The sequence below is a fragment of the Rhipicephalus microplus genome, chromosome 5 (assembly GCF_043290135.1).
Source record: "Rhipicephalus microplus isolate Deutch F79 chromosome 5, USDA_Rmic, whole genome shotgun sequence".
Classification (NCBI taxonomy): Eukaryota; Metazoa; Arthropoda; class Arachnida; order Ixodida; family Ixodidae; genus Rhipicephalus; species Rhipicephalus microplus.
This window is the reverse complement of record NC_134704.1, coordinates 171,068,743-171,212,921: the sequence shown is the minus strand read 5'-3', so window position 1 is coordinate 171,212,921 and position 144,179 is coordinate 171,068,743. Positions and strand designations below refer to the sequence as shown.

The 144,179-nt window shown below is 45.3% G+C and overlaps 1 protein-coding gene and 1 long non-coding RNA gene across 2 annotated transcripts; one reads left to right on the top strand and one right to left on the bottom strand.

Annotated features, from left to right (window-relative positions):
- Positions 1 to 55,478: 55,478 nt before the first annotated feature.
- On the bottom strand, positions 55,479 to 135,147 carry Notum (palmitoleoyl-protein carboxylesterase notum). Its single transcript, XM_037424428.2, has 13 exons — positions 134,889 to 135,147; positions 117,532 to 117,584; positions 115,148 to 115,243; positions 112,105 to 112,165; positions 108,199 to 108,257; positions 104,526 to 104,628; positions 103,258 to 103,446; positions 95,517 to 95,617; positions 92,672 to 92,810; positions 91,378 to 91,425; positions 84,649 to 84,795; positions 63,835 to 63,989; positions 55,479 to 59,694 (listed from the first exon to the last, which is right to left on the bottom strand). The coding sequence occupies exons 1-13, from the start codon at positions 135,131 to 135,133 to the stop codon at positions 59,381 to 59,383; spliced, it is 1,710 nt and encodes a 569-aa protein (XP_037280325.2). The 5' UTR covers positions 135,134 to 135,147; the 3' UTR covers positions 55,479 to 59,380.
- LOC142818023 (uncharacterized) lies at positions 102,846 to 125,581 on the top strand. Its single transcript, XR_012895483.1, has 2 exons — positions 102,846 to 102,967; positions 125,143 to 125,581. It is a non-coding gene; the product is annotated as an uncharacterized LOC142818023 (long non-coding RNA).
- Positions 135,148 to 144,179: the final 9,032 nt, after the last annotated feature.

The following is a 144,179-nucleotide window of genomic DNA, read 5'->3' as shown; positions in this document are numbered from 1 at the left end:
CTTTGCTAACGTTTGAAAATGTAAAATGAAACCATGAAGTGCCAGAGAAAACCTGCTCCTATGGAGACTTCATAATGTCGCGACGTGAAAATAACAGGATACAGGACGACGGTGCCACCAGGAAAAACAAGGTCTGTAATTAAAGAACCAAAAAGCAGCCACTTTGATGTCATCTTCCTCGGAGCAACCGTGGGTGCTGTCCACGCTCATCACTTCGTCGTCCTCTATCTTCTTGCCCGGCCTTTAGCCGTGACATTAGCGTCACATTCAAGAAAGCATCGTTCCAATGCTTTATAATCAAAGTGGTTTGTACTCGCTGGAAACGCATAGGTTCATTCAGAAAAATGAAGTTTCATCCGAACAACTTCTGGAGCACACTTTCGACGCCTTAATGAGTGCGCAGTATCAGGAACAACCTCATAATAATGTCACTGAGACGTCGTAAAACCTTATAGGGCCCGAAGTACCGTCCTAACAGTTTTTCCGAGATGCCACTGTGCCTAATAGGAGTCCATATCCAAACTTTCCCTCCTGGCTCGTATGAGACTAGTCGGTGACGAAGGTTGTACCGTCTTGAATCGTAGTCCTGCTGGCAACTAATACGTAGGCGTGCAAGTTGTCGGGCTTCTTCGGCAAGCTGAGTAATATAATCAGCATCCGTCTCGTCATTTTCGCACTCGTGCGGCAGCATAGCATCCAGCATAGTGGTGACTTCACGACTATGAAAAAGGCGGAATGGCGTTGTTCTTGTTGTTTCATTATGAGCTGTGTTATGGACGTATGTGACATACAGCAAGATCTCGTCCAAGTTTTTATGCTCCACATCGACGTACATGCAGAGCATATCCGCAAGTGTCTTGTTGAGACCCTTCCTAAAATCATTCTCTTGCGGATGATACGCCGTTGTTCACCGGTGGGATGTGCCACTAAGTCTTAAAACTGTCTGTTATAAATTGGCTGCGAATGCTGTTCCCCTGTCAGTTATTACCACTGACGGAGCGCCATGCCTCAGGACCACATTCTCCACGAAAAATCGGGCTGCTTCATGCCGTGCCTTTCTCTAGAGCCTTGGTTTCGGCTTAACGAGTGAGGTAGTCGGTGGCTACAATAGTCAATCTGCGACCTGCCGACGATGTGGGAATCGGCCCAAAAGATCTATTCCGACTTCAGCGAATGAAGTAACCGGCACGTCAATAGGATGGAGGAGGCCTGCTGGTTTGACGGGTGGGACTTTTCTGCGCTGGCAATCAAGGCATGTCCGAACATAGTGCTGGACGGTCGCCGTCAGTCTTGGCCAGTAGTATTTCTGCCTCACTCTGCACAGCGTACGCGTGTAACCCAAGTGGCCGGATGTTGGTTCACCGTGGCATGCCTGTAATACTTCACTCCCTAGAGAATTTCGCACGACAAGTAAGTATTCGTTTCCGCGTGACGTGAAGTTCATCTTATACAGGACGTCGTTGCGCCAGAAAAATGACAAAAGCCCTCTCGCAAACAGTCTAGGTACAGCTCAAGTGCGACCCTCCAAAAAGCAAAATATGGATTCTAGTTCCGGGTCATCTCGTTGCAGCTGTGCGACAGTAGCCGTGTTTACAACTCCAACAAAGGCTGTATCCTCATCTCCTGCCGTTGCAGGTTTGTATGGCGCACGAGAAAGACAATCGGCGTCTGAGTGTCACTCCCCCGATCTGTAGACCACCGTCATGTAAAATTCTTGAAGCTTCAGGCTCCAGCGCGCCAACCGTTCAAAGGGGCCTTTTAAATTTGTCAGCCAGCAGAGGGAGTGGTGGTCACTGACAACATTAAAAGAACGACCATACAGATATGGGAGAAAATTCATTACCGCCAACACTACCGCAAGGCACTATTTTTCCGTGGTAGAATAATTTTCTTCCGCACGTGAAAGAGTTCTGCTCGCGAAAGCAATTACTCGTTCAGCGCCATCATGCCACTGCACGAGTACAGCTCCTAAGCCGACATTGCTAGCGTAGGTGTGCACTGTTGTCGGGGCATCATCACTAAAGTGTGCGAAGACAGGTGGCTGCTGAAAGTGTTGCCGCAGCTCGTCGAATGCTTTTTTGGTTTTTGCTGTTCTTCATTTCATACGAATGCGACGTCTTCTTTGGTAAGGCGGGTCAATGGCGAGGCAATGCGCGAGAAGTTCTCAATGAAGCGTCGGTAGTACGCACACAGTCCTAAAAACCGTCTGACCATCTTTTTGTCACTTGGCGCTAGAAATTTGTAACGGCAGCTATTTTTTTAAGGTCAGGCTGCACACATTCACTGCTGACAGGATGCCCCAGGAACAGAAGCTCTTCGAAGCCGAAGTGTCATTTTTCTGGCTTAAGTATTAGTCCGGCAGAACAGATAGCTTAAAATACTGAGTGCAGTCGCCTGACGCCTTCGTCGAATGTGGCAGAAAATATGATGACGTCATCTAAGTACACTAAGCACGTCTGCCACTTGAGGCCTGATAGTACGGTATCCGTTAGCCGCTGAAACGTTGCCGGTGCTGAGCACAAGCCAAATGGAAGTACCTTAAATTCAAAAAGGCTATCAAGTGCATGAAAACTTTTCTCCCGGTCTCTTTCATCCACTTCTATTTGCCAGTACCCACTCCTTAGCTCCATCGACGAGAAATTACGCACATGCCGTAGTCGATCGAGTGAATCGTCGATACGCGGAAGTGGATAGACGTCTTTTTTTGTCACCTGATTGAACTTACTAAGGTGTCGTCTTTTTCTTCACTAATACAACCGGCGAAGCCCAAGGGCTTTTTGACGGCTGAACAACGCCATCTCCAAGCATCTGGCGCACTTAGTTTTCGATAGCTTCACGTTCCCGTGTAGCTTCCTGGTACGAGTTTTGCCCAATGGGTCCGGCCATGTCGTCCGTTATAATTCGATGTTTCGTCAGTGGCGTTCGATGGACCCTAGACATCGAAGAGAAACAATCTTCAAAATGGGTAATAACCTGCAGGATGCTTTGCTTCTGCGCCAGCAGCAAACGTCGGCCACTATCAAGGGATAGAGACATCGGGGGCAGATCAGTTGAATTAACTTTCTCAAGAGTCAGACAGTCTGTCATATCAGCGAGCTCTTCCATGTACGCGACTGTCATAACCCTCATCAGATGTCGGCGTTCACAGCTGAAGTTCGTAACAAGTACGTGCCTGTGTCCACATTTTATTCTCACGACGCCTCTTGCGACAAATAAGTCATGGCTGATTAGCAGTGTTGGAGTTTGCTCGGCGATGTTTTCAGAATTTCTCGACGTGTCACATGTCACAAACACGAGTGCACTCGACCGCGGTGGGATGGTCACGTCGTCGTTGAAGACGCGCAAAGGTTTACATCGCTGGTCTGTACAGGGCCCTTCCGAAACTTTACCTGGGGCCATCCAAAACGTAACCAATCTCTCAGGAATGTTGATAACGGCGCCGTATTCACACAGGAAGTCTATGCCCAAAATTAGGTCTTTGCAGCACTCCCATTACATTACAAAAGTAGCGATGAAATCTCAACTGCCGATATTATTTCCCGCGGTACATTTGCCCATCGGCGTCACCAATCGACCCCCTGCGGTTGTTATGTTCGGGCCCATCCATATTGTTCTGACTTTCTTTAGGAAGTCAAGCGTGTTTACGGCGGATAATAGAGAAGTCCGCCCCAGTATCTACGAACGCTGTTACTGGGCGTTCATACAGATGTCTAGATTGGCGCTTACGATTTTCATTGATGTCGGTGTCGTATCGTTTTTGCTATCGTCTTTGGTATCGCGTCGCAGTGAAGATGTTAGGCGAGTGATAGCATCTCGATTGGCGGCAACCTTCTCCCCCATAGGTAGCGGCTGTTAGTTTCTCCGGCGAGGGCTAGGGGATCTGCCCCGGGCCACATCGGCGTAACTGTGGTGCTGCGGCGAGTTAGGTGCAGGTGAAGGAGAGCGGGGTCAACCATACGGCAAATCAGGTTGCTGTGCTTGCGGGCCTGCACTGCTGCCACGGCGGTTATCGAAATAAGCACGAAGGGAGGTTTGTAGAAAGTTCTCATGTCTATGGTCACGGTATGGGCAAATGCGGAAAACGTGGCCGGCTTCTCCGCAATGGAAGCAAAGTGGTCGATGGCCAACGGTGCGCCACAAGTCCGTCTTACGAATGAATGGTCGACTGGTTGGTATTCTTTGCGACCAAGGTGCAGATGTCGGTGGAGTGTACATCCGCGACGTTTGCATAGGTACGTTAGACTGTGGAGACGGTAGCAGCAGATTGGAAGCTGGGGCCCACGGCTTGTTGTAAGGCCCTTGGCTGACGTTGGGATAAGGCAGTGGTGTCACGTTGTACGTCACTGAAGTGGGTCGACAAATGGCCGGTGCGTAGCTTACCGACCGCTGGTCTGAAAGCGATTCAGGCAACGAAAATGCTTGACGTCTTCAAAGACCTCACCGGGAAAGGTCTCGTGAATTTGAGGCTGCTCAACAGTAAGCTGTGAAGGCCCTCTAGTAGCCATTTTTCCAGGCACGGTGTGTTGCTGGAGAAGTTCGAGGGGAATTGCCTCGGGACTAAGGCCTCGCTGTCGGCGACTATTTATTTATTTATTTATTTATTTATTTATTTATTTATTTATTTATTTATTCAATACTGGGGGCCTTGTCAGGCCTATACAGGAGACGGCGTACAGAGCAATAACACTTCATATCGCAAAGATGAAAAGAAAAATGCCGCCATATCCACGAAGTAAATGATGATGAGTGGGCGAAGCTCCGGAGGTAAACCTGGTAAACCATGAATCCTCCGTACATTCTGCCCACTCAATTTTATTGCAACGCTCCCCCTAGCGTACGTCGCCGCACTATATCGAACGATGACACGCGCCATATGTGGCATCATTCCTATTTTATAACACCTCGCATCTTTCATAATCAACTACACGTACCGCCGTCTAGTTTATAACATCTTGCATCTTTTGGACGGACGGACAGACGGACGGACGGATGGGCGGACGGATGGATGGATGGATGGACGGACGGACGGGCGGACGGATGGACGGATGGACGGATGGATATGGATGTACCCTTTAGATCGGGCGGTGGCTAGCGTAATACTTAGAACTGAACAAGAGATGGCTACATACAGGGGACGCACAGCCCACGCCTTAAGGAGCTTCGCCCCTAAAAAGAAAAATAACGATATGACAGGATAAAGCAATAAACGAACAATGCACTTGTGTTTCACTAAAAAAACTACTTAGTATGATAACATCAACGGTAACATTGATATACAGATGCAGGCGGTTAAGCACATGTAGGAATGTGCGTGCACATGCGCGATACACTGTTTCAACCTTTATTTCGGCAAAGATAGCACAGGATTTATTGCAATGCCTCTAAATGAATTTCCAACAGCGATGAAAACGATTCAGGTGATTTTGCACCGACAACGTCGTTCGGCAAGTCATTCCACATCTATATAGCTGCGGGAAAAATAGAATACTTCAACGTGTTACAACGTGACAGGAAGGGGGGTATGCATTTGTCATTGTCAGTTCTACTGGAGTGACGGTGTGGAGCTTTAAGGTAATCAACCTGATTTAAACTTACCAGGTTGTTTGAAAAAAGAAAGAGAAATTTCAGGCTGGCTAATTGTCGTCGGCTAGCAAGAGTTGCGACACGTGCTTGCAAGCGCAGCGCGGAAACACTCTCTCGCCTGGCATACTTTGAAAAAGTAAACCTAAGAGCCCGGTTTTGAATTTTTTCCAATGCATCAGTGATGTTCCTTTGGTGCGGGTTTCAAACTGTTGCTGCATATTCTAGGACGGGTCTAATGAGCGTCTTGTACGCTGTTAGTGTAACTTGCGGGGAAGTTCCGGTAAGTTTACGCCTTAAAAAACCTAGTTGTTTAAATGCACGTGCAGAAATTTGAATAATGTGGACATCCAAGTTTAACGATGATGTTATTGTGACCCCCAGGTACTTTACGGCATTTACGTGCTTGATGTCTGCCCCAGAGAAGTTGTACTGAAAGTGAAGTGGTGTCTTTCTATGGGAAATTGTAATGCACTTGGTTTTGTCTGTATTAAATTGCATACCATGCTTTTCACACCAATCCCCAATATTTTCTAAATATTTGTCAAGTTTCACCTGGTCTCCTGTTGTCTAGTGGGAGAGTATATGACGCAGTCATCTGCAAAAAGCCTCATTGTAATACCTGGTTCCATAGCAGTGTAGATGTCATTGATGTATATGAGAAAGAGTGTTTATTTATTTATTTCAGAAGTACTGCCAGCCTCACACATGAGGCCTTAGGCAGGGGTGGGTAATACAAAAAAGGAAACATATGAAGATACAACAGGAATGGAAACACGTCACGTAGAGCTACATCATCAAGAACTAGTGCATCAAAGTAAAACGCTAGTACTTACACAATTGTAGTGGTTTACGCGTACACGTACAAAAAAAACTATGATGACAAACATCTGTGCACTTGTTCTTAGTACGGACCCTTGGGGAACACCTGACAACACGTCGGCACGGTCGGACTCGACCTTATTAAAAGAAACATACTGGGTGCGGTTGGAAAGATAAGCTGCAATCCAATGAACTATTTTTAAGTTAACCCCAAATGATTCAAGTTTTTGTATGAGCAACGAGTGCATGACGCGGTCGAATGCCTTAGAAAAATCAGTAAATATTGCATCTATTTGCAGTCTAGAATTAATTGCTAAAGCAAAGTCATGAGTAATCTGTAAAAGTTGTGTCATGGTCGAAAGCTTCCTTCTAAAACCGTGTTGGTTCGGATAAAACAGATTATTTTCCTCTAGATAGTTCATAAGTTCTTTGTTTATTATACGCTCCATTAGCTTGCAGCATGTACTTGTCAGTGATATTGGCCTATATGTGTTTATAAGTTGTTTGTTCCCACTTTTATGGAGAGGAATTACTTTTGCACACAACCAATCATCAGCAAGCACCGCTGTTTCTAATGATAAGGGGAATATCTTTTGCAGAAAAGGGGTTAGCTGAGCGGCATAGCGCTTAAGAAAAGCATTAGAAATTTCATCCGGGCCTTCCGATTTTTCAACATCGAGTTGAAGGAGCAGGTTAAGTATGCCAGACTCTTATTGTTAACTCTGGCATGTGATTTTCACTGTTAGACGACGGTAAAAAAGAAGGCTGCGTATGCGTGAAAACTGATTGGAAGTAAATGTTGAAATCTGCAATAATCTGGGCATCTTCAACAAGACTACTCGATATTTTCATTTTAGTTACTGAGCTATTTGGCTTTGATAAGTAATTCCAAAATTTACGCGGTTGATTTGTCGTAAACTCAGTCAGAGTGCTTGAGAAAAAATGGTCTCTTGCCATCTTTATTTCCGTTTTTAAGTGGCGTGAAAGCTCATTGAGCGCAGCGGATTTCTTTTTATGTTTGTGGAGTCGTACTTTTCTCTTTAGGTGGAATATGTTTCTCGTAATCCACGGCGTTTTACGCTTAGTTTTTTTTAGCTTTGTAGTTATGAAGGTTGATTCACAATGCGTGGTTCCAGATTTTAGTTTGTTCCATAGATCCACGACACCCGATGACGTATTAAAGAAATCGTCTTGTGATGCTTCAAGAAAAAATATAACACTTTCGTAATTCGCTCTGTAGTCATCTTTAACTGATATGCGCGTCGTGGCGTGTGATACGCAACCACCCATGCCATGAAATGTCAACAGAATGAGCTTATCATCAGAGATTCCCTCTTCAATACTTATTTGTGGTGTTAATGAGCCAGACACAAATACAAGATCAAGCACTGAACATGCCGACCCGTGGATGCGAGTCGGCTCTATCACCAGTTGTGTCAACGAGTGACTAAACATAAGGTCAAAAAGTATATCTGAACCTTTAACAGCAGCATTTCCGATGGCGAAAGTGTCCCAGTTTAATCCCGACATATTAAAATCACCAGTAAGTATTAGTTTCGTTTGCTCGCCTGTACAGCCGTGAAGAAAATTGATTGATATGTGGGGTTTGACGTCCCAAAACCACTATATGATTATGAGAGACGCCGTAGTGGAGGGCTCCGGAAATTTAGACCACCTGGGGTTCTTTAACGTGCACCCAAATCTGAGCACACGGGCCTTCAACATTTCCGCCTCCATCGGAAATGCAGCCGCCGCAGCCGGGATTTGAACCCGCGCCCTGCGGGTCAGCAGCCGAGTACCTTAGCCACTAGACCACCGTGGCGGGGCCCGTGAAGAAAATTCTGTAGCATTACAAGGTATTCATCAGGAGCACCCGGAAACCGGTATACACCACCAATCGACACAGGGCGTTATTAATTAGGATTGAACACCACACACTTTCATGGCCAGCAATGTCACTTTCTTTATGAAAAGGCGTGTTCCGTTTAATGGCGATGGCTGCGTCCCCGCCACGGCCATCCCGATCTGTACGAAGCAGTGCATATGCTGGTGGCACTATCTCTGAATCGTGAATATCAGGGTTTAGCCACGTTTCCGTAATCCAGGTCCATACAAAAGCAACAGTTCTTCCAACTGCTGTGTTTTGTTTACGATACTTCTTGCATTAAAGCAAAGCAGCGTAAGTGGCTCTTTTGTTTTCTGTCACGCTTGAGAAGTGCTTGCCTTCTTGTTACCATCGGTACGAGCATGTTTCACAGCTACCATTTTATTTTCTATCTCATTCGATGTGAAGCATTCTCCGTTGATTTTAAGTTTATCGTAAACTAATGTCACCTTACCTCCGTTACTGGGATTCAGCGCAGACGCCTGCCACAGCTTCCTCCGAGTTTCACGAACAAACTTAGAATAGTCTTCCGATACAGATATGGCTGTATTTTTTAGTTTATAACAGTTTCGTAATACTAGCATTTTTTCTGTAAAATCATAGAAGCGCAACCTAACCGGCCGGTCGCGGTTAGGCTTCCAAAGACCGAGCCTGTGCACACGCTCAACAGATTTCACTTCTATGCCCAACATCTCAGAAAATATCCCTCGCGTCACAAGTTGTTGCACCATTTCTGGTTTTTGTTGTGTTTCATTAAAACCATAAATAATAATATTGTTTCGGCGGCTTCTAATTTCTAGTTCTTCTATTTTGTTGTGCATTCTTCTATTTTGCTGCGCATAGCCGATACGGTTGCTTCACACTTTTCTATCTTCTCCTGACATTGCTTTAATGACGTAAGGGTACTTTCAATTTGAGATAGCCTTAGCTGGTCATCTTTAAGACCCGTCTTAAGAGCTGTATGAGATGTCTTAAGTTCATTGACAGCCTTTAGTATTTGATCTATTTTGTCAGGACCTGGGTTCTCTTCTACGTCACCATTCAGTTGCAATAACAAAAATATCACGCTAACACACTGCAGGTAGCAAAACAACATGTACTGTGCGCTTGGCAGCACAACTATTTCAACGTAACTAGTTTTAGTACATTTAACAAAGAACCGTTTATCACCAACCAGTATAACGAAGAGCACGTAGTTTACCATGATGCTCCAAACAGTGCCACCAAGCCCAGTGAAGCGCGCGCGGGCCATGTTCGGCCTTTTATGCCGTCCCACTGATGTGCCAGATGTCGCTGGTGCGCCAAAAGGATCCTCCGGACGTGACGTGCGAAGCATCACATCATGAAGGGGTTCTCTCTGCTATGCTGATAGCGGTAGCAGCGTCGTCCCAAAGTGCACGTGTTGGATACTTCATGACATCGGCGTTGTGGTGAAATGACCACAGCAACCCAGCAGGGAAGCACGTTAAGTCACGTGAAAGCCAAGGCATACCTGTATAACGCTGTCAGCGACTGTAGCGCTGTCGGCGACTGTAGCGGTGGACAGGAGTATCCACTGCAGGAACGGGTTGCGGTGGCAGACTCGAAGTGCAAGGGCGTGGAGGTGTCCCAAGCATCAGCTGGAGAACTCCCGCTCCCCCACCAATGTCGCGACGTGAAAATAACAGGATACAGGTCGACGATGCGACCAGGAAAAACAAGGTCTGTATTGATGATGGTGATCACGATGATCCTTGTTACTTTGGCGCGCACCCACAAAGGGGTTAATGACGACGAAGTGTCAATTTCATAGAACGCTTGTACCCTTGTCTCAAATTTTCTACTTGTTTTAACGCAAATTCTGGGAGCTGCCACTCCCTCCTTGCGAGAATAGATGAAGAAGCCTCCCAGGATTTTCGAAGTGGACAACCGCCGCGTCTGGCGGCGGCTAGGAAACGTGGGACAACCTCAAGTGGCACAGAGAGCGAGGCAACGGAGCTCTATTCTGACGGTTTCGAGTCATCGGATGACGACTACACAGTCGTCATGAGCCGCAATGCAAAAAGAAGAATGCTACGAACATCGTCGATGGCGAGTATATCCACCGTGCAGGCTACCGCACAGCGTTGGCTACACGCAATACTCTTCATGGCTGTGGACCCTTCAGCCAACCGACGGCGGCTCAACAGGCAAGTCCTCTCTACATACCTCGAAGGACTCACTCCAAATGAGATTAATGACGTCAAGACCAACTCACGGAAGAATGTTCTGGCAGTTGATGTTTTACACCGTAGTGCGCTGCAAAGCCTACAGAACATCTCGGAAATCGACAGACTCACAGTTAAATCAGTGATCCCGACTGACTGTAAGGGCAGTGTTGGCGTCATTTATGACGTGGACATTTCCATTCCCACCGACGATTTCCCAATCTTGATAAAGCCGGCTACAGACGACATCCTCATCAAGCACATCGCAAGGCTAGGTCAGTCACAATGCCTGAAGATTGTTTTTGAGGGAGACAGTCTTCCCCCCCACGTCAAAGTTGGCCACGTTCGCCACCAGGTCCGTCCATACATACCGAAGCCTCTACAATGCTTCAGATGCTTCAAGATAAGACATGTCAAAGGAGTGTGTACCAGCAATGTCGTGTGCCCGCGGTGTGCCGAACCTTATTCAGAAGACACCTGCTACGCTACTGCGTTCAAGTGCTCCAATTGCCATGGCGCTCATAAAGCGTCGTCTAAAGATTGCCCACGAGTGCGAAATAAACGCGCGGTGCTGAAACGCATGGTGCGCGACAATTCAACGCACAGGGAAGCCGCTGCTACTGTCAGGCGACGTCGGCGTCACCACAGAAGATCATCACGCAACGTGACATCTGCCGATAGAGACACGTCATCTCAAGCAAAAAGAACTGGCCTCCCATCGTCAAGCTGTGCGAAGACGGATACACCGAAAACAGAATCAGGGTCAAGACTCCCACCTCGTAAAAAGTGGCCATCACTTCCACGAACACAGCCTGTTTCAGAATTGCATCGAGTCCCACCAACCTCGATGCCATCATGAATCGCTGACGAAAAGACAACCGAGAATCGCCAGGTCATCAACATGTTGCAGACCCTTATGAGCGCAATGCGCATGCTCCTAAGCAACATGAACACCCCATCAGCGCAGAGCGCACTCCAAGTGCTGGACACATTGAGTCTGGTGCTTGCAGCTCTAAGGTGAAACGATGGCCTGCAACATGTTATCCTTTCGAGAGGAGGTCAAGAACGCATCTGTCCTTCAGTGGAATGCCAGAGGACTTAAGGCGCGTATGTCCGAGTTGCGGCAATATGTATTCACGAACCAGTTCGTCATGATTGTGATTTGTGAACCGAACCTGTCAGCTCAGATGAGATTGTCTGGATATGAGTGTTTATGTCTTCTACCCACGGAGAGCGCAGCAAGGTCGTTGTGTTCATACAGCGCAATTTAACTTATCATCAGCACCCTGTACCCCCTGACGAAGAAAATCAGTACGTTTGCCTAACAGTAAAAAAACAAGAAGATCACATTCACAATCATCGGAGCCTATTTACATCCATCAAGTCGTCTAGACCGTGAGCGCTTGCGCAGAATTTTGAATTCAACTCTCCAGCCATGGGTGATAACTGGCAACTTCAATGCCCACCACTACTTATGGGGAAGCTCCAGGGTCAACACTAGAGGTAGACAGTTAGTGTCTTTCGCTTCTGAATGTGAAATTATCCTCGTGAATGACGGCAGCCCTACTTATCTGCGTGTATCGGCCTATAGCAGTTGCCTGGACCTCACTTTCGTCTCACGCTCGTTCGCCAGCAGAGTGCACTGGTTTTCAGATTTGGAAACAAGGGGTAGTGACCACATCCCTACATACCCGAAGATTGACGGCTTTCCAAGTCTGAAGTCCTCCAGAGCCGTCCAGTGCACCGGTTGGCAAAAATACAAGTTAATCATGGAAGACCATGTAGGCGCCTCACCTTTCGACCTAGAGGACGCAATAAAGAGTACCCTACAGTCAACGACACGTTCGCTTCCAGTGAGCTCAACTCGCACTGATATGGACATTGATCTCGAAAAACTCCGAGCGATTCCTCGTCGTGCAGAACGACGTTATAGACGGACGAGGTCACTTGATGATCTGAGAGTGGCCAGACGCACACAAAAGAAAATACAGCGTCACATGGACAAGTTGGACAACCAACGATGGGTGTCTTTTTGCGAGTCTTTGGATCCCAGAAAGCCTTTGTCACTAATCTGGAGAACTGTCCGGGGTCTTCGTACTACCATTACTCAGCGCCACCCATTAGAATCCCTGGCACTTCACTTACGCTGCGAAGAGATTGATGTCGCAGATTCTTTCTGTCGAAAGATTACCTGTGGGTCAAATTCAACTGGGACGAAGACGCCCGACTTTTCTGTATCCTCACGTGAACCCCGAATGAAGATTTCGTTTTCAATGGACTAACTAAAAGCTGCGCTTGCTTTGTGTAGACGTTCTTCAGCGCCAGGACCTGACGGCTTCACTTAGCGCGCTCTGTGTCACCTAGGAGATCAAGCTCGGAAGGCACTCTTGCAGCTGTACAACGACTCTTGGCGAACTGGCATGGTTCTACAGTAATGGAAGTCAAGTCGCCTGATTCCACTTTTCAAGGCCGGCAAGTCACCTTTGGACATTTCCTTTTACCGCCCGATAGCCTTTGCAAGCTGTGTGGGAAAAGTTATAGAAAGGATGATTTTAACGCGTCTGGAATGGTACTTAGAGTTCTACGAAATATATCCAGATGCCATGTCCGGGTTCAGACGGGGCCGCTCGTCAATTGACAATGTAGTTGACTTGGTGACATATGTAGAACACCAGAAGGCCTGCAAACGGTTATCTGCCGCTCTGTTTATTGACGCTAAAGGGGCATACGACAATGTCACCCACGAAGCCATTCTCAGTGCATCAGAAGGAGTGGGACTCGGTGGCAGGATATATACGTGGGTTCAGAGCTACCTACACAATAGACCATTTCACGTGCAGACAGAGAATGGCCCGACACCCGAGTATTACTGCAGCCGAGGAGTCCCGCAAGGCGGAGTGCTAAGCCCGACGCAGTTCAACCTAACACTCATTGGACTAGTTGGCAAGAAACCAAGCAGTGTACGACTTTCCATTTATGCTGATGACATCTGTGCGTGGACATCAGGTGTGACTCGACTTCAACTTCGCACTCGGCTTCAGAAGGCAGCATCAGTGACATCGCACCACCTACGCGAACAAGGGCTCGAAATCGCAAGTGGAAAATGTGCAGTCACGGCTTTCACCAGGAAACCAATGTCCGCTTACGGCATATCAATTAACGGGCAGTTGGTGTCATGCAGCCGGAGTCACGGGTTCTTTGGAGTCGTAATCGACCGAAACCTGTCTTGGACACCCCACGTAAACTACGTGAAAAAGCGGCTGACGGCCATTTGTCACTTATTCAGGTTTCTTGCCGGAAAAAGTTGGGGAATGTCGGTCGAGTCTATGTTACAGCTGTACAAGGTATTATTTATTGGATTTCTGCGGTATCGCCTACTTGTTATATCTAACACGTGCAAAACAAACCTGCGCACAATCCAACATATTCAAGCTCAGGCACTTAGGTTATGCTTGGTTTACCCCGCTGCGCATCGACAGTTGAAACAATTGCCATTGCACAAAACTACTCGATCATGACGCACATCACCATTGAAACGAAGCGTACGTACCTCAGGCAACATGCTAGGAATCCTTCCCACCACTTGTCAACCTTCGCTACTGAGAGGCCCCGCACAAAATTTAGTGCAATAATCTGTGCACATCGTGCGTCGTTTACGTCAGGTTTTACGCCTGCTGAGAAAGTGGTGTATCTTCAGTGGTGCCTGACACTTCCGCAAGTACGCATTTCAATTCCAGGTATACAGGAAAAAATCAAATTTGCCTTCATCAGCCCTAAAACAATTGAGCTTGAACCTTCTGCACGAAATGTAGAATAACCACGTGCACATATACACAGATGGCTCAACCACAGCGCCTGTTCTGACGGTGCGGTGGTGATTCCAGCTAGAGGAATCACTCTGCGAATCAAGCTGTCACGCACCACTACGTCTACGGCGAAAGAACTTGCGGCTCTGCGTGGCGCCCTAGAGTACATCAAATCTCAGAGACCGAGTAAATGGGCTGTGTTTTCAGACTCGAAACCGGCCTACAGAACATGTAGTCAGTCCTTCGACGAGGTTGCCATGAACAGTTAACTTACGAAGTTGTCAAGCTTCTTCACCAACGTCACAGAAACAGGCCACGAGGTCAAGTTTGAGTGGCTTCCTGGTCATTGTGGGATCAGTGGCAATGTTTCTGCAGACAACGCCGCTCGCACATCGCACCAAGAAGAGCACATCCTTCCAATTCCTTTGTCAAGGACTGACGCTGCAAAGCATTTTCGTCACCTGGCACGTAGTCTGTGTCTGCAGGAGTGGAACACCCCAAGCATAAGACATACGAGACTCTACCAAATAAACCCTCGACTAGAACTTCGACCTCCATCCGGACTTCGTCGACGTGAAGCTTCGCTTCTTTGTCGCCTTTGGCTGGGGCTTACCTTCACAAAAGCATATAGAACCCTCATCGGATTGACCGACAATGCGGAATGCGACGTCTGCTGCGCCAAAGAAGAGATGGACCATCTGATATGCCATTGCCCTCCATTTGCCTCCGAAAGACAGAAGCTTTCGGATGCATTGCGACAATTAGACGATCGGCCACTCTCGATGCAGATGCTACTGGAACACAATCCTCGCCTTTCGTCAGCTCAGAAAGTAGTCAAAGCTGTCTTGTGCTTTTTGAGGACTACAGGCCTACGTGACAACCTTTAACTTTTGTGTAGTGCCACCGCTGGATACGCGCCAGCCGATAGACTGACAATCCTTTTTTTTCTCTCTCTCTTTTTCTTCTCTTTCCCCTCTCTCTCATCTTTATGTCCCCTTCCCATTCCCCCAGCGTAGGGTAGCAAACCGGGCATGTGCCTGGTTAACCTCCCTGCCTTCTCTCTTGTTGTTCATCCCCCCCACAAAAGGGGATCGGCTAAGAACCGGGCGACAGGATCTTTAAGTAAAAGGCTTATGGTTTTACAAACAAAAAGTAATTTTGGTCTGAAAAAAAATTATAGAAAGAAAAGCCGAAAATTGAAAAAGGTGTACATGTTAGCAAGTATCGATGCAGTCTATGAGAGGTCTAAAACGAATAATATATATATATATATATATATATATATATATATATATATATGTATATATATATATATATATATATATATATATATATATATATATATATATATATATATATATATATATATATATATATATATATATATATATATATATATATATTGTGGGATTGTGGGCATGCATTATGCGCTTTTTCTCATATATGCAAAATCATAATAATCATAATCCGTGTGGGTATAAGCCCTATTGTATTTTGAAGGGTATAAGCCCTGTTGCCTTCAATGCCCTGGTTGCTCAGAACCTGGCTACCATAGCCGACGTCGTCACGACATGTCAGCGCCTCGATACTCTGGACTCGGTTCCTCTACAGCCAGACATAGGCGAACAATCTTACAGACCTCTCCGTGACTTGATAAGGGACATAATAGGTGAAGAGTTGCAGAAAACGTGTTTCACACCTTCTCCACCATGTTCTCCACAGTCTACTGGAGCGGCATTACGCGACATTATCAGGAAGGAACTGACATCTCTGAACTCTCCGGCTTACCTCCAGTCATCCTCGTCTCAGCCCATACGAACGTACGCGCAGGTCGCTGCTATGCATCCGAGCGAGGTAAACACGACGTTGCGGCTGCCATCGTATGCGTCGGTCACTGCCGCTTCTCCCCTCAACTTGCGTTGGATTCCGCTTGACCCTTCCGCTACACAACTGACCGAACTCTCTTCGGGTATTCCGCATGGTTTCTAACCTTCTCCCTACCGCTCATCTAGCCCAGTTTGCTATTACTGTAGGTATCGCAGCCACATTTCTCGTTTCTGCTGCGAGCGCCAGAAAGAAGAGCGCCGCGGTTACGACATGCGTGAATGAGATACTTTTTACTATCAAGGTCAACGTCATTCATCACCTACACACCTTTCTCCCTCTCCACCTGAATCGAGTGCACCTGCACCTCGGAACAGCCGGAGCTCCAGACGCTGTTCACCTTCACCCTTTCGCTGCTCCTCCTCCTCACTTCGGCCTGCCTCATTTGTCACTGCCAGTCATTCGGAAAACTAAGTGATGCAGTTTCTGAGGGGAAAACTGCATTCCAAATTAGGACTGATATTCCTCCACAAAGACCGTGCAACATGATTTCGATGGTGGTGGAATGAGTGTACGTGGATGCTCTGGTGGACACGGGTGCAGCATTTTCTCTTATGTGTGTGGATTTAGACCAACGTCTGAAAAAAGAGATGACCCCTTACGATGGACCCACGTTGGTTGCTGCCCAGGGGTATACCATTCGCCCTTCCGCTTTCTGTACAGCCCGCGTTTTTATTGATGGTATCCAGCACCACATTCAGTTCGCCATCCTGACTGACTGCTCTCACCAATTAATTTTAGGGAGGAATTTTATTTCTTCTGCCTCCGCACCTATTTGCTGTGCCCAACGCGTCGCCCACCGCACCGACACGGACTGCATGCTCAACGACGACCCCCAGAGGCCACAGCGTTTGACAGCTGCGTAAAATACCGAATCACCACCAAGTGAACAACGAATTGTAACTATTACCTCCAAGGACATCGACCAGGGCGACGTCTTGGTCTCACCATCATTTAGTTGCGTCGGTAAAGGCATCATTCTAGCTTCCGGTGTAGTTCGGTTTCTCAATGGTTCCGCACTTGTCAGCGCTGTGAATACAACATCTGAAAAATTTCTACTTCCCAGGAACACCACGGTGGCCTGCGTGACGGATCCCGAGTCTGCGTGCATCGTGCCACTTCATGCCGTATCCTCTAACGACAGCCCTAGGGGTGAGCCTGCTTCTTTTTCCACCTTTACTGCAGCCATTAAGCGACGACTTGACACCTTCACAGACGCGACAGCTACTTGCTTTGTTAAAGAAACACGCAAGTTCCTTCGATGTTTACTCCTCTACGTTGGGCCGCACTACTACTACAATGCATCGAATCCACACAGTCGGAACATCTGTTGTACGCCACCGGCCCTACCGCGTGTCTCCTGTTGAGAGAAAAATCATCGAAGAAAACATAGCCGACATGCTCAAACGAGAGGTACTTCGCCCTTCATCTAGCCCTTGGTCGTCGCCTGTGGTTCTGGTTCGCAATAAAGATGGCTTCGTTTGCTTTTGCGTCAATTACAGGGCGCTCACCAAGATCACTCGCAAGGATCTGTACCCAATGCCTCGCATTGACGACGCCCTTGATTCTCTACAAGGCGCGAAATACTTTTTTAGCCTCGACCTGCATTCCGGATACTGACAAATTCCTATGCACGAAGAGTATAAAGACAAAGCAGCATTCGCTACCCCCGACGGGCTATACGAATTAAACGTTATGCCTTTCGGGCTGTGCAACATGCCCGCTACACTTGAGCGCGTGATCAATACCGTGCTGCGCGGCCTTAAATAGAAGACCTGTCTCTGCTACTTGGACGACATCGTCATATTTTCGTCAACGTTTCCTCAGCACTTGAAACGTTTGGATGACCTTCTGACGTGCCTTGCCGCCGCTGGTCTCCAACTCACCACGAAAAAAGCCGTTTCGCCACAAAAGCTATCAAGGTTTTGGGCCACGTCGTGAGCAAAGACGGAATTCGGCCGGATCCGGACAAAATTGCAGCGGTGCTTCGCTTTCTGCGCCCCGAAAGGCTGAAGGAGTTAAGAAGTTTTCTTGGTCTCGCTTCCTGTTTTTGCCATTTTATACGAAACTTCGATTCAATCGCGGTTTCACTGCACCAGCTTTTTGCATCCGAAGTGTCCTTTCTGTGGTCGGAAGAATGTCAAACGGCATTCGACCTGTTAAGGTGTGCCCTCACGTCTGAACCTGCACTCTGCCACTTTGATGAGCCCGCATTGACCATCCTACATACGGACGCTAGCGGCTGCGGTGTAGGTGCCGTTCTACTCCAACGCGACACCTCTTCACAAGGGAAAGTAGTTGCATATGCCAGTAGAGTACTGAACGCGACCGAGAAGAACTATACCATAACTGAGCAAGACTACTTGGCTGTGGTCTGGGCAGTGCAAAAGTTCCATCTCTATCTCCGTCGTCATTTCACGATCGTAACAAACCACCTCGCCCTATGTTGGCTTTCCACGTTGAAGAACTTGTCTGGACGCTTGGGTCGGTGGATTCTACGTTTACAAGAGTATGACTTCGATATCATTTACAAGTCAGGTAGAAAACTCCAAGATGCCGACGCCCTTTCGCGCTGCTTGCTACCAAATACCCAGCTCATCATCGGTCAAAGTTCGGCCATCACTTCTACTGCAGCGCTCGCGCACGCCTCAATAGACCAGCGATTATTGGACGACAAGCGCACACTCCACTCCTGCCAGTTGTCTGATCCGTACTGTAGGCGTATTATGGACAAGCTCTCAGGAACTTCCCATCCACCTAACGTGCGGCATTGTTGTCAACTCTTGCAATTTAAGCGGGAGAATGGAGTTCTGTACCGTCACATCTACCACCCTGATGGTCAACGCTGGGTTCCCGTGTTACCACACCCTCTTCGACTTGACGTGCTTAAAGCCTTCCATGATGACTTGACTGCCGGACATTTTGGTATTCAAAAAACTCACGATCGCATTCGAGGTCGCTTCTACTGGCCCGGTATTTCTGCTAGCATTGTGCGCTACATCGGTTTCTGTGTCTCGTGCCAGAGTCGTAAAATCCAGATAACTGCACCGGTCGGGCCTCTGCAGCCTGTTCTGTGCCCCACAACGCCATTTGAGGCTGTAGGTATTGACCTTTACAGCCCTCTTCCCGTCACATCTACTGGCAAACGATGAATAGTGACCGCCCTCGACCACTTGACCCGCTATGCGGAGACAACGTCTGTACCTACTGCCTCTGCTTCGGAAATTGCCGACTTCATTCTGCACGCCATCATTCTGCGCCACGGTGCCGCTCGTGTATTGCTGAGTGACTGTGGTAGGGTGCTCCTGTCAGAAGTGCTAAATGAAGTATTGCGTGCCTCTGGATTAACACACAAGACAGCTTCAAGCTACCACCCTCAGACCAATGGTCTCACCGAGAGGTTTCACCGTACTCCTGCTTATATGATAGCAGTCTACATCAGTCCAGATCACAAAAGCTGGAATACTCTACTACCACTCCTCACTGTTGCTTACAAGACGGCCGTTCAGCGCACCACTGATTATTCGCCGTTCTACCTCATTTATGGACGTTCCCCTACTTTCTTCCTCGACGTTTCCGTTTTCAACAATGACGTCAACTCGTCTCCGTCTTCCAGCAAGGAATACATTTCAATACTAGCCTGGTGTTGCAATCAGGCTCGCATCAACACGGAAGCGCGACAGCAACATCGAAAAGTCATTTATGGCTCATTTCAACACCTTGTACTCTTCTGACCTGGTGAAGAGGTGCTCCTGTTCACACCTAGTCGTACACCTGGTCTGTGTGACAATTTCCAGCCACACTTCATTGGGCCTTACATAGTTATCGAACAGACTTCGCCCGTTAATTATCGTGTGACCCCACTTGTCGTCCCAACAGACCACCGTCACCACACTACAGAGATCGTGCACGTGTCTCGCATGAAGCCCTTCAGGCAACGTTCTCTGCCACATTGACTTGCTAAGGCCTGGTTGGCCGCTTCGATGTGGGGGAATTATTGTGGGCATTCATTGTGCGCTTATTCTCATAAATGCCTAATTATAATCATCATCATCCGTCTGGGTCTCTGTCTTCATCTTCACAATCATCATCGGGTGTGTGCGCGCTCGGTTTCAGACTGCCCGCTCACTGCTGAGCCCTTGGCTGAATAAAAGCAGTCTCAACCCAAACTATATATATATATATATATATATATATATATATATATATATATATATATATATATATATATATATATATATATATATATATATATATGTGTGTGTGTGTGTGTGTGTGTGTGTGTGTGTGTTGTAAAAGCATTTAACCTTAACAATCGCTTTGTTTCAATTATGTCGTCAAATACCGCAGAGCAGACGTCCCTGTGGCTATAACCAAATTTAATGCTGCCAAACGACAAAATTACTGCGACATTTAGATCTAATCCTAATTTTTCAAGTGAAGCTACCAGGTATCTTTTCCGCTGATAAGAATATTGGTGACAGAATAAAGATAAATGATGTATTGTTTCCATTTCTTCGCAAAAAATGACATAAAGGTGACGGTTTTAGATCAACTTTATGCAAATAATAATTTGGTTACGGAATTCTACAACGCAATCCTGTATAAGTAACTTCAAATTGCCGTGTTGCGCACCACTGTCTATTCAAGCAGCGTCTTATATGTGCGAAATCTCGATATTTATCCAATGAGTAGCAGTTGAATTCATGCAAACAGAGGTTTTTAACTCTTATTGCTGTCGCGTAAGCCGTATTAGGGAAAATCGGGATAAGATGACCGTTAAGAGATACTGTGGCTAGTGCATTCGCAATCTCATTGAGATATATGTCACGATGGCCTGGTACCCATAACAGCTGCTGTTTTTGCAAGTTTGTTGGTATGAGTTGTCGAAACATGTGCATAAGTGTTAATTTGGCTCCTGAAGACAGAGCAGCACATAATGAAAAAGAATCTGTAATTACGACTGCTTCCGATTCGCTTAAAGGAAGTCACTGTAGTGCCAGCACAATAGCAAATAATTTTGCTATGAATACTTGTGGGTAATCGGGAAGTCGAGCCGAAAGGACCAGTCAAGGGAACGTGAGAAGATACCTGCCCCAGCCTTTTCATTTGATATGAATGCATCAGTCGCAGTTATGTTGTTCATGTTCACGTGTGCCAAGTAATCCTGAAGCCGATCATTGAAATATTGAAATGACATTTGCTTTGCGTTAGAGGGGTAAATCTTCTCGAATTCTATCTGAAGATCTCAATAATGTTACTTGTTGAGGAAATATGCTTGATATTAACGTTCAGTGGTTCTAGCGGCGCTTGAACAAACAAGATCTGTGGGCAGTGAAATCGCGACCGAAGAGTTTCAAAAAATAAGCTTGGCTCTTTATTAAAAGCAGAAAACCATTCTCTCTGGGGCAAACTGTATAGTTTTAAATATGATTGAATAGTAAGTACTTTGAATCTATTTAGCAATGAAGGTAGACGTGTTTCCAAGTATAACACATTGTTAGCAACAAACTTGGACAGTCCAAAGCACACTCATAAAGCTTCCCTTTCTAATAGTATTAGCGTTCTCAATTTATAAGTCGCACTGCCTGAAAAGAAGACAAAGCCACATTCCATGATAGGACGCATGTACATTTTACAGATAATTAGCAATTTTTTTCTTCGCAACCCCGTTTTTCTATTGCTGAGCTTGCGTAACCACCCCATAGCTCGTGTTGCTTTGGACCCAATGTGATCAATGTGACTTTTCCAATTTAACGAGCTGTTATATATGATGCCTTAGTATTTGAGTGAATCTACCAGGGGAATCTGCTCTGTACCATAAATCAGGGAGATGTTCACAGGAACCCTGAATGAGAACACTATAAGCGCGCTTTTGTTTCCGTTTAAAGACATTCGAATTTTTTCAAGCCATTCCTATATCATGTTTAGGTAGTTCTGTGATGTCTGATAAAGTAATTGTAGATCACTGTTTGTCGCAGAAAAAGCAATGTCATCTGCATACACATATAAATAATTATCACTATGTGTTGGAATCGAACTGAGGAAGATATTAAACACCGGCGAGAGCACCACCCCTTGTGGTACGCCACGGTATTGCCGATACCTGTTAGAAAAACATCCCCTTTGAAAGCAATGAAGCTCTCTGCCCCTTAAAAACTCTGCTACCCATGCTGTCGTGTAGTACGGTAAGTGATATATTTCCATCTGCTGTATAAGTATTTTATGCTCCACTTTGTCGTACGCCTTCGCCAAATCCAGAGTAACTAATGCACAATACTGTCGCGGTTCAACGTAAGCAGTGCACCGAGACGTTGAGTCCGAGAACAGACGGCGTGTGTTTTTATGCAGGAGCCAAGAGCAGGCGAGCCAAAAACGAAAGTACGTCGTCTTCTTCAGTCCTCCTTTTCACGAGGCTGTTGGCGCGCACATCGTCTTCGTTCTTTGTTTCGGGCGCGGCATTTGCCTCCCCTTAAAAGAGCATCGCCCCGATGCTATAGCTGAGACAGTAATTTGCGCAAGAAGTCACTTTGTAGAAGTGACGGTGCCTCGCAAAGTCACTCGCTGACGTATGGCTTAATGCGCACTACGTGCACAAGCTCAGGTCGGTGCTGGCGACGCCTTGAACAGTTTGGGCTATCCGGGACGACTTCATAGGTAACGTCACTTAGTCGTCGCAGCACTCGGTAAGGTCCGAAGTACCTTCTGAGCAATTTTTCGGATAGTCCCCGTCTTCGTACAGGTGTCCACACCCATACCCTGTCCCCGGTTTCGTACGTTACAGGTGTATGACGTTGGTTATAGCGGCCTGCGTCGTACTCTTGCTGTTTGTATATTCGCAGACGTGCGAGCTGCCTGGCTTCCTCTGCGCGTTGAGTAAACGCGTCAGCACTCGTTTCGTTGTCATCGCATTCGTGTGGCAGCATCGCGTCTAACATCGTTCTTACTTCTCGTCCGTAAACAAGGCTGAATGGGGTCATCCGTGTGGTTTCTTGTTTCGCAGTATTGTATGCGAACGTTATGTAAGGGAGAATCTCGTCCCAGTTTTTGTGTTCGAAGTCCACATACATTGAAAGCATGTCTTCTAGAGTTTTGTTAAGTCGCTCGGTCAACCCGTTGGTTTGTGGATGGTAAGCTGTCGATTTGCGATGAATAGTACCGCTGAGCACCAACACATGATCTAAAAGCGCGGCCGTGAATGCGGTTCCGCGATCTGTTATAACGATCGATGGCGCACCGTGTCTCAGCACAATGTTCTCTATGAAGAACCGGGCTACCTCCTATGCTGTGCCTCTCTGGATGGCTTTTGTCTCGGCGTAGCGAGTAAGGTAGTCGGTCGCCACTATAACCCAACGGTTACCAACACTAGAGGTGGGAAGTGGGCCCAAAAGGTCCATTCCGATCTGGTGAAACGGCGTTGTCGGGATCTGGACAGGGTGTAGCAAACCGGCTCGTTTCGTTGGAGGTGACTTGCGCCGCTGGCAATCGAGGCAGGTCCGAACATGATGCTTCACGGTAGCGGTGAGTCTAGGCCAGTAATATCTCCCTCGAACTCTGCTCAGTGTGCGCGTGTAGCCTAAATGTCCAGATGTTACCTCGTTGTGGCACGCTTGCAACACCTCAGATCGAAGAGTGGTAGGGACGACAAGCAGGTAGGTGGACCCGTCTGACGAGAAGTTCATTTTGTAAACGACATTGTTTCGCAGACAGAACGACGATAGTCCTCTTGTAAAGGCTTTGAGTGCATTCTGGCTTCGTCCTTCTAAATAATTATTCAAGCCAAGTAGCTCAGGATCGTCATGCTGGTGATCTGCGATGGTTGACGTGTCGAGGATTCCGAGGAATGCTGTTTCTTCATCAAAAGCAGCAGCCGACTCTATTGGTGATCGAGATAGGCAGTCGGCGTCCTTGTGTCGTTTTCCCGACTTATACACCATCGTTATGTCAAACTCATGTAGTCTAAGGCTCCAGCGTGCCAATCGCCCGGAAGGATCTTTCAGACTTGTTAACCAACACAACGAATGGTGGTCACTGATAACCTTGAATGGGCGGCCGTACAGGTATGGGCGATACTCTCTTCTAGGCCTAGGCAACTGTATACAACTCTCCAAATCCACGTGCGCATGCCATATGGAACATCCCGATTTGAAGCCAATTTGATTAGGGTTCAGTATTGATTTTTCATCATTGTATATCATTACACGTGCATTCAAAACTCTTTCAATTTGTGTAACCGAATTGGTCTTACATTGTCATGTGCATACCCAAGTGCCTGTTTTTTAGGTATCGGAATTATTTTGGAAAGTTTATAATTCGCAGGTATCCAAGAATATTTCAAAGAATAATTAACCATATTACAGAGTTCATGTGGGGAAATGTCGTATAGTACTTTTATCATTGCTGAGGTCACTCTCTCTGGTCCAGGTGCTGTAGGAGGTAAGTGTTCACTACATCCGCTAGTTCCGCTAATGCCGCTTCATTGAACTCCTCCCCTGCAATTGGCTTTACTATGCGTTTTGGCATTATTGATCTGAATCTATCTTCCAATACTTTAGCAACGTTTTCTAATATTCCAGTGAGTTGGCGAAGCGATAGAATTGAATAATCAATATTGTCTGTTGGCGGTATCAGTTTTCTGGAACGCAAATATCTAAAAAGCGCTTTTCTGTTGTTTGACTTTGAAAAATAGCTGAATTTGTTATTGTCATATTCATCTTTTGCTTTGCGTACTGTACGTTTAAAATCTGCTGCCACGTATTTATAGTCACACCAGTTTTTTGGGCATTGGTTGTGAATAAGTTACTTCCACGCCGCTTTTCGTTTTCTTTACCCCCTCATACAATCAGCGTTCCACCATGGGCTAAACGATCCACCTGTGTCTGAGGTTATTGTAAAAGTCCACTTTTTTATTGCTCTTCTCAATACCGCATACAGACTCATAGCGCGAATGTCTTCCTGCATGTCCTTGTGAAGAATCAAAGTAGGCTTTAGGCCTTTTTTGTAAACTTTCGTAATTTACAAACGAGCCAATTTTATGAGTTAAAAATATCTTGGGAAAGTTAACATTGAAGCTAATATAAAGGTGGTCACTGTTTGTTGCGCAATCTAAAGTTTTCCACGAAGAAATGCCTAGTGAGGAGTTGAAGAAGGTCAGATCTATAGCCGACTTTGATTGTATCTTAACAAACGCAACAGTAGGGAAATTTACACCAGATAATTGATTACCAACAGTCCATTCCCACAAGTGCGTTCCATTTACATCAATCTTGGAACCCCGAGACACGTGGCGTGAATTGAATTCACCAGTTAATATACATCCTTCCTGCAGTAAGCTAACATTGCATATAAGCATCTTGTGTCCTGCACTCCTGCCGTAAAGTATGCCTTAACAAAAAAAAGGGGGGGGGGGATTAGCCCGGCAGAGTGACGTCTAATACAATAATTTCATAATTAGTATCCATGCACATGTAGTTAAGCTTCGCTCTCTGACTAAATTTAGTTGATATAAAAACGGCAAGTCCACCACCTCTGCTTGGTCTGTCTAAACGAAGTAAGTGATAATTTTTTATGTAAAACTTTTGTCAATTTGTAAGCCAGGTTTCTTTTAAAGTAATTATATCTGGGGAAATTTGCGAAGAAATATACAATAAATCTATGGTAGCCGACCCTATTGATCGACAATACCACTTTAATACTTTTAAAGAGCCTATTTTGACACTATAAACCCGCCGCAGAGACTGCTTGCTCCAAAATATCTTTCTTCAAAAAGTCTTTTTTGGAGAGGTCCTCAGAAAAGTCCTTCTTTGACAGGTACTCTTTAGATATTGATTTCTGTGAAGACTTTTTCGATGGGGGAGATCTGGCACGCTTCAAAGAATTTTGAGATTCTGCATCCATATCTGTGAACTCATCGGAGTCATCTGATATAGGTTCTGGATATGCACGCAGTATCTTATTGGAGGGTCCTGCTTGAGGAGATGCGCATCGTGTAGAAACAATTGGACTTTCTGTCTCTGCACACCTTGAAACCTCCAAATCCTGGGAAGTCTGTTTTTTCATAAACACTGAGGCAAGAATTTGGGTCAACTTAGAAGCTAACAATTCAGCCACGACTCCAATAATATTACTGGCAAGACGCTCCATCGTCTGTTCCGTTGCCTTCTTTATGGTCTTTGCTATAGATTTTGCTAATGATTTTTCCTAATAATTAACAGAACAAAAGAGCAGCCGCTTCGATGTCGCCTTCCTCGGAACAACCGTGGGTGCTGTCTACGCTCATCACTTCGTCGTCCTCTGTCTTCTTGCCCGGCCTTTAGCCGTGACATTATTACCTTAAAAAAAATCACAAATACAGTTTTTAATGCTGGACGTTCTCGCTTTCACTTATCCTAAAACGCCCAAAGTATGTCCCGTTAAGTCATCTGCAAGCACAGTTGCACCACAGGACTGTCTGTCATAAGAGGTGCGATCAAAGTCAAACCCACTTCAACTTTTTGAGAGCTGGGTGTACTTTCCGCTGTGCAATAACCTCAATTTCGAGCACGCTCGTAATCCTTGAATTGAATTGCTTTTAGCTGGCAATATTTTAAAATAATAAAATTTCATAGGTTAAGCCATTCCGCCTGTTTTGTCAATTTGTCTGCTGTGTTATGGCTATGTAGTTCAATAAGTCAGAAATGTTTATCTGTTGCAAAATTTATAACGAAATATGAGTTCGTATATACAGAAGGAGGTCCCATAGCACAAGGCTGAAAGGGGATCTCTTGTGAAAGACAAACATGCTGATAAGTATAGCAAAATGGCAACTAAAAGCGGCAATTCATTATGATAGGAATAAAGACAAGGCAAACTTGTAATGTAGATTCCAGCTGTAATGGTAATAAAACAATGTTCAGTAATGATACATGGCTATAAAAATAACAGTAGAATTGTCGACACAGGAGGCTTTAATTATAGATGCACCAGAAAACTCGAATCTACTTGAAAGTGTTGAATGACAATTGTTTAGTTCATAGTCTTAATGTATTCCAAAAATGTATGGCAGCAAATATGGTAGTGTGTTTGCTGTAGTTGGTCCGCGTATGTGATAATAACAAATTTTTCTTAAAAATGAACCTAGTGGGAGTAGCGTTTACCAATTAAAATTTCTGCAAGACATTGGCTGTTACGGAACTTCTAAGACACATAAATAGAAGAATACACAGTTTATACTTGAATAAATTACACACTGTTAATGCACAATGTTGCTGAAAAGTGGGGACACGCTGGTGAATGGAGTACTGAATCTAAGGATGCGAATGGCTTGGTTTTGGAGACGTTGAAGTAGGAGGACATGAGATGGATAGGTGTTCGCCCATCACGTGGTGCAGTTCGTAATATGACTGTGGATAATGGCGTAGCAAAGTTGAAGCTATCCTCTGTCTTGAAGTGTGATGATAGTACTATCGATCAGCATCTAGTAGTACTCCCAAGAATATGAACTTAGTGGTATAAAGATGTCTGTGGCTGTTGATAGTATTAGCGGGGCTAGGTGAGAGAGCATTATGACTGGAATGGAAGATAATGAACTGTGTTTTGTTTGTGTGTGTAAGGAAAGGACACAAAAGTGCTGTGTTTATGTACGATTTGTGGCTAAAAGGACTTATAAGCGACGAGGAACGTCAAACCGAAACTGAAGAAGACGAGCGGAGGCAGGTGGCACGAAGGCGATAACAAGAAATGAAAAAGAAGAGGAGAAGCAGAAGGAGCGTGCGAAAACGAGCTCGAGCGTGGAGGCCACGAAGGCAGACGAAGCAGTGCGCCGCTCGAGAGGCCGAGTTCCTGGGAGCGTTCCTGAGCCGGACCTGGGACCCGTACGTGTCGGCCAGGTCGAGCTCCGGCGTGTTTGTTCGGGGTCGAGTCCGCCGGCCGGTACAAGGTGCAAGGACGGGGCCTGCTGAACGGCTCCTGCCTGGGTGCAGTGGCCGGGAGCAGGTTCGTGGGCGAGGCCTACCGGGCGTGGTCCTCGTGAGCCGGGGCCTGACCCTGAACCTCAGGAGTTGCGACCCTGACTGCTGGCCGCGACGTCTGACTAAACGGCGCTGCACACGGTAGCGCATCCGTGTGCCGTCAGCCGTTCCAGCCGCTCCAGCCGTGCCACCTTTGCCCTCGCGCACGTCGACGATCGCATCATGTCGGGACGACGGGGACCCAAACTGTGAGGCAGCGTTTTCCTCTTGCGAACTGAGAACTCTACGCGCTGGACTCGGAGTAAGCGTAGCCGCGAGCTCTCCGCATGCTAGAGGTCTGACTCTCGTACATGTTGCGTGACGCGTGGCGTGTAGGGTTTGACATATAGTTTTATTTTCACCTGCCACTTCGTTCTCTAGTGTATAATATAACGCTTCTTTTTGTTCGCATCCATTGTTGATGTTAATCCTTTTTCGTCCGCTATCAACAAACACAGTGACGAACGTCCTTAACCACTACAGTGTGAAATGTTGAACCATTAGCTGTGCACGAGTTCTTTAACAATACTGGTTTCCAAGGACTTCTGCTGTGCCTTTATAAGAGCTCTTTACATCCCATTTCTAATCCGACAAAATGAGGGAGGTCAATCAGGCCATTCTGACTAGCAGGTCATTGCCTAATTTTGAAATTCGTTTCGAAACCATCCCTTTTACACCACGCTAGACAGCTTGAGATGCAAGATGCTTTAAGGATCAATGGGCTTCGGCACTTAGTCTTCATTAACAGTGGCACTTGTGTACTGCTCTGCTTCACCAAATGAATTCACATTAAAACATAAAAAATAGCTGTTAGTATTAAGCTTTATAATTGTTCAATTTGTAAACAGGTTTATTGGGCAAACCAAACGGGCAGGTCGGAGATTGGAGACAGCGACAGGACGAGGAAGATGGAGGAGCTCGAGCGCCGATCTCGTGGTGCCTTATTCTGCGATGATGCTTGCTGTTTCCTTTTGTTATCATCATTCCTTCATTATAATTGCCCCCGTCGAGAAAGATCAAGCCATCCTGGCGATCTAACAAGTAGGAACGAGCGGCTCGAAGTACGGCTTCAAGCGGTCCACGTGAACATTGTCGTGTCCACGCCGACGGTGGTCACCGAGCGCCGTAATCGGTTCAATGGCGTAATTGACGGGCGATGTGTGGCTCTACCTCGCGGTATGGACCATGGTAATTCGAAAGTAGCTTGGTAGACAAACCAGGCGCACAGGATGGTACATACAGCCATACAAGGGTTCCAGGGGCGGACTTTGCGGCAGGAGGGTGGTCGTCATCGTGGGCCTTTTTCTGGCGTTGCTGGTCAGCCGTAGTAAACTGCTTCGCTAGTTGGCGGCATTCTTCGGCGTGACGGGCGGCTTCTGACACGGTCGTGCACTCAGATACATCTGGTGCGTATCGCAGCAAAGCGTCAATTGTGTGCGGTGGTTGACGTCCGTATAGAAGGTATAATGGGGACAACCCGGTCGTGACTTGGGTAGCGGTGTTGTACGCGTAGGTCGCAAATGGAAGAACCAGGTCCCAGTTCGTTTGGTCAGATGCCACATGCGTCGCGAGCATGTCACCCAGGGTCCGATTAAACCGCTCAGTCAGGCCATTCGTCTGAGGGTGGTAAGCAGTACTCATGCGGTGTACAATATGGCACTGACGGAGAAGTGCTTGGATTACGTCGGATAGAAATACACGGCCCCGGTCACTGAGGAGCTCGCGAGGAGGGCCGTGACGCAACACAAACCGATGGAGGATGAAAGATGCGACGTCCTGAGCGGTCGCCGTAGGAAGAGCAGCGGTTTCGGCGTACCGTGTCAGGTGATCTACAGCAACGATAGCCCACCGGTTACCTGCTGTGGTCAATGGCAGTGGTCCATAAAGATCGATTCCGACGCGATCGAATGGGCGGTCAGGGCACGCAAGCGGCTGTAGTGGAGCTGCTCCTGCATTCGGTGGCTGTTTTCGTCGCTGACACTCGTGGCAGCCGCGAATAAACTGTCGAACAAAAGTAAACATCCCACGCCAGTAGTACCGCTTCCTTAGACGCTCGTAGGTCTTGAAGAGACCGGCGTGAGCGCATTGCGGGTCGGAGTGAAATGATGCACAGATTGTAGAGCGCAGCTTTCGGGGAATAACGAGCAGCCACTTCCTGCCGTCTGGTGAGTAATTGCGCCGGTACAAGAGGCCACCTCGAATGGTGAAGTGCGAGCCCTGGCGTCGCATTGCTCGAGTGATGGGAAGTGTCGGTACCCCAGATAAGACGTCCAGAAGTGAAGTTATCCATGGATCGTCGCGCTGTGCAGGGGTCATTGTGTCGATGTCAAGAGCGGACAGCGCGTGTTCCATAGAAGATATAGAGGCAGCCTCAGTCGACAGTGGTGATCGCGAGAGCGCATCAGCATCAGCATGTTGGCGGCCGGAACGGTACACGACGCGGATGTCATACTCTTGAAGTCGCAGAGCCCAACGAGCAAGGCGACCTGATGGATCCTTCAGCGACGACAACCAACATAAGGCATGATGGTCTGTAACTACAGCAAAGGTGCGGCCATATAAGTATGGGCGAAATTTCACAATTGCCCAAAGTATGGCTAAGCACTCTTTTTCGGTAACACTGTAGTTTACCTCAGCCTTGTTGAGCGTTCTGCTGGCGTAGGCGACGACATACTCAGGGGATCCAGGCTTTCGTTGAGCGAGAACTGCACCGAGACCGACACCGCTGGCGTCTGTATGGATTTCAGTTGCAGCCGTGGGATCATAGTGGCGCAATATAGGCGGTGATGTCAGGAGACGGCGAAGAGTGGTAAATGCGTGATCACATTCGGAAGACCATTATGAGATGTCGTTGGCACTGCTTAAAAGTTGGGTCAAAGGGGCAATTATGGAGGCAAAGTTGCGCACAAACCGACGAAAGTAGGAGCACAATCCTATGAAGCTGCGTAACTGTTTTACAGTCGTTGGTTTGGGGAATTCAGCAACAGCGCGTAGTTTAGCCGGGTCGGGAAGAACACCATCCTTTGATACGACGTGACCGAGAATGGTGAGCGTCCGTGCAGCGAAGTGGCATTTCTTTAGATTCAATTGGAGCTGCGCATTCTTCAGACACGTGAGGACATGTTTCAGGCGTACAAGGTGTGTTGCGAAATCGGGTGCAAAGAGGACGATATCGTCGAGGTAGCAGAGGCATATGTTCCATTTCAAACCCCGCAAAACCGAGTCCATCATGCGCTCGAATGTGGCCGGCGCATTGCAGAGGCCGAAGGGCATGACATTGAACTCATATAGCCCGTCCGGTGTCACGAATGCTGTTTTTGGACGATCACCATCTGCTAAGGGCACCTGCCAATACCCCGAACGCAAATCTAACGACAAAAAAAACTCGGCACCTTGTAAGCAATCAAGGGCGTCATCAATCCTGGGCAAAGGGTATACGTCTTTGCGAGTGATCTTATTTAAGCGCCTGTAATCAACGCAGAAGCGGATTGCACCATCCTTCTTCTTAACAAGAACGACAGGTGATGCCCATGGACATTGGGAAGGTCGGATAACGTCGCGCTTGAGCATATCGTCAACGTGTTCGGTGATAACCTGACGTTCTGTGGCGGAAATACGGTATGGTCGCTGTCGTACTGGCGCATTGGAACCTGTGTCGATGCGGTGGAAAAAACTGGGAGTTCGGCCAAGGGTAGGTTGAGCAACGTCAAAGGATTCACGAAACTGGTAGAGCAGCTGAAGGAGCTCAGAGCGTTCAGATGGCGATAGTCCGTCGGCAATCGATGAATCGAAAAGCTCGCAAGGTGGTATATTGGAAGGGTTGAGGGCACTTATGGCGTCGTAGTCACCGCAACAATCTGGCGGCATGGTAAAAATTTGTTCTTTATCAATGGCATGCACGTGTCCAAGAGATTCACCTTGAAACAGTTCAACGGGATACGGAAGGGGATTGATGAGGCAAAGAGCACTGTTTCCTTCAGAAATATAGAGGGTTGAATAAGGCAGAAGAAGTGATCTTCGACTAAGGAAGAGGCTTGATGGCTCAAAGAATGCAGCTTCGTTCCTAATGCCGTCACAGAACACGGGGAGCAACACAGCTGCTGTCGGAGGAATTTCAGTGCCTTCTTTGACGACGAGTTTGTGTACGGCGGGCTGAATGCGGCTGGTTGGTTGGTCGTAAAACGGGAAAAGTTCAAGCTCCGATCTTGCACAATCAATAACGGCATGGTTACGCGATAAAAAATCCCATCCAAGTATGATGTCGTGTGAGCATGACGACAGGACAATAAACTCAACAGTGTAGTGGTCATTCGCGATCATCAGTCGGACAGTACAGGCGGCTACATGCTGAACCGGGTCCCCATTCGCTGTTTGCAAGGACATCATGTTAAGAGGCGTCGTCACTTTACGGAGCTTGCGGCAAAGTTTAGCGTCTATCACGAAAACGGCAGCACCAGTATCCACTAGAGCATATGCTCGAGTACCTTCTACAAAAACTTCGACAATATCCGACGGCAATGTCCGAGGACTTGAGCATTTCGACAGCGCAGTTCTTGCCTCCTGAACTGCGGCGGTTAGTTTCCCTCGTGTTCAGGAGCTGGCCGACGACGCATGGGTGACAGGGAGCGACGATGGGGTGAAGGTGAGCGACCAGACATAGTACGCGGACATTCCCGTGAAGACGAGCTTGACCGAGGGTCAGAATATTCCAGACGGGATGGAGAAAGGTCCATGAAGCTGTTCTGTGTCCGGGCGTCTGTGTATCCCGGCACGCGACGACGGCAGTAACGGGCGATATGGCCAGGGCCGCCGCACGCAAAACAGATGGGCTGGTTATCGCGCGTTCTCCAAGTATTGGCGACGAGGGGACCAGTCCATGCGGCAGACGGGTGTGTCGAGGCTGTGGTGGCAATGGGAGGAACCCAGGCGGTGGACGGCTGAGTCGGGGCTGAGGTATACGGCAGTCCCTGGAACGACGGGGGGTGGTGTCGCTGCTGCCGCTTTAGTGCCTCAGCGTAAGTAAGAGGCGCGGTGACGGTGGGCTGTTGCAAGGGCACCGGCATAGCCTCGGAAATCTGCTCCTGGACCACATGTCGGAGCATGGGAGCCAATGGTGGTGGGTGTCGCAGGGGCTGTTGGTGCGAGAGCTCCTGGCGTTGAGCAAAAGGCAGCAGAGAAAGCTGCCGAGCCACTTCCTCTCGCACGAAGTCTTTCATTTGTGCGAGAAGGTTTGCCTGGTCAGCCATAGCGTCCAGTGCGGCCACTGGTTGGATTGTCTGGAATGAGCGTCGCGTCTGAGCTCGTTGCCTCCGCAATTCATCATAGCTTTGGCACAAAGTCAATACTTCTGCCACAGTGCTTGGAGACTTCGCGAGAAGCATCTGGAAAACGTCATCGTCGACGCCCTTCATAATGTGCTGTATCTTCGCACTCTCGCTCATGGAAGCATCGACGCGCCGGCAGAGATCAATCACATCTTCTATATATGATGTGAAAGTTTCACCTCGCTCCTGTGCCCGTGTGCGCAGACGTTGTTCGGCGCGTAGCTTCCGTAAGGCAGGACGACCAAAAACGGCACGTATTGCCTCCTTGAAGGCGGACCAATTCGCGAACTCGGTTTCGTGGTTCGTATACCACAGCTTGGCCACGTCGGTGAGATAAAAATTGACAGTGCCTAGCTTAGCAGCGTCATCCCACCTGTTGGGTCCACTGACTTTCTCGTATGACGACAGCCAGTCCTCGACGTCCTGGTCTTCGGTGCCGGCAAAGATCGGGGGGTCTCGCTGATGAACCGGGCCGGGGCAAGTAGTGGCCGCGAGAGGTATTGTTTGTTGGGCAGCGTCAACTTGCATGGTCGACGGCAGGGTGCGAGATCGGAGTTCCAGGTTGTAGGCGATGTGGTTACCCAGCACGATCCACCAAATGTAAAGAGGTTTATTGGGCGAACCAAACGGGCAGGTCGGAGATTGGAGATAGCGACAGGACGAGGAAGATGGAGGAGCTCGAGCGCCGATCTCGTGGTGCCTTATTCTGCGATGATGCTTGCTGTTTCCTTTTGTTATCATCATTCTTTCATTATAAATTGTACATCTGCACATTTCAAAAAAATCTAATTTCAACTTTCTGTATTCATAGATGTAAATATCTATTGGACAAGCAGAAAACCCAATATAGCCATGTGGTCATAATGTTGAAGACTGCAGTAGTTCGGGGGATTGAGACAAAACTTTTTATTTCAGTGAACTTTTGCCTGTTTGACGGAATGTCAAACTACAAGCAATACATAGTATGCTCTGATAGTAGTAAACAGTGCGTCGTTCAATAATATTCTGACAAGGAGTACAGCGCGTCTGGTTCGATACGTGGGCTATCAAAAATTGCATGTTTATTTCTGGTGGCTGTGTAAGCTCTAGGCTATTCGCGTCCTCTCCACAAATTTAACAGGGTGATCTCAAGTTATCATGGAGCTCCTGAAACACTGCTGCGCCGAGTGTTGCTTAGAGCCTCTGTGGGTGAAACTCCGACTTTATTGAAATAAAACACACATCACAATATGCATGTACTTAGTTGCCAGGCTTATCATTTATATACTAAATTTATCCCAAGTAAAAAGATATTTTATCCCAAAAAGCCGAAAAAAACATCTGAATGTGGCGTGTTGTGCTGCATGTGTTATTGCCGTGAGCAATATATAAAGCGATTCACATAGCTGTAGTAACAATATACGTGGACTTCAAGTTCCCCAAGAAGTTCGCAATGGCAAGAATTTATTTTTAATTTTCAACACATCTTGTGACAGCCTAAATAATCATTCTCATATTCAAAATTCTCTGGCAAAAACAATTGACATATAGTATTTTCTTTTTGTTTTATTTCAGGACAACATTGAAATGTTGATGTGAGGTTTTGCACTTATTTTTATTATTTTTTTGCAACAAAGGACCCAGAGTATGTGGGTATTTGACTCAACTTGAACCAGAAAATGGATGCTTTCAAAGCTTCTCAGAAAATACAATTTATTGATACTAAACATTGTAATATACCAGGCTCCCATTCGTGATTTATGCGAGAATTGTCCCAATGTACTCACTCACTTTCTGTCTGGCATGTGCTGAATTGTAAATTGTATTCTGTTTGTAATTCGTTTTGTCAGTTTAATTCCTATCTCAGCAGAGTTTTTTGTGCTGCTTGACCTTGGTTCTTAACTTTATTGCAAAAATAATGCAATAATAAAAAAGTAAGTTCTTATGAAAGATTTATGCTTAGTTAAATGATGTAAGCTAAGAGTAAAAAAAGATGTGCTATAAACTGATGCCTCTTGCTAATTGACGAAAAGATTCAGAGCAACTTTCACCAAATACACTTGTGTTTTTACTTGCATTGCATGCCACAAATTGGCATCACTTATAGCCAGGTGAATTTTCTTTTTTCTATTTACGTACCTTGAGGCATGTGCATGGATTTGTTCTTTGAGAGATTGGATATAGCACAAAAAACAAACAAAAAACACTCGCGATGTTTACAGATGCCCAATCACATTCACACAAAAAGATGGTGGTTTATTGGTGGCGACAACATTACTAGGGGTGTGAAAATGTTTGAATAACGAATTGAATAGCATTGGCTAGTCAAATTGAGTAGTAAAAATAAGAAATACCCAATATATAAAAAATAATCCCCCTATGGGATTATGATGACGATATATGGTGTTTTTTGGCGCAAGGGCCATTTGATGGCCAAAGAGCGCCATTCCCCCTATGGGACAACCCATAGCAGCAAAACATGGGATCAACTGAAGGTTTTTCTTCTTGTAATCCCTGAACTACCACACCTGATTTTTACATCCTCTCTGTGCCAGGGTATATGCTGTGATAGTTTTGCCTGTTTCATAAATTTTTAGGCGAATGCATGGTGTTCGGTTCAAAATTGCTTAGATTTTATGCTGCAATTTAGCTTAAAATCTGGCAACAGAGTTTCAACTTGAATAATGTAGTTGCTGTGGTATTTCGACATACAATTGAAAAGTATTTCAGAGGCTCTGGTCTGGTCACTGCTGTATACAAGCTTATCACAGTTTTCTTAATTGTAGTATTATATGGTGACAGCTCGTGGATCCTTTTTCAAATAAACTTTTGTGGAGTTCTAGGCCTATTTTTAAAAAGGTTTTCCTATTAGTTGAAAACTATCAGAAAAGTATTACGTTCGTTTAAACGTTCTATTTGGTTATACCGCTATTGAATTCATATTGAATTCGGTTTTGAAATTCACCACTCGCAAACCACTTGCTTGCTCGCGTCTTGTAATATAACAATACTCGTACTATGTAAGCTTCACCGCTACACAGGCATGCAATGCGGTGAATCGAGCAAAAAATGCTGGCTGCGGGCGGGTTTTTTTATAAGCACAACATACAGTAGATTTCAAAGTGTATTTCGCCTAGATGGATTACGTTGTCACCCACGTCCTTCTCTTCTATCAATAGTGGGGCCTCTCCCTTGTCATGTGAACCGAATTGCTTGTTCGCTTGCAGGTCTATTGAGTGACGTACGCGACGTAGGCACTCAAGTGCTCCGAAACCGGCCATTTGAGCGGCGACAAATGCTTACCGAGTTATGATTATTGTTATGTAGTCCGCGCATGAATACTTTACACCGTCATCTACTAATTTTCAATGCATATCTGCGCCGACTTCGATGCTTACGGCGATCGTTCCAAACGGAGCAACGAGTCTTTCGGCAGCGCCGACCCAAGCGTGCGCACAACGTTTCTGCAGCACCTTGTTAGCACCAACTACTTGATAGCGCAGTCTTGCCATTCATTGTAGGTCGTTTACCAGTACGTGTTGCGAGCGTCAACTTTGCTCTCACCTTCACCACGGTGTCTGCATCAGCTGGGCCCACGCCCGACACACGAACACTGCAGGATGGTCATGGGCGCCGCCATGTTTGCTGACAAAATTACGCACGAACCAATAAGCGCGCAGCTTCGGAGAGACTCGTAAGGCCGCCTGGCGCAGTGCATTGTCGGGGGGGGGGGGGGTCTATCCACTCGCTTTTGTAAACTCGCAGCCGGGTGAGTGCCACAGCACCGGCAGTGGGGAGTTGTGGGCGCGTCCGGTAATATGTGGTGAAGGCGGGCAGGGGAGGATATACGTGCTTGTTTGAAGTAAATCCGAAGTGATGACGTGTGCCCGGTGGAGCTTGGGGTGAGGAGGGGGAAAGGCTCGGCATCTGCAGTGAATGTTCTTAACGAAATCGTTGTACATAGTCCGATTGTCGGTGTCCATCTTGTCTCCAGTACGTCCAGCGTGGTTGACAAGGCCTCGCGCAACAGACCAAAATTTTTGCGTTGAAGTATCCCGAGAAAGACTATCATTGCACAACCGCTCACCGGCACCCCTTATACACAGGCAACGTTACTAGAACCAGGTCAGTTTTGCAGCTGTCCGTAGGCGCGCGCTCTCTGAATTGGCCGCGGTGGCTGACGTGAGAACTAGTGCTGCGGGCTGTGTCATTTTGCTTAAAGCCAGGCGCGTCGTCTGCTGCAGCGCGAATGATTTGTGGTGTCGTCGCAGTTATCGCCAGTCATTAGAGTCGAGATAGCCGAGATTCGTCATGACACTTGGGCAGTAACCTCAACTGCTTCAAAAATAAAAATTTGTAAAACGTTTGCTTTATAATCACTACTAAAGTTCAGGCGGCTTTCCAATCGGGAAACTAATTCTTAGTTATTTCTTTACCTATTTATTTAGCAACAAGCCCCGGAAGGCTGTTCTCGGGCAAATTCGGCTGGACCCAAGAAAACTGTGTTGCACGCTAGTTCGTAAGACATAAAAAAATAAACTGCACTAAACACCAGACGCCAGATTAGAAGTACACAGGACGAGTTTATTGTCTGCGATCGTCCTACTATTCTGGTGACTCGTCTTAAGTGCAGTTTATTTTCTATCCAGCTGGGCACCTTTCACGTCCTTTGCAGCGTTCGTCGGCCTGTAAATGTCCCCAACGAAATGGTCAACGCGCTATAATAAAACACTTTTTAGATGTACAGCTTGCTCGAAGTGGCGAATCTTTTTTTTTTGGAATGCGTAGTTATTAGACATCTTGCGTGAGAGTTCTCTTGAGAGTATAATTATAAATCACACTTATCATGCCATCTCTCGCGCGAGAGATGGCTACCGTATTAGCCATCTTTCTCAAATACTTTGAACGAGTTATTACCGAACACTCGTTACTTCAGTAATTTCGTAAATTACAGCTTTAGCAAATGAGGAAGCTCAGCAACGGCATGTTAGGTTCTCTCATTCGAAACTGTGAAAAACTTTCGCTCAAGAACCAGGATCTCCTCATTTTTCTTCTTTTTTGTGACAGCCGCATGAACGAACCTCTTCCAGATGTTTTGAATCTTTTGTTGTCTGGTTTTCACCACCTTAGCAGGCTTTATGACTCGCAATAGGATTCGTAGGCACAGGCAGAGTGAACTAGTGGGTTGCTTTGTAAACGCTGGGAAGTGTTTATGAGAAGCAAAAATTGTTGTGGGCACATTCTCGGCTGGTGATGCCTCCACAGATGTTCAGGCTCTGTACCTCTTGTGGTACACTTTCCAAATGGGCGACAGTGGTCTGAGTGTGCTACAGCTGCTTGTGTACTTCGTTGTAGCCGTTAATAGTGCAGCTGCCATCTCGTTCAACAATAACAGTTTTTTGTTGTAGAAGTTCTCCTGGCACGAGATTTGTGCTGTAGAAAACACCGCACGTCAGCTTAACTGATTCTTGACTCCAAGACGTTGATGGCAACGAGACGTTCATCACTTCATTGAGCGCCAACGGTATAGCTGACTAGACGTCGGGGATGGCTGGAGATGCACATCTCTATTTTATTTTCTGGCGTGAGCTTATGTCTAGCACGTTTGTTTCTTGTTTTTTTTTTTGTGAACACCTTGTCCTTGTCGTCATGTATGTGCCTTTGAGATGCGCTCTGGCCGGCCGAGAAAAGGGTGAGGTAATACCACTGGTATAGCACCCGATTTCTTTAAGGTAGAAGTTATTCGTTTCTATTTATATTCCGCTTGTGATATTTGACAATATCGTTCACCTCAAAACGTTGCTCACATATCTTGGACTTCTGAGTCAGGGCATTGGCGTCAGTGTCGTTGGTTGTAAGCGAAAAAGAATTATCTTAGGCGTGACTGAAAAATTGAGAAATATTCACATAAAATAAAAATTCAAAGTTCTGGGCCTCGTTGGGGATCAAACCCGAAGCGTTGGCGTGGCAAGCAGCTGTTCTACCACAGAGCCATGCGTCTCGTTGTTAAAATATTTTTATTCAAATATAAAGAAATACATGCTCATAAAAACCACATTGGTTTACTCAAAAACACTTCCTTTTCACCAATTCATCAAACACCTCCATATAATCTGCACGTTGATTCCACGTTCGATATATCTCACGCACATATTACACATTCAATGAAGTTTCCCTGCAGATTTTGCTTTAGGATTCATATGCCTCATGGCCATACGTTTTACCCAGAATCTGTAAAGGCTGAGTAATAGCATCATGTTATATGAAGCACTACCCTCAATCTGTATTGAAATATAACGTATTCCATGAGGTGATATCGGCAGATCTTTCTTCTGGATTTTTTGTACCACATCCTGTGAAGCTATTGGATCCCAGCACTCACTCATAACTTGGTCATCCATTTCCGGCTCGTTCCACACAAGGCAATTTGCGTCCGCGCAGGGCATGGTCAGGGCGTAGCACACAGGGCGTGTGCCCCCCCCCCCCCACCTGAAATCATTTTTTGTCATGGCATGGAGAGAAAGAAACGACCATTTCAAGGGGGTGCTTTCCCCGAAATAAAGCAGGTGCTCCCTCCAAAAGAAAAAAAATATTCTGACTACGCTTTGCTTGACTCTAGTAATGTGATGGAAGCAAAGGTAGCTTTAACCAATAGTGGGGTACAACCCAACATCAGCGTCCCACCATTCGTTAAAGAACACGCTTCTTGATCATTCAATAAATAAAAATAAAAACAAAAACTTCCAAACAATTCCAAATTACGCAACATTTATGTGATACGCCCCCCTCCCCAACTATGTGACGCATCTACACGAGGTCGTCCGTGGGAATATGTGGGTGGCTTTTTTAATCTCATCGGTATCTTAGTGTGGTACAAAGAAATGGTGATCGGTGTCATTTCTGTAGCCGTTTTTTCAGCCTGGTGCGCAGCAATAATGCATTGTTTATTGGCGTCCCTTGCCACATGTTAGAGCTCTTTCGTAAAAGACAACAGTCTACTAATTAATGGCTTGAAGAAGCAACCGAGTGCCGGAAACGTACTGTCATGTCTGAGCGGCAACACGCACCTAGCGACGCGGTATGTGAAGCGAAATGGAACAGCAGCGCCACTAGTTCACGCGTCAGCCGCTTGTGCCGGCCACGGCCTACTGCACACTTGACCTGCCCAGCTGGCGGCGGTCTACAGAGCTGCCTGCGCCAGCTTGGATTGTGAACTTCGCCGCCTAGGGAGCGCTCGAGTTACCCCAGCTGAGCGCCGGTGAATGCATGGAAATGCATGGGTTGCCGCCAGTTAGAGAAGAGTTTCATCACGCATTGAGTAAATATCGCGACTATCTTGAATAATTTCATTTTATGTAGCTTTGAGAATGTTTTTTGCATTTTACTTGATATTTCAGTGCATTATTTTTCAAATAGAATTGCAAATCAGGTACAAACACATGTATCAGCGTGCATAACAAGAAAGAATGACGACGGAGACAGGTTGTAAAAAGTGCTGGCCACCAAATTTAGCTCATGATACCAGGCATATGTGTATATAATTGTAGACTTGTTGCCGTCGGGGTACACACAGCTGGCTTGCATTTACTGTCTGGGCAAGAAAGGACAAGGCCTATGACATTCGACAGTGTTCACGGCATCCGGCGCGCATAGAAAACAACCAAGTATAGATAATTTTGCGCATAAATACCTTCGTCTCAAATGGCAAATTTAGATTGCAGGTATATGAATAATCAACGAAAGACTCTCTGCAACTGTTTTGTATGGATGGATGGATGGATGGATGGATGGATGGATGGATGGATGGATGGATGGATGGATGGATGGATGGATGGATGGATGGATGGATGGATGGATGGATGGATGGATGGATGGATGGATGGATGGATGGATGGATGGATGGATGGATGGATGGATGGATGGATGGATGGATGGATGGATGGATGGATGGATGGATGGGTGGGTGGGTGGGTGGGTGGGTGGATGGATGGATGGATGGATGGATGGATGGATGGATGGATGGATGGATGGATGGATGGATGGATGGATGGATGGATGGATGGATGGATGGATGGATGGATGGATGGATGGATGGATGGATGGATGGATGGATGGATGGATGGATGGATGGATGGATGGATGGATGGATGGATATGGCTGTACTCTTTAGATCGGGCGGTGGCTAGCACCACCAAGCCGTAATACTTAATGAACCAAAAACTAGATTTGATTTTTTCCCTTAAATAGTGAGGTTGAGGATTCGTGCTTTGCAGTGAACGGCTTATTTTCACACGTGCCTTAAATTTAGCCACCAATCAAATAACCTCCTTCTAGTTATTTCTACCCGCTTAAAGTCATGTTGCCCTCCATGTCCCTAAACCCGAGTGCTTTGAAAAACTCTGCGTCATCATCCTGAACTATAGGGTGAAGCCCTTTACAGCACATTATCAAGTGTTCGGCAATTTCTTCTTCCTCTCCACACGCACTGCATACCGTGTCTACCCCTTTGTATTTGGTCCGATATGTCTTGGTCCGCAATACTCCCATCCTGGCCTCAAACAGTAGAGAACTACCCCGAGTATTATCATAGATCCTTTCATTGGCAATTTCCTGCTTAAAAGTTTGATAGATCTCTAGTGCGGACTTCTTAATCATGGCGATTCTCCCCATGTCAGTCTCCGTTTCCTTCACTTTCTTCTTAACAGATAGTTCTCTTTGGTTTGGTCAGCTGCTGTTTTCCAAGTATTTACCAGTCAATTTCCTGGTTCGCTTTCTCCATTTTGTATCGATATTCTTCATGTACAAGTAGCTGAATACTTTCCTAGCCCAACGCTTCTCCCCGATTCCTCTCAATCACTTCTCAAATTTTATCTTGCTGCTAGCTTCCCTGCCCTCAAATGATGTCCATCTCATATCACCTTGTACTCCCTGATTCGGTGTATTCCCGTAAGACCTTAAGGCAAGCCTGCCTATTTCACGTTGCTTCATTTCTAATCTTGCTTGAACTTCTGATTTCAAGCACAAGACCACATTGCCGAACGTCAGACCAGGAACCATGACCCCTCTCCATATTCCTGTCACAACATCATATTGTAATTGTAACATCATCACATTGTATGTAACATCATATTGTACCTATTGTAATTCTACAGTGCACTGTTTTTCATTACCGCTGCATTCCTGTTACGTTTAGTCGTCACGTATATTTCGTGTTCCCTTAGGTACTCGGCCCCAATGCTTATCCATACGCCCAGATATTTGTATTTATCTCTTATCTCTAGCGTGACCACCTGTATTCTAAGCTCACTACCTTCATTGTAATTAACAATCATGACTGCTGATTTTTTCTTACTGAATCTGAAATCTAACCTATCTCCCTCATTACCACAGATGTCCACCGATCTCTGCAAATCTTCCTTGTTGTCGGCCATTAGCACTGTATCATCTGAGTACATCAATGCTGGTGGTACCTGTTCAATACGTTTTCCTTCTTTGACGAAAGAGAGCTTGAAGCCCAGTCCACTTCCCTCTAATTTGGCCTCTAATCTTTGTAGGTACATCATGAAAAATACGTGTGACAGAGACACCCCTGCCTAAGCCCCCGTTTTAATTCTGCAGGCTTGTATACTTGTTTTTCCCACTTTATAACTACCTTGTCACCTTTATAGATGTCCTTTAAAAGATTAGTGACTACACCTTCCACACCTAATGTGTCCAGTATTCCCCACAATTCCTCTTGCACACGCTATCGCACGCTCCCTTGATATCCAAAAATAGTAGCCACAGGGCCTGTGTTCTTTTTCTGCTATTTCGATGCACTACGTCCGTGAGAACAGGTTGTCTTCCAACCTCCCGTGTTTCCGAAACCGATTCTGCAGTTCCCCCAGCCCCCCCTCATCCTCTATCCATGCCTGCAGTCTTTCCTTTCTAATCTGCATCGCCAGCCTGTAGACCACTGATGTAACTGTTATGGAACGGTAGTTGTTTATGTCAGCTTTGTCCCCATTTCTTTTATAGATCATGCTCATCCTGCTAAGTTTCCATCCATCGGGAACTTCACCATCGATTATTAGTTTGCTCACTGCCTCTCTCAAAGCCTGCTTAGACTTCGGACCTAATGTCTTTATCACCATAATTGGAATGCCATCTGGACTTGTTGATGTACTACTCGGAACCCTTTTCTCAGCCCTTTCCCACTCACGTTGTGAAAATGAAGCCATTGCACCACTTGGTTCGTCCTTGTCTATTGTGGTGCATAAAGCACTTCTTTGTCGAAATTTTTCTGTCACCCTTGTTCCTATATATTCAATAGCTTCGTCCCCTTCTAGCCTAGCACCTTGAGCTGTAGTTATAAACATCTGCTCTTGGCTCATCTCATTTCTTCTGGAGTTTAGATGGTTCCAAAATTTTGCAGCTGCCTTTCTATCTTTTTATGTACTTCTGCCAGCCACTGAGCTCTCTTTCTTCCAATCTTTTCATTGATCACAAGGAATGCATCCCTTCTACAGCTTAGAAAGATTCCCATTTTCTTTCAACACCATCTGTCGGTTCACCCCACTGCTTAGCATGTCTGTGTTCCATAGAGGCTTCCTGACGTTATGCTATGGCTCTCATAACTTCCTCATCCTACCAACTGTTGGGTTTGTGATTCTTTTTCGGTGTGCCCTGTCACGTGCCTTAGCAAGCTCTAGCTCAAACAGTATAATTTGATTCATGTATTTCCACACTGTTTTATTATCCTCAGTGATTACTTTCTCAATTTGTTGAGTGGCTATTTCAGTTTGCCTTTCTGAATAAAACTTTTCCTGTAGTTGCTCATCTTGTCTCCTTCCCACTTTCACTGCTCTTCCTAAACTTAGCTTGGTACGTTTGTGATCACTACCCAGGCTTTTGGAGCCACCTTCATCTATGTGCATTTCTCTAAGCTTATCGTACATCCTATGTGACATCAGTGCATAACCTATCGTCGACTGCAGCCTTCCTACCTGCCATGTTATTTGCCCTTCACACTTCTCGGTACTGTTGCAAATGATCAAATCAAGCCTTTCACACATATCCATGATCATTTTGCCTGTCGGGTCGGTATCCCCATCTATATTTTTTATGTGCGCATTCATATCTCTTAGTATAATTATCTCGCACTCTCCTCCTAACTCCTGAATGTCATTTGATATACACTCTACCATTGCCTGGTTTTCCTCTCTGGCCTTTGCTCCCGTCCACAAGTACACGAAACCAAGGAATGTCATTTGCCCTGCCACTTTCCCTTTTAGCCGTACATGTTCCTTGCACTCCTGCTTGATCCTTTGCCAGTCTGTACTTTTATGAATGAATGCCCCAATACCACCCCCCTGTCTGCTGCCTTCTATTCTATTACAATATTCCCACGCGTACTCCGCATTGTTAGGAGGTTGTTCCCTGTCCCGGAAATGTGTTTCTACAAAACCATATACCATCGGCGTCTCCTCCCTTAGCTGTTCTTCTATCTCGTCCCAATTCAGCCTGTTCCTACCACCCTGCATGTTAATATACCCTATGTCTGAATTGGCTCGGCGCTCTTGGCTACATCTATTTCTGCCCCGGACTCTACCTATCGTAGATACTGGTATCACTTTGGAATCGTATCTGTCCATACCACCTGTCAAATAGTCTCCCTAGTTGTTTTCCTTGTTTCTATCTATCCTGCGCCTCGAAGGTCCCGCTTGCCCCCTAAAAAAGCTACTGCGCGTTCTGCAAGTCGCCAACCCACCTCATTACCTAGCCACTCATCGATGTGAATTCTGTCTCGTTGAAAACCACCCTACCTATGCACCTCTCTGTTTATTTACGCCACGTCAAAGCCTTTCTCTCGACTCATCCGCCATATCTCTTGGTTTGCGTTGACAACCTCTCTTTGCAGGTTGCTATCATGCACCGGTACCTCCAGTATCGTGCATATTGTTACGGAAAAGAAAAGACGCCGTAACGACGAGGCTTGGGATTATATATATTCAAAACCAGCGGTAATGGCGTGCCCGGTTTACCAGCAATCAAGCGGAGACAACTCTTCGTCTTCCTCGTCAGGCACACACGCGCGTCGCCCCCTAGAATATCAATATACATGCATGTAGCATAACCCACGGTGGCGCAAGCGCCGTCTCGGCGCATTTAGATGTCAACGTCACTAGGAGAGTTGTAGGGCTTCAAGCGCGCAACATGTACATTATCGGTAGCCTGTTGGGCACATGAAGGCAACGGGGTGGCAGGACCTATTTCATATGTTACAGGCGTAACCACGCGATGGACTCGGTATGGGCCTGTGTAGCGAGTAAGCAGTTTTTCTGACAAGCCAACTTGACGGGTCGGAGACCAGAGCAGTACCAAAGAACCGGGCGGAAAGTGTACGTCACGGTGTCGTTGGTCATACAAGCGTCGTTGCTTCTCTTGAGAGGTAAGAAGGCAAGTACGGGTGATTTCGCGTGCGTGAGTGGCCCGAGTGATAGCGTCCATGGCATATTCACTGGTCGGTACTCTAGGGGATGGTATGACGGTGTCTAGAGGCAAAGTTGGTTCTCGGCCAAACAGCAGAAAAAATGGAGAGTAAGCAGCAGTGTTATGGCGCGAAGAATTGTCGGCAAATGTGACGTTCGGCAACATGAGATCCCAGTCGGTGTGGTTGATAGAAACATACTTAGCGAGCATGTCTGTAAGAGTTCAATTTAGGCGCTCCGTTAGCCCACTGGTTTGGAGGTGGTATGACGTAGTCAGCTTGTGTCTCGTTTTACAGGACTGCAAGATGTCGGCTATGACCTTCGACAAAAAGGTGCGGCCACGATCTGTAAGCAGCTGCTGTGGGGCTCCGCGTTGCAAAATCACGTCCTTGAGGAGGAAGTCGGCGACATCTGTGGCGCAGCTTGTTGGGAGAGCTCGTGTGATGGCATAACGCGTGGCGTAGTCGGTGGCCACGGCTCTCCACTTGTTACCCGAGGAAGACAAGGGAAAAGAGCCAAGTAGGTACAAGCCAACGCGGATGAGCGGTTCTGACGGAATATCAAGAGGTTGAAGGCGTCCGGCGGAAAGTCTCGATGGCGTTTTGTGACGCTGACATTTCTCACAAGCCGCAACGTATCTTCTGACTGAGCGTGCAAGCCCTGGCCACTAGAAGCGTCGGCGTATTCGGTCATAAGTGCGTGACACACCAAGGTGAGCAGCAGTCGGAAGGTCATGAAGTTCACGTAGAACTTCCGAGCGAAGGTGTTTCGGAATGACACGCAGCAGAGCCGGTCCATCCGGCTCAAAACGTTGGCGGTATAATAAAACATCGTGTAGCACGAATGAGCGATCGGACTGACTGGAAGATGGTGATTCAAGGCGCTCAATGATAGCACGCAAGGACGCATCGTAGCGCTGCTCGTCACCGATGCATGTCGTTTGCGAAAGGGAAAAGACGCAAGGCTCGGTGTCGGTGTCATGCATAGAGCTCGACTCAGCAACCGGGTAGCGGAACCGGCAGTCTGCGTCCTGATGCAGGCGTGTGGACTTGTACGTCACCGTAAAGGTATACTCTTGGAGTCGCAGAGCCCAGCGCCCGAGCCGGCCGGCAGGATCCTTCAGTGACGTAAGCCAACATAGCGCATGATGGTCATTTATCACAGAGAAATAGGTGCCATATAAATATGGGCGGAACTTTGAGACTGCCCAAACAAGAGCAAGACATTCACGCTCCGTAATAGAATAGTTGCGCTCAGCAGCTGTGAGGAGGCGGCTAGCGTATGCGACAACTCGGTCGTGTACCCGTTGGCGCTGGGCTAACACGGCTCCGGTTCCGTGGCCACTAGCATCGGTTCGAACTTCCGTCGGAGTGAATTAGTCAAAGTGAGCCAATATGGGTGGAGTCGTCAGTAGCGTGATTAGGTGAGAAAAAGCAGCAGCTTGGTCGGTACCCCACGTAAATGTGACGTCTTTTTTTAGAAGCTCTGTGAGGGGTCGAATGGTGGTTGCAAAATCTTTCACAAATTATCTAAAATAGGAGCAAAGTCCTACAAAACTCCGGACGTCTTTGGCTGACTGGGCTACAGGAAAACTGCTGACTGCACGAATTTTCTCGGGGTCCGGCTGCACACCAGATGCGTCGACAAGGTGGCCCAACACTGTAATTTGCCGGCGTCCAAAGCGGCACTTCAACGAGTTCAATTGGAGGCCTGCAGTTCGAAATATGTCGAGAATAGCTGACAAACGCTGAATGTTGGTCTCAAATGTTGGGGAATATACAGCGACATCGTCAAAATAAGAAAGACATGTTGACCGTTTGAACCCTTGTAGCAGAGAGTACATCATGCGCTCGAACGTGGCTAGGGTGTTGCATAGACCAAATGGCATAAATTTGAAGTGATATAGGCCGTCTGGAGTTACAAATGCAGTCTTCTCTTGGCCTTTTTCGTCGACAGCAATCTGCCAGTAGCCGGAACGTAGGTCTATTGTGGAAAAGTATCGGGCGCCTTGAGACAATCGAGAGCGCCATCGATGCGGGGTAAAGGGTAAACGTCCTTTTTCGTGATTCTATTCAGATGACGGTATTCCACGCAGGAGCGCCACATGCCATCTCTCTTTTTAACGAGCATAACAGGGGACGCCCAAGGGCTCGAAGTTGGTTCAATAATTCCTTTGGGTAACATATTGGTGACTTCTTGTTTCCTGCCTCACGACGGCTTGAATAACGGAGACCGGCGGAGGCGTTTGTGGGGCGCCATGGTCGAGCGGATGTGGAGGAAATGCTGCCGGACTTGACGCCTCAAGCTCCCGTCGAACTATTCGTGTCACGCTGTCCTGCATGGGTGGTGCGGCACCGAGATCGGTGCAAGTGGATGTAACAGCCGTGTTTGGTAGCCGCGTAAATCAAGGCAGAACACGGTGGCTTTTGGCCATTTCGAAGCGACGGCATTCCTTTATAGTCATATCTACGGCCGTGACGTTATTGTAGACGAGCAAGTTGAAGGCGTCGTCCGTGATGCCCTTAATTATGTGGCCCACCTTCTCACTCTCTGTCATTCGCTCGTCGACTTTTCGGCACAATGCGAGCACATCGTGTATGTACGAGACATACGACTCTGTTGACGACTGCACACGAGTGGCGAGTTCTTTTCGCGCTTCCATTTGGTGACCGGACGGTTCTCCAAAGATGTCGCGTAGTCGCTCTTCGAAGTTATCCCAGCTGGTGAGCTCGGTCTCATGGGCGTCGAACCAGACCCGTGGGGTGCCGTCCGAGTAAAATATTACGTTGGCGAGCATCATGGTAGGGTCCCATCGGTGTGTGTGGCTAACACGCTCGTACATACGGAGCCAGTAGACGACTTCGAGCCCAGGTTGTGCGGAGAATGTACCTGGATCACGGGAGGTGGGCATTGTCAGGTATGTAGTGGCTGGAGCTGCAGATGGAGACGCTGACAGGCTGTTGTCATTGGTAGCCATGGCCGGAGACTGAATGGTGCGGCCACTGCGAAGCCTCGTGGTGAAGACGGGGAACGTTCCACCTCCACCAAATATGTTACGGAAAAGAAGAGACGCCGTAATGACGAGGCTGTGGATTAGATATATTCAAAACCAGTGGTAATGGCGTGCCCGGTTCACCAGCGATCGAACGAAGACAACTCTTCGTCTTCCTCGTCATGCACACACGCGCGTCGCCCCCTAGAATATCAATATACATGCATGTAGCAATATCACTACCTGTACCTGAGAAGTGGCACGCATGTCATCGATGCCTTTCGCCAGTGTGGTTGACAGTCCTGCTGTATCTTCATATAAGACATCGTTTAAACCGCCCGAAATTATCACGAGGTTTCGTCTATCAGCTGTAATTTTGAGTTTTGCACTCGATTGCCTCATGACTGCTTCCAGCTTGTGCCCTGGGAACGCCCCTACTGCAACCCTCTTGTCACCTCTTACTCTCTTTTTGATGGCTTCTGTGCATTGATTTAAATACGAGTCCCCGGCGATTATCACATGCTGTAACTTTTCAGCTGGAGCGTCCTGCACCTGGGGGTTACTTGCACCTGTAACACTGGCTGTTTTGTCCCCTCCCAGCCCCACCACTACTTCGCTGAAGCTGGGCCTTGCGACAATTGAACCGGCTGAACCTGTTTTTTCCAAACTTGCTTGCTCTTTCTTCTCAGCCGTTCTAGTTGCCGGTTCCCTACTGTTCTCTCTGTAGGCCACTCCTCTGTTCATCTTGGCTAGTTCTTCCTCGGCGGACTTGAGCCTTTCTTCCATAGCCCCCGTTTTCTCTTGCGCTGTCGCCAACGCAGTCTCGAGCTTGGTAATTCTCATCAGCAGGTCACTCAGGGTAACCACCATTTTCTCCATTTTTTTCCTCGACCTCACATTGCATACACTACAGGCATGGATGGATGGATGGATGGATGGATGGATGGATGGATGGATGGATGGATGGATGGATGGATGGCCTCAAACAATAGAGAACTACCCCGAGTATTATCATAGATCCTTTCCTTGGCAATTTCCTGCTTAAAAGTTTGATAGATCTCTAGTGCGGACTTCTTAATCATGGCGATTCTCCCCATGTCAGTCTCCGTTTCCTTCACTTTCTTCTTAACAGATAGTTCTCTTTGGTTTGGTCAGCTGCTGTTTTCCAAGTATTTACCAGTCAATTTTCTGGTTCGCTTCCTCCATTTTGTATCGACATTCTTCATGTACAAGTAGCTGAAAAGCTTCCTAGCCCAACGCTCTTCCCCCATTTCTCTCAATCGCTTCTCAAATTTTATCTTGCTGCTAGCTTCCCTGCCCTCAAATGATGTCCATCTCATATCACCTTGTACTCCCTGATTTGGTGTATTGCCGTGAGCTTCTAAAGCAAGCTTACCTATTCCACGTTGCTTAATTTCTAATCTTGCTTGAACTTCTGATCTCATGCACAAGACCGCATTGCCGAACGTCAGCCCAGGAACCATGACCCCTTTCCTTATTCCTCTCACAACATCATACCTATTGTGATTCCACAGTGCCCTATTTTTCATGACTGCTGCATTCCTGTTACCCTTAGTCGTCACGTATATTTCGTGTTCCCTCAGATACTCGGTCCCATTGCTTATCCATATGCCCAGATATTTGTATTTATCTGTTATCTCTAGCGTGACCTCCTGTATTCTAAGCTCACAACCTTCGTTGTCAGTGAAAATCATGACTGCTGATTTTTCCTTACTGAATCTAAAATTTAACCTATCTCCCTCACTACCGCAGATGTCCGTCAATCTCTGCAAATATTCCTTGTTGTTGGCCATTAGCACTATATCAGCTGCGTACATTAATGCTGGTAGTGCCTGATCAATAAGTTTTCCTTGTTTGACTAAAGAGAGGTTGAAGCCCAGTCCACTTCCCTCTAATTTCGCCTCTAATCCTTGTAGGTACATCATGAATAATAAGGGTGACAGGAAACACCCCTGCCTAAGCCCCCGTTTTACCTCTGCAGGCTTGGATACCTGCTTTTCCCACTTTATAACTACCTTGTTACCTTTATAGATACCCTTTAAAACATTAGTGACTACATGTTCCACGCCTACTGTGTCCAGTATTCCCCACAATTCCTCTCGAACCACGCTATGGTACGCTCCCTTGATATCCAAAAACGCTAGCCACAGGGGCCTGTGTTCCTTTTCTGCTATTTCGATGCACTGCGTCAGTGAGAACAGATTGTCTTCCAACCTCCTGTGTTTCCGAAACCCATTCTGCAGTTCCCCCAGCACCCCCTCATCCTCTATCCACGCCTGCAGTCTTTCCTTTATAATCTGCATCGCCAGCCTGTAGACCACTGATGTCACTGTTATAGGACGGTAGTTGTTTATGTCAGTTTTGTCCCCCTTTCCTTTATAGATCATGCTCATCCTGCTAAGTTTCCATCCATCAGGAACTTCATCATCGATTATTATTGTGCTCACTGCCTCTCTCAAAGCCTGCTTAGACTTCGGACCTAATGTCTTTATCAGCCTAATTGGAATGCCATCTGGGCCTGTTGATGTACTACTAGGAACCCTTTTCCAGCCCTTTCCCACTCTTGTTGTGAAAATGGAGCCATTGCACCACTTGATTCGTCCTTGTATATTGTGGTGCACAAAGTACTTCTTTGTTGAAATTTTTCTGTCCCCCTTGTTCTTATATATTCAATAGCTTCGTCCCCTTCTAGCCTAGCACCTTGGGCTGTAGTTATAAAACTCTGCTCTAGGCTCGTGTCATTTCTTAGGGAGTTTAGATGGTTCCAAAATTTCACAGCTGCCTTTCTATCTTTTTTCTGTACTTCTGCCAGCCACTGAGCTCCCTTCCTTCTAATCTTTTCATTGATCAGAAGGGATTCATCCCTTCTACAGCTTAGAAAAGTTGCCCATTTTCTTTCAACATCATCTGTCGGTTCACCCCGCTGCTTAGCATGTCTGTGTTCCCTAGAGGCTTCCTGACGTTTTGCTATGGCTCTCTTAACTTCCTGATCCCACCACCTTTTGGGTTTGTGTCTTTTTTTTCCGGGGTGACTTGTCACGCGTCTTAGCAAGCTCTAGCTCAAACCGTCTAATTAGATTCATGTATGTCCACACTGTCTTATTATCCTCCGTGATTACTTTCTCAATTTGTTTAGTGGCTATTTCAATTTGCCTTCCTGGATAAAAATTTTCCTGTAGTTGCTCATCTTGTCTCCATCCCACTTTCACTGCTCTTCCAAAACATAACTTGATACGTTTGTGATCGCTACCCAGACTTCTGGAGCCACCTTCATCTATGGCCAATCCCCTGAGCTTATCATACATCCTATGTGACATCAGTACATAATCTATCGTCGACTGAAGCCTTCCTACCTCCCATTTTATTTGCCCTTCACACTTCTCGGTACTGTTGCAAATGATCAAATCAAGCCTTTCACACATATCCATGATCATTTTGCCTGTCGGGTCGGTATACCCATCTATATCTTCTATGTGCGCATTCAGTTCTCCTAATATAGTTATCTCGCACTCTCTTCCTAACTCCTGAATGTCCCTTGATATACACTCTACCATAGTCTGGTTTTCCTCTCTGGCCTTTGCTCCCGTCCACAAGTACACGAAACCAAGTAGTGTCATTTGACCTGCCACTTTCCATTTTAGCCATAAATGTTCTTTGCACTCTTGCTTGACCCTTTGCCAGTCTGTACTTTTATGAATGAATGCCCCAATACCACCCCCCTTTCTGCTGCCTTCTGTTCTATTACAATATTCCCACGCGTAGTCCGGATTGTTCGGAGGTTGTTCCATGTCCCTGAGATGTGTTTCTACAAAACCGTATACCATCGGCCTCTCTTCCCTTAGCTGTTCTTCTATCTCTTCCCACTTCAGCCTGTTCCTACCACTCTGCATGTTAATATACCCTATGTCTGAATTGGCTCGGTGCTCGTGGCTACGTCTATTTATGCCCCGGACTCTACCTATCTTAGATATTGGTGCCACTTTGGAATAGTATCTGTCCATACCAACTGTCGAAGAGTCTCCCTGGTTGTTTTCCTCGTTACTAGCTATGCTGCACACCGAAGGGCTCGCTTGCCCCCCAAAAAAGCTACTGCGCGTCCTGCAAGTCGCCAACCCACCTCATGACCTAGCCGCCCATCGAAGTGAATTCTGTTTCATTGAAAACCCCCTCACCTACGCACCTCTCTGTTTATTTCCACCGCCTCAAAGCCTTTCTCTCGACTCATCCGCCATATCTCTTGGTTTGCGTTGACCACCGCTCTTTGCAGGTTGCTATCACGCACCGGTACCTCCGGTATCGTGCATATCACTACCTGTACCTTAGGAGAAGTGGCCCGCATGTCATCGACGCCTTTCGCCAGTGTGTTTGCTAGTCCTGCTGCATCTTCATTTAGGACATCGTTTAAACCGCCTGAAATTATCACGAGGTTTCGTCTATCAGCTGTCGTTTTGAGCTTTGCGCTCGCTTGCCTCATGACTGCTTCCAGCTTGCGTCCTGGGAACGCCCCTACTGCAACCTTCTTGTCACCTCTTACTCTCTCTTTGATGGCTTCTGTGCATCGATTTAAATTCGAGTCCCCGGCAATTATCACAAGCTGTGACTTTTCAGATGGAGCGTTCTGCACCTGGGGGCTACTTGCACCTGTGACGCCGGCTGCTTTGTTCCCTCTCTGCCCCACCACTACCTCGCTGAAGCTGAGCCTTGCGACAGTTGAACCGGCTAAACCTGTTTTTTCCAAACTTGCTTGCTTTTCCTTCTCCACCGTTCTAGTTGCCGGTTCCCTACTGTTCTCTCGGTAGGACGCTTCTTTGTAAAGCTTCGCAAGCGCTTCTTCGGCGGACTTCAGTCTTTCTTCCATTGCCCTCGTTTTCTCTTGCTCTGTCGCCAACGCAGTCTCGAGCTCGGCGATTCTCATCCGCAGTTCACTCTGGGCAACCATCATTTTCTCCATTTTTTCCTCGACCTCACATTGCCTACACTTCGCGTCAGCCTCTTCTCCATCCGCTTCTACGCTTCGGTCCACTTTCAAACCTACTCCACATCCTGAACCCTTTACAGTCTTTTTAACCATGCCTTTCTGACACCAATTGTCCCTATACTCGATAATTACTAAACTCGAGCCCCGCACTACGAAAAAAAAAGAAAGTCTAAGCTTTACTACAAAAATTTGCGTGTTCAATGTACGCGCACCTCCCCCGCGGGGTGGCAAAAGAAAAAAACAACAAAAAAATTCAAACACACACTTCCACACTAACTAATAAATACCTGGTGACTGGCCCCCGAAAAAGCCGTACCATAAAATGAGTGCTACGAAGATTTCAACCGCTGCCTTATAACTATAAAGACAAGCTCAAAACATGCAAAAACACTTATCTGCGCAGTCGATCCGGAGCGCTCAAAAAACACGTCCATCCACCTTGACAGCCCGAACTGGGATGGATGAATGGATGGATGGATATGGCTGTACCCTTTAGATCGGGCGGAGGCTAGCGCCACCAAGCCGTAATACTTAATGAACCCAAACTATATTTATTTTTTTTCCTTAAAAAGTGAGTTTGAGGATTCGTACTTTGCAGTGAAGAGTTTAATTTTCACTCGTGCCTTGACTTTAGCCACCAATCAGATAACCTCCTTCTAGTTAAGTCTACTTGCTCAAGGTCTATTTTGCCCTCCCGGTCCCTAAACCTCAGTGCTTTGAAAAACTCTGCGCCATCATCTTGAACTATAGGGTTAAGCCCTTTACAGAACATTATCAAGTGTTCGGCAGTTTCTTCTTCCTCTCCACACGCACTGCATACTGTGTCTACCCCTTCGTATTTGGCCCGATATGTCTTGATTCGCAGTACTCCCGTCCTTGCCTCAAACAGTAGAGAACTACCCCGAGTATTATCATAGATCCTTTCTTTGGCAATTTCCTGCTTAAAAGTTCGATAGATCTCTAGTGCGGACCCTCTCCATCACTCGGAACGTTCGAGCACACATCGAGCGAACAGTCTTTCGGGGATAAAACTTACAAGACACCCAACCCGCCTCCCGTGTGTTTGTGTTTCAAATAAACGTTAACTCAACTAAACGTTACACGGAGGCGCATTTGACGCTTTTGACGCGTAGACGCGAGAGTACGCGTGCCAGTGGTTAGCACTTTACAGCACCCGCGTCGACGCCCGTTTCAACCAAGTCAACGCCGTGCGCACCGCTGCTGCCTTGCATTCCATCAGTGTTTTCTTTGGGGAGTTGGCCCATAATGTTTCTGTATCCTGCTTACATGTTTCTCACTATATGTATGTACACCCGAACTTCATGATTATGTCACTAGGTGCTGTGGGTAATATTAATAAATCAATAAGAAGTGTTTCAGTGTTCATGCAAGGAGTAAGTGGTAAGGCGAGACGACATGCGTGGCAAACTGGTGCTTTGGTTTAACATCAACCACAAGTTAAGTTATTCAGCAGTGGAAACGCGAAATGACTCTGATCTTTTCATATGAATATTTCAATACGCAAAAGTAGAAAATAGGAGAGGCAATAGATATTGAACAAATATAATTTATATAAAGTGTGGTTACTTTATTAGTACAAATTTATCTACAAGGCAGTTATACAGAACAACAATGCAACCCTGAGTTGTAAATGTGTAAAATGGGAACACAATGCCTACAGCTGCTTTTATACCCGTTTTGCTCCACATATCTCTAAACATAGCGCATGACAACACACAAAGACAACAACAAAAAAATTGAGAACTGGAAGCTACGTGTGAAAATGGCACAGATAGTATACATAGGCTACAATGATATACAATAATGGCTGTTATTGTATACAGTATCAATGGCAGTGCATTCCGCAAGCCAGACACAATGTTAGAAACTATATACGCACATTTTTGCTGTGTTTTTCATCTTAACTTCAGCGGCATAAATATGAGAATGCAAGTAATGCATCTGACGCTCAATCAACTATAGCGCTCGTCTGTTTGACGAAACGCAATAGAATCGTTCAATTATTATCTATTCATTCCATCGGGGTAGTGCATTGTATCCGCAAGCAAGTATTTTGACAGAACATCTGCGAATTACATGTTTTTATCTGCAAAATACTCAACCACCAGTACTTTTCACCATGCTCAACGTCTTCGTGAGAAAGATAATGTTTTTAAATATTAGTTCGACAGTGACTGCCTAAGAGTCATTAAGCTGGGCCGAAGAGACTCGCTTTTCTAAAACAAAATTCAATGGTGTGTTTCCCCATGATAACTTCCTAAGCAGTACTGTTTGTTGCATGTCAAAACAAATACAAAAATTTTAGCACGCTCACTACTTCACCGGACGACGCGCATGAGGTGCTGCTGTGTTTATCCAGAGTTTCGAAAACGTATGCGTCATAATATCGAACAACTATTTTTTTAGCTGGATCACTGTGGCATAAAGTCTAACTCTTCAGTTGCCTGTAATACGTCTTGATAAGCACTTAATGTGCTCAGTACACAAAAAACCCGTATATGACTCTCAGTAAGCAAAGTGAATTACAAATATGAGCAACTAAAGGTTCATGCTCGAATGAAAATTTATGATCAGTTTTTCAAATCACAATTTTAATATCTTCTTTCCGTAAGTGAGTACACACTCGGCTCAAAGAACTCACAATCAAAGTTGAGCTTCACTATACTCCAGCACTATTCCACAGAAAGAACGCCGAATGGATTAATGCGTGTTTCGAATAGTGACCTTTTCCAGTGCATAAAGCCCTGTACTAGGAATTCGCAGCATAAAATTGGTAAAGCATAGACAAATATGTGATGAAAGATACAAGTACATTATTACTTACGTTAGACACAACTTTTGAATTAGCATCGAGCACTCTGGGCCTTCGCTGCTGTAAAAAAGAACAAAGTTGTTGAATAGTGGACTAGAATAATGATGAAATCATATGCATTGTCATTTCATTAAGGAAGTGATTAGAATCAACCCTCACTTTTTGCACCTTAGGTGCATGCATAGAAGGTGTTTTTTCTGGTGACATGTTGAAGCTCTAACAAATGGTTATGGTGCCACAAAGCGAACATTCTTAAGAATGGTTGAGACAAATAATGTTACCACATACTTTCCAAATGTGACTTGCCAAAGTATTTCATCTGCAACTCCTTCAAGGAATTAATAAACACCGTAGCTTTAGCATTTTCACTAAGTTTAGAAAAGTGATGAATCAGTCTATTTCAATTGAAATGTATTGACAGATGCTGGGATGAACAGTCACTTTTTATTCTATAAGAACATCTAGAAGCGATATTGCTCTAGATTACTGAGATGGGTGCTTTCTGCGTACACGTGAATGTTGAGTTGTATTTTCGCTGTGGTCTTGCAGTATGCGTAGTCAGCAGTATGCACAAAATCTAAATTCCTGCCGTTTGTCCAGTAAAGCGCGTGTACCTTAACGGTCGAAACGTCATGATGCGTGATTTTTTTAATTGAACCGAGTCCTGTAGTGAGTGTAGCATAACAAAAGCAGGTATCGCTGTCTTTATTGCGAGGTGATACCTGATGTTTGCCTGTGAAGATATTTTAGTCAAGAACAAGGTATAACCTTGTCAAAAGTACCTCTCATCTAAATCAAAGCCGTTCTGAGTACATATGCATGCATACATCAGCAATTTACAAAAGCAAGCACCAAAGATGCAAGTGGCCTTGGCCATTGAAGGTCCTTAGCATTTCAAGCTCTCCAAAAATTACCCCTTAGCCTTGCAGGATTGCTTCGTGGCCACAATTTCCTACACTCATACAAAAACGAAAATAATGCTGGCATGAAGAGCTTTGCATGTACTGTTTGATACATAGAAGAGCAGTTTGCCATTCTGTTGATGCTTTAAGCTGCAAGTTGTTTACTTGAATCTTAATTGACCACATTGTAGCCTAAAACTTGGGCATAGTTTAGGGAATCAAATATTCTGAAAGGGAAAATAGCAGTGCCGTGGGTGATAGCTGGCTAACATTCGGCCCACAGACACCCTCAGAAATGCGTAAAGCAAACCCAGAAAAAGGACCAATTAAAGTGCATGTTGGTTGGTGACGTGAGCTTTGTAACATGTAGACATCAATGTTGCAGGAGCAATTTTAAAAACAAGCAGACGAAAATGCAGTTTGGTTTACTGTTGTTTCATAGATATGTTTACAAGCACTAGAAGCAGTTGTCATATGACGCTCAGTCAGGAAAACTTAGAAGAGCAGATACACAATGTTGGAGAATCTCCAAAGGTATGAGCTAAGGTCTTGGTATTTTTGCGAGTTTTTGAAATGTGAAATTAGCACATTTTGCCCTAGAGAAATCTAGAGAACTCTTTGAAATACCATTACAGTCACAGACACAGATACAAATATTACAGTCATTCATTCTAAGCACACTGATCTCCTCCCATTTGAGACAGATCCACCACGAGTACACCTATCTGGACTTCTTGGCTTTGGGATATGACAATGAGAATTTCTCTGAAGCAGTTCAATGTCTTGTGAACAGGATCAAACGCAACAGAAAAGAATGCTAAGAACACGACAGTCGATTATGCGCTCTTCATTTTTGCTCATTTTTCGCACTCCCTAAAGCATTTTCATAACAATTTCGAATGCTTTGTACAGGCAACTTAACTACGCTATTTCAGAGACTCTCCACTTATTGCAGTCTCAAAGCTGTTCCCAACGAAATACTTTTGTAGCTGAAAAATGTAACTACTTAGAGAAACGCTGATTCGGGAAAACTACAAAAGTCTACTGCCATCTGTCGTCACAGTTGTTGCATCTTTAAAGCTTGAAAACAGAGCGATTACCTGAAATATACCTTTGCAGCTCATTAGTAAATGAATGCTGACGATGCAGTTAAGAAAGCACAAGAACAGCGACATTGCTTCTCACTGCGACAGACCACAACATTTCCTTCACACCAATATCTTAAACATGATTTGTGATCCAAACATCACAGGTGACCCATTAGAACCAATACATTGATTCAACATCTACTCAAACAATGATACGCAGGTATGCCTCGTGGCGGTGTACCACGGCCACTAGCAGTTAACACCAAAATCCAGTAAACTTTTTGACATATTACTATCGCTCTGTTCAGCATCTGCTAACTTGGTCCAGAACGCAGGGCAGCCGTTCACCGGAGACTGGCTGGCTGATTAGCTTGGAGCATGCACTGGCAGACCAGCAAACGTTTCTTTAGAACACATTCCTGTGAGATGGATGTTGTAAAAGACAGGGACTTAACGTAGCCCAATCTACAAGTCTGTACTCCTTGCACTGTCCAGAATGCGCATGTCGCAAATTCTCTGCAGTCTCACCGCGCAGGTTTTTAGCCAAGATGTCTTCAGCCAACTGGGATACAACACCTCTGCACTGTCGGCATGCACTGCACTCATCACTGTGTGTGTGTACGATTGTACTTGGCGCATGTGATTAGTCGGCATGCAGAAGAGCATCCGGCTCCATAGCTGCAAGTGCCGCCTGATCCAGTCCTAGTGCTGCTGCAACAGCAGCGACGTCAAGACCAAAGGAGCGCAGCAAATCAGAGAACCGAAGCTCACGGCCAGTCATCGGGTCCAGCATTCGTGGGCAGCGCCTATTGCACTGCGGCCACGCGCAGCTGTCCATAAGCCAGTGTTGACAGAGGTCCTCATGCAGCCGCCATCGGTGTTGAGCATGACGACTGCCAGGGCGCTCGCGGGAGTGTCGTCTTGGCTCCTCGGGCCTCAGAGGTGTCAATGTTACTGCTGCGAAAAATGACCGTACATGGGATAAAGTGACGGCAAAGTGGCTACATATTGCAATAAATAATTCAAATTCTCATATGCTTTTTCTACTTTTCATTAGTTCTAAAATTCCTAATTCTGCTTTAACAACGTATAACGGGGGCTCGTGTAACACGCAAAAATGTACGAGCTTCGCAAAGAGCACAGCTTGCCTGGGCTCCTGTTTTCTAACTGTTTGTTCATGTTCTTCCACCCTGTACTGTAACCTTTTATTTGTATTTGCCACGCTGATACTGCTGTCCCAGTCTCCTCTGTGACGACGTCCAGCGTCGCCATTCAATGTCCGACAGAGAAACTGAGAGATGCAGATCTCTGAGGTAATGCAGCATCCTATACTTCCACCTCGAATTATATCCTAGTGCTGTCGACACAACGAGATTATATTGACGTCGACAGCCTGACTATTTTTGCGCTTGTTGATACTTGAGTGCATATTTACGTGATAAGTGCTCGACTTCGCGGCCACGTAAAGAAAGTGCTGACCCCGGCTGCTTTTGTTTTTATTAGTGTTGCTGACAGCAGTCCTGCCATCATAAGAATGTGCACAGCACGGATCACCATTGTTGATCACCACACATCTGTTGTTTTTGTTTGCTGTTCATCAGCAATGCCCAAATAACGTCATTTTTGCATATCACTTTTGTCCAAGCATGCCGCTCTGATTGACTATGTAACCAGCATTCTGCAGCTTGAACTGCCTCGGCTTGCTTAACAGCTTTGCCGTCAAACCGCTTGTGCCTGTTGACTGTGTTCGACTGTCACCGCAATACGCCACGTGTGTGGCCTGATGACTTCACTACGTCTTTTCGACAGTAACTACATAGTGTATCCGTTAGTTGATGTCCTCTTGGCTCGATACCCTCCTTATTGTCTTCGACAACTCCGTGCTGCTCCGGCTTCTCAACTTTAGCAACTGGCCCAAATTCTTCTACAAAGCATTTCGTTGCCCAACAACATCTCAGCACTTGATGCATGTTACGTCATGACAATAAAGCCTGAAAATTGCTCACTATCTGTTGCAATCAGCCCAGCAAGCACACCACCAACGAAATAGCACAAATGAATGCCTCTGATCTTCTGTTCTGTCTGGCCGTGCAAGTTCACTAGATCCTGATGATCTATAGAAATTTCTTTGACTTCGATGACCATCCTTTAGGTCAGACATCAATGAAATGTCACCAAATACATACCAATGATGCTAGTCTTGTCAGACAATGACCATATCATCTATCCCATTCTGAGCGCCAAGTCATACAATGAGTAGATGCTCTCGCAGGGCATCACAGGGGCCTTTAAGTTTGTGGGAGTGGCCTGTCGTTTTGGTCATAAGAATGAATGGCAGATTGACATTTCGCGCCGACTATTTTGTCTTGAACAAGATAACCGCAGAGAATCCTCTAGAACAGGATAATCCTCTGCCATGAATCGATGGCACCCTGTCTTCATAGCGCACCGAGTTCTCTCGACTACAAGCCTACGCATGGGTTACTCGCACGTTTCTGTCGACGACTCACATAGAGAAAAAACTGTCTCCATTCCATCAGATGGCCTCCATTACTTCAAGATTATGCCATTTCGGCTGTCATGCGTTCAAACCCGACAACATTCGAACGCATGATAGACTCGCTCCTGCGCCGCTGCAAACGATACATCGTCTTTGCTACATCGACGATATTAGTTGCTTTTCTCCAACGTTCGAACGCTATCTGATTCGTTTGTCAACCATTCTCGCTGTTTTTTTTTTTCAAGCAGGACTCCATGTAAACTCCAAAGAGCACAATTATGGCAGGCACCAAATAAATTGTGCTCGGTGCTACGGGTGTGCAGCCGGATCCTGAAAATATTAGGGCTTTAAAGCACTTCCCTGAGCCTTTTTCTACTAAAGATAGGCGTAGATTTGTTGACTTATGCTTTTACTTGCAACATTGTGTAAGAATTTCGCCAGTATTTCTTGACCACTCACTGACCTTCTCAACATGGACGTGTTTTCTGAAGGGGTCAAGGCCAAGCAACTGGGTTCTCAATGATGCTCAACTTCCTTACTTCCCCACCAATACTGCCCACTCCGACCCATTGGCACTTTCAGAAGTTAACACAGATGCTAGTGGGCATGGAGTCGGAAGTGTTTATTCTGAACACCGGGCTGGCCAAATACGTGTTTTTGTGTATGCCAGCCACCTTCTCTCCGCACCTGAGTGGAATTCTTCTACCACGAAGTGTGAGTATCTAGCGCTAGTCTGGGCTGTCACCAAAGTTCGCTCCTACTTGTACGGTTGTCAGTTCTCAGTTATTACTGACCACCACACTCTCAGTTGGTTGTTGTCACTCAAGGACCCAACTGGTCGCCTTGATCACTGGGTTTTTCGTCTTCAAGGGTATTCCTTCGAAGCAATTTACAAATCTGTCAAGCTGCACCAAAACAGTGAATGTCTCTCGCACCATCCGTGAAAGAACCTGCTAGCTTCTTTGTCCATGAAAATGATTGCTGTATACTCGCCATATCCGGTTTGTGTTATATTAGTGCAGTACAAAATCCGGATGCAACCCTCAATTAGCATGGGCATTCAGCAAGTATCTTCTGGACGTTCAAATCTTTTTTCAAATCACCAGTGTATGTCCAACGTAATGCGTTCTATATCACCGCAGCATGAAGCCTGATGGTTCGAAATTATGGCCAGTTCTTTCACTACACCTGGGTGTTGCCATTCTTCAATGTCTACATGATGCTCCAACTGCAGGCAATGTTGGCAATTCCCATACCAACAACCATGTGCAGCAGCAGTTCCTTTGGCCTGACATGTATTGTTGCGTGCGCCGATATGCACTGCTTGCGAGCTTTGTCAGCGTCGCAAACGTCCTGCTCTGCATCAAGCTGGTGTGCTCAAACCGACATTCTGCTAGAACTAATCTTTTGCATCAGCTTCGAGTTGCTCGAACCTCTACCTACGTTCACATTAGGTAACAAATAGATTGCTGTCATAACTAATTATGCGACCAGGTGTGCAGTAACACGTGTCTTGTGAAATAGCTGCGTTACAGAGGTCACAGACTTTCTGCTCAATAACGTCCTTTTTTGGCATATTGCTGTACAGCAGCTTATTACCAATGGTGGCCATTGCTTCCTCACAAGAGTCGTCGAGGAACTTTTTTGTATCTGCTCTACCAAACAACAACTTAGTACAGCCTATCATTTATGCGGTCTTAAGAAGCACCGCAACCGAACTCTAACGAATATATGTCTATGTAGGTCTCCGCTCACCACCGTGATTAGAATGCAACCTTACCCTACTTTACACTTGCCTACAATTCATCAAAAAATGACACTTCTACACAGCCGTGCCTCAATGTTGTCATTTAATGCGCTCCTTTCATATAATATATTCGTAACAACCCTCTCACTCGAAACATCGCTTCCCGAGCCCTCGTCGTCGCCGAATTGCCCATTCGAGGCTCTGTGCTTCTCAGACCTCTCAAAGGGAGTGCTACTATGAGTGGCACCACGATATCGACTACCCTCCTGAATCTCTTGTCCACATCTGCATGCCACATCTTGAACGAAGAGCTTCTGCCTCCATAGACTCTACAAAGTTTTCCGCAATGTCACTGATGTGGACTACTTCAACACTGCCGTTCATCCGCACACGTCTTCGGCTACACCATCTACAGATATCGTTAACATGCCACTCCTAAAACGTTATTACACTGCCAGTGCAGTATGACGCTGTAGGCACAGTGACGGTGCTTTGTCCACCAGGGGTGATGTTATGAGGCATGACACTTGAGGGTGCCATAGGACACGAAGACATGAAGAGGGTTTGTGAGCCATGCGAGATTCTGACTATTCAGTGGCACGTCTGGTCGTAAATATTGTAATTATATTCGCTTATGTCTCCCTTCTGTTCTCGTGTTTCCCGTGACAATATATACAAACTCGACCACACATCTGGCCTCCTAGATTTTGCTCATTCACACGGACACATATCACTTACTATACCATGATATGTGAAGTCCAATTTTGTTTCATTCTTGCACCACAATATGCAGACGTGCCTAAGTAATTAATGTTACAGCTCGAGAGAACTGAGCAAGTTCCTTACTTACAATATTCTTCTTTCTTTGCTTTCCGCAAGCTCTTTCTGTTGTGCCTGCAATTTTTCCGTCTTCTCTTCATCTTTCGGCGTCTTGTCTTGATTTTCTGTGCATGGCCATTTGTCATCACTGTTGCTGATACATCCACAAACATTTTGTGTGGGAAGCTATAAGGAAAATAAGAAAGTACATCTTGTTTCAAAACAAGTGAACATTATATAGTGTAAAGTGCTAAATGCATAACAAAGAATATGGAGAGTCTTTTGAACTATTTCTTTTCTCTCTGAGGCTATGTATTACAGGTGTTCTTTTAATTTCTAGAATTTGCATGGAGGATTTTCTTGCATATACTGGTATCATGAGAAAATCTTGTGCATCAGTAGGCAGCACAGACATAGCGCTAAGCTATAAACGCAAACTTTACCTCGATCTTTATCAAGGTCCAGATGTTGTTGCCTATTTTTCTGAGGCCTAAAGTTCAATCGTGAAAAAATCTCATAGGCCTGTAAGGAAAGCGTGCATAACATGATTTACCGAATTCTGACAAGTTCTTACTCCAGTGTATCAAAGCTGAAAATGTGACTGCACAAGAAAAGCAATAGGCTGACACAAAAACGTCATCATTGCATTGGCACAGTCTATTACCCAATGAAAAGCCTATCAAGATTGAAGTCGCCTTTTACCAGTGCAGCACCAAAATAGTACAGTGAAATTGTCGTGAAATTTTGTATTTTTTTTCAACCTTTCATGAAACCTTTACTGTAACTGTTCTGTCCTTCAACATTCCATCTTCTAACCTGAGTGAATCTTAGTATTCTTCATAAGGAATGGGTAAACAGGAAGCCGATTCTTCTAGACAGGTTTCTGACAGGTCTCCAGGTTTCTGCTCCGCAGCTAAGTACCGGCAAGATACAGCTGTTATATACCTTCCTCTTGAGGGATAGTGGCAATCTACCTGTCATAATTTGAGAGTGCTTGCCGAATGTGCTCCACCCCATTCTTATTCTTCTAGTTACTTCAATCTCATGGTTCGGCTCTGCGGTTGTTACCTGCCCTAAGTAGACATAGTCTTTTACAACTTCAAGTGCACCATTACCTATCTCGAAGCGCTGCTCCTTGCCGAGGTTGTTGTACATTACTTTCGTTTTCTGCAGATTAATTTTAAGACCCACCTTTCAGCTCTCCTTGTCTAACTCCGTAATCATCAGTTGCAATTTGTCCCCTGAGTTACTCAGCAATGCAGTGTCATCAGTGAAGCGCAGGTTACTAAGGTACTCTTCATTAACTCTCATGCCTAACTGTTCTTATTCCAGCCCTCTTAAAACCTCCTGTAATTACACGGTAAATAGCATTGGGGAGATTGTGTCCCCCTGCCTTACACCCTTCTTGATTGATATTCTGGTCTTTTCTTTATGAAGCACTATAGTAGCAGTTGATGCCCTGTAGATTTCTTCCAGGATGTTTATATATACTCCATCGATGCTCTGATTATGCAGTGTCTGCATGAGGGCTGATATTTTTACTGAATTAAATGCCTTCTCATAATCTATAAAGGCTATGTATAGTGGTTGGCTATATTCTGAGCATTTCTCTATTACCTGATTGATAGTATCAATGTGGTCAATTGTTGAGTAGCCTGTTCAGAATCCTGCTTGTCCCTTTGGTTGATTGAATTCTAATGTTTTTTTTACTCTGTTAGCGATTACCTTTGTAAATAGCTTGCATACCACAGAGAGCAAGCTGATCGGCTGTAATTCTTCAAGTCCTAGTCATCTCCTTTCTTATGTATTAAGATGATGTTAGCAATCTTTCAAGACTCTGGTACTCTTCCACTCAGGAGACACCTCGTAAACAGGGTGGCCAGTTTTTCTAACACAATCTGTCCTTTGTCTTTCAGCAGATCAGATGTTACCTGATCCTCCCCAGCAGCTTTGACTTTTTGCATGCTCTCCAAAGCTTTTGTGACTTCTTTTCTTATAACTGGTGGGGTGTCATCTGGGTTACTGCTAGTTCTTATATAGTATTAAGGTCGTGGTTGTCCCGGGTACAGTACAGATATCTGTAAAACTCCTCCGCTATTTGAACTATCCCATCCATATTGGTAGTTATTTTGCCTTCTTTGTCCCTTAGTGCATACCTCCGATTTGTTGCCTATCCCAAGTTTCCTCTTCACTGCTTTGACGCTTCCTCCTTTTTTTAGAGCGTGTTCGATTCTCTTCATGTTATACCTTCTTACATCGCATACCTTACACCTATTAATCAACTTCGAATGCTCTGCCAGTTCTCTTTTATCTGTTGTACTTGAGACTTTCATGATTTGACGCTTCTTAATGAGATTCTTCATTTCCTGGGAAAGCTTTTCAGTGTCCTGTCTAACTACCCTGCCTCCAACTTCCACTGCACACACCGTAATGATACTTGTCAGATTGTCATTCATTGTATCTACGCTAAGGTTGGTTTCGTCACAAAGAGCCGAGTACCTGTTCTGAAGCGAGACTTCGAATTCCTGCACTTTCCCTCACAGTGCTAGCTCATTGATTGGCTTCTTGCGTATCAAGTTTCTGTCGTTCCTTTTTCAAGTTTAGATGAACTCGAGACCGCACCATTCTATGGTCACTGCATCGTACCTTATCAAGCAATTCCACATTCTTCACAATGCCTGTGTGTGCACTCACTATAAAGTCTATTTCGTTTTTAATTTTGCCATTAGTGCGCCTCCATGTCCACTTGCGGTTTCCTCATTTTCGGTAGAAGGTATTCAAAATCCGTAAATTATTGCATTCTGCGAATTCTACTAGTTGCTCTCCTCTGAAGTTTTTAGTACCGATGCCATAATCTCCTACTGCCTGATCTCCAGCCTGCTTCTTCCCTACCTTTGCATTAAAGTCTCCCATCAGTATAGTGTACTGCATTTTTACCTTACTAATTGCCGATTCCACGTCTTCGTAGAAGCTTTCAACTGAAGCATCATCAGGCTAGATGTGGGCGCGTAAGCCTGTACCACCTTCATCTTGTATCTCTTACTCAGTTTAATTATGGTACCTACCACCCTTTCATTATTCCTATAGTATTCCTCTATATTGCCAGCTACGTGTCTGTGTTAGGAACCCCACTCTCAGTTCTCTTCAGCCAGCCAAGCCCTGATAGCAAAGGGCTTGGCTGGCTGAAGAGAACTGAGAGTGGAGAACTGAGAATGAGGCCTGTACGGTGCTACCCATTCTGTAGCACCGTACAGGCCTCATCTATCCTCCTAACCTCACTGATCCCTATTATATCCCACTTACCACTCTATAGCTCCTCGAATAGTACAGCTAGACTTCCCTCACTAGATAAGGTTCTAGCATTAAACGTTGCCAAGTTCAGGTTCCCATGGCGGCTTGTCCGGATCCAGAGATTCTTAGCACCCTCTACTGCATTGCAGATCTGACAGCTGCTGTGGTCAGTTGCTTCGCAGCTTCTGGGGACTGAGGGTTGTGAGTAAATTGACGTATGCATGTGGGAGGTAGTGGCCAGATACTGCACCAGAGTGGCCAATTCTTTTCTGGTGAGGCAGTGCATTACCGACGGTGGTTACTGGTGAGGCCGCACCCCAGGCCTCTTTAATCCAGTTCCATCACCATGCGTTTTTTTTTTTATACGGTTGAAAACTGCGCGGCACTGGGATTTGAACCACAGACATTTTGCTTGCAAGGCAGATGCTCTAACCACAACGCCACCGCATGTTGTCAATAAAAGAGTACAAACAACTTTTCGTTTATCAGCTCTTGAAGTATGACATCATGTCATGGAACAAATAAAAGGGTACTAGTGCATGCGTGACAGCTTACTGAAACACTGTCCTGTGTATGTTGATGCTCGTGTTTTGCGAAACAAGTTGGACTAATGATATCAAGAAAGCATGGCAAAAAAGGAACAAACCGCAGGCAGCCAGACCGAGAAAGATCATAACTGAAAATGAATTGGTTGATGTTTGATCAGTGGTTGCATAATTTTGTGATGAACATCAAGTACAGAAGTCAATTTGCTATGTGGTGTTTAACGACCCAAAACAACCATATTCTTATGAGAGACGCCGTAGTGGAGGACTCTGGAGTTTTCGACCACTTGGGGTTCTTTAACGTACACCCAAATCTGAGCACACGTGCCTACAACAATTCTGTCTCTATAGGAAGTGTAGCAGCCACAGCCGGGATTCAATCCCGTGACGTGCAGGTCAGCAGCCGAGCACCTTAGCCACTAGGCCACCATGGCAGGGCTTTAACACAAAAGTCAGAAGTCAGGTGCACAAGTCAGCAGGAGAGCGTATGTCACCGACATTTGCCCACTCTTTTGAATATTAGGTACAGTTCTCATATTCTAACATGGATCTCTAACAGTGAACCATGATCAAGACAACCAGTGTACTGCTGAGGAAATAATGCATCAGCAATAAAAATCCCCATTTTCCAAAGAGCAACTGCCTGCAATAACAAAAAATATTTTGAGGTTCGTTCTGAACCAATTCTTGACCTTATCTGCACGCGGATGTTTGCGAAAGAGATGTGCAGAGGCATTATTTATTTGGAGGGAGACCGACCTGTCTGTCACTAATTTGTGTACGTCATACTTGACCTTGGCGCACGTTTCGGCATTCACTTGAACAGCGGTTTGATGCTGAATAGAGGTAAGAGTAGCCACTCTCCATGAATAAAATCAGTTAAAGACTGAAAATGAGCAAAAACCACTCTATATCGCGAAATAATGCGCATAAATTCTAATTCCAGAAATAGATAACCGTCAAAATGCTAAAAAGGTGCTGCTGCCCCAGTGTGCAGCTCACGGCAGTTTGCACATACAAAATGCAAATGTTAGAATAGGCACACTAAAATAACCATTCAATGTTTGCATACGGAAGCGCATTGTCTTCAAAGAGCTGAGAATAGGCTGCTGTCACTGACACGCGTGTATCTCCCAACACAAATCAGCGAAATTTCTCACAGCACACACACGTGCGAGAAACATACGTAGTTTTTGACAGCGGAACACAGCCTCATATGCGAATTTCGGTGAGCGTTACACCCACGGTTCAAGGGGAAGCCCTAAAACAAAGCGCAAACACACGTTAATCATTCTTGCATAACGGTGTACCACGAACTGAAGTCAGAGTTGAAAGCGTTCACCGTGGTTGTCTCGTGTTCATGAAACCCTGCAAACTATTCGTTGATCAAATGCTTGCATATGGCACAAAAACAGTTCAAGGTTCTGCCGTCGGTTAGCAAAAAGACACTTGAAAGATTTATACCCCCGTAAAAAGTTTTGCCTTTATGCAGTGGCGCTGTGGTGCGATCGGTAAGACATCTACTTCACGTGCATGCGGTCCCGAGTTCGATTGCAGGGCTGTGTGTGCTTTGCACGTTAATCTTGAAGATGAACATGATTGTGATACTAAAAGTTTTCTAATCACCTGCAGTGAAAATATCTGTCACATTATCACTGAGAAACCGCTCTCAAAAGTGGAAAATAATGCTCTTTTTTTTTCGCCACCACGTCAGGGCCGGGCCACCTACAGAAATGTCACGCCTAACCAGAGGCCATACCTAGCCAGGAAAAATTTGATTTGTAATCCCCGCTACTCCTTGTGTCACCTATTCTTAAGGCCACTTCGAATCAGGTCGGTTTCTCTAGGACACGGCTACGGAGCCGCGTAGAAGTGGCGATAATATGTCTTGATTTCCTGCCTGCAGTCATGTAGCCAGGATTAGACTAGGAGTGTATAATAGACTGATTCCACTCGCATGTAACACAAATCTGTCGCGATAGAGTTGAATAACTTGACAAGGCGAACATTGACTTCTCAAGAAGGAGACATATTTTGCTAATTATCGATACTTTAGTAAACAATATTTCTCTCATTAATATAGCATGCAGTTCAAGATATAGAAGTCGAAGCCGCCAATATTGTAGAGTATACTGAAAAGAAGTATAGCCTAACACTGTTTTTCATAAAAATTTCCAACCAAAAGTAACGATGATTTGCTGCGATGCTTTTTGAAGCAAAATGCAAACACGTTATATTGCATTATTAAAAAAGACACTTGACCGCACCACCCATCTGCCCGCTACCAAAATAAATGTTCTTTTCTTACTATATTAGGATTGATTCTAAGTATCCTCATGTTGTGCCTCGCCCAAAAACCACCGAGACGGCGAGGTATACGAATAACCATGGAGTTTTCATCTTGCCGGCTCCTATTGACACGAGTTCTCGTTTGCCAAGCCGTTCTCTGCAGCCGAAGGCAAGACCCCAGAGCAGGACCTATTGGACGAACAATAGCGTACTGGTAGTGTCAACTCGCTGACGCCGTGCAGTTGTCAGCTGCTTGCCTTCTCTCCTTTCAGTGCGTCATGACCTAAATGTCTTTTTCCCAAATGGGTTTATACTGGCATGTCTCCAACCAAGCCGTCGGGGTCTCACAATTGACTTTGGAGGCATCGGCATAGTCACCTTAATGCTTTGGCCAGTCCTGCAGGATTGATGAACTCCTAGCCAGTACGTTGAGAGGAGCATGTGGGGGTGGTCATCAACCTCCCAATTCAGGCCAGCACACTTGATAGCGCCGTAGCAGTTCAGAGCAGTTCATTGCTGTTCATGCCTGCTTATTTCGGTCACACCATGTAAATACCGTATATAAAGTATTTTTCACTGTTCTACTCATTCTGATAAAAGCTCCGGGCCGGGAACCTAGTTGAGGTTCTACTGGCTACGCTACCCAAGTCACTACGATGGTTCGCAGAACGAAAAGTTTTGACCCTAAAGAGGCAACAGTGGTGGAAGCGATGGGTAGCTGCGACTTCAAAATTGAAACAGTGGCTGGCAGCTTCACGGCTTGCCTGCGTCGACTGCTTCGAAGTGGTGAATACCATGTGCTTGCTCTTCTTTTCGCCAGACTTATTAGCCCAGATTGCTGGTAGTGTAATAGGCTTAGTTTTGGTAATTTACATTTGCAGACCAAGAACTGGGTGGATTGGGGGTAAAATTACCTTAGAAGAAAAACACTGCATATCTGAGATGAAAAAGTTTAATGCTCCACAACCTCTCAAACTTTGAGCTGGAGCAGAACATTTCATTGTGATTGCAAAGACAAAAAAAGCAAGTTTTCGAGCTTTTAGAAAATGAGTCAGTGAATCTAAAAAAGCCGTTGAGGCTTGAGAAGCCCTTTTGGAAAAGGAAGAGAAATGCAAGCACTTAGCTTGGGAAGAGAGACAGAGGAACACAAATGCTTAGCTCGGAGAGAGTATGCACAAAAAACATCAAAGGAAGCTGAATAAAGATACGTACTAGAGCCCCTCAAGTGCTGTAAATTCGGCCGGCGACACAATCTGTGATAACAAGACCGAAACACATCGCATGATACCTGCAACCTCGAAAGCATGTGAGCCAACACAAAGTCTGAGCAGCGCACCAGGTGAGGGGCAGACAACTAAGGGTGAAGGGCAGACGACAAGCCCTAGATAACTGGGACGGGACATGACGAAAGAGTATCAACAAAGAAAAAAGCGGAGAAATAGAAGTGCCTTTCATAACTGACTTAAGTAACAGTTACACACTCATTCTACTTTTATAAAAACTAGCATACAAAGTCCTTTTAGTGATAATGACGTAGATGAAGATTATAACAACAGCGTTGCCCTGCCGCAGCAATCGAGTGGCTAAGGTACTCGGCTGCGGCCGCTGAATTTTCGATGGAGGTGAAAATGCTGTTGGCCCGTGTGCTGAAATTCGTGTGCACGTTAAAGAACCCCAGGTGGCCGAAATTTCTGGAGCCCTCCACTACGGCGTCTCTCATGATCATATGGTGGTTTTGGGGCGTTAAACCCCTCATATCAATCAACAACAGCGATGGCGCGAAGAGTGCTCCTGGTATAGACAGCGACGTCATCGAAAAGCTACGTTCAGTACGTAGGATGACTTCGGAGGCCAAGGCGAAGGTTACGTTGAACGTGAGGAGGAGCCAGTTTGTAAGGATTTAGGTCCATTGTTCAGGCATTTTGGTGCTGTAGATTGGGCCAAATTTGAAAGCCGGAAGAACAATGGTCAATCCGAGTTTGGTAATGCCGCTTCGGCTAGTTTGTTATGTGTGAGTAAGGGTGTGGTACAGAGTACGCACAGGAAAAGCAACGCAGTGCTCCTCCTGTATTTAAAACAAAGGCCGACTTCGAAGGCCAAGAGGCCTTCAATGCATGAGAGTGATCAAGCCCAGTTAGGAGAACAGACTTCTTAGGGCAAGTTGTCTGAATCGGGAAGCGTCGCTGATGTTCAGCGACAGCAGTAACTGGCGATGGCCGAGAGCATAGCTCAGTCCAACCATTTAGAGCTTCGATTCTACAAGTACAGAGTGTGGTATCTGATAGTACGAGTAGTGAGGCAATGCGAGCTCTAACGAAGGCCGAAGACTGCATTGAAAGCGGGGTATAAGAAAGAATTCCTTACATGAAAGCACGAGTGATGAGGCCGCAAGTATTGCGAACCGTTCTGAGGTCAAGAAGTCACATAGAAAGCGCGGTAAAGTAAAGAGTTCCGTATAAGCGAGTACGTTGCAAGAAACTTCAAGCATGGCAAGGCCTTAGGAGAGAAAGAGAAAAGGTAGCGTCAATCGTGGTCATACACTCTAAGCTGGAATTCGTGGTCAATCGTGGTCATACACTCTAAGCTGGAAGTGCTATGATAGCCGAAGAACATTTCATTAGTGGCAAGTACAATGCGCAGTCAGTGCACACAGCAAGCACCCTCGTGTTTCCACTATGCCGGCATGGGCGGGCCGAAACAAAGTGAAAGTCTCCGCGAACGAGAAAATTGTGGATAACTCGCTTCAATGTGCTGAATTAGTTAGAACTGTGAAGAACACTGACAACGCTAATGTAAGTCGTTCGTCAGTAGTCATGTACCCGCACTGTCACTGGCCACTTCAAAGCGATATGTTGAAGAAGTAAACTTCGTAAGTCATTGGTATCAATCTGGCTGCCGGTGTTAGTGCTTTGCCGGAGCACGCGATGAAAGCGTCACATACAATTTCTTTCGCAGAAAAAATTATCTCCTGCACTAAAGCTCAAATAAACTTATATCTTTCTCTCCATGCGACAATCATTGTGAAACACCCAGCATGAGGGGGATTGCGGGTACGACTAATTGTGCAGCCGGCGGTGCATATAGAGTGACTTTCCAGCACGATAAAAGAAGTGTGCCTGTGAACAGTCTCGTCGCTGTAAGTATACAGATATCTACTTTACTCCGTAAAACACTGCGAACATTGCACACCTACCTATTGTTCCTTTGTGACTATAAAATAAAGGTGACGAAAATTCCACGCGAGCCATATGTTGCAATTGCTGGTGATTGTTTAGCCGTACTCCTCGTAAGTCTAACGACGCTGTCGGCAAGCTGACACGGTATGGCATTGGCGGGGCGCCTGGCTGCTACGCCGGCTTTCCTTCATAAGCGCTGCCGCTGTGTTTGTGTTTGCAGACTCATGCAGCAGCACTGCGAACGCTGGTTCAGCCGGCATATTCGAATACCCGTTGATAATTCGTATTGTCTCACTGGGACGATGTTGAGGATTAGATGAATCCATATTGAAAGATCGAAGCGCTTCAGTGCGATGAATTAGCTTATGTATATTTTCAAGTTACGGTGTGAGTGTTTATTGTTTTTGAGCCGTGTAGAAGTCGCCCACTGGCGTTACCTAAGAGGTCAGAAAACTGTGCTATATATATCCGATAGTTTGTTCTCTGTAGTATAGCATGGGTGGTCAGTATTTGAGGTGTTTTATTTTGAAATATGAGTGCATATGTATATATATATATATATATATATATATATATACACACACATATATAAAGGAAAGAAGTGTACACCTAAGGGCTCGTTTTTCCGTGTTTTAACACAATATTAATGAGATCTAGCAGACAGTAATGCCAAGCAATGTACAGGGAAAGTTATTAGAACCAATGGAATGTAAATAAGAAGAAAGAAAAGTGGGTAAAAAAATAACCAGCCCTGAGCAGGAATCGAACCTACAACCTTGGAATAACGCATTCGATGCTCTAACCACTGAGCTACCGCAGCGGCCCACATTTTATCCACTTTTTTGGGTTTACATGTGAATTTAGAAGTAGGAGTGACAGTCTGCGCCATCTATAAGCCAAACGACGAGTGTGAAAACACTCTTATGCGCATGTATGGCATCACGTAGTACATGAACTTATTATGAGCGGGCAGCTGATTAATTGTCCCTCTTATACGACCTAAACACACCAAGTCTGCCAGTACGAGACCCTCGTTCAATGAAATAAGCAAAAGAAGTGTATACCTGAGGGCTCGTTTTTCCATGTTTTAACACAATATTAATGAGATCTAACAGACAGTAATGCCAAGGAATGTACAGGGAAAGATATTAGAACCAATGGAATGTAAATAAGAAGAAAGAAAAGTGGATGAAAAAATAAACAGCCGTGAGCAGGAATCGAACCTACCACCTTCGAGTAACGCAATCGATGCTCTAACCACTGATCTACCACAGCGGCCCTCCCTACATTCACTTTTTTGGGTTTATATGTGAATTTAGAATTAGGAGTGACAGTCAGCGCCATCTATAGGCCAATTGACGAGGGTTAAAACACTCTTATGCGCATGTTTGGCGTCACATAGCACGTGATTTTATTATGAGCGGGCAGCTGATTAATTGTCCCTCTTATACGACCTAAACACACCAAGTCTGCCAGTACGAGACCCACGTTCAATGAAATAAGGGAAAGAAGTGTATACCTAAGGGCTCGTTTTTCCGTGTTTTAACACAATAATAATGAGATCTAACAGACAGTAATGCCTAGGAATGTACAGGGGAAGTTATTAGAACCAACGGAATGTAAATAAGAAGAAAGAAAAGTGGATGAAAAAATAACCAGCCGTGAGCAGGAATCGAACCTACGACTGTTACTGTCTGTTAGATCTCATTTATATTGTGTTAAAACATGGAAAAATGAGCCCCTAGGTATACACTTCTTTCCCTTATTTCATTGAACGAGGGTCTCGTACTGGCAGACTTGGTGTGTTTAGGTCGTATAAGAGGGACAATTAATCAGCTGCCCGCTCATAATAAGTTCATGTACTACGTGATGCCATACATGTGCATAAGAGTGTTTTCACACTCGTCGTTTGGCCTATAGATGGCGCTGACTGTCACTCCTACTTCTAAATACCCATGTAAACCCAAAAAAGTGGATAAAATGTGGGCCGCTGCGGTAGCTCAGTGGTTAGAGCATCGAGCGCATTATTCGAAGGTCGTAGGTTCGATTCCTGCTCACGGCTGGTTATTTTTTTATCCACTTGTCTTCCTTCTTATTTACATTCCATTGGTTCTAATAGCTTCCCCTGTACATTCCTTGGCATTACTGTCTGTTAGATCTCGTTATATATATATATATATATATATATATATATATATATATATATATATATATATATATAGATATATATATATATATATATATGTATGTATGTATGTATGTATGTATGTGTGTGTGCGTTCCATGAACTATATACTGCATTATTCAGTGCTGATTAAATTGGAATAGACATAAAATATACTCCACAAGTGCAGGGTCACCATTTTTTTTGCCATCCGTCCAGACGGTTCATTCTATTTGGACCAATATTTAAACCAAGTGGGGTAAGTGCTAGGTGGTAACAGTTGAACCCTTGCAGTTGCTCGCACAAATAGCCCAAAATCAGTTCAAAATCTGTGGCAGCCCATTTATTCCCCTAAAGGACCAAAGAAATACCCCACTTTAGTCCTTTTTAGCTTTGAGTGTACAACTGAAAAGCTCCGTGACGTATTCTTATGAGGTGCCAAGCTCAACAATTTGCTTGAGAAAGCAAATAAATACACACTCAAAGATTGACCATAAGGTCAAGCTGCCATTGAAATCGAAGCTGTGTAGGACGCACACCAGGAAAGAAGGTTTCCAAAAGATCCAGACCAAAAAGTCGCTGCTTGGTCTCTTCCATCTCACTACACAATCGATGCGAAAGTACCGCGAGGTGTAGCGCAGTAGTGAGTACAACCAAAGGTCATCACTCTCAATGAAGAAAGGGTCGATGTTTGACGTATAAGAGGTCAATGAGCACAAGGCACCATTCAAGGGCTGCCTTCTCGTAAAGTGGAGGTCAGGAATAAGGGCGCCTCACCGACTTCCCAGTCAGGCGGATTCACCGCTTTTTCTTTTGTCGTGATCGCAATTCGTGAAAGTAGACTCAGCTTGATTTGATGCATTACTGGACAGTTCATTATTCAGGATGACAGTTTACTGAGCTATTTTGTGACGCATACGACTTTTACACCTAAATGTTGTGAAATGCTTTGAAACTTCTGAGTTTGATGTAGATTCAGTAATGTTGAGCAGTGTAGGTGGCAGGATTCTAAAGAGTTAGCCATGTACTTGCAAACTGCCTAAAGTAAGATATTTGAAAGTATTATTTTGTCGTTATATTGCCACTTGGCCGCTAGTTACGGCGAGCGCAAGCCATGGCTGCCCGCAAGAATGGAAGACGATGTTTTAGAGCAGCACGTGCTCTGGCTAGTAGTTTATTATTGAAGCAGCCATCTTGCCAGTTTTCAGTGCGTCTCCCCGTCGGTTCAGTTCTTCCTAGTTGAAGACCTTTCGTAGCATGTGACAACTGGTGGAGCTGCTGGGTAACCCCCAGCCGCTGTTCCAAATGCCTCCAGGTAGCCCTGTACCTGCAGTGACAACACCTGTCCACCGCTCAAGCGGAAGACTCCGAGCACTACCTCCTTAGCGTGGACCTCTTTCCGAGATGACGTCTGTTACACCCCCGAACGCTATGTAAGGCGCTTCAGCCTCCAACGCACAGGAAAGCGCTGCAGCCACGCATCATACGCTGTGGAAGCCACGTGTGCCGAAGGTGTTCCACGGTTCCATCTGGGAGGATGTTGAAGACTGGCTTGCCCAGTTCGAATGGGTTTCGAATTACAATTGGTTGGACCGACTTCGACAAAATGAGGAACGTGTATTTCAGCTTGGAGGACGGCGCTTGTACTTGGTACGAAAACCGTGAGCCTTTTCCCTCGTGGAGCGTCTTTCATCGATACCTGTTGGCAAGTTGGGTCAATCCCGATCGCCACGAACGAGCTGAGGAAGCGATTCAGTCGCGCCTCCAAATGCCAAATGAATGCGTCATGATGTAAGTCGAGGACATGACGAGCCTCTTTCGTCAAGCTGACCCCGATATGGCAGAAGAAAAGAAGGTCCGTCATTTAATGCGAGGAGTGAAGAAGCAGCTTTTCGCTGGCCTCGTTCGCTGTCATCCAAAGACCGTGGTGGAATTTTTGACCGAAGCAACAATCATGGAGCAAGTGCTGCAGCAGCGCTCTACTGTGTACGACCGGCAAGTGAGTGCCGCTTTGTCAATAGGTCAGATTGGAGGTGCGGCAGGCAACATCAAGATCGAGTCTCTTTGCGATCTCATTGGATCGGTGGTGCGCGACGAACTACAAAATATTCAGTGCATGTCCCAACTTGCTGCAGGGTCTATTTGCAGCCTTGTCAGAAACGAAGTACGACAGGCTCTCCAAGTGCCGCCTCCTAGCTATGTCCCGCATGTCCCAGCGGAGCCACATCGTACATCATACACAGAAGCTGTAAGCCGATATATTCCTGCTTCACCGCGCTTCGTTAATCCTATGCATCAGGATGCACTTCCTTCGCTGCAGCCAATTCTGCACTTAGAAAATTGACAGCCGCTTCCCAGAAAATCCGACGTATGGCGCACACTGGACAGACGGCCACTGTGTTACCACTGTGGTGAAGCTGGACATGTGTACCGGGAATGTCCCTATCGTCGCCTCGGACTACAGGGTTTTGCCGTCGACGTACCACGGCCGAGATTTCGCGAAAGACCGAGAGCTATTGAAGATTACCTCTCACAGCAGCGCATGCCACTGTGGCGGCAGTCGCAGTCCCCATCCCCAAGGCGATCTTCTAGAAATTTTCGGAGCCTCCCAGGAACGGCGCCGGGGCGCTCGCCAAGCCCTAGGCGGGAAAATTCACGACAGCGACCTTCGGGAGCGAGGCCGCTGACACTCGACGCAAGCAAGGCCTCCCACCGACTCAAGCACAGACTTGGAGCGATTTCCCGACGACAGCGACGAAAGCCAGAAGCAGATTTTCTATGGATATACATGTGGTAGTCGATGGTCACCACGACGTTAGTGCATTATTGGACACAGGTGCAGACTACTCGATCATAAGCGGGAAACTAGCAGCGCGCATAAAGAAAATTGTAATGCCTTGGTACGAAGCACAAATTCGTACTGCCGGCGGGCATGTAGTCACCCCAATCGGCATGTGCACTATCAGAGTGAGCATTCGGGGACATACGTTTCTCGCCAACTGCCTCGTACTTCGTGACTGTTCCCGAGACCTAATCCTCGGAGTCGACTTTTTGCGGGAGCATGGCCCTATTATCGATCTTCAAGAGCATACGGTGACGTTTTCGACAGCTGGATCCTCCGACAAACCTTACCACATCCGTGACAGCACGCTCCGCGTTTCTGCCGACAGCATTACGTTGCCTCCGCGCTCAAGCGTCCTAGTTGATGAGGTGTCTGACAAGTTACGGGATGGTGAGGTTGTCGCCGAAGGCAACTTGACGCTTTTGTTCGCACTAGGTGTCTGCCCTGCACGCAGCCTCGTCTCGCTTTACGACAGACACTCTGCCCTACTTGTGACTAATTTCAGTAACGGGTATCGGCACCAGTTTCGTGACACCGCCATCGCTTTCGCTAACCCTATCGCAGAGGTCTCTGAATGCTTCGCATCTACATCAGCCAACGACGGGCTTCGACCGCCACCAAGTGACGTGACTTCACTACTTTGAAATGTTGATGTCAACTCGACCCTCTCGGAACAACAACAGACCGAGCTACGTGAACTGCTATATCAATTTAAAGAGTACTTCGTGTCCACCTCGAAGGTTTGTCAGACACCGATCACCAAACACCGAATAAATACATATAACGACGCCTCGCCCATAAAACAACACCCTTACCACGTTTCGGCAAAGGAACGTGACATTATAAAGGCTCAAGTTAAAGAGATGTTGCAAGATGACATTATCCAACTTTCGAAAAGTGCCTGGTCCTCTCCGGTCGTGCTCGTAAAAAAAAAAGATGGATCACTGCGCTTCTGCGTGGACGACAGGAAGCTTAACAGCGTGACTAAAAGAGACGTCTATCCGCTGCCTCGCATCGACGATTCCCTCGACAGACTGCGGCGAGCCAAGTATTTTCATCGATAGACTTGAAAAGTGGCCACTGGCAGATCAAAGTTGATGAACTAGATCCTGAAAAAAACCGCCTTCGTTGCACCGGATGGCCTGCATGAATTCAAAGTGCTTTCCTTCGGCCTCTGTTCTGCGCTTGCGACATTCCTGAGAATGATGGACACTGTTCTTACTGGTCTAAAGTGGCACACGCGCTTAGTTTACCTCGATGATGTTGTCGTGTTTTCTGCCACCTCTGAGGAGCACCTGAAGCGTCTGCAGAATGTGCTGGAAGCACTCCGCTCTGCTAACCTGACACTGAAGCCAGAAAATTGCCATTTCGGTTACAAGAAACGTAAATTTCTCGGCCATGTTGTCAGTGCGGATGGTATTCGACCAGACCCTGACAAAAGTACTGCCGTGGCCTTGTTTCCTGTTCCACGTGATAAGAAGGCAGTGCGTTGCTTTTTAGGGCTCTGCGCGTACTATCGCCACTTTATAGCCAATTTTTTTTAGGATTGCTGAACCGCTCGCTCGACTCACTCGTGAAGATGTTTCATTCGTCTGGGAGGAAAAACAGGACGCAGCTTTCTCTGAACTACGGGAGCATTTGCAGGCACCACTAGTCCTCACTCGTTTTGACCAAGACGCTGATACTGAAATTCATACTGACGCCAGCAACGTGTGGGTCTTGGTGCTGTCCTCGTACAACAAGAGGGCACAGAGCGAGTGATAGCGGACGCTAGCCGCACTCTTTCCCGCACCGAGGTCAACTACTTCACGTCAGAGAAAGAGTGCCTCGCTGTTGTATGGGCCACGATGAAATTTAGGCCTTACCTTTACGGAGGCGACTTCAAGGTAGTGACCGACCATCATTCGTTGTGCCAGTTAGCCAACCTACGGGACCCGTGTGGGCCACTGGCACAATAGAGTCTTCGTTAGCAGGAATACGATTTCACGATCGCTTACAAATCGGGCCGCAAGCACGAAGGTGCTGATCCATTATCCCGTGCACCTGTCAAAGTTTGTGGCCACGACATTGAGGAAGACGATGGTTTCCTTGGGGCCCTTACTACAACAGATCTGATTACGCAACAGTGTGCGGACGATGAAATTCGCGCCGTTATCAAAAACCTTGAAGGACGCAACTCGTCCATACCTCTATGTACTTCTCGAAGTCTGTGGTCGTTCTGTCGGCGAGATGGGGTCCTCTATAAGAAAAACTCCAACAGCAATGAGAGAACCTATCTTCAAGTCGTGCCAACTGACATGCGTGACGACATTCTTTTTGCCTGCCACGATGAGCCCACATCTGTCCACTTAGGTTCCTCTCGAACTCTCGCTCGGGTGCGCCAAGCATACTACTGGCCTAAGCTTTCTGCATCAGTTAAGCGATACGTGAAAAGCTGCTGGGAATGTCAATGCCGCAAATCCCCGCCACTAAACCCCGCGGGGCTTCTTCAACCAATAGAACCACCCAGAGTGCCATTTGATCAAATAGGAATAGATTTACTGGGGCCCTTTCCGCTATCATCTGCCAGCAACAAATGGATCGTAGTAGCCACCAACTATTTGACAAAGTACGCCGAAACAAAGGCACTACAACGCGCTACTGCTTCCGACGTCGCCCAATTCTTTATGGACCAGATCCTTCTTCGACATGGCGCCCCGTCGTGCATAATCACAGACAGAAGAACAGCATTCACGGCCCAGCTCATTCATGACGTATTCAAGTTCAGCTACACGAGCCATCGCAAGACCACGGCATATCATCCACAGAGCAACGGCTTGACAGAGCGACTCAACAAGACCATCGCTGACACGTTAGCTATGTACATAGATGTCCAGCATAAAACCTGGGACCGGGTGCTAACGTACGTCACATTTGCGTACAATACTGCCGTCCAGGAAACTACGCGATTCATGCCTTTCCGTCTTGTCTATGAACGGGAGGTCCAGACCATGCTGGATGCGATGCTTCTACACAATTGCGGTGCTTTGATTACTCCTGATGCTGTGCAGCTTACTCAGTACGCCGAAGAAGCACGCCAGTTAGCACGCCTGCACATTACGCACCAGCAGAGTACAGACGCATGCCGCTACAACGCTCGCCACCGACAAGTTGAATACCATCCAGGCGATGAAGTTTGGGTGTGGACTCCAGTCCGATGCCAGGGATTGTCAGAAAAACTGCTCAGTCGCTACTTCAAACCATACAAAGTCTTGCGACGTGTGAGCGATGTCAACTACGAGGTGGTCCCTGACGGTGCCTTCTCGCCACGACGGCGAAAGCACTCCTAAGAGATTGTACACGTGGTGGGCCTGAAGCCGTACTTCACGCGGTAGTGCGACTGCGCATGAACCATATTGCTGTTTTTGTGTATGCGCGTATTTTCTGTTGGTTCGCGCTGACTTTGCCTTTGTACTGTTCGAGCATCGAAGTGATGTCTTTTTTTTTTCTCAGAGGGGGAATAATGGCACTTGGCCACTAGTTACGGTGAGCGCTGCCCGCGAGAATGGAAGATGATGTTCTGGAGCACCGCGTGCTCTGGCTAGTTGTTTAATATTGAAGCAGCCATCTTGCCAGTTTTCGGTGCGTCCCCCCTTCGGCTCAGTTCTTCCTAGTTGAAGACCTTTTCTAGCACGTGACAATATCAAGTAAGTGACAGCATAACACGGGTGAAAGCTTGCGCTCTTTGCTGCCTCTGGTGAGCCGAAAAGTAGTCGAAACCAGGAGCCCATCGGGCATAATTTAAAGGAAGAATTGATAAACAACAGCACCTGTTATTTGATTACAGTCGCCTTGTTTTTTGTTGGTTAGACATCAGCGATTTAAGTTTCGCAGTTTTCTTGCAGAGAAAAATTTTTAGTCGAAGCTATGAGCCATACAGTGCGTGTAACAGTGATGTGAGTGAATTTATATCTTATCGAGCATTACCAAAATTACCTTCTGAATTACCCACAGCTGGCCAATATTCTGATGAATGGTTTTTGCACGCGCACCTATGACCTTTAATTCGGGCGTTCTGAATCAAAAGGAGGTGCGAAATGAGGTCGCAATTTTTTTTTGTTTGATTCTTTTTTAAGTTTTACATAGTGTTAGTGTAGAGTATTTTTTATGCAGTTGTGTTACAGTGAAGGGCGTAGAAAAATTTCTCACTGACTGCCTTGTTGTCAAAAGCTCTACAGTTAGATTCCAAATATAATTACGTTTAAAAAGAGTTACTGGACACTTGTCCAGATTAGTGTACACAATGTTTCTTTGGGCTTAGGCCATTGAGATACCGGCAGTACTGCTTTGTAAAATCTGAGGTCTGGCGAGGTGAGTGGGGGGCACGTGGCGTTCGTCGCATTGTGTGTGGCGGACAAAGATTGTTTCTTGGGACTTGTCACTCACTGTCACAGAAGCCGTGCATGGAGGTCAGCCCTTAGAGAAGTGTTCCAGCTTGACAAGGCTTCTAAAGAGGCCACGGGCCTTGCCAAAAAGTCGCGGACATCAATCCCGCCGAGCTGCATGGAAGAACTCAGCCTCCCACCGTATCATCTGACGGCTGGAGTGCTGTTGTGCCTCCCACAAATGCCGTGAAGTCATTGTCGATACAGATAATCATGAAAGTTTTCACCTTGCCGGCTCCTACTCACAAGAATTGTCATTATCCAAGCCCTCTTCTGCAGCCGAAAGCAACCATCCAGAGCAGGGCACATGGGACCACCAACAATGACCCACCGGCGGTGTCGACTTGCTGTTGCCGTGCATATGTCAGCTGTGTGCCCTTTCTTGTCCTAGTGGAAAAATCGGCGTGACCAGCGGAAGTGCCTCAGCCAGGCACCTCCACTGTTTCTCCTGATTATCCCACTACGTCTTTCCTTCTGTCGGCTGCCATCTTGATTTTGGACTCTCTAGCCCCAGTGCATCGTCAACAAGATGTCTTCACCGCAAACGTGTTCATCCTGGCACATCTTCAAACAAGCCATCATGGTCCGGCCATTGACCTTTAAAGGCACTGGCATGCTCATCTTTATGCTCCGGCCAGTCCTGAAGGATTGGTGAACTGCTGGCACCAACGTGGGAAAGAGATTGTGGAGGTGGTCCCCAAGCTCACAAATTAAGCCCGAGCACCCAAGAGCGCCGTAGCAGGTAAGAGCTGTTCTTGTCTGGTCATTTCAATCGCGCAATTTAAGTGCTATGAAATACTCTATACAAATTAGTTTTTTTCTCTCTTTAACTGGTCGGGATGAATGCTCTGGGCCGGACGCCTAGTCGAGGTGTCGCTGGCTACACTACCCAAATAACAGCGGTGGTTTTCAGCATGGGGAATCACGACACCAAAGCCACAATTAACGTTGGAAAAAGTGATTGGATGCAGTGACCCGAAAGCCGCCACATTCATTGAAAGTGACTCGCGAAGTTGCTGACTTCACCGTCAAAATAACAGCATGCGCATCTTGATTTTGTGTCTAACAAATCAGAAATTCCTTGAGATATATCAATGTGTAATAAAACGATACATTTTTACTCATTTCGTTAATAGTGTGAAAATGTTGGAATTGGCCAACTGGAATATTATTGTTGCGCACGTCACTGATTATACAGATGTAATGTCTAAAAAAGAAACAAAAACGAATAATTTCCATAAGTTTACTTCTAAGCTGCCGAAATTCAGCACTATTAGTTTCCTAGCCATTAATCTCTGTGACAAATTATGCCACGATGGTGTTACACAAAAAAGTCACAGCATATCCACGAAGTGAATGATGATGGGTGGGGCGAAGAGGCCATCTGTCTGTCCATCCATCCATCCGTCTGTCTCTGTCTGTCTGTTTGTTCGTCTTTCATCCATTTACCCATCCATCCATCTGTGCCTCCGCCCATGCTTCCATCTATACGTCCAACATCCGCCCGTCCATCTGTCTGTCGGTTGATATGTTTTTCTGTCTGTTTGTCTATCTGATGTCTGTCCGTGTTTATCTATCTGATACTGCCAGTTACACCTCACGCAAAACAAGCTTAGACTAAGAGAAGCTTGGCCCCTGAAAGTCAAACACGAGGCTCATTGTGGTCGCGTATACTTTGCTAGAAGCCTAGAGTTGACATTTATTGCACACTGAAATTTCACCAACTTCGTCCTAATGTATCCATAAGCTCACTTATTTTGAAATATCTGTCATAGTGGTTTAGTCGCTATGGTGCTTCCCTGATCACCTGCAAGTCCCAGGTACAATTTTGGCTGCAGCGGCCGCATTTTAGATGGAGGTGAAAATGAGTGAATCTGGTGCACTTAGATTTGGGTGCTTGTTAAAGATACCCAGGAGGTCAATGTACCGGAACCTCCCACTATGGCATTTCTCATAATCATATTGGAGTTTTGAAATGTTTAACCCTAATGAAAAATTTTATTAATACTCATGCTTAGATATACCAAATGCAAGATTAGATTTCAGGTCGACGTCACAGTACTTGTCTTTGCGAATGAAAAATACTTGCATCGAAGAGTAATGCACTCACTCACCTCGTCTCATTTTTCTTAGCCGGGAGTTGGTCGAAGAGGTCATGGTTCGAGTGGTGCTCGTGGTGATTATGTTCGTGTTTCTGGAGTTCCCAGCAGCGTAGGGCCTGAGGCAAAGAAATTCCGCAGATTTCTATCGCCTGCCAGTTCCTGAAAAAATTAGTATTTAAGAAAACAGAAGAACTAGTGAGTGCCTCCTGAAAAAAAAAAAGAACATTTTAGATTGCCATTTTCAGTGTCTATATAGAATGCATGCTTCGGCAAGTTTCCGAGGGTCTTGTTCTCAAAAAGCAGTAAAAAAATCTTGCAGTGTGATAAATTTTTTTTACCAGTGCTTCATTTGACGAGGTTCAATTTTTGTAGTGCCGAAGCCTTCTAAAATGTTTTGCCATATCAACGTTTTGAGCGCACATGTTTAATTTGCTTTTACAGTGGTCACATTTAGAAGGTGTTGAATTAGGCTCTGGAAACTGAGCGCCAGTTTCAGTTTTAAAGAACATGCACGCTCGTAGAGTTGCCGGGCATCCTAACATCTGGTTGTATGGAGTAATGTTGATGGGGATGTTCGCATTTGTTGGTTTTCACAACATTTGACAAATATAGGAATGTGACACCACTGTGAAGAACTTTTTTTTGCTTATACGTCTTTTCCTATTTTTTTTATTTTGTGAACTTTCTATCAGGTGAAGCACAAGTGGTCGACTTGAATTCATAACGCTTGCCTGCACTCCTACTTGCCACTCGCTCAGTGATATTACAAGTTATTTCGCTCGGTTGGCATGCCAACTATGAGAAAGATAAAAAGAAACTGTGTTAGGTATAAAACAAAAGCCACAGAAACCTACCCCGAGCAAGTCACTCATGCATTTTACATGAGTGACTAAATCGGGCAACATATGTTTTTTGTGGCTCTGGGGTGTGTTGACCCGCGGAACGGCAGTTCTATGAAGCTTTTTCACATTTGCTCAAGGCGAAGGATGAGCACATGTACTTGTACCCATTGTTCAAGCAGGTATTGATTTTGCACGAGTACATGAGTAAACCCATTTCTCAGAGCCTAACTGGACTGACATAAGTGCACTAGCACTAGACTCATTGGTCAAGACGTCAGCGAAGATGCTGTAGGCAAAATGCATTTAATAGAAGGCTTCGATTCGTGTTGGCTCAGCCACATAATTCTTGCTTTTTTTTCTTTACTTTTGTGATGTAGTTCAAATGACGTGAAATAAATATAGGCTATTCCCTGTTCATGAAATTCATGTACCCATGGTTTGAAATATTGTGAGTTTTTTCTGCTAGTACTGTCAGTCAAATGCATCTGGTAAACTAATTGCTTCTAAAAATCATTACAGGCAGTGTTTCTGGAGCCAACGTTTTGAGAAGTGGTCTTTTCTTCGTCAAGCCAATGCTTCTGCACAGATGATAGACTTGTCAACTTGCTGAAACACTGCTTCCAGCGACGTTCTTTGTTGAAAAAATTGTGATCGCTTCAAGCCTCTCTGAGCCTCTGACCTTCAGTCTCGTTTGCTACTAATGTTCTGTAAGATGACTGCGTGTGCCGTCATAACAAGCGTGATTGAGTAACTACGATGTGTCTTACTTGTGATTTCTGATAATATTTGCATTATTTCAGATATTCGGGGTTCAATGTTTGCTGACTATGCTCATATGTCAGTTGTAAATAAAAGCAGCTCTTGTAGACTGTACTTTCATACTACATGCATGTCCTTGTTTTTTTTATACAAAACTGCCATAAAAGATAATCTTATTTTTGTCGATCGAGTTTCGTCTTACCGAGAAATCGTTGAGCCTAACTTTCACCGCTTCAGAAGCCATGATCAAACTAAAAAGAAGTAGGTAAGAATGTTTTACGAATGACCGCATCACCCAAGCTGCCAGCAGACCTGAAAGAAGGCAGAAACACATTTCGCTGGCATGCGAAGAAGAAAAAGAGAGTCTCCACGCCAATTCTACTCCTCTCGGTTTTTTTTTGTGCCTTCTCTCTATTGGGTGGCCACATCGGTGACGTCATGGAAGAAGTTTTGTGTTCGTTATTTATTTCTTGTTGGATGCCCGACAGCCACGAGTGGTAAAAGCAGTCCTGCCACTGCATATCAATATGCGAGCGCTTACATGCGAGGTACAGTGAGCTTCCGCCCCCTGGTTGAATTACAGAAACACCAATGTAAAGAGAGCTAAGTGCTTTTTATAAAATACCATGTAGTCCAATTTATAATTGAGTCCTTCGCTACAGCGCGTCTCTCAAACATGTCACGGTTATCCAGAATGCAGAATCTACATTATTTCCAACCCACTTGTCCGAGGTACCCCAGAAAAAACTGTGAAAACAGCTTCAGAGGACCTAAGGGACCACAGAAGGCAGCACATGCAGAGGTCTTCACACAGGTGTACACTCTGTAAACGAATGCATACAGAATGTAGAACAAAAATGTTACTATTACATGCGCACACATTCAGAGGTTGCTTTACTGGGAAATTGGAGAGCGGGGTGGGGGTGGGGGGCAAATTGTCTCACTGCATCAACCTCCCCTTCGTCATGCCAAAAAAGAAAAAAGGACCAAAGATCAGCTAGCAGCCACACGGTTGAAAGCAGAAAATGAAACTATGTTGTGATACTTGGGCTGGCTGCGCTGGCATTGGGGTACTTGCACTGCTACTTGCGCTGGTACTAGTGCTGGCATTGAGTTCTGGCTTTTCTGTGGTAATGTCGGGAAGTAAATATTTGAAACAACACCTGGTGTTCTCGGTCTGCATTACGGTAAAAAAATATGTGTCGCGATAACCATAAAGATTAAGAAATTAAGTAAAATGTCCAACTGAGCAAAGTCACGGTGCACTATTGACGCCTTCTTTCAAATGGTTAACCTCCTTGGTCCCTAGGTACCCGATTTGGTACCGTTGTTTTAAAGGCCACATATCATCACAATTTAATATTCACATGTCCAAGTTTGTCTTGGCACAATAAGGATGAGTTACTTTCATGAAGCACTGAGTAGTGGTTCCGTGTGTATAGTCACATTTGCAAAACGAGTGAATGAAAATGACTCAGTACTGCATGAGGGCTCGGCTGCATCCTCGTGTTAAGTGAAATCTTTATTTCTTAATTGTAGCATTGACGACAACTTTTATAGTACATTCGTTTAACTTCGGACGTCCTGTAGATCACATTGAAAGACATTTTGGCCTGCTACGATTGTTGCACCTAATCTTACAGACTTCAAAAATCAGGAGTATGCGAATGGGTAGCATAGCATTTTGAGACAACCGTTAAATTTTTCAGATCCATAATTTTTCTGAGTTTGTTTTCTATAGACAGTGAACGGAATAATGCAGTTTCGCAAAATCTTTTTTTTCCATTTGTACATTCTTGCGACTGAAATTGTTAAATAAGCCCTGACATCCCCCTTGTGCGCACATGTATGATTGCATCCTACTTTTGTGTTTCGTTTTGCTAATATTCTTGTATCCTACACCCATGTTGCTGACGTTAGCATTGTTGGCGTTAGGGTATACAACAGCACAGCGAATCATTGGTTCCTTTGCTTACTTACCGCTACCATCTATGGGCAACGAGTTTTAGAGACGACCTGATGGTGCGTTGGTGGCTGCTCTCTGAATGATAGTTATTACTGGCCTTACCGACTTCTTTCAATGGTTACGACCGACTAATTCTATTCATCTTCAGTGCAAAAACCTCAAGACCCGAAGTGACCGAGAAAAAAGAGTCATATGACCGCTCAAATAAACAGAGTAATTTCTCCACCTACTTAGCTGATAGACAAAGTAAGCTCTACATCGTAAACAGTAACACTTACATTTCAATGAATGGAGTGGGGACATTTCAATGCGAATTCGGCACTGTGATACTGTGGGTGTCCCTGACTGCACATTTCAGTGTGATTTTATCTCAATCGTGCCATGACAAGCATACCCTCATTGGTGCGAGAGGAAGATTGCAGAACTCTCACAAAACACTATTGTCGGTGACAAGCTAAAAATAAAAGGTAAAGTGCACCACTGTACATTTGTATGTCAACTATGCATGACCAACTGCGGCCGCTCATTACTATGACGTAAGAGTCACGATGAGCCAATGACAAATTCATCATGGCGCCGTTCGCGACGAGAGGTGATGGGCCACTGAACCGACACTATCGGGCGTCCATTCGGTTATCAGGGGTGTTTTCTTTGTCAAGAAGAAGCTATTTCATCCACTCGCCCTCAGCATCATCGTCGTCGGCCATCATTTCATGATGGCGTTTATGATTTTGCAGCGTTTCAAGTGCACCGAAGCGGCAGAGCTTCACCGCGTTCCATCGGTTCTGCAGCGTGAAGCAGCAACACGGTGTCTATGCTGTGCGTCGCTAGGATGACCACTCCCGACGATTATCGTCGTGGTCATTCAGGCGCAGTAAGCTGAAAGTGAATTCTGAATGTACGCGTATGTGTTCTGTGGAATGTGCGCATCTGTAATTTACCGCCCGCAAAAGGTGTGGCATCAGCGCTACCGCATGTGCGTGCATGAGTGTGTTACTTGGGTGTCACAACGTGAGAATCTTGGTGATCGTTTGCAATATGTGCTGTGTTGTGCACCAACATGAGTGTTGGAATTCTGGGCGAGGTGTGAGAAAAAAACAACCAACAGGACCTGACAGCATCAAACAGTAAAGTAAACAAACCAGGGGGGAAAGATGTTCACTGGTGTGTGCATTAAAAATCGAATTGCAGTCATTGTGGGTGTGTGTAATTATTTTGACGCAGGCCAATTGGCACAGCTGTGTCATTTTGACGCAGTTTATTGCCACTGGCTGATAATTACGTGCCATATTGAAATGTCGATTGCGTAAGCGCTTGTCTCATGCTCTAAGTACGAACACCTTGCATGAAAAATGCCATGCAAAGTTCTTCAAACAGGAAAATGACGCGAGCTATGTAATATCGCTGCATTGGTCGTTATGGATGCAGTGATCACGATCAAGCACTGATCGTCACTGTAACGACGCTGCTAAAACTATTGTTCAGTGAAAAAAAAGAGAAACATTTCGTTTTTAGGACACTGTATCATCCTTGACCATATTATATTAGGAAGTCTTACTTTTTGTATTTTTTTATTTTGCCTGTATTGCGTGCATGTATTACGCATAGAGATAGCTGGTTTATATTAAATTACAGTACCATGAAAGAAAAGACGGATGCATTGCTCTCTCCTGTGAAAGCAAAGTCTGCCACAATATTCCTTCACAGTCCCCGAAGAGCAAAAACCCCCACTTCCTGCATCGACACACCTTGGCACAGACACATTTATTGAAGGTAGTGGCCCATGTTGCAGTAAAACTGGGCCCTGATTTGAAAAAGCAGAGAAACAAGGGCTGACAGGGTGATGGCAACAATATAGAGTGCAATTTGTCAAAGAAAAAAAAAACACCTAGAGCTTTTAGTCGCCGCCACTTTAGCCGCGTACATCGCCTTGGCCATTAACATAACGACAATGTATGCAAAGATTCCCACTGTTAAGCACAATGTCTGCTACATACTTTCATCCTAATGAAACAGACGTCGAATGAAACATTGGTGTTTACCTGGAACACGACGAAAAGCACGAGGACACGACACCCACATTCAATATTTAAGGCAGCACAAAAATCAAAATTCATGAAGTCAATCTGAAATCGCTTGACCATTCTTCGCTTTGAGTAATAGTTGCCATTGTTAGAGAAGGCAGTGAAGGAACCTGGCAGCGAAAGTTTCGTAAAAAAAATTGCAAACAACCTAATGAAATGTGATTGTTGTCCCTGTTTCATTCCGTGAAACCATGAAACAACAAATTTCTAATTTTGAACATTACAATAAATGTGGCACTCTTTCTTAGGAACAACTTTAGGTACCACGCAGAAACATCACCTTCGAAAGATGTGCGTTGCTTCTTCGTGGACTCCAAGATGAGTGCAGAGGGGAGGTGTGATTTAAACAACAGATATATTACTAAGCTAACGTGGAAGTATGCGCCTTTTCACGTTTATTTATCGAGCTTCGGATTCTGTATTTCAACACCAATTAATTATTGTAAGGTAATGATTGCATGCATGAAAATTATGGCCACTGTTTCGGAAATACTTTCTTTGTAGCGCGGAAGCATTGAAAATAAAGGTAATCAGGTCCCGTGGGTAGAGCCTATATTTATTCTTAGGCTGTCACTGTTTATAGTATTGGCAACACAATGAGCATATTTGCACCAGCAGTAAGTTTATGCATTCAAGTATACTTAGCACCAACACTTAGTTCATCATTAAAGTGTTGCATGTGAAGCATGCTGTTTCAGAAAACATGAGCTCACGCTATTCAGTTTTGGGTTGCGAAATGCTAAAACTGAGATAGAGTTCGCAGGCCTTACAGTATTATTTAGTCACGCTTAGGAATCGCACTGCTAAGCTCAAGGGCACGAATGCAATACACGGCCACGGACACCGAGTTTGGACGTGGACAAAATGCACAAAGGCACCCGTGTAACTGAAGTTAAGTCGTTTTATAAAAAAACCTTAATGTTGAAAAGTAATCTGGGGTCCCTCATTACATCATCCTTTTATATAAATTTGTGGAATTGTTATAGATAGAATGCTAATTTTTGTTATCAGCTTTTTGATATCTTTCTTTATGTCTACAATTATGCAAACGTTTATAAAAGCAGATGCCTTCTCACCAATTAAGTCTTACCTTTTTGTGAGAATTTCATGGGAAATGCAAGACGGTGCAAAAAGAGCCCTGAAAGATAAAGTAGAATAACTGAATTTGGGACCTGTTGCAAAGTATAGTAGCCTAGAATGATGAGACATGAATCGAAATGACATAAGAAATTCTAGTTTAATGTTAGAAATAGATTTTAAGGAGGACATTCAGCATAACCAGGAACTTACCACATTGAAAAATGAGACAAACACTTACACTGTCTTTATTGTGGTGTGTCAGGTTTGTGATGAATTTTTAAAAATTAATGTGCCGACTGCACCCAACCAATGAGTGAAACTTGCTGACATGAGTGAAGTACGTTATATAAAACAAAGTTAGATAGCCATTGTCTAATAGGCTCCATGAACTGGCCAGTTCAATAACGCCAATCATCATAATTTCGGTGTCCTGCAACTCTGGGTTGCAGTTACTTATTTATTTACACTAATAGTACCAAAGACATCAAAAAAGAGAGTCGTTGCAATAAACGGCAGAAAAGCAAGAAAAAAAAAAGCAGATAGAACCTTTCAGTAAGAAGGCATAGGATGTTACACTTCACGTAGACAGTTTTAGCTATATTAACAAACCCAGACAACATGTTCCCAGAGAAGTGATAAACAAAGAAAAGTTGCACTAAAGTTACACAAAAATCTAGTCCTGGATAACTACATGCACTCGTGTTGCACAAGTAAGTTAAAAATGAAAGAAACGAAGGGGAGTTCGTTTATGAAACATTACCTGAAACTGCTTTAAACAGCTGATCATCATGAATCGATATGATGCCATCAGCAAGGTGGTTACATGCAGAGAATATGATCGTATAATAAATGATTGAAAGAAGTTTTTGGGTGATGCATTTGAAGGCCAACCACGTAAAAATGCTAGATTCGAGGTGATAATAATTGCAAATGAAAAAAGAGTTCATTTAAATTTTTCATTATTGACTGGCAAACTCTCACCACTTTCTAATAATTCAAATACAGGTAAATACGATATGTGTGATTAGTTTGCAGTGAAAGATTTATGGCCATATCTGCTATACGTCTCCATATTATCGCAATCATTGTTAATTCTTTTACTGCAATACTATATTTCTTGTTTTAAGTGGAAGAAACAAGTTATGACTGTTGCAAAATTCCTCACATTTTCGCCTGAAGACAGAATCGAGTGGAATAATCAAAAAGAAATATCTCATTGGGTTGTGATTTACACAATATATCAGTTAGTGTTAAACTTGTATGAACTCGCTTACAATGTTGTAGTGTAAATGTATGCAGCTTACGTGACATTCATGAGTGTACTTCGAAGCTTGCTGCCCAGGGCGTGAATGTAGTCCCAATGGGCCTTGCTTGAAGGGGCCGCGACATTGTTGACAACCATCTGCGCTTCGTCGAACACCCACTGAAATACAAATGTTGGTGCTGCAAAAGGGATACAAAAAGAAAAAGATATAACATCTGCATTGCAAGAAAAGCTTTGTAAAACAATGGTTTAATTGTGGCTCGTACTAACCCCAGGCGTTCGTTTATTTTTTCACACTTCAGCAGCGACTGTGTTTTCGGACAGATACCACGAAGTCTCCGTCATGCATTAGGCTTATATAGTTACGCTAGTGGCCTCAATCTGCAAAGCGTATGTCTGACAGTGGTCTTTGAATTAAGGAATCTACTTAGCTATATCTAAATTCTCTGCACAAAAAAAATGCCCTCACCTGGGAATCATAAGAAAATGTGAATGCATTGCGTAGTGCCCATAAATATGTTTCAGACGTCAAAACCCAGCATTTCACAAGTAATGCTTTCTTTTTTTATTAAACCGTGCCGCCAATAGCAAAGATCATCACACGTAGCATTTTGGTACCTTGTGAAATGCAGTATGAGTTTCTACCTCTAGTAGCTAGTGTGCACGGTTAAAAGAATGCTGCACAGAGGCTCGCAGCACAAATGCTACAAAGGTGTTTCAACTCCACTGCATTGAGACGGTGACAAGTCATGATAAAATCAAGGAGGTTGGGTCTCCAGTTGCTAGGGTCGAGGATAAGCGCACGCGCTCGTGCGTGTTTCTGACAGCTGCCGAAGCTTAAGCATGACAAGGGGGTGGGGGCTCTGGTTGCTGGTTGCTAGGGGCGCACGCGCCCGCAGCTGTTGGTATGGGAAAAGGCGGTGGACGGATCCGGTTGGACGCCTGCATAGCCTGACTAAGAAATGCATTCACATTTTAAAATAAGAACCCTTCCACATTTTTTTGAAACATAGTATGTGATGTGTGGGTGCATAATGCTGCAAAAGAACAGCGTGCTTTGCTCATGCGAGAGCGAAGCGATTTTCGTATGCATTCCTTATGACTGCTACAGAATGTGCTAAGTGACTGAATCAAAAAGTCAAGTTCGGGGCAAAATCACGATCACACAGAAGAGCAACACAGTGTGGCTGTGAATTTGGCAAGAAGCTATTTAGTTCAGACAAACACAAACTAGCCCAACAATAATTTTTTTTAGTGCTAAGTGACCTTTCACAGTAGCTGAAACTGGCCCAATTTACCTATCACTCAGCAGGGCATGCCAAGTTACAGGTTGCCAGTTCACAATGTTACATACACGAGGTAAAAAAAAACAACAGGGGTTAAAGCTCTTTGCATCGACAGGGTAGAAGGAGGGAACATAGGTGTGTCACTTAATCATGGTTGTCAAAACTAAGCACTATGTGACAATAATGTTTCCACCATAATAAGTATACTAAAACAACGTGACTGATCTATATTTGTATAAATAGCTGTACCATGAAAGTTAAACTTGCCTTCATCGATCTAGTTAGAATTTATTGTCAATTGTTTCATCATACTGCAATTTGTTCCTACAGCAATAAACTGCAATGTCAGGCGAAGAAAGGCAAGCAGCTCGAAACTTGCAGTGCACATTCCAAGCAGAAAATATCCACGAAATGAGCATACGTAGAATGACCGTGGACTAACAACTCTCACAGCTTGTCATTGAAAGTGTGCAGTTTAAACAGAAAGAAAGACGAATGAAACGAATGCACAAGTATACGCAAGACGAGTCCAAACTACTGTATCGCTCCTCTACACTGTAAGTAGTTCTCACTGCAACCTATGCCTCCAGTGTTCGAGAAGCTTTGTACTAAACCATTTTCTTCAGATTACGTGCGAAACGCAAACATTACAGATTATTCAAAAACCTTCGTGGTCGCAAGCAATGGTGCTGAAACATTCACCGGCACATCTCTAAATCCTGGGGCGCTTCATCGCTCATCAGTTGATCGACGAACGACGCTCCGTTTGCCAGTATCAATGCCAGTTTCTTGCTGTAGTTTCTCTTTCCTTTTACATAGCCACATTTTCGGACAAAGAAACAGTTTATTCTCAACATCCAGTCTTCTCTCTTCATTCGCCTTATTATCCCGTGACAGTATATTGTACCCTGTCATAAAAACCCTCACGTGCTCGTTGATCACTGTATCATCAAAGTATCTTGCATGCTGTATTTGATCAATACAAGATACTTTGATGATACCCTGATGATCGAGCCCGTGACATTTAGGAGGTGTTTTGCATTGAGGAGAAAGATGATATGTGCGTGAGTGCACCTTTGTTAGCGCGCCTCATCAGAGAAGTTGGATATTTGTCAAGTGGACGAACGTTTCATCGGAGTCTTTTAAATGCATACGAAGATTTAATGAACCAAAAGAGTATGTCACTGCCCTCCTTTATCTCCTTTCATGTTGCGTGTGCTATGTACATGCTCCTATGTGTGAAATAAAACTTTACCTTTGAGCCAGCGCTTTTTTCGTCTCTTTCACCGTATCGTGTATCACACGTTTTTTTTTTTCGGTTCATTCAGTAGACGTTTACGTTTTTGCTACATACATTACACCAGAATATTAACGAATGTTCGCGTAACTGTACTTCATAGCAATCAGACTGTGTTCTGGGAATGGGATAGGGCTTTCGTATCAACGTCTGAGGAGCTTGAAGCTCGAGTTTCTTGACTGGCATTTTGAAAGACGAGATATTTGGATGCTTAGGTATACACCTTAATGACCACATTTATTGCTAGCTTATAAACCACTTAGGCTATCCTATGAGTATTGATACAGAAAATAAACACTAACCTTTCAAAGTCGGGTATATTCTGTAGCCAAAATAGCATCTCCATTGTTCATAGTCAGGGTATAGTGGCTTGCAGCGGTCTGGAACTTGACCGTTCCACAGCCTGTAATGTAAAGAGTGAAAATACCCATGTTTTTCACAGGGGGCAGACTGTGTAATTTGCTAACAGGATGCTAATATCTGAATAACTTCCTAATATCTGACTGCCTTCCCTTTCATCTCTCACTCGCTATTGCTAGAATTACTGAATTTCCATAACACACTTACAGTACTGACCAGGTGGGATATTTTTAGAAGAAAATCGGAACTATAGTCGGGTACAACATAAGAAGGCAGCGGCATTTTCCTCGAGCCTTCATCAATAGAGCCTCCACCAATACACACACACTTTAGGTGACGTTATGCACCGGACTGCACTCTAGCCGCGGACCCAGCTGACGTAGAATATGCATAACATAGCCGCGTTCGCTTCAAACTGGGAAATACAGTTGGCTGTGTGCGCCTCCTTTTGTCAGAGTGAATTTGAATTATGTATGGTGGTCTGTCATGTCGGAAATATTATTGTGAGCTTACCATAGACAATTTGTGGCATGTGTGCTTGTTCTGAGTCATGAGCGGGCAAAGGGACATTGCAGCGAACAACGGTGACGCTGCGCTTCATCTGGAAACAGAATCCCGCGGTGACATACGGATGCAAACATATATCGTGCGTATTCGTTTTGTGGTGTTTTATTTGCGCCTAAGTGAACTTGCACAGAACAGAGTTGTTCAATCATATGAGTCGGGAAACTCTCCATAGGCTCCATGTATCGAATTCCAAACACAACATTGGCCCTTTTGTGAGGAGTGAGCAGATTGTCGCACGACCTGTTGATCCCCACGCCCCCTATTAAAAGCATTATTTGTGGTTTGTGTTGCCACTGACCATGTGGCATGATCGTCAGCTAACTCAAGAAAAATTGGGTTAACTGCGTGTCCAGATTTCGGAACGCAGCTTCAGAAATCGTATAATTGAATATCTCTAGCACAGAATGCCAGGTGCCAACGTCCGCGAACTCGCGAGATTGCAGGTTCACAACCGATAACCTTACACAAGAAAAAAAAGCTTGTGCAAACACACAAAAAGCGCATACGAATCTTATGCTATGAAACCAGTGACTGCTTTACAATCACTCGCCCAGTGTTGCCAATCTTGCTCCGTAGCAGACGACGCACAGCGTTGCAGACAACACGGAGTTCTTTTAGGGGCGAAGCTACTTATAGCGGCACTTAATCGTCCCTCTTAGCCATAGTAGTAGCCGTAGTGTATAACCAGTATTACATTTTGACCTCCAAGATGGTGCCGGTGGGATATTTCTCCTGTGCGTTGTTGAACAATAAAAGATAGTGCTCAATCTACATGCCATTGGATGCTAAGAGGGAATGAGAGACAGGAGAATTTGGCTCTTAGTTAACGCGCACGCTGTGAATTTTTCATTGTTCAACATCGCACAGAAGACAAGAAAGGGTTGCTACGTTATACTCGCTGGGCGTAACGCCCTAGGTTTTAGAAAGATTAACCGAGCGTTGGGTCGCAGTGCCATGAATAGTGTGAACTAGTATATATCATAAACTCGAGGTCGTTAAAGGTGGGAAGTAGACACGAAGCGCAAGCCGTAAGAAAGTGTGCTTGTGCCTCCTCTCGTTCAGTCCTTGGAATGTCCGCTAGATGGCGGTGCTTCTAAATGAGGAACATATGATGAAAAGATGCGAGATGATGGTACTTGGAGTGTTGAATAGGTGGATGAACGAACACACAGACAGATGCATAGACGGACGCATGGATGGCTGCATGGACGAATGGATGACAGCAGAGACGAACGCACAGATGAATGTGCAGATGCACGAACAGACGCACACACGGACGGGCAGATTGATGCACGGGCGGCCACACAGACACACACATAGATGGACGAAAGCAAGAACGAATGGACGGACGGATGCTTCGCCCCACTATCCATCATTCACTCCGTGGATATGCTGTCATTTTTTTCTGTTGCTATCCGCCATGTGCTGTACCATTTCCGTCAATATAGTTTTACTAGAGCACTCGTCACGATGCACAAATCCTGTTTATACCTACAAATACGCGTTTTAGAAGCAATCGCAATTTTCGAGCGGGACTATTTCTTTAGTCGCAGAGCGAATTGGCTGCAGCGCTTTTGTCGTCTGGGTGGGGCCTCTCCTGCTTTCTTAAATTGTACCCTACTATAGTATATAAAAAGTATGTTTACATAATCACTGCAATGAAGTTGTGACTTGTATTTTTCTACATGTTGTGGGGTCTCGATGTGGGGAGCGCCACCACGCTCTTGGAGTGAACGCACACAGCAGACACGGGCGAAATGAACCAAACCAAAGTGCATTTATTCAACTATTTTTTTATTGACGATATTGCCAGTCGAATTATTACAACGTCAATCGTGATCAACACGCTAACACATAATTACATAAATTTACGCAACATACAACAGCATGACAAACACAATAACACACCTAAGGCGTCGTCATTAATGCTTGACTTACCACGAGGGCCCCTAGTGGGCAACCCACGGTGTGGCGCACCGGGGACCCACGTTAGAAGCAGGCGCTCGCGGTAACCACCACCCGTCGAAGAAGCTCCAAGGTTAATCTAAATAGGTCGCCAAAGTCGGAACGAAAAATGGTTTGAAACAAATCACGACAGAGATCAACAACCGCATGACGATTGAAGCACGTCTAGGTTAAGGGGGGGGGGGAAGCAAATAGTGAGAACAAAAAATTAATTGACGGTTATTTTTCAATAGGTTTCAATTTCATTTGCCGCAAATTTAGTTGTTTATTTTAATAGAGCTTTGGTCTTTGATATGGAGTTGAACGCCTTTTTTTGTTTCAGAAACAGGGGGCACATGCAGGCAGTCTGGTAACATGGGCCAACGGATTTGGGGGCGTATCCAGGCAATATTCTATCCGAGCTTGTGTTTAGTTTGACGTGTTCTCTAGTTCGGCGCATTACTAGGTCAAGGAGTCACCGCTCAGTTTTACGTGGTGGTTTCATGCGTACCTTCAGAAGTTTACTTATATTTCACATGCCTTTCATAGTTCAAATAGCTCACAGACTCTGTAAATAGTCGCTAATGTGACTGCCGACTGCTTTCGCTGGCGCACGACCGGCATGCCCTCGCCTTTAGTGAGTGTGAACACATCAGGCCAGTACCTCCTCTATTTTATTAGTGCCCGGACGAAGGAGTGGATCAGTGCGAAGCTGGTCAGGCTAAGCAACGAGACTCTACACTCTACGGCTGCCAAACCTATATTTTCAAAGATGTTGTCTCGCTGCAGTAGTTTTCAACAATTGGGAAACGTGAGTTTTCGAAATTTAATGCTAGGGTGTTCATGAAGAGTTGTCTCACAATTGCCGCTGCGAAGTTTCTTGTGCATACTGAAAGTACGTCATTTGGCTATTAAAACAACTTTGCTTCCTCAATTTTTGTTATTTTTTCTTTCTCGCTCGCATGCAATTAGCGAGACACAATTAAGCTGCTATAATATCACGTAATAATAAAGCCATGTAGCAGGTCAGCAATAAGAAAAAATTCAATTTTGTGCCATGTATGGCATATGGGCGATGTCGCTATTACTTCCAATTGTGACATCATATTTTATTTCCTATTTTGGGCGGCTTGTTGACCCCTCCTTAGGTAGATGGCGACAGTGGCAACGAGCCGCCACTACTGGATCTATGGGCTTCAATGGAAGTTACGCTACCAGTTTACATATACCTTAGAAGCTCGCTGAATTCTCTCATGCCCCATGAAGCCTTGCCGCCAGGGGTCAACACCAGCACTACGAATCTAACCATGATGATGATAGTGGCGATCAACACTCGCGAACACAACGCCACCTACCACTCAACAGTTGTGACCCCGAAATAGGTCTTCTGCGCGAGGCATGTGCGCTACGAGGCGCAAACAACTCTACAAAGGGTGTCAGCAGCTCCACGATGCCTTCGTATAAATACAGCCAATTCAGGCGGACAACACACTTCCTCATTTATAACTTGGAGAGAGTTTAAAAACAGAAACAGTGTTTCTCTATCATATTCTAGAAAAAAAACTCAGCAGATCCCACGTACCTTTGAAATTAATGTAATGCCAAGCATACTGATGGAAGTGCAATTACTTATCTAATTGCTAGTAATTGTCGATAATGTCTTTAATTTAGGCGCGAAGCTCGTTATGGTCTACGGCGATCCCGCGTCATTCTGGCAGCATAGCCAGCTCAGCATATCCGCAGGGAGACAGACGACAGACAGACAGAGAGATGACTGTTTCGCTCCACCCATCATCATTCACTCCGTAAATATGCTGTGTTTTTTTTTTTATTGAGAAAGACGTTATGAAGTGGTGCTAAATATATGCACTAGTCCACTCAAACACTTACGTTAAACACCCGCATATGTTTTATATTAGCAGTGGTCTATAGTTGCATTATGATGCCAACAAAAATGTCGATATTAGCAACAGCTAGCAGAAGCGGTTAGCTGATATAAAGTGCTGGTGTTGGCACTTTATATCAGCTATACTACATAAAATGCTACTCAAATCAACTTCAGCGGATGATGCTGAACTACTATTGACAATGACCCGACATGATGGCTGTGTTAAGGTAGTACATATGTGATGTTCCGAAAAAACTATATAACCAGTACTGCAACCACAATGATGTTACACGGATGTTATGGTCTACTTGAAAAGTATATCCGAGCCCTGACATGGCCCTATGGTGGAACACTTCATTGCCATGCATAATGCTTGGGTTTGATTCCTGCTGGGACACTGACATTCATTGTTTGCATTTGACCAGTCAAAGCTGCCTGCGGGAGCTTTTTCTTAACGCTCTAGCATTAAAGTTACCCATGTGTGTTCTCATCGTTTCTGGGTAGATATGAAATGTCCTTCACCTGTGGCACATATTCGCATACAAGCAGCACATAAGTGCCCTCGGGTATGTGCCACTGTTCTCGGAATGTCTTCGGCAACGTACGCGATGAGGTTCTGACATTATTCATGTCATGACCACCGCGTCACATTTATGGGAGCATCTAACACTCCAATACAATTTTCGTGTACTCGATCATGAGAGCACCAAGATGTAGGTGGCTCGATAGATAGACAGATAGATAGATAGATACGCAGATAGACACACAACGCGCTTACAGTATGGAAACAGATACTTTGCATTTAAAATGCTCCATCATAAACATTTTTTGAACAGCATCGTGCACCCGTTAAGTAGCCGGTACATTGAAACCCTTAACACTGCGTGGAGCGAAAAAAGGGCAAAAATACGCATGTGAAGGAAAACTCCTTGCCAAACTATAATACGAGATGGCCTAGTTCTTTTTTAACAGAACAACTTAGCAAAATAGCTTATGAATTCCGTAACTTAAACAGCACTACATCATCAGCACTTTTGACGTTATTACGTGGAATGTCATCTGTTTTTAGATTTCTGCAGCAGCAAGCCTACTGTGCAGGGTCCCTGCATTCCCAATTCCTGCAGTGCGATATTTTCGCCAAATGAAAATTCCTTTTCCTCCGAGAGCAATCCTGCATGGGCTGCGACTGAGTTATATGGAGCAATGTCCTAAGCTGAACCACTGAGAGAGGGCACAGTGGGGTCTAGGGTCGACATAGGATGACATAGAGCAGAACAAAAACACGCCTAAATTGTTTAAAATTTGCGTATGTATTGTAAGGTTCACTTCCTGATGGAACATGCAAGCTCGTGGCTGGCGGGCCACACGGTTCTCACTGGCGGTGCTATAACTAAATGTGGTGCATGTGTAGTGAATGTAAGGGCGCGGCGCGTCTAGTATCATGTGCCATACTTCTCTGCCTGTGAGTACGAAAGTGTTCAAAAGCACTTTTGTGTTTTTGCGGCACAATTTATCTAGCTGTTGCTTTGCATTTTGCTCGTTGGAGTTCCAGCAGGCACGAAAAATCACACTATATCCACAGCGTGAAGAATCATGGGTGGGGTGAAGCTTTGGAGGGTTTTATCGGTAAACTGCGAATAATTTGTCCATACTTCCGTCCGTCTGTCCATCTGTCTGTCTGTCTGTCTGTCTATCTGTCTGTCCATCCGTCCGTCCGTCTATCTGTACGTTCATCTGTCTGTCTGTCTATCTATTCGTTCGTGTGTACGTCCGTCTGTCTGTCTGTCCGTCCATCCATCGTCCATCTGTCTGTCTGTCTGCTTGTCTGTCCGTTCATTCGTCCATCCATCTGTTTGTTTCCCTGCCTGTCTGTCCATCCGTCCATCCGTACGTCTGCCTGCCTGTCTGTCTGTCTGTCCGGCCGTCCGGCTGTGCGTCCTCTGTCAGTCCGTCCATCCGTCTGTCTGTCCATCTATCCGTCTGTGTGTCGTCCGTCTGTCTGTCCGTCCATCCGCACCTGTGAAGTGGGTAATCGAGCTAGGCGGTCACGTGCGAGCTAGGAGGAACAAAAACATAGCTTGAGGAGCTTCGCCCTTAAAATGTATGTTTTTATAATGTAATGCTGCACTTTTTCACACGTCTTCATCATTAGGTCCTCCATATTTTTTACATACTGCTCGCCGCAAGTGGCCGCTTTTCGCCGCGGCCCGGTGGTTTAGTGGCTAAGGTACTCGGCTCGGGGTCGAATCCTGGCTGCGGCGGCTTCATTTCTGATGGAGGCGGCAATGTTGCAGGCCCGTGTGCTCAGATTTGGGTCACGATAAAGAACCCCAGGTGGTCGAAATTTCTGGAGTCCTCCACTACGGCATCTCTCATAATCATATTGGTGGTTTTGGTATGTTAAACCCCACAAAGAAGAAGAAGGGGTCGCTTTTGATAATAGATAAAACTATTGAAGTTTGATTCACTTAATAATCTAGCCACCTTTGCAACCACAACTTTTCGGTTAAGAAGAAGCAGAAGGGCGGACTTGTTATCGACTGATTTACAGAGTGAAAATAAAAAGGGCAATGTTTCATGGCTTGCTAACACGCACGGTGAGCACGGCGGGAGGAGTAGCAGATGATGTGGACACACACTACCTTGATACACTAATGCTCATAGACCACATTTCAAAATATCTCCTGCAGTTAGTGCTCCGGGGACCGCCTGGCACGCAATCACGTGTTCTCTCTAACATCGGACCGTGCTGTACATTCCGCAGCAGGAAGATGTAGTCGTAAGCAAGCTTTATTAGAACACTCCAAGGCATTTCTTGAAACAATTTGACTGACGCATAGCCACGTATCTTTGTGTTCTATTACAGAGATTGTTCCAAGGCATGCCGCCATACTATCCAAGTACACCGAAGTATTATCTTAGCAACAGGGAAGAAACAGCGCATCATGGCTACCATCAGTGAAGCCAATCATGGCCACACTGCGGAGCATACAAGTAAGCTGACTGCTTTACAAATTGTTTTGGCAAAAGCAAGAATTGAAGTTCCCAGCTGTGGACAGTTCAAAATTAAAAGTAGCTATACTTATTTTGAATATCAAATTGTACAAGACGTCGAAGCAATACAATTTTATTCGTGAGCAGCATACTAGATGTGCACAACCTGAATACTATGCATATTCACTTGTGTTCGTCATTTATAAACCTCATAGCTGAGAAATACAGGCATACTGATTTAAGACACAGTGAGGAAAGAAAAAAAAACGCCACTGTACATGACCCCTCACCGGATACCACGCTTGATAGTTTCCACCGGTGCGCATGAGTAAGGTTCCAGGCATTCCCTTGCTTCGAAGGGCTCGTTATCAAGGAACCAACCCGAATCCACCAGGCCACGCACTTTGACTTTCGAGCGAAGAGAGGCCAGCAAATCGGCAATCCTGTCCACATTCAACAAAACACCCGCACCCCCTGCACTGGAGAGCGAAAATGAAATCATAAATTTAGTTTATGCAATAATGCACAGAGCATACAAACGCTGTTTTTTTTCCTACATTAGCAACACAAAGAACTTCGAAAGCGTGATTGACGTTAGCCAGGCAATAAAAAGTCCAGCGCGCGTGCTAGGACGAGAATGATAAAACAACCGTAAGTTCAGGACACGTTTATTAATTGAGCAGACTCTGAAGACAGCTCGAGGCACCTTGTCATTTTAGGCTGTTGATGCAGCCAATTGCGGCACTGTTTACGATGACGCCCCTGCTTACTTGACAGACAAATACAGCACGTGTTAGCCGCGTGCAGGATTATGCATACCTCTTATAGTTCTTATCTCTTACTTATTGCACCATCAAAAAAAAAAAGTTATTGAAGCAAAACTGCAACTTGGCCTATTTTTTGACAAACCAGTTGCTAAATTGCACCCGTTTGTGATTCTCATATTTTTCACCTTCGCTGTGTCTGCGCAAATACTTCAACAAGAAAATATTGGCGACTTTGCGAAGTAAACGCACTACCAATGAAAGCTTTGTTACCATTATATTTGTGCCACCCGTTATAATGACAAAAAGCAACCTTCTGACCACTGCAACAACCACTGCAAGGTGCCGCCATAAGATCTTTGGGGCCGCATACAGCCAATACATCTAGAAAATTCGTAATACTCAAAAACAGCACCTCGTCATCACGAGCGCTTAATTGTGACTACGTCAAGAGAGCAGCCTAAGGTAAATGCATGGCTATCGCTAACATAGGGACCCCGAGCAGTGCTGACAATGTACAATTCAAAAATCAGCGACAACTTCAATGAAATTGCAGAAGCTGCGGCTAAGTATGTCTGTTTAGAATTAGCTAGTTGTGAGTGGCAGTGTCCGGAACGCTCAAAGCTCGGCGTTTCGGCTGTGGTCATCTGAAGCATTGAGGATGGGTGACAATGGAGAACGACACGCAAGATGAGACCAACATAAGCGCTCGTTTAATGCCACAAGCACTGCGAAGCTTAGATTGTCGTGAAAAGTTAATATCGCCGCCATTTAGTGTCCCCGTTGTGCCATACCTGCTTCCGGCAAGTAGCAGCAGCTTGCCCTCATAAAGTCCTTGGTCAAGCAAATCATGGACGACGGACTGTAGTATCAGGGATCCCATGAAAGCATAGCCAGCTGTAATAAATAACAACGGGACTAAGACGATGAGCATCAAAAAGATAACAAAAAAGCAAAAGAACTCATGCATAGGTTAGTTGAGTGCGCAAGGGAACACAGAAATACAACTAGAAGCTTCTGAAAACATCCACTGGTATAGATCTATTATTAAAAATTAGACCTATTTGTATCAGGCTATGAAATAATGTGGTGCAGCTCGAGTGGATAATGTTACTAAAGCAATTATTGTCATTTGTGTAGGAGTTGAATACATGAATAGCATCTGAGACGAAAGTGTACAAGGCACACGCACTTTGGGACAGAAAAAGACGAGTAAGAAAGACCCCAATGTTTATTTGGGACAATGTAACGCGAAAAAGTTTTGAACTTCAAGTGAATTGTTTTTGCCTTTCAAACAACAAAGAATCAGACGAGTACTCACAGTAGCTGAGCTTCCGCAACGTTACATCCTTTTTGCGTTAAAATTCCTGCCAGGTTGTATGTCAAGCCTAAATAAGTTAAGAACAATCTCGGCACACCGGAAATATTGTTTTAAGCATCGAGAAGAACAAAGGGTGTCAAAATATAAGGGAATTAGATTGACACACGTCATTCTTAGTAGATTGTCATGAAGCGTGCGATACGAGCGAAAAACGTAAAATATAGAGGATGTTTCAGTGAAAGGCACTGCTTGTCTTAAGCTCTCCAATTGCTATAGCACTGACCACCGCACCATACTTTGGGCTTGCAGTACAGGCAGGCTTACTTACAGAACCAACGTAATAGCAATGTAGGGTGTGTAGTGGCATATTACTTGGGCAAACACCGGATTTTTTAAGAATGAGCAAATGGTAGTTATATCAGCTGTGGCACAATCATTACATCACAAAACAATTTTGTTAGCCAAGCGTGTACTTTATCGCAGCAATAACATATGCTTGCTTTAGCGACCTATAGTATGCATAAGAACCACAGGGAAACAAAACTGCGTCTAGTTCAGCAGCTGCAAAGGATTCAAAACAGAATTCTTATCCTACCTTGAAAAACATAGGCCGAATCACCTTAGTTGAAGCATTCCCAACCCTATGCAAAAAAAGCAGAGAAGTCAATAAGCTGGTGGCAAGTGTGAACATATTTCTTATGCTGCGTTACCCAGCTGTAGGAAAACCATTGTCAGAAAAGGACGTGCGTTTCTCATAGATATCCTGAGCTTAAATCTTCAAGCAGGACAAAAGAAATCATCGTTATATCAGCGCACGAGCAACTTTCGAGGCGCACTTTTTTGTTTACTTCTCTGGGTATGCTTTTCTATGTGGTTGTCTTTCTAAAGATCTCCGAGATAGACAATGTACACAAGATGTACCTGCTTTTTTTTTTCATAACCAGGCGTCAGATCAAATAACTGTGCGAAACTCTAATATGTGGTACTTTTCAGAACTATCAGAAAAGGTCAAAGTGATTAATGACTGCCTGTGAAAACTGCACTTAATTTATGCCTATAGGAACACTTTTTCGAACTTAGGACTAAAAAGTGTATGGATAAGTTTCAGCATGCTTAAATTTGGTGAACCACAATGCATAATACTTTTTATGTAACTGTAAGCACTGGTACACAGCTAATAATTAAGTAAATAATATCCAGAATGGCTAAATTCACGACTTTTGACAACTCCGATTTAATATACTACTACAGCGCTGATAATAAAAGTTTGTTTGAGGCTGTAGAGTTTTGCAGAACCTCTCATGCAACATTAAATGGGACATCTCATGCAAATTTCACTTATTTTCATTATTGTGTTCATTTTGCCACAACAGCTGTGAGGAAACTAATTATGTGAAATAAGAAGCCAATGTTACCCCTACTTTGCTCGTACGTTGATTTTATCGCATGATTTCTCGTCACCTAGAAGCAACAGTCCCATATATGCAACGTCCGACAAATAAGGCAATGTCTGACAAATAAGGCTGTCAGCTTGTTATCAAGTGATACCTTTTTTAACTGCAGAGCAATCATTACCACGAAAGCTGTGTCGTCACAAATGATAATTGAGGGGCTTCTGGAATGTTCGAAAATCATTATACCATGTGGCTATACTGTTCAGCATAGATGCAGGAAACGTGTTCAGTAAACAGAACTTACGCAGTTGAAGATTAAATGTTTATTTTCTGATTTAAGAAAATTATCATAGTAGAATGCCCTAGGCTAGTTGAATATCACAACACAGAATAATCACATCATAGGAATGTTACCAAAGGCACGGTAGCAATGTGTAGCAGAGTGCATGCGATGTGCAGTTGCTTAGACGTCACTGTGAATTATACAATAACCTCCGGGTACCCCTTTGAGGATACTGTTAAAATGCTAACACACCAAGAAAGAAAGAAACTTATGTGTTGTTCTTAGAGGTCCTGACTCACCAAACGAACTGTCCTTGGGAGTCACTCCACCCACGACTCTTCCCAAGAGGGTATAATTATCCACACAGGTGTGTTAACATATGTTTTAAAAGACATATATCTTATGCGTGTCGATTCGAGACTCACAAAAAGATTAAAACTCCTTTTTTTTAATTAAGGACCAGCTTAGCAAATAAGTGTATATCTTCTGCTACAACTTGAGAATGGCGTCCGCTAATCACGTCTAGAGATACAGCATAACTTGTGGTGAATAATATACATGCTGCTTGATCGATGGGCTAACATCGTTATAGTAGCATATCATAGGGTTTGTACTCGCTAAATCATTGATACGCACTTATTCTCCAAACGCATCTACGAGAAATTACGTCGGTGTTTGCAATGAGGTAACGCAAGCGTTATATCTTATCCTACATTGTGGGAAGACTCATATGACTAATAGTAAACATGCTATCATCATCTCATATTAAATTACTGCCAAAACAATCTCTGGTAAATGTGACGAAAAACAATCTAAGTGTACACCTTTGGTAAGCTTATTAGCGAACTGATTAAGGTACGCATTTGTAATACGGGCGGTGCGCTCAAGGTGACGTTCAGCTTTTGCTTTGTGCAGATATTGTGAAGAATGTTTCCATCATTCGAATTTAATTAATGTAACCTTTTATAAAAATACGAATTAACCATCTTGGGCTAAAAAAATTGGAGCATGGTATAGCACAATTACGAGACATTACATCCGCTCTAATTTTGTGACCCGGATTTTGGAAAATGTAAAATTAGGATATGATCTTCGCTCATTGTGTGCATGCAAGCAAGAAACTAGTGTTGTTCATGCATTGTCCATTAACTCTTAGCATTGCGCTTAGTGAATCAAAAATTAAAAATCACGTCCTCATGGTATGTTTTAGAAGAGCAAAAGAAAGACATTTGCAGTGTTTTTTAGAGTTTCTAAACACTAGAGAGAGAGAGAACAATGATAAAAAGAAGAGACAGGGAAGTTAACCTGGTACAAGAACTGCTTTGCTAGCATGTACAGGAGTCGCTAGATGGGTATTGAATAGAAGATATGAAAAGAGAATAAATAAATCTTGAAAATACACATGCACTAAAACGTATACATATAAATGTATGTTGGATTCAAACTGAGCACTACAGGACCAAACTCACTTTCAGTTTTTCCCTTCGTCGCTCCGCTCCACGCATCGCTCGAACAATAAGGCACCAACCTATCAAAATCAAAAGCATTTGTTTAAATACACTTTCTGACACAGGTCAGAAATATACAAGGTGATTTCTTTAAGCAATACAGCCCATTCCTTAAAAACTATATTAGGTTCGCACTTCACATCTTCGCATGCCAACTTCTAGGTCAAGGCAGGAAGCTTTTGCCATTAACTAGGCCATTAAAATTGATGAACTAACAAAAATATTTAATTACTCTTTTTATATTATCAATTTTAAGGTGGTTGTCTTCTACGTCACGAAACATTGCGAACTTGGTCTCTAAAAGTTAAAGGTATCACGGTTGTTTTCAGTGATCCATCGTCGAACTTTTTGACCGTGGTGCTGGAGACACCGAAACTTACGCACCCAGTGTGCCGTAAGAGTGGCTCCTGTGCTGCGTCACGTGCGAACTCCCCTTTACGTGATCGCAGTGAGGCGCGACACTAATCTGCCTCAGTTTTGTGTGCATTCATATTTTCACAGCTCGTGAATTGTGTAGATGATGATGATGAAAAACATTTATTTTTGTAAGATATGTGCAGTGAGGTAGGAAAGCCGACCTTATGGAGCCGCCTTGTACAAATACTAGGTGAGGAAATCTTTACGGGAGCCCATTAGAGACCAAGGCCCGTCGGGCTGTCAGGTAAAAGAAACCGAGCAGGGCTGCCTCCCAGTCTTCCCGGAAAGCGTTGGGTAGAAATTTCAGGTAGGATTTTTTTTTGAGACACCGAAGCAATGTGCAGAATGTCATAGAAATTTTTCTCTGAGGGGGGAACTTGCCCGCGCAAGCGGAGTTGGAGTGGTCCAGGATTGCCGAGCACATAGAGTTTTCGTGTAAAGACGAACGAGGGCTCATTCCCCCGCCTTTCTGATGCCCTTACCGGGTTTAGGGTAGATGTGATGGCCGAATTGATAAAACTGAGTGATCTCCCTAAATGTGTATTCAGGATTTGCTTCAAGGTCCAAATCGTAAGGGGAGGAGGATGGTGACCGGAGTGTGAGCGCGCAGGCAGCATCATTGGCCAACTTATTACCATTGAAGCCCGTATGAGAATGACTTCGAATGACCCTTCGGTGCGTGGGGTACCTATGTACTCGCTGTTTTGCAAAATTTTGCGTGCTAAGTACGGAATCCAGCCCTGTTCGATATTGCGCTCGGCACCCTTTGAGTAGGCCATACTGACCCTAGAGTCCACATCTGCGGTGGCTAGCGCGACAGTGATCTCTTCCGCGTGCATGGAAGGTGAGCCCATTTACTATGGTATTATGGTTAACTACTGACACTGTGTACCAACCCCCGTGGTGTGGGCTGGAGGCGTCGGCGTAGGATACTCCGAATATGTGACCGATGTTGCCAGCCAAGGCCACTACGGTGACACCTGCGTGAGGCATCAGCCACTGTTTTCGTCTCGGGTCATGTTAGCCGGAAAAGGGCACACATGCAGAGAAGTATTTGCGCACTTCCGGAATCCGTATGCACTCTTCCGTGCGTATTGAATGATGCGTAGTCGGGAAAGGAGGAGGCGACCCAGCCTATTATATTGGTTTGTCAAGTGCGCCTCTCGCAGTTCCTCTAAGGTGTTCAGCGTACTCAGAGGCCCTCCTCGTTCCTGCGCTCATGAAGCTCATTTATCTTCTCGTGTTGAAGGGATACGCCACGGGAAACACCATGCCAGGAGACCGAACACCGACTATCGCAAGTATTACACTTCAAAGGCTTTCGCCTTGTTAGTCGAGCCTTGAACATTTCGGAATTTAAAATAACGAAGAACCAGATAAGCACGGCAGATCATGCGCGAGGCACCATCGGTCGGCGCGCTGTGCTAGCACGACGCAACGTATCTTGCGTATAGAGGTTCTCGCGCCATGCGCCCTCATTTGAAATACCTAAGGGGAAGCTAGCGCGTTACACAGCACAAGGACCGCCCTTCCAGCGCTTTCGGTCAGGTAGTTTTAGTTTCTCCGGCACCGCGGTCGGGAAATTCAAGGATAGATCCCTGAAACCACGCATTATACTTTCGATTTTTAAAAGTAGCCTCACCATAATTTGTGACGCCGAACTTTCCTACGTAAAAAACCAGCCTAAAGTTTCCTAAATTATTGTCTTAATTATTTATTCCTCAGTGAACTACAGAATGGCACTATCTTTCCACCTCTGCCGAAAGTGTCCATCCATTATTCTTTTAAGCAAGAAGCTATACTGTTGATGGAAACCCTGTATATGCAGGATGTGTCCAGAAAAGTACCGAATATCATTAAACTCTAGTCGTCATAAAAGTTCCTCGTTGTCTTCGCAATTTTCAGCAGCAGGAGACAACTTGACACTAGACAAATGCGATGTGATAAATATTAGGGAGACCAATGCCGGTTCGGGAGTCCTAAAACGCTGATAGTTTTAGCAGAGTGCTGATACCTATAACTGAATCTCCTGGAGACACTATTACTGAAACGTGGAAGTGTGACACTGGCATTATTCAGAGACTTCTGCAACCAGAGAGCGTCACTATTACTAACCGTCAGTGTGCTTTGCTTTGTGAGCGTGAAGGCTACGTTTCCACTTGCATTACGTGCAACGAACTAAGTTTAAGAAACGTTGAATATGACTGCAAATACAGCCGCGAACAATGACGTCATTTTGATTGTCTGCTAGTTGTGCTCGTCTATGTTTCAGCTTAGTTTGTTATTGTTTCATTCCACCCACCCTAAAAATCACTGACAGAGAGCATCGATTACATGCGGGACATTAACCTTGTCACGTACATAGTAACGTACTTCTGCCTTTTTTTCTCTTTTTCTTAAAGAATGCGATCATGAAGAACAAGCACCTAAAAGGCGGGCTAGTGTACAATTTTGACCATCTGGGGTCCGTTCTCATTCACCCAGTAGTTGCCTTAGTAGTTTGCCCTTATTTCAGTCTGAATGGTCTGGCAGCAGTCAAACTTGTGTCGTCAGCACAGCTCCTTCTCCCCTCCTCCATCTCTTCTATAGCACAGGGCTACATTCGAACCACCAAATACCTGCTTTATCATCAGCGAAAATGCCACGGCATTTGTTGATTGCATTGTGGGTGTAGGATAAAAGGAGTATACACTTGATTTAAAATTTTTCCAGGCGTTTATAATCAGCTCTATCAATGTCTCACTCATTCCACCATGCTACGCTTACATGTATACACTTTAGGGGTTATATCAATTTCTCGACATATTTATCACAAAGATTTTGTGGCTACGCACACTAGGATAACACATACCAAAGAAGCTGAGCTGCAACCTAATGTTATGGATTTAGACAGAAAAAGAGGAAAACAAGAGGAAGGCAAGGATCAGGTATGCCACTCTGCACTTCGTTGGGTGAATAGTGCGCTAAAAGAGACAAAGGAAAAAAATAGGGTGAAAAGCAGCTGAAAATTGATTACGTCAGCAAGCATCATGATATTGCATTTTCATTTATTGTTTTCATCAATCACTAGAAGATGAAAAAGCGAAGAGGAAATTCATGAACATGTGGTGACCCTGTAGCCGACATTTGGATTAGTGGATTTGTATTTTAGAGGTCTGCAACTTAAGTTATTTCGTCTAATGCGTGAATAAGATGAGGCAACTTGTTCAAATATTGGCTGCAGCCTCAAACCGTGCCCAGAAATTCAATCTATGCTTTCATGCTTCGTTGAACTGCATATTTTTTCTTGCTTTGGCAGTTGAGAAGAAACCTGATCTTAGGTTTCTTCTCAACTGCCAAATGCGACTGATGTTTCTGGCAATCCCCAATTTACTAACCATTCATGCAACATCAAAGAGGCACGCGAAAAAGCAGTTCTAATAGAAAAAAAACTAAATAAAACTGACTCACACATGGTTTGCGTTCCACCAATACTGGTTTTCTTCTCTGTTTGCTGAGAGTATACCACTCACTGAAACATAATAAGGAAATTGGGCTGTTTTTGTACTTACACTTTTGTATTTACAGTAGTATAACCGACAATGTATGTAAACCACCTCACTCGGGAAAACAAAAATGCTGTTATGCATGGTTTTTACTTGCCACGTTAGTTGTTTATAAGTATATTTAGATTTTCCGCATTTCATTGACATCACACTTTATTGCTTTAATGCTTTATTTAGACTTTTATGATGAAAAAATGCTAATAAAGAAGCAAAAAAGATGCTGTTACAGAGGCTTAACGAAGGCCTCTGCCCTTAGAAAATCTGAGAGAAGACAACATATGTACGCACACAAGAAACTACAATGCATTGGTATACAACTTATCTATAAAAAATCATTATAAATAGAACACTGGCATATATTTTGCAAATATACAGCATAATGAAAGTTTATTTTTTTTACATGGAGGGCATTATTTTTGCGAACAGTGCACAACTTCCCCGTCATCATAAACATATGTAGCATGGCGAAACTACGCAGATTTTTTTGGCACGTAAGAGTAGTTAAAATGACTTTCACACAAAACCAAAGTACAAGATGTACTGTAACTAAGAAACAAGAGAGAAAAGCAAACGGGAATATGCCATACAATTGCTCACATATAACCGCACAACATCGTTAGTTTACTCCAACGACCCCGCCCGTCGAACAGCCTTATTGTCATTGTAAGTCATGTATATATGTTGCATCGTTATAGATATTTTTTCTATCTTTGAAGTAGGCAGACACAGCATATATCTGTGGCTAGCTTACTGAAAGGGACTGATTGATAAGTTAGGTTTAACGTCCCAAAATCACCATATGATTATGAGAGATGCCGTAGCGGAGGGCTCCGGAAATCGCGACCACCTGGGGTGCTTTAAGGTGCACCCATATCTGAGCACAAAAGCCTACAACATTTCTGCCTCCATCGGAAATGCAGCCGCCCCAGCCGGGATTCGATCCCGCGGCCTGCGGGTCAGCAGCCGAGTACCTTAGCCACTAGACCACCGCGACGGGGCTTACTGAAAGGAAGCAAGATTATCTGGCTTCAGAAAAAAAAAACCAACATCGTATCTCCACGTTTTTCTTTTTTCAAGTTCAGCAACTCATATTTAAAAAGCTTCTAAAAGCTAGAACTATCCTGCAAATATTCTGTAACTTGAACTAATTAGCAATCTTGCACCCAAAAGCAGTGGCGTCTTTCGTCTAGTTTAACTTCATCGTGGACAAGTTCGTGATGTTCTCGGGTACATCAGCGAGGATATCATCAATAATTACAGAAAATTATATGAGTAATTGTAAGGCCTTATTTCTAGGCAACGTAGGCGTGCAATAATGGTTTTTGTTTTGGCTCTCAATCACAGTGTGATACGAACCTCCATCATACAAGCTAAGGATCTTATCATGTTTGACCTTCCAGGAGAAATGAGCAATAGCCCATGGCACCTCCAAAGTTATAGAAATGGTTTATATTTTCACAAGACAGGCCAGACGAAGGTGTGAAATCATGAGTACCGGTCGTCATGAATTACCTAAATATCTTCTGAGAGTTCTACCGCATATCACCGGTATCATGTCGGACGCACAATGAAGCCACTTACATAGCATTTAAACACACTACAGCGGCTGTTAAAACTTGAATTTTGGCAGCTGATAATTTGCCAGCTGATTATTTTGGGAACCTTATAAAGCTCTCCATGACAACCTATAGTGCTCTCTTTCTCGTTTTTTTGCACGCTTCGTAGTAGTTCATCCCATGATTAAGCCAAAGATTGGCCACATTTTCCTCAAATATTTTGTTTTGGCGTTAGCCATTCAAAGCTGAACCAGGGAGCGTAATGCAATACTGTGGCTAGTTAAAACAACTTTGCAGTTGTATTTTTTGTTTTTTATATAATGTATGTACATCAACATATTTGAGTTCAGAATTTGGATTTTGACATGCATAGAACGTATACACCGTACCCAAAAACAATGAGAAGATATTTCTGTGTTACATGTCATTGAAGCTAAATATTGAGATTTCAAAGCTGCATTATTTGCTACAAAAGTTGGTTGATGTATTTATTTTTTATATATAAATGCCTTCGTTTATTTCTCTTGTGAAGAAGACGCTTTGGGCTATGCCGTATTTCTGAATCAAAAGACAGCACCATTTATTTTAGACGGGGGTAAAGAAAACAAAATGAGCAAGTGCTGACAATCAAAAAAAAATGTTACTAAAGGTTTATATTGCTTTATATCATTTCTACTCAAGTTTTTTATATATATTACCTGAAAATTTATGTTACTTTACTGTTCCCCACATATTCGTAACAAACCAGCAGCTTTTATCAAAGGCAGGAGTACAGCTCAACTTTATTAATGGTTTTAAAACTAAGAAACAAACATCAGGGATTTGACACACATCAAGCACGACGTCAGCACAGTACCCTTCGTTTACTGAGGTGAAAGGGTTAGACATCTCATCAAGCCAGAAAAGTCTTCATCGGTGTCTACTTCAAGATGAACGATGCAAAAAGCTACGTGATAAAATCTCACAGCTTTAAAACGTAATCAGGTGACGTCATATTACGTCAGTGTGTTGTGAAAAAAATGACATCGAATGATGACGTCAATCTACAAAAGCATCGCATCGTTAAATTGTGTGCCAAACTCGCAGGCGGCACAACAGCAAATGAAGCGAACGCAAACTGCAATGCATTTGATGCTGGATGCAGTGAAGACGCACGTTAGGTTACAAAAACATTTAGGGAGGCAATGATTGATAGATGAACCGAGATAGGAAAGAAGATGGTTTTCAACTCGAGGCAAAATAGACCAAGTGAGCTTTTTACAAGCATTTTTCATTAATTAAAGCCTGGGTGTGGGTGTTGGCTTTCGCTCCAGATAATGAGAAGAAACAGAAAAACCCAAAACAAAATAAGTGTGTATGTACTTCAGCCTAACAATACACGCTTAAGCTTACCTTGACGACTGTCTGGCCACTGTAGAGAAGACATGAGTTGGCTGGTGCGCATCCACCGTCCGGCGCAACTTTTATCGTCATAGCAGTGCCATCCTCCTGCGATAAAAGTGAAACAAGAGCGAGATTGCACAACATTGCAAAATTAACTCAGAAGTCGTATAATTCGAAAACGGTGTGGTGGTCAAAAGCTCTAAATTCACTTCGACCATGCTTTGTTGTTCACAGAGGACGCATACAGCAGATACAATAACTTTTCTGCACTTTAACACAATCTGAAAGTGGCCAGCAATGAGACTAGCCAACTCCTGGCATCTGCCGTAGTTGTGGCAGCAGATTGATTTTGTGACGACCCTCGATTGCTCCGTAACCACTGATCCACCGTGGGGAGCCGAGGGTGGAGGCTGAACCCCTTTCTCCCCAGTATAAACTAGTGAACTTGCGCAAGTGCTGTTTCAAGACTGTCAGATCGCGGACGTAATTAGTGCGGTTTCCTGCATTCAATTTCATCAATATACCAAAAAAATTATAGTTGCGAGAGTTTCTGTGCCCAAAATTTCACAAGATTTTACACAATCACTTCATCGTGATTGAAACAGGCCCATGAAATAGTCCAAATTTTGGAACGTGTGTGAAAAATCTTTTTTATTCTATGACCCCTTTATAATCAAGAAGTATTGGCATAGCTAATTCGATGTAGCACTTTCCTGACAAAGGCCTACCATATGTGTTGTATTTTTACTTTTTATGTGACCCTTCAATGGAGGGCTGTTAATATGTACACACTCACGTCATGACTCTCTAAAGCCTGCCGACAATAATGAAAATTTTAAAACAACCGTTACTAAAGTGGTGCAGTCAGTACGACGTTCGGCTGCTGACCTGATTGTCGCTGATTCAATACTAGTCGCGGTGGCCTCCTTTCAATGAAACAGAAATGCTAGAGGCCCGTGTAGTTTGATTTATGCGCACTTTTAAGAGCCTCTCAATGCTTCAAGTTTTCATAGCCATCCATTACGGCGCGCCTCACAATGAGATCATGAGATACGAAAACAAACACAGTGAAAACAAAAGCCTTCGTTATCACTAGCCTGCCTACGCCCACTGCAGGGCAACGGCCTGTCTCATATGATTCACCAATGAACCCGGTCATCTGATTGCCGCTGCCACTTTACACCCGCAAACTTCTTAATTGCATCTGCCCACCTAACTTTCTGTCTCCCCTCCGCTAATTTGTCTCTGTTGTAATCCAGTAGGTTACTCTTAACTACCATATCGTTAACACCAGTTCGTTCCCTGGCTCTCTCTGCTCCGTTCTTGTCTCTTAAGGTTACCTCTATCATTTAACTTTCCATCGTTCGCTGTGTCGTCCTCAATTTAAACTGAACCTTTTTTGTGCTTCCCATATGAACGAGTGCATTAATATTAAGCCATCAGCTGTTGAATTTCAATCTGGGAGCACCTCAAAAAAGTGAAATACGCTGTCCAATTAGACTGAAAATAGCATGCGCTATTGGCAGAAGCAAACACGTGTACAGGCTCTACAGAGCCGGCAAATGCTTGGCCAAAGCATCACCGAGAAAAGGTTTCCAAATCAATACACCTGAAGCCTTCTATTGCTTTTTTATATCCACGAAATTCCTATAGGTGCGATAGAAATGCTTCCGCAATAAATATAGGTGAGCAAGCTGTGCGATGCATCAGGATATGTGTCTGAAAGGCAAACACAGTAAATCTGGGCCTTTATATCCCAAAACCACAATATGACTATGAGGGCACTGTTGTGGATGCTTCCAGAAATTTCTACCACTTGTAAGGTGCTCTGACATCACAAAGTACACGGGCCTCTGAATTTAACCTTTATTGAATTGGGATGGCTGGGACCTGCGACATGAAATGCATGTTAGGATGATGCTGTTTAATTGTAAGGCGTGCGACGCAGTTACCGTTGTATACTAGCAGCGCTCCAACTGAGGCTACTTATTCTTTCCTGATTTTCACAAACTTTCGATAGCTGAAAAGAAGTAATTTCCCTAAGAAAGCAACCAAAGCAAATACACTATAGAACATTTAGAAGGCTCGGTTTGAGGCACCCTGACGCGGCACGCTACACAGGACTTATACAAGGAATGAGGCGTGTGTGCAGGTAAAGCGTCGTTGGAAAATACTAGGATGCAACCATATTTAATGAACAGAAAATAAAGTAGGCATTTTTGGATCCTACTGAAGTGTCTGGAAACAAGCAATGAATACTTCGTGCTAATAAATAATACCAAGGGAATTGTTGGTCACCTTACGGCATGTAGTGAACACTGTTGCATGCTTTTTAATGAAAAAAAATACAAAAATGGTCACGTGAGATTCAAAACACCAAAGTTTTCATTTACCTTCGAGAAAAAGAATCCAACGTCGACTTCCTGATTTTTTCCGAATGTAGTACCTGCGAGAAAAGTGACCTAGTATGTAAAACTTTGACGCGAAGAAAGCTGGTCACAACAATGCTATGTAAACTACCCTTGTACAATAATGGAAAGCTCATGAGTAAAACTTGAAGAAAAAGATCAATTTTATTTTATTATATATTTTCACAGCATGAGTTATTGCAGGCCAATTCAAAAATTTCCTCTTTATATGCCTTGGTAGGGAACCGTCCAACTGCCTTCTAGCCAGCAGGCAACGAGGTTTTAGCTGATGAGGCAGCAAATGACTATAGCTACTCCTCCACTATAAAGGCGTAAGTCATTCAGCTGCAGCGAAAACAACACTTCGGGCAAATTTCTTCCACAGTTCTGCCATAATACTTTCGCTATATGTCGTCATATTAGGAGACCACCAGTGTGACATCGAAGTTCGACATAAATCGCATGCGATCTTACAACAGATACGTACAGGTGCTCCAAAAGTAGAAAGAAGCACACGAGCTGTGGCCAAGCTACGCAAAAGTGAATGCTAGCACGCTGCTCTAGAAAAGCGGCTTTCTATCTTTATGCGAAAATGTACCAGATATTAGTGTCATCATTTCTGTATAAAAATAAAGAACCAGCCAGTCAACAAACATTATTCGGGTCCCAAGGAACTACAGTCGTAGTTACTGGTGCACCCACGTTGGCGGGCCCTTTAGATGCCTCTTAGTTGTTCATGGAGGTCGTCACATCAGAGGGCTTCCTACCAGTCCTCTTGTTTACTAAAGAGATTTTTTTTTGTAATGTTGAGCAATGCCAGAGCACGTGCGTTAACTAGCCACTCTTTGTGGCACCCAAAGTGTGTGGATCGATTTCCAGAGCACCTTCCTCTCGACAGGAAAGATCCCGAGCATTACGAGGTCCAGTCAGCTTTTGAGGTCCAGTCAGAAATTTTCCGCGCCCAAGCTGCTAGTGTTTCACTATTTCGTGAAAAGAGAGTAGTGGGTGAAAGTTATGCTCCGAAGCCGGATTGTCTAGCATATCGGGACCATCGTGGAATGTCAGTCTTCGTGCTTCATATGAACTAGTTCATACGGGTAGAATTTGCTGAGATGCACAATCTGTTTCACACTTAGGAGGCGAAATGTAGTAGCGTGTCGCCTCGCGATGCGGCCATAATGCAGCCAGCACGATAATCACTCACAGGCAGCAGCACGCGCGCACTGCTGCTCGTGAGTGATAATGACACAATGACCCTCAAGCGCCTGCAGGGGTCACTGTTGAACGGCCGAACTTCGTCGTCAGCTACGGCGGCGCGCACTGGTCGCATTGTCAGGCGGTGAGCGAATTTCAGCGTAGTTGCTGGAACGGGGACGAAATTTCGCATCGTGTCACTGCCGTCCAAAATGAACGTCTTCGTCGCTGCCTCCGGGGACATGACCGGTAGTAAATATGTTCGAAGCATCGCGCGTACTTTTCGGTGCCGGCGAAAGAGTGTGGCCTCAAGTTATAAAATTTTATCTAGAATAAGCACGTTCCGGTCGTTGTTTTACCCTACAGCATTCGTGAACTCATTCTCGTCTGTTTTATTGTGTTGATCCGGCATAGCAGCACGGCAATCACCGTAGCGCTGCTTCTATTTTTGTGTGTGTTTATTGCGTGAAATAAATACCACGGGCGGTACGTGCTCATTATAATATTCACCATCGCAACTGTGGTTCACACTAAGAGAAAAAAATATATGTGAACTCACTCAATACCACGGCGTTTTGAAAGAGCAAACAACGTATACACTAACAAACTCTGTTTGTAGAACTCCACTACCGCGAGTGAGAAGGCTGAGCAGTTTGCATCGCACAACGTTTAGTACAGAATATATTTATCTAGTTCCTGCCATGGCGATGAATGAGCGGGCTGCCCAACAATGTGGCCAGCGCACACCACCGTCGCTGACAATGCGGCATTATATATAGCACGCTCTTCAAGCATATGTATGCGCGAGCTGGCGACGGCGCGTGACTGCAACGCTGGCTGTATAGCTACGTCAAGCGGCCCGAGATTTCTCTTAAGTGCAAGACAGACTGAAGATTGATTCCTCTGTGTGCTGGGAACCATCAGATGGTATTTTCTTCATTATAGCCACAACTTCTTTTGAATTTAGACCAGTTAGAAAAGCCCGAATGCCTGATTTCAAGTCAGTGTATAGATGAAAGACAGCGAGGGTCGTTCATAGCTAGTGCGTTGGCAGCTTCTTCGGTCATCGCCAACTTGAAATGCCTTATTGGAAACGCATCAGCGATTGCCCCATATTGATCAACCACAACAGCTGCAAATGAGTCAATGCGCCTATATGCGAAGCATCTACGTATAAATTAGTTATATCAATGCGTTTGCGCACAAAGTTCATGGGGGAGCGGTCTCATGCATCGCGTCTAACCACATTTTATTGAGAGTGCGCCTTCGTTGGGAAAGCGCTAATATTCATAAAGGTCTTCCTAATGGTGGGACTCACAAAGCTGGGTGGCATTCCTGTCGATGGCCAAAGAGGCCAGTCCTGCGGACTTTAAAATGTTTCTGTCCGCCTGAAAAGACGGCACGTATTGAGCTTCCGCCATTGAATGTGCCTCGATTACCTCTATTAGGGTGTCATGCATCCCTAGTTCGAAGAACGTCTCTGTTCTATAAAGCTACCAGAAATACGAGTACGCTTACGATGTTTTTTTTTTCTTCTCAGAGCATCAATTTCGGCGTCTTCCGATTGGCGTCTTCCGATTGAGACACCTTGCTCGTGCAATGTAGCTGACGTGGTTTATAAGAAACAAATGATACAACCTCAGGAGATTGCTTTCACTGAAACCGCCTCCGCAATTCGAGACTCTTGTGATTATCTTGGTCATGTCTTCTCTCTGTGCCATCACGGACAACAGTTTAATTGTTGCTTCCCTTTTGCGTTAAGTAGTAGTGCTTGAATCCTACACGATTCACTCTATAGGTGTCACCTGGCCAGATTTACAATATATGTTAGTGTGGATCTCATTGAGAGGAATTGAGTGCCCCTGGAATTCGGTCTATAAAGCAGTAGTTCCGACGTTAACGGTGATGGGTAGAGCCCCACTTTTTCAAGTATTCTTTGGCAACATCCAGAGCTTTCTGAACGGCATGTTTCATGGCCCCGTAGGAACCCCCACCACACTAAATGGTGGTGTCGACCGTGTAGAGCGCTTGGTTCGAGCCACCGACTCAAACCAGCTTTTCCTGTAGCCCTTGCGTCACTATATTCAAAAAGAGAGGTCAGATAACTGCGGCCCTTTAGGCCTAAGTTGGTCGACTTTAACAGAGGCTTTACGTTCTTTTGAGATAGAGCCAACGTACGCATGTTAGCGTTTTCCTAAGCTTAGGTACGAGTGTAATTCGGAAATAAATCTATACATGGACGAGATCTAATGCTTGGGCGAGATCTAACGCCAAAATACCTTTGATATCCCCGGTGTTCACGTCAATGATCCGCCATTTTGATCTGCAGTATATTGTCTTGCGTAGATAGACAGGGCCTGAAACATACCATGTTATACGAGAACAGTTCGCATTCCTCCATGTTTCTCGTTACTCTTTCGAGGAGCACGTGTTCAGAAACCTTGCTCACTCAGGACGTAAGCGAGATTGGTGTGAAGTTCTGGGCTGTGAGTGCTTTACCTGGTTACGGGATAAGTACTACAAAGGTCACTCAACTAGTGGAGTGCGTTGGCATACCCTTTTGCGTCGCTTGGCGACACCTTTCGTGTCCTTTTTTACTTTGGAGCGCCAGTAAATCAGTGAGCGTGCCAGATACGAAACTTAATGAAAAGCAGCCGGTAATGTAGCCAAAGAAGATGTAAAAATAGTTATTTCCAGTCTTTCAAGTGAATTGTCGCGAATGAGATAGAGGATGGAAGATAGTAAAGTAGACCAAAAGAGAACTTGCTGCCGGCAAGGACTGAACATGCAAGTTCCAACTCGCCGATGCTTGTACCGATTCAGTTACAGAGGTGGTTGTTCTCTTGTCGACCTTATTCGTTGATAATGTGTATGACCACTTGGGCCAGGACTCTCGTAGGCACAAGGATTTTAGCCCCCTTTTTCTATTTCTTTCTACTCATTTCTACATTTTCGTTGAAGTTCTCTCTTCTATCTGTTGTCGTACCTGAATTTCTTTCTCTCTATTCTGTGTCTGTGCCATGCTATTACTCTCTCCTCTCCTCCTTTCGTTGCTGCTCACCATAGCATGCCTCCTACTTAAGCTCACTTTGACTTTACAGCACATTGATACACTGTACTATACAAGGATACATGCCATGCTTCACTAGCGTGCTTGGATAACTGAATGGTCATGGCACTCACCCTTGGACAGAGGGTGCGCGGGTTCAAACGTCAACTCGTCCAGAATTTTCATCTATCTATCTATCTATCTATCTATCTATCTATCTATCTATCTATCTATCTATCTATCTATCTATCTATCTATCTATCTATCTATCTATCTATCTATCTATCTATCTATCTGTCTGTCTGTCTGTCTGTCTGTCTGTCTGTCTGTCTGTCTGTCTGTCTGTCTGTCTGTCTGTCTGTCTGTCTGTCTGTCTGTCTGTCTGTCTGTCTGTCTGTCTGTCTGTCTGTCTGTCTATCTATCTATCTATCTATCTATCTATCTATCTATCTATCTATCTATCTATCTATCTATCTATCTATCTATCTATCTGTCTTGCCTCCTACGACATTTAGCTCTACTGGCCAATTTGATAATGGTATCGATACCAGGATAAGTATGGCGTAACATGACTGTATAAGGAGCATATGTGTGTAGTCATAACCTGGAAATTATGATATTTACGTCATAAATGTCATGATTTACAATTCATGACCTTGCTAATCTTGCGGATGTTTCGTTAACACGACATGTTGCAAAACAGGTATGGTATGACATGGCTGCATGTTGAGCATAAGTGACAGGCCCTAACATGAAAATCATGCAGGCATGTCATGTAAGTTCTGATCACAGGTCAAACGCTCATGGAACGCTCGCGGTTGTTTGGGTATCTTCACATATACAAAATTCGGTGTTACGTGATGCGAACGGATGACAAAGGTAAATGACACGTTCAAACATAATAATCATGACATGCTTGTGATGTAAAACATCATTACATGCTACGCTCCGAGTGCACTCATATACCTTGAGATGACGAAGGTATATGAATAGTGGAAACATGACAATCATTACATGCGTGTCATGCAAGAACATAACTACATATGACGCTCATGATGCGCTCGAGGCCGTTCCGCCAGCTTCACATATACCAAATTTGGTATTACGTGACGTGAATGGGTGGAGAAGGTATGTGACTGCATGGCGCAAACATGATAATCACTAGATGCGTGTCATGTAACAAGATGACTACATACCACGTTCATGATGCGTTCGCGGGCGTTCTAGCTTCACATTTACGAAATTCGTTATTACGTGACATGATGATGAAAGTGACACATCCAAACATCATATTCATGACATGCGTGTCATTTAAATCATAACTATATGCTACGCTCCTGATGCGTTCGTGGCCCTTTCGCTAGCCTAACATTTATTAAGTTTGGTGTTACGTGACGTGAATGGATGACGAAGGTATATGGGTGGTGCAAAAACAATAACCATCACATGCGTGTCCTAATAAGACAAATGCTTGGGCTAGTTGGGGATTGGGAATAAACGTATTGGCACAGTGCAAGACCTTAAGTAGTTACTGTCCTTGTCCGTTCTTACATGGTTACGCCGTAATTACTATTAGTTTTGCGCTGTGCAAATATGTTGATGCGTGTCATGCAAGAACTTGACTGTATACTACGCTCATAACGCGCTCGCAGCCGTTTCGCTAGCTTCATATATGCCGAATTTCGTATTACGTAACGTCAATAAACGACAAGGGTAAGTGACACATCCAAACATGTTAATAATGCTATACGTGTCATGTAAAACATGACGACATGCTACGACCTTAGCGTGCTCGCGGCAGTTTCGCTAGGTTCACGTATTACGTGACGTGAATGAACGACGAACACAAATTCTAGGTGCATACATGATAATCATGACATGTAAGTCATGTACAGCATAAGTTACATGCCTACGACTGCTGGGGCTGGTATTGCAAACGTTAGTGTTGCCGTCGTTACGCGACCAAAAATGACATAGTGGCATCTTATGTATATAGACACCTGAGTGCGCATAGCATTTCTACTTGTGTTTTATGTGTACTACATCCGCGCGCCTCGTGACGTTGTGTTTATTTTAAACTGACATATTACCCCTCCTCATTCGAGCTTCGGATATCATCGATTCCCACATTACGTGGGATCTGGCAATTTCGGCGGCGCTAGTAACACGGAAAAAAGACAGAAAATTAAATCCTGGCATACATCCACGCAGTGAAGTTTTATTGGTGGGGCGAAGAGCCCGTTCGTTCATGCGTCCGGACATTCGAAAAGACAGACAGAGGCATGGACGCACGGACGAACGGAGGGACGGACGGAAGCATGGTCGGATGGATGCACGGACGGATTCATAGACCAACGCACCGAAGCACGGACGGACGGACGGAAGCATAGATGGGAAGACAGCCGGACGAACGGAAGCATGGACGAACAGACAGACGGATGGACGCGAGAACGGATGGACGAGCGATAGCACGTGCAGATGCACGGACGGGCGAACGGACGGGTGAATGGACGGGCAGACGGTTCGCCGCACTCATTATCATTCACTCCGTGTACACGCTCTTAAAACTACTAACGTCATCTAGTTTGTTCTTCCTAAGGACATATACACCAATTGCCATCTATTGATCAACTCGTAATCCAGAGCTGACTGCATACTACTACTACTACTACTACTACTACTACTACTACTACTACTACTACTACTACTACTACTACTACAACTACTACTGCAAAGGAAGGAACGAGCCATGGCCGAAGAAGCTTCACCCCTAAAAGGACGCTGTGAACGTCCTACTTTCCCTCTTTTTTTCTCTGTTTATTAGAGCAGTCCTTAAGCCTTCAAATGAATGTTAAGCAAGTAGCCCGACTGGGTGCCCTGAAGTACGTTTCGGTCCTTCATCGCTCATGCGTCCGCATGCCGTGTAATTAGGAGTAAAAGCGTCGTCGCTGAGGTTTAAAAAATTACGTTCAACACTTCGCAACTGTGTATGACAGTTCTGCGACCCTAAGAAACAATAAAGAAAACATACGTAAGTTTTTTTTTTTCATCATTCGCACTTGTTATTACTGCTTTACACTTCTTCGAATTTCAATGCCACAGGGCTGACAGATCCGCATTATCATTAGCAGCACCTGTTCAAAGATTTGATAGGCGTGGCAGAAGTGCGCTTTCATATTGTTTGAGCTGTGGCGTGTTTCGACACACCGCTTTCCTGTCCACGTATAGTGTGCATGATTTAGCCGGTGCTGAGTGGTTTGTACGTATCTTTGTGTTCTTTTTAATAATCAACCTTCTTTGTTATTCCACCCAAATTTAAGATCGCACGCTTAATTTTGATTTTTTTTTTGCAGAGGCTGCTGGAAATTCTATTTTCGTGTGCCGAACGCAGCGAAATGCTGCTCTGAAATTCGCTTCGAACCCTGTTACGGCCATTGCACAGCTGGCCGAGCTGGAACTGTGTGCATTGAATGACACGCTGCATAAACCTGCTGGTACTATTTTGGACATGCAAAAAATATCCGGCCCGGGTTTATCACTGTCACGTCGACAGCAGTGTTTGGCAGCCTGCGAGAGATGACGTAACCTCAGACTCCTTCGGTGGCGCAGCGACTCGCAGCCCTTGACCACAGCTGCGCCGACCACGGGTTCCGCCATTCTGGCACGCGCTACAGAGGTTAAACACTCCCCAGCGGCTGCCACATAGGCGATAACCACTCACAGCTCATCATGACGGATTAGGATCTCGAAAAAGGCCGGGAGGACAAAATAAATGCCTCGTGCGAAAAGAAAGCCGCCCTCCACAAGACCCCAATTTTGCCGAAGCGGCAAAAAAGGTGGTCCCAATACTTCTTCCAATTACTTTTACATTTTTGTTTTCTATTTGTGTGTGTGTGAGAGTATGATACGCACATTACACAAGAGTTGCCCACCGCACATCGTTGAATACCGAAGGAGGCGGGGTGTTCAAGATGGCTGGGTGAGGGAGGAATCGCAAGAAGGGATTCGCATTCCTGTATGTAGCGAGGCCTGTCGTTAAGGCGACTCGCAAGATCTATGGCCTTCGGCCGGCGCCCCGAGTCAAACGAGCCGCCGCGCAAACGGGGCGCCCTCTCACAGAGAGCCGGCCTGTCCGTTCGCCGCCCTTCCCCGCGAGCGACTCTTTCGCGGCGGCGTTCGCTCAGTACTCGTCTCCGATGGCCGAGAGCCAGATCGGAATCGCGCGCCCTTCCGCTCGCGTCAGCTCGTAAAAGCGCCGCCCCGGCGCGGCTTTGAAGCATCTCACCGTCATCACCCCCGCGCACACAAGCCTACAGCCTCTAGGGTAGTTTGTGTAGGGAGGGCGGGGAAGGTGGGCACAAACGCGATACACTGAGTGGCGGAGGGGGAGGCGTGGGCTACTAAAGACGAAGCAAAAAAGAATAAGCTGGCCCTTCCGCGCCCCGCGGAGTCAGATCATTGCCGATTTACGGTGATTTACTGCCTGTGAAGAAAGCGAGCACTGAGCAGCCGAACGAGAACGGCAGCAGCTACGCCGGAGGAGGTCGCGTAAGTCTCACCGCATTCCACCGAGTTTTTACTCTTCATTCACCACTTCGTGGTCCACCATCATTTCTCTTCTTCTTTACACGTCACCGTTTACGCAGAGGGCATCCCAAGACGTGGCCCTGCCGGATGCGGCGTGCGCTACCTGCTCCTAGAGGCAAATGCTCCGGGATAGATTGCCTCTCGACAGGGAAGACACCATTCTGCAGTATCTTTGCGCACTATTATTCGGAATGTTTTTGTGCAGCCGCCAAAGTGTAGCACTGATGATCGTGCTTGTGTTGCCAGTAGACGTGCCAATGTTTGGACATTTTTGCAGTGCGCATATTTAGACAGAACCGATCGGCATTTTAGCTATCAGTATTTGTTATTTGGAGGAGCGGGTAACCACAGTCAAAGAACTTAGCAGCAGGCGGCATAACGCCCAGTGAAACATTTGAGTCTCTGGCGCGGCTGCATTCTGACTGCTCCAGATTCAAAGCATTCACTCTGACCACTTCTTATCCTCGGGTGTTATAAATACGTGAAACATTCACTCGAACTTAACAGACCTTTGCAGTAATGTGCCGTAACATGCTGACTTCACCAAACTCGACGACGACAGGACCCCACGCAGTGAACCACACGCTTACCGCCACTTTGATGACGCCAAGCGGTTGAAGAAACAGACAATGTCTTAAGGTGACGCGAAGGAGTGAACGGGTGAAAGCGGATGTTCTCACGAGAGGATTACCTTACTTTGTCGCTGCAAACCAATTGCATATTGCTTTTCTCCTCTGCCATTTACCCTGAATAATTCTACTCATATTGCTCATTCTCGCACGACATCCAGGAACGGCCCATCTCTAACGAAGGGACGGTCTCAGGTGATGTCATGATAACGCAACCACAATCGACGATCGCTGACGCCAAGATAAAATGGCACCATGAGGCCAGTGATGACGTTGTCTTCTTACACGACATCGCCAATGACTTCAGGCGACATACCGCCCATGTCTCGTCAAATCTCACACTGCCTTAGAAGGTATCGCTAACCTTACCTATGTCCTTCGACTCATGGCATAGAACAACCTCTCGTCTAAGTAATGAACTGTGGAATGGTGCTATACAGCACAAATTATTGATTTAAAACGTATGTTCGTAATCACAATTGATGTTTTTGTCAAAAACACAGCTACATTCTAAATCCAGTGACAGATGTGTAAGGAGCACAGATTTTGAAGTTTAAGTGTTTGTTATGGCTGTTACCGTGACAAAAAGAAAGAAGGCTTTGCGAAAACATAAGCAACAGAGACTGCCAGCACTCTATTATACCCCTGAATAATAAGATTGAAAAAGCTCAACTCCCTGCATGCATTTGTGCCTGCGTTCTCGTACAAATGCACAGGTAACACTTTACGTACTCCTAAAATGAGCAGCATAATATACTGAGCTGTCAGGTTTTACTAATAGAAAAGAATTCAGTCCCTCATGCACACTTTTCCGATCTCCACTGTGTTTGTACCACTGAATTTAAAAAAAAAAACATCACCGCCAAAGAGCTCTTACAAGTGGATAACCAGCGAAAGCTGAAACGCGCGACCCCTGTGTTTAGCAGTGGCGTCATCCCGACGCTGCACTGAAGCGCTTCACAATTATTGGTTAGATGTTCGTGCTTCTTAATGGGGCTAGACACTTGTTTGGCTTGGGGTAACCACAGTGTTCACGTGCCGTACTATGTGCCCCGCATGATCACGGTCATCGATGAGTGTAATGTAACTGCATTAGTCACAGTGGTAGTTCCAGAAAATCCACAGGCAGTCATATTGGTCACAGCCGAAGCCGAAGTGCCGCTGGTGAGACTGCCACCGAAAGCGGGCGTTCACCCTGGCGAACGAGCTCCCACAGCCGTCACGTTGACGCTCTCGAGCCGGCGCAACGGCGCTTGTTCGGCACGCAAGCATTTGGCATCGCGAGGTAACTCGGCGGCGTGGTTTGCGGGATCCGACAGCCACCGGCGCTCGCATGCCTGATCGCAATTTAGCGCGGATTAGACGGCTTCCGGGTCATGGGTACGCAGTAGCTGACGGCACTCGGTCTCCCGGCCTGTTCTTGTGCCCAGACGGTACCATCAGCCCGGCAAATGCAAGATCTCTCACATTTTCACTTTCGGCGCTGTTAAAGAGTTGTCCGTAGCTTACCCATGTGGAAGCTCTCAGTAGAAACCACTGTGGAAGGAATGTAGAAACTGATGGGCGCGTGGTCGGTGCCCCGGTTTTGACGGGATGAACGACGTCACTCACAACTCAGCCAATGACGCGCGTGCCTGTGTACGATGCTGAGAACTACATAACTGATAGTACAGCCAATGGAGACCACTCATGGCAAGCAGTCGCTCTCTGGATTTCGTGCCGACCGGTTGTGCCTCCGTGATCTCCGACGACAGCGCAGCTCTGGCTGACTGGGCTCGCCCTACGCCATCTCGTGACGCCGACAAGAGCTCTCACCGAATGGTGCCCCATCCCCGGACTCCTGCGACCGTGTCCATCTTTCCTATCTTCTCCTTGCTTCCGTATGTCGCTGTCCCTACACCTTCCTCACTCCTTCCCCTCTCTCTATCTCTATACCTTGCAATCCTGTCCTTTTAATTCCTCGTTACCCCCACCCCTCGTGAGGTACTGTAGAGATGTCCTTCCCGTGAGAGAAAGCTACGGGGCTCACTTTTATCTTCTTTTCACTTAAGAATCGCATAAGAAGACTCATGACAACACTGACAAACAGTTTTTCGTTTCTTCTTTCCGTGTACAGATTTCGCTCTAAATTGATGTGTGCAGTAGAGGATGGAAATAAAGCTGCCTAACGAAGTTGCGAGCGCTTCACTTTTAGGTTTGTTTTTGTGAGCGATTGTGAGCTTCCTAATGTCTGCAGCACAATATATAAAATGAAGTGTGACATAAACATTATGTGTAGGTGAACATGGTTCACAACAAAAATTTACGTGAGTCCGTTGAAAAACAAATCACGCGAGGCTGTCCGAAAGTGTCACGCTGGGAAGGAAAGAACGTTGGCGGAAATTGATGATCGCAGTGTTCAGCATTGATGGTGTTAGGCTGATCACCATTTTATGGGCACTGAAATATGGAAATTGTTCTGATTATGTGGCATCAATTTCTATCTGTATATACACATACATATTTACGTATACCATGTAATGTAGTGGAGTAAGTAGCTTCTATAAGACCAACGTTCCGCGGTGATACCGAAGCAGCCCTAATTCACTGAATTTCAAACGTCAATCTTAAAAGCCATCGAAAACGATGTAGCAGAAGGCACAAAAATTCCATTTAAATATTGTGCATGAATAGAGGGAAGCTTACTCGCACGAACTGACAGTCGAGATACGAGTGAAAGTCTTGGTAGCTGATCGGTCAGTAAATTCTTTATACATACAGAAATTAAAGAACAGTCATCATAGCCTTTCAACGGAAGTGACAGGGGCGTGACACAGTGAGTTCTTGGCATAACATCTAAGAAAACGGGGCTCTTAACGTCCCGACGGTGGCGTACTGTGAGTGTTGTACGTCATAGGGACAACCACATGCGTTGTACGTTTGCATACTGCTCACAATGTGATTCATAACAAAAATGCAAGCACATATCACTCAGGACACTTGCCAACCTTGCTTCAACAGTTCTTGCTATTTGCTCGCAATGAATTAAGGTCAAATGAACTACAGTTGGTTATGTGATTATACCCTCCCCGTTACTACAAAAGCAGTACAGCAGCTGTGAAGAGCATGGTGTTTGGCGCTAGAGTGAATGTATACCCCGTGGTTCCTGCTTTTACACAAGCCAAGCATCGGGCACGTTTCTCAGAGTGGTGGTGAGTTTTGAGGAGGCAAATAGAAGACTAGGAGTAAACACAGGTATACGAGAACTGAAACCAACAGGCAGACGCCCGCTCAGTGTATTTGTGAACGTGCCGGTGCGCCATTAAAACGTGCCAAGACACGCCCACCTACGCGGACTGGTCATGGTAAGTGCTGGGGCGCATCAAAGAGCCGATGTGGCAAAGCGAAACTTTGAGGAAGTCAGTGCTACAGGAACAATGCATAAAGACGGCACCACGCGATGGCTCAATCTTCTTTCTCACTCAGTTGGAGTCGGGGGCAGGCCGACATCGACGGTTATCATTACCACTCCGTGTTTTTGGAGGTTATTCCGGTTGAAATTCGGCGTTTGTCAAAGCTTGTTTGTCGCCAATGTCTCATTCTACGAAATTCCGAGTCGAGTTTTGCATTTCCAGTTGCTGCAGTGTAATCTCATGACTTTGGTTTCTAACAAATATCATTTGCGATGTTGCTGATAATCGTGTTTCTCTATACTTTCATTTACTTTCACCTCCCGTTAGTTTACCCTGTTTACAAAGCTGTTGATTAGCACTGCCGTGAAATAGTGCACTCGCCAAAGTGTACTTTTTTTTTGGGGGGGGGGGGGGGGCAAGGTCCGTACCATTTCTCTCAGTTTTCTTCATTATCTTAACGAAAAAAAAAGAGATTTATCACTATCATTATTCTTAATACTTTGAAATCTTAGATGAAATGGTATTTGAACACGAGAACAAAGAACGCACCAAGCGCCTATTTTGAATGGCTGGATGGTTTCAACGCACAGACACATCATACACAATAGCACATGCAAACCTGAATGCGTAACCCTCAAGTTTGTTCGTGTTACAACCTTAACCTTTGTAGCAATAGACGTAACCCACCCCTAAACCTTATTGAAATATACGCAAGCATACTTTACAAGGTTTCTGCGCTGATAGGGGTGCGCTCTTTTCGGGTGGATGATTTTCAGCTTAGAAACAGCTTTTTTTTTAAATAAGAGTTGATCGGACAAACCGAAATTGTCCAAATTTTCAATGGTGATTGTCTATCAGATTTCTTTCGAATTTTTTCGTGAGCAAGGAGGCCTAGTTACAGTAAACATTCCGGTGTCTCTTCCGCTGTAGCGCGACATCACAACTAACTCGGGTTCTGAAGAGATAAAACATTCTGCGAAGTAGGAAGACAAACGTACGAAATTCGTAAACAATAAACAGGTATATGCTGAATATTGTAACAAATAAGCTGCGGCATTGACGGGTAGCAACAAAAGGTGGAGAAGATGCTTGTTGCGAGAGAGATTTTAGCATACGAACGATTAAACTGAATAATGGTTACAGGGCCAGTGGCAGGCGCCACCCTAATGCACATCACTTTATAAAAAAAATGATCACGATCACGTCAGCGCGCTCAACACGCTCCAAAGTTCTGAAATGTTTGTGATGAAATTGGCTAAGAAAACTGAAACGCTGTAGATGACAAGCAGTGATCCCAAGTTCACGAGGACTGACCTGAAGTGTTATGTGAACTAGCTCCACTGACTGTTAAGTGTTAATTTATAAAACACAGGTACGCTCGCCGCACTTTGGGGAAAGCCTTTTCACGCAATCTGTGCCACCATTTAAGACAAGCCTCACCTTTTTGCTGTCATTCAAACCTGCAAAGAAAGCAAAGCTTCAGCTTGAGTTTGAACCGGCCCACCAAAAGACGAGTCGCCGCGAACAGACTTCCCGCAGCAGTTTTCCCCTCACCTCTAATTCGTAATGTGTGAATGCAGGACCAGTTTGTGCGTGTGCATGCTGGTGGTTCCGTGGTTTGCAGCAGGCCGCGCAAAGCGCCGCATGGTGGTGGGAGACCCGAGATCCATTCTCGTCTTCAGCACCACTCGGCCCCCACCCATATCGAAGTCTCGGGGATTGCGAGGAGTACGTAGCCGGTCCTTCCTCGGGGAGGGTCGTGGCAGGTGCGGCTTCAGGCAGCGGCAGCCACTCCATTAGGCCCATTGTCTCGTCGGGCGGCCGAGCAAAGAGATGAGCGCACGCGGTCGCTGGCGGTCCCCTTTGAAGCGCGAGCGGCGGCTCCCTTTGATCGACGCCGCCGCCTTTGAAGTACGCCGCCGCCACCGGCCTTGGGCGCCCTGCACATCCCAGCGACGCGAGCGCTCCTTTTTCTCGCCGCAGCGAGATCCCGCTACGCATCTTGGCCGGCATTCTGCGTCCGCATGTGCCGTGGGTGCCGAGCGACTCATGCGCACATCCAAAGAACAGACTGGATTCGAACATGTGCCTTTGGTCCTGAGGCACCAATATCTGTCCGTTATAACGAATTTATGTAATTTTAATCTATGCTATGAAAAGCAAGCCAGAAATAGACCGCGATTTCTCGTGAGCGCCCACTAAGCACCTGCTGCGAACTTATATTGCAAAACAAGGCGCAAGAAGAAAGCAACTTGCCAGGTTACTTTCCCACACTTAGAGTGAGCACAACAATGACTTCTATGCACACATTTTATTATTTCTTGCCGATCAATTGCAAATCTTCACCGGCATACACTGCGCTCCTTTAAGAAGTAGCAAACAAAAAAATCTCTGAAAGTTTAGCAGTACGTGCAATAAGGGTCAAAGAACTTCCGTGCCTTTACGTCCAAAGGAAAAAGTCGACATCAGTATGTGCAGCGAGGCGGTCAGCGAAAGGTGGTGACGTTGTTCCACTTCGCTGTCATCCCTCGGTATGCTTCTAAGTTGCGACCTGCGCGCCGTCGCTGTTTTGACTGCGGGCACCCAGTCACCGCGCTGAAGGGCATGCACTTACCGCCGGCTAATTAGCAGTTTCGCGAGATATCATCGGAGCCGGCGCTGTTCCGTCGTCACAGGAGCTCCTCCTCTCCCTCTCTCTTCGTCTCTCATGTTCACTTCGTGCGGCGAAAGCAACTGCGCTCGCGTGTCACACACTACCCGCGTCCGTGTGCTGCGTGTTTACATACCTTCAAGCGTGCCGCCGCTTTGAACCCCGCCGCGATTAAAGGCCTGGCAGAATACGCCGCGTAAACAGGGGGTCGCCTCCCAAACGATGGGCGTCGCGTGCGGGTGCAGGCAACGCGATTGAGGCGCGCATAGACGGAAACGCAGTTTCTTCGAAAGTTGACCTCACCTCAAAATGATTCTGGGGAGCCTCATACCAGAAACCTGCCTGCCTTCTCTCTTGTTTTTCTTGTCCTCTTACCAGAAGTGCCTAATACTGAGCGGGACAATTTTCGCAGTGGTATCAAAGCGCGTCGCTTTAGCAACCGCAGCCAACATGTGTGAGTGCCGCTCTAAATGGCACACAAATGGCACAAAGTACTCACCACGAACACCCACAGCTGCCGTTTGGTACAGCACAGAGAAATGAAATACCTACACTATGTACTAATGGACATTCGTTGTATGTATTTCTGTCTGGCACCCACGTGAGTGGGAACAAATTCATTGAGCTCCTGCAGTACAGGCTGGGTTCCCGCCTAGGGGTCGATCGAGAAACTGTGCCTCTTCGCAGCTTCCTTGGTTTTGTTTCAGCAGCCAGAGTTGGTGGGCTAGTCCCGAGCTGAGCAGTGCGCACTCTGTTTGCGTCAGTCTATTACGGGGCTTTTAATTATAAACGTGATAATTGCAAGAAATAAAGAAATTTGACTTTTAGCTGATATTTAGCTTGAGAACATACCTTATTTTCTCACACCTTGACATAGCTGTGAGCAAGAAAGTAACTAATGAGATGCGATATTCAATTGATTCACGGCGATTTACAAGCTTCTACAGCAGGCCTGTATAATTCACGGACTGTCACGAGAACAGGCGACGCTGTCTGTTGTTCCGCATGCGAACAGGTTCCGCATACACCCGGGCTTCATCATTCAATACTGGGAGATGCACTTCCCCACTGTGTACCTTCTGCAGTGACATCGGTGACATCGAACATTTTATCAGCATCTGACCCCACGCTAATAACGAAAGATCTTACAATTAGCAAAGTGTTTCTCATGGGTTACGCACATTTGAAGATGTCATTTGTTCTAAAGGCCCGCCACAATGACAAGGAGTGTGCAACAAATTCCTATGGTCTTCCTGCGAGGCGCTATGCTGTTCAGGCAGTGCAACTTAGTATAGGCAGAAGAGATGTCGGGTCTGCAGGCCAGGCTAAGCTCACCTTCTGCAACACCACAACCGCCATCCGGCAAGCCTAGTGTAACCGCAACGCCCTCCCCCCCTCCGCCCACCCCACTTGTTCCCATTTGTTAACTCGCAAAGTAACTATGCTTCGCAACTAATATAAAAATGACAATAGAGCAATGAAGTGAATATCATAAGCACGTTTCTTCTGTCCTCGGTTGTTTGGGCGGCAAAGCTTTTGCGAAGAAAGCATGAACAGCTCTCGGCCGTCAAAAAACGTGCGTGGTCATATTCCTGCAGTTTAGACAGATGTCTGACAAAATAAAACTATAAGGCACACCAGCCCCCCCCCCCCCCTTCAGTTTATGTGAAGCGCCATGTAGAATACAATCCCGTAGCTCGGCCACAGTGGATGAAGATTAGATTCAAAATTCACCAGACGGCACTGAGCGCTTTGTGCGGCAACTACATGCAAAATTGCATATTCTTTGCATTTAGATTTAAATATTTAAGAGCTGATTCAACTACGAAAGGTGTACTTACCCTGCGGGCGACCCATCATTGCAGACGGCCGTGCCATTGCCCAGTAGGACCTTGCGTAGCCTGGCACGTTGATCGCGTCCATGACCTCCATGACAGGCAAGGTTCAGACCTTGGGGACGTTGAGAGCGGTCGTTGTTGCCGCTTGCGGAACCTGAAGGCCACGGTGGCCGTGCAGCACCGTGTCCCGTCACGCTCAACCACACCAGCAGCACCAGAAGCAGGGACGGACGCAGACACGTGTTCATTTCGGCGAAGAAGCCCCAACCTACGAATAACGAAGTCATTTGTTCAGTATACGTAATGAAAGAAATGTGCATTCTCATTTTCACGTATCACATGCGTCAGGACTAACCATCGCGATGCAGCCATAGCACCGCCTGCCAAAAACGTGGCGGGAAACTCCACGCGCTCGCAGTCATTGCCGAGTGTGATGACAAAGGATGACACCGTGGTCCGGGCGTTCGGGAAGGTAATTCGAAGCAGCAGAAGGTGAAGAAAGATTAGGACAGCTTGCATGAAGAAACGGTCTTGAGTCTGTCGCGTTCATTACAATAGACATAATCTTCTTCTGATACTTACCTAAAATTGCTTGCCACAAATTTTCGATCCCCTGGCAGATCATTTAGCATTACCCTTCTCCTGCGCTCATTCATATTGAACAACACTTGGATGCTTTCTCGATCAAGTAATTTCATTTTGTTTACGATTCGTCTTCGTAATTCCGGAAGAGTATGATGTTGTCCGAAAGTTGTAATTGACTGGGAGATACGCAGTTACTCGTTATTCCCGTTTCTTCCAAATCTAATCGTTTCAATTATTCTTCTGTAGAAGCAGAGAATTAAAATCACGAGATCAAAGCTTCGTGCAGGACCTTTCTCAATCACAACAGTCCGACATATTTCCAATAACAGCAGAGTAACAATGGGATTTCTGTATATACGGAATATCTATAGAAACAGCTTACTGATTGCACTTATAGCGTATCTTATCACTTTCTCTGCTATAAAGTTTATCTGGTATTTTTAGATTCATACTGTAACGCTCAGAACAGAAGTATTGGATAATAACAGTGACTAAAGTGACAAGCACTGAAGGAAAAAGAAGGTAAAGAAATACTAGGCACTCCAAACATTGTTTAGGATTAGGATTAGGATTAAGATGTTTTAAGCAGCTAGCGGATGTAGCCTTGCATACTTTGCATGGAATTGCCCCCCCCCCCCCCCCCGATTTCATTTTAATGTAATGGCCTTTCGTTTTTATTTAAATAAGCACGGGTAGATGTGAACAACGTTATGGGTGCATAACATGTGTTCGCCTCTTTTCTGACTGGCACGCTTAATGCTTAACGACTAATGTCTAATTGTATTAGTGGGCAAGTACAGTTTTCTTTTTTGGGTATTTTTAGTGAAACAATGAACCAAGTTTAGCTTTAACGGCCGGTAACAAAAGCATAGTAAATGATTCCACGTAGTTATCGCTGTGCATAGGATTCTCTTACCGCACACAAACCTGCTAGTAATAGTTGCTTTCACTAGATTTTAGCGAGGGATTTTTTATTGTGCGTGCTATTAGCGTCTGTTGTTTTCTGTGGTAATATTATATAGCATTTAAGGTAACATTGCTACTCAAGGCACACATCAACATTCAAAAGGTTGTAATTATTTGTTCAACATGCACAAAAGATGAACGGTGGTAGGATGGTGCTTATCTGTATATCCTTTATTATGTGGCTGTCTACTTATGCGCTGTCATTAGCCCTTAAGTGACACCAACAAGCCGAAACAATATTAAAAAAAGAGTAGGTTTGGGACACATACCAACACCACTTCCTTTCATGGGTACTAGGGCTAGTCAAGCTCTATCATAATACCACTTTATTTCCCCTAGTGTACAAGTACACCAGCCTACAAGTGACAAAACTTATTCAAAATTTAGTAATACTTTAGATAAAAGATGAAAACGCGAGCTCGAATAAATAAACAAACACGAGAAAGCTTCATTTCTGAATGGGGTATGTGTTGAAAATTTCTACTTTGTCATTAATTCTATCATATTGTTACGTTTAAAAGAGACTGGTGGAGGTTGAAAGGAGCCGTTTATTAGGTCGTGAAAGGCAGCTCAGAAGCGGCCGACTGATGATGATCCTCCTGATCCTCTTCTTCTTTTCTCGCCGTGGGCGACAAGTGCGTTCACTGTATACGCTTCTTTGTCTTTATGCATGTGCGCAACATTCCTCTCCGCGCAGGCGAAGGCAGCTGGACGAGTCAGTCGAGTTGTCGTGGTGTCTATAGTTTCAGCCGGACAACATGAACCACTTGAGTTTTGGCAGCTCATCGACCACTCGCCGCGAGACGAGCTATTACATAGTTGACCTCGGTAAGTCTGTCAACAATGACAAAAGGTCCATCGTAAGTGGCCAAAAACTTTTGGCCTAACCCGCGCTTGCGCATCAGTGTCCACAACCACATCTGATCCCCACGGTGATAAATCACTGGTCGATGTCGAATGTCATAGCGTGCCTTCGCTTTGTCTTGCGATGCTAATGTGCGTAGTCGAGCTAGGCGACGCGCCTCTTCGGCGAGACAGAGAGTCTCGGTGACAGTGACGTTATCGTGATCACAGAACAGTAATACTGTGTCGATTGTGTGCCAGGGTGAACGTGTATAAAGCAAAAAGAAAGGGCTATAACTTGTAATCTCACGCTTCGCGGTGTTAAACGCGTAAGTAATGAACGGGAGTACGTCGTCCCAGTTCTTGTGGTCGCACGAGACATACATAGACAACATGTTGATAATGGTGCGGATGGTACGCTCTGTCAGCCCATTAGTTTGGGGGTGGTATGGTGTCGAGTGACGCAAGTGGGATTTACATAAACGGAGTAGCTCCTCCTCGACATCCGCAGTGAATTGTCGTCCATGATCGCTGATAATCAGGCGAGGTTGGCCGTTTCGGAGTAGCTCCTCCAGGACATCCGCAGTGAATTGTCGTCCATGATTGCTGATAATCAGGCGAGGTTCGCCGTTTCGGAGGATGACGTACTGTAACAAAAACGATGAAACTTAACTGGCAGTAGCAGAGGGGACGGCTGCCGTCTCGCAGTAGCGTGTGTGGTAGTCAGCGCAAACAATTACCTATCGGTTGCCCTTAGCCAATTTTGGGAAGGGGCCCAGAAAGTAAATCCCCACTTGTTCGAAAGGTGCACTTGGAGTAGGCATCGGCTGTAGAAGATCAGCTGGACCAGTTGATGGACGTTTGTGACGCTGACATTGCATGCAGCTTGCCACATAACTCTCAACAGACTTCTGCATACCAGGCCAATAAAAGCGCTCTTTATTCCTGTGAAGCGTCCGCGCCAAACCTAAATGTCCAGATGAAGGGTCGTCGTGCATGACACTCAAAATAACTGTTCGCAGGCCCTCCGGGACCACTAGAAGGAAACGTGCGCCACTGCTGGAGAGGTTCCTTTTGAACAACAGTCCAATGCGCACACAGAAACGACGTGCAATAGTGGAAGCGGATGCAGCGGCGAATAGTGGTGCTAGTTTAACGTCCTTCCGCTGTTCTGCTCTGAAACTGGGGTAGTCCGGGAAGGTAGGCGACACAGACGCTGCAAGCTGGTGAAGGTCCCCGGATTAACAGTACGTTGTGCTAAGTGGCATACATGAAAGACAGTCTGCGTCAGCATGTGGACGACCACTCTTGTAAGCGATGGTAAAACTGTATTCTTGTAGCTGGAGTGCCCAGCGCGCAAGGCGGCTACAAGGGTCACGAAGGTTGACAAGCCAACACAACGAGTGATGGTCGGTTACGACTGCGAATGGGCGTTCATACAGGTAAGACCTAAACCAATATTACCGCCAGGCAAATATTACCGCCAGGCATTCTTGTTCCGTAACAGTGTAGTTTTGTTCCGGCCTGCTTAGGGAGCGACTTGCGTATGCGATGACGTGTTCGCGGTCACCGTAACGTTGTACTAAGACGGCTGCAATACCTATGCCGCTAGCATCCATATAAAGCTCTGTCGAAGCAGAAGGACTGAAGTGCTGAAGGACGGGTTGTGACCTCAGCAAAGGTTCAATTGACGGAATGAGGAATCGCACTCCGGTATCCACTCAAAGAATTGTCCTTTCGTAAGAGGCACGTCAGAGGATACGCAACGTCGGCAAACTTAGGTGAAATAAAGCGGCGGAAATAAGAATAAAGCCCCAGAAAACTACGAAGCTCTTTGACGGAACGCGGCGCATTGAACGCCTCAACTGCTGCTGTCTTCTGGGGGTCAGGGCGGATGCCATCCTTGACAACGAGATGATCGAGCACAAGCGTCTGGTGGTCTCCGAAGTGGCCTTTCTTCGAGTTTGAAACTAGGCCAGCGTTGCGGATGCAGCTCAAAACAGTATCCAGACGAGTGTTGTGTTCACTGAACGTGCGGCCAAAGATGACGACGTCGTCGAAGTAGCACATGCAGATGTTCCACTGCAAGCCACGCAAAATGGTGTTCATAAACCTCTCGAACGTTGCCGGTGCTTTGCACAGTCCAAATGACAAGGGGTTACAAAGGCAGTCTTTTCCTTGTCCTCTGGGTGCATCGGATTGTGCCAATAACCGGATCGTAAGTCTACGGAGGAAAAATAAGAGGCTGAACGTAAGCAGTTTATTGCGTCCTCTATACGGGGCAGCGGGTATACGTCCTGTTTAGTCACGGCATTCAGCCGGCGATAGTCGATGCTAAATCTCCAAAATCCATCTTTCTTCTTAACAAGGATTACCGGTGCTGCCCACGGACTGGCTGACTCTTGTACCACTCCCTTTTGCATCATTTCCTGCACTTGGTCGTTGATAATTTGTCTTTCTGACGGGGAAACACGATATGGTTTTTGGCGAATCGGACTTGCCGCGCCAGTGTTAAATGGTATGGTGCGTTCGAGAAAGACGGATAGGGATTACTTTGCCCTTCTGCGCAAAGTCATTACCGAAACGTGCTTCAACAGCACATTCATTAAAGTTTGGCGCTCACTTGAGCTAAGCGACTTATTTATCGTTGCCATACGCGCCCCGTCCAAGTTGTGACAACCAGTTCCGTCACGTTTTTCCGTCTGTGAGCTCGACCACTGATAATGTCACGTGTTCTTTGATGACCGAAGGTAATTTCAAACCACTGGGTAGGGTCGTGGGCTTAGAGGAACAGTTTACAGTCCATAGGCCAGTTCGTCCGCCATCGATCGACACCACACAATGGGGAACCAACACCTTCTTCTTCACGCAATTTATGTGCATTGGTTCTACGCTCGCATCAAAGCTGTCAGAATCCGCACCGCGACAAACAACAGAAAAACGTACGGTAGACAACGTAGGTATGAATGTATCGCCACAGACACACAGCGTAGTTTGGTCAACCGCTGGAGTTTCCAAAAGTTCTGACGGCATCTGGCCACTCACAAAGACTTTCCCCGTGCGACAGTTTACAGTGGCACCACATTCTCGCAAGAAGTCCATGCCAACAATGACTTCATGTGTCGATCGAGGAATAATCGCAAACTCTGTCGTTATCATAAGGCCTCCCAAATATACTTCTGCACTACACACCAATAAGGTGCAACGGCTCTCCACTCACTGCACAGAACGTCGAAGTTTCGTTTCAAGTAAAAACAACTTTCCGCCCTAACACGTCTTTAAAGGAAGCACTCATCACGAAAATTGTTGCATCTGTGTCCACCAAGGCCATCACAGGCACATAATCCACCAAAACACGCACTTTGTTTTTAAACATACACACAGGAGGTATTTCTTTCAGTAGCACGTTTCCAGCGACCTCACCCCCATTGACCGCGCTGGCTAGTTTTCCGGTGGCGAAGAGGGCGCTTTGCGACGCAGAGGGGTGAAGGAGAACGATGAGCACGAGGTCGCGTTGGGGGCGTCAAACTCCTGTCAGAAACCGGAGAGGGGTTGCGGGAGTTGCTGGGCCAATAGTTTTCATCAGGAGGTATGTGGGCCGGCCGCCGGACACCATGAGACTGTTCGAAGGGTCGTGAAAAGTCAAATGGTTGGTGATACCGAGGAGTCACCCGACGGTTGCACAACCGCGATATGTGGCCTGGCACACTGCAGAAATAGCACACCGGCCGCGGTCGAAACGTCGGTCGCTCGTTGATGAATAGAGCGTCATCATTTGCTCTTGTGTGACGGATGTACTGGTGGGGTACGTCGTACAGAGACGTACTTTGCCCCATTAATGTTGCTGCCCCATTGGTCGTCAATGTTTGATGTGCTGAACGCATTCGTGATGATACACAATGTTGAATGAACCATCTCTCGGAAGGCATGCGTTGAAAACTCACTTCTTTTCCTAGTTCCGGTAAGGATGACGATAACTGGGACGATATGCAGATATAAGTGCTGTAAACATCTCACTCTAAGTGAAATTTTTGACAATAAATTGTAGTGAAATTCATTCTGGAGTAACCTTGCTAATAGCATGAGCTCCCCCGCTAAAGAAAGACAAGTTGACTGAAAGGCTTCGAATGCAAGTACTGCACGCTACTACTTTTCTTCACTGCATATACCGTTCTAGACAGCATAAACTGAGAGTGCTGTTGAAGGCACAAAATTGAAATTGTTTGCCACAATCTTGCCAGATGTACAAGCTATACAAATAAAAAAACAGCAAGTATGTACAAACACCAAATTGCATCGCAAGAAACTAGGGCTGCTTCACACTCGTGTTGCACGCCCGAAGAAGCAGTGAGGCCTTTTTTGGTACATTAGCAAAGCCTACATGTAGCCGAATAATCCTGGATTATTCACATAACTATAAAGAAAACAATCTTAGCCTACGAAAGCCAAGGTGAGCTTTTTTCTGTCTGTATTTTTCTTCCCATTTTTATTCTATCTAATAATATTCCGTCTCTCACAATTTTGTTGTTTTTTGTCTCACTTTCCTTTTTTCCCTCTCTTTCTGTCTCCCGATTCCTTTCTTTCTTCACTGTTGCCAAGAGCAATGCAATAATAGATGCAATGCATGCTTGTTGTCCAAGCATGCCTAGATAGTCGAGGGGTAACGACGCTGTGTTTTGGACCATGGGTACTGCAATTCCGATCCTAACTCACGAAGTAATAGTATTTCAGTTTATTTACTTTTTCCTTTCCCGCCTCCTCGACACTACTCTAGTCCTCTCCTTTTTTCTTTTCCTCCCCCTCTCCGCTTCATCAAGATGGCCTTCCTGTTAACGCTGAACTCTTATCTACCTCTTTGCATCAGGCGGCTTCTTATTTTATGGAGCTTTGCTTTCTCATACACATCAGGCCTGCTGTCAGAGCACTCTTCATCACTACACTCTCCCTTTTTAGTACCTCCGCTATCCCTCGCACCTGTCGTACTCAGTGGCAGGGCTTTCCCAATTCCTGTGGAGCATAACCAAATTAGTTTCACAGCGAATTAAAGCTCTTGTTAAATCACAACAACGGCCATTTTTGGCCCCGTAGACGCCAGCTGCCACCACAAGTGTCCGTACCCGCCATTGCGTGAAAACATAAAAAAAACAAATGAACAAAATAAAATTTATGTAGCACAGAAGGAGGTTCGAATTTAGGCCCTCTCCGTGGCACCACAGTATTTTCGACCAAACTCACGTTGGAGCTCAGAACTCCTTCGAAAAAATATACAGGCTTCATGTTGCGAAACAATGACGTCACCATATGTAAAATGGCATGGAAGCAGAATAAAATAAGAGCTAAGTATCACAAAACGCAAACTGCGTAACCAGTTGGTCGTTCAATGCTTCAACCTATTACAAAATGTTCAGTCGTAATTCTTCATTGTCTTGAGACACAGCAACAACAAATTGCACGTAATACCTCACAGGTGCGTCGCAGGTACTACACTTCTTCAAAAACGGCGTAGTGCGTGATAAATTAGTTGATTGTCTACCTCACAAAAGAAAACTTGGCTGATCTGTCTTTCCAGCAAGCGGTATAACACTAAAGTGAAACATGTTTTCATATAGGTGGTTGAGCACTTATTGTGCATTGTTTCACTACAAGCGCGAAGGAATGTGTGCTACAACAACTAATTACGAAGTCACGCGAATAACGGCAAGCCGCTGGAAACTTGCACCGCGCACCTTAAGCAGAAAGCATGCACGAAATGAGAATACACAGGACGAGCGTGGACCAACAACTGTCATAGTTCGACACTTAGTCAGTGCCGTTCAAGGCGAAAGAATAATGCATTAAACGAACGCAGAAGTATACACAAGACAAGCGCCACCAACTGTCACAATTCGTAAACACGGCTGCGGCAGCAAGTGAAGTGACCTTTGTGCTGCCCCGAAACATGAGGAGAGACCAAGTTCCGTAGAAGCGGCGTATACCGAAACGCGAGAGGTGAAGGTTTTAGAGCGCAACCAACGCATGATGAAGATGATGATGAGCCGTACCGTTAATGCCAGGTGGACGCATGGCTGGGTCCTAGCCGGAAGACGCATGAGACAGAAAGATCAGTTGTGGAAAAAAAAAAGGCAAACCCCAAGTACAGTGGGAATCGATGATATGCGAACCACGAATGAGGAAGGGTTATAGGTCCCCTTAAAATCAGCACAACGTTAAGAGGCGGAGGTAGATTATGCCGTACATGACTTCCCTGTCATGATTATCATGTTTGGACGTTGCATATATATTCTTCATCTATTAATGTCACCTGATACCAACTTAGGTATATATAGAGCTAGCGTAATGGCCGCGAGCCTGCTATGAGTGTAGCATGTAGTCTTGTGTAATATGAAATCCATATCATGATTCTCATACTTGGACGTGTCATTTACATTCATCGTCCATTCACATCACGTAATACCATATTTGGTATATGTGGTACCACTGAAACGGCCACGAGAACACTATGAGCATAGTATGTAGTCATGGGTGACATAAAACGCATATTATGATTATCAGGTTTGGACGTACGTGTTATTTACCTTCGTCGCCTATTCACTTCCCGTGATACCTAATTTGGTGCACTTGGAGCTAGCCTAACGGCGACGAGCGCGTCATGAAGGGACCAATAAACTCCGACGCAACGTTGACGCATGGGCATGCTGGGCGCAGCGCATCATGAGCGTAGCATCATGAGTCATGTTGTTACATGACACGCATCTCATGTTTATCATGTTTGCACCACTATCATACCTCCGTCATCCATTCACGTCCCGTAATACGAAATTTGGTATATGTGACGCTAGCGAAACGGACGCGAGCGCATCATAAGCGTGGCATGTAGTCATGTTGTTACATGACACGCAT

Excerpts from the sequence above, each read along its gene's own strand:
- Notum (XM_037424428.2), bottom strand. The coding sequence starts at position 135,133 with ATGAACACGTGTCTGCGTCCGTCCCTGCTTCTGGTGCTGCTGGTGTGG. Across the intron at positions 92,811-95,516 it reads AATATACCCGACTTTGAAAG|CACCAACATTTGTATTTCAG; the intron begins GTTAGTGTTTAT and ends TCCCTTTTGCAG. Across the intron at positions 91,426-92,671 it reads AGTACACTCATGAATGTCAC|GGCTCTTTTTGCACCGTCTT; the intron begins GTAAGCTGCATA and ends TTTATCTTTCAG.